Source organism: Bufo gargarizans, chromosome 4, assembly GCF_014858855.1.
Source record: "Bufo gargarizans isolate SCDJY-AF-19 chromosome 4, ASM1485885v1, whole genome shotgun sequence".
Lineage (NCBI taxonomy): Eukaryota > Metazoa > Chordata > Amphibia > Anura > Bufonidae > Bufo > Bufo gargarizans.
This window is the reverse complement of record NC_058083.1, coordinates 307,166,213-307,310,391: the sequence shown is the minus strand read 5'-3', so window position 1 is coordinate 307,310,391 and position 144,179 is coordinate 307,166,213.

Sequence of the window (144,179 nt, the reverse complement as noted above, 5' to 3'; positions counted from 1 at the left end):
AACGGCTTCTAAACAGACTGGGCCAGATTACAATTTCTAGAAAGTACATTTTTTACATTTAGTACAAATGGATTATTTTAATTTTGCTGTCCCTCAATGCTTGCTGGCAAAATAGCTGCCTCTGAGATTTGGGAGCTAGGCTTGGACTATTCCCATCATTGATGAGAAATTGCTGATGAGGCAAAATAATAATGTATTCCTGTTGGTCTGCATAATGAATCAAATCCTTGTTGTGCGACTGAAAAATAAAAGTTTTGTTTTTGTGGTGGGAAATGGTCAAAATGTAATTCAGGGCCACTTGAGAAATAGCTTACATTGTAGTGTAGAATCAGGGCAGCATTCTCTCTAAATGTCTGTTTTGTTTTTTCACAGCTCTCGCTCTTTTGCTTACTGTCCATAGTGATTGGAATTTAAGTCTTTTTTGCTATGTTTAAGAACCAATTTAATTCAAAATATGATATTGAAACAAAGCTAAAATCCCTGGGGTGTTCTCTTATGGTTAGCCTTGCTGGACCCTACCGTTCCTTGTGCATTTTAAAATCTGGCCTGGATTAAATTTGAAACCTATAATATCACAATTAAGTACTAGATGACTAAAGATGGAGTGTTGATCAATGGATTTAGGCTCCATTCACACGTCCGCAATTCCGTTCCACATTTTGCGGAACGGAATCGCAGACCCATTCATTTCTATGGGGCCGCGCGATGGGGCCGCAATTCCAATCCTGAAAAAATTAGAACATGTCCTATTCTTATCTGCAATTGTGTACAAGAATAGGCATTTTCTATTAAGTGATGGCGATGTGCGGTCCGCAAAATGCGGAATGCACATTGCCGGTGTCCGTGTTTTGCGGATCTGTGGATCCGAAAAACACGCGTATGTGTGAACGGACCCTTATTCCGATAAAGATAAAAGTCAACCATCAAAATAAAATAGTTGGCCACAATGGCTGATATCAGTCATTTTGGCCAGCTATTGTTTTAAAATTATAAATGAACAATTGCTTGCGATAGCCAGTGCAGGACTACTGTTTGGAAAAATAGTGGTCTGTCATGCTGGAATTTAGAGCTATGGTTAGCTAAAGTTAGATGTGTAGATGAGTGTGGCATGAACGGACACGTACAGTCAATAATTCACTATTTTGCTCAAGCACTTTGTTTTTTTAAAGGTTTTTTTTCCCATCTGGTATATTTATGACATTTCAATACGAAATGCCATAAATATAAGATAGGTGCAGGCCTTACCTTGGGGACCAGCTCTTATCCCTGCTGTGAATGTAGAGTATGTCATGTATGGGACATCCAAAAATAGTCGAGTTCAGGGATAGCCCTTAGACCTTACAGGGAAATTTCCTGGTGGGCCGATGCCCAGGGGGCCGCTTGAACCCTCCTCACAGTCAGCCCGTGAAAATTTTTGAGGATGTATTTTGTGCTACTGGCAGTATTTTGTGATGGCCTGTGGTATTTGGCTCTGTTGGGGTGGTATAATGTACCACAATATGGTATTGCTGGCATCGCCTACTGTGTTGGCCCTGCCTTCCATCAATTTGGACCCGATTACAATATTTTTGAAAGTCTCATAGAAGTGAAAGGTTAGAAAATAAATAAATGGCACATTTAACAGTGACAAAAGAATTACCATCTTTATTGGAAAATTAATGGGAAGGGTCTAAAGATGAGCATCAATGGAAGCAATTGGTCATGTGCTGTTTTCGCCTTCAATATATTCTGTAGGTATAGTATAGTAAACTGCTACAAATAACAATTATTACACTTATTAGCACATTTGTATCTACTTTTCCATGATGTGATAAAGGGCTCATTTACACGGCCGTATGAACGGATCCGCACCCCTTCCACAATTTTGCGGAAGGTCTGCGGATCCATTCATTTCTATGGGCCCTCAAAAGAGGCGGATAGCACACCATGTGCTGTCTGCATCCGTTATTCCGTACTGTAGCTCCGCAGAAAAGATAGAACATGTCCTATTCTTGTCCGCAATCCGCGGACAAGAATAGGCATTTTTTATTATGGTTGCGGCTATGTGCGGTCCGCAAATTGAGAAACGCACATGGCCAGTATCCGTGTTTTGTGGATCCGCAAAGCACTTCGGTCGTCTGAATGGGCCCAAACTGTTATAAACCCAACTTGCATTAGCCCTGAATAATGGATACATTTATCATCATGAATGCATTTTCCCTAAATCACATTGCTCTCCTTAATTCTTAAAGTCATACGTTTATTGCCATTCATTTAACTCTTTCTTCTTCTATAACCAATCACATCTCTGGTTTCCACCAATTATTAGGGAAATACACAATTGCATCCTTTTAATGTTTTTGGTTATTCATTTGCTTAAATATAAGCGCCCTTGTTTAACATTTTACCCAGAAGATACTGCCTGCCATTGTACGTCATCTATGAGAAGTTAAATGAATTGATGTGTGAAATATAAACTGAAAAATTAGATTACATGGTGGGAATTGATGGTGGTCTAGTGATCCCCAGATAGACAAAGCAGTCTTTTTTGGATTAATGTGTGTAAATAACCATGCCAATTGACCGGCCATTGCTTGTTCTTCTTATAACAAAAGTTTCCCTGTGTTTCCCCAAAGTCTCATACTCGTTTATGTGTGGATGCTGTGACTGAAGACATGCAAAACTAAAGAAGGGGAAGAAGCTGAAAAATGGAATTATATTATTCTTACATTACACCTACATTAGGCCAAATAGCAAACTGTAATCACCTTATGATTACTGTAGCAATATATGGGGTCGGGTACTGGAGTATGAGAAGTGACTACTGAATTCTGTGGCAGACTTCTAATGATATTACAATTCATTATAATACAGCAATCCACTCTTGCCTTTCAACTCAATTGGTACAGACAAAGAATTATTTTTAAAAAAAGTATTCACCTCCGTGGATGTTTTTCTGTGTCACTGTGTAACTTGAAAATAGTTCATCTTATACAGATGAAATTGTTATAATGTCAACATAATCTACCATACACTATCATATACTGCTTTCTCTACTACAGCAACCTCCTCTGTGGCCTGCTCTGGCACAAACTCCAGTGCCACTTTATATATCCGTCCCCTCTGCCAGTCCTTACACTATAATGTACCCCGTGACCCGCAAATACGGTTTAAAATTCTCGCAATGACAAAGAATTTCAAGACTTGATCTCTACATCCACCTCTGACCACTCCACATGCAAGCTCTGCTCTTCAAAGACCTTTCTTCTATTCTTCCCCGTCTGACCCTCATGTTTTTGTCTCTGTGCATGTCTCTTCCTTCGGAATTCAACTCCAAGATACAACAGTTCATTGGAGGGACAGTCCCTCTCTTAGACCCAAGTCCCTCCATCCCCCTTTGCTTCTCAACAGTATCTCCTCCATGTAAACCAGAGAGAGGCCAAATAGAGCCGATGGGCAAGCATTTTACATCTTATAGCTCAGCAAGGTCCCTACTTTTTACCTAAGAAATAATTGAGGATTAATAAACTTAGTAAACTGCTTTAGGAACTATCTGTCAGGTTTCTATCTGTATATGAGACCTCAGCTTATATAATTTCTCATTATTGGGTGCAATGTGGAACTTAATATGTCTATATTTAGATGTGCTAATATTTAAAGGGATATTCCAGCACAAGAAAAAAAAAGCTGTCCTAGGGACTGCACATGTTGTAAAAAGAATACTCACCAGTCCTTCGCTTCTGCAGTTCTGACTGTGCAAGGGTCCCTGCTGCAATCCACTTCCTGCGACTGCCTCGACAACGTAGGAAATGGCTGTGAATGCTGCTCAGCCAATCACTGGCTGCAGTCGTGACCCATCACAGCCTTTGATTGGAGCTTTTGCACAGTAAGGTGTAAGTATCCCTCTTTGACCATCCAAAAAGTTGGGTGGTATGTGCGCATATGCTATGTAATAGTCCTCCTCTATTTTCAGCACCCAAGAAGTCCACTATAAAAATCAACTCAATTTCTGCTAATCTTAAAGGTTACAAATCACGTAATGGCCTGACAATGTTTCCTCCAAGTAACCCTGAGAAAGGCCAACAGGAGCCACATGGGCATGCATTTGACATCATGTAGATAAGTGCGGTCCTCAGCGCCTGAACCCTCACATAACTTCCTTCAGTCATTTTTTAGAAAAAAAAAACATAGTAAATAGCAAATACATTGTAAGTGCCAGATTACCAAATGCTGAGTACAGAAAACCCACGTTAGGTTAATGACCACGTTAGTGAACATTTACCAACATGTGAACAGTAGAGATTAACGTGTTCAGAGACATAACTATAACACCCAGAATGTGCACATCCACAGTCTATGACACAGCCTGCATTCAGAAAACTGGTGGATGGTGCTCTAATAGATATATTACATCACATTCACAAGGTGACTTTAACCACTTAAGGACCACAGGTTTATACCCCCCTAAAGACCAGGCCCTTTTTTACAAATTGGCACTCCACAACTTTAGCGGTTTATTGCTCGGTCATGCAACTTACCACCCAAATGAATTTTACCTCCTTTTCTTCTCACTAATAGAGCTTTCATTTGGTGGTATTTCATTGCTGCTGACATTTTTACTTTTTTTGTTATTAATCGAAATTTACAGATTTTTTTGCAAAAAAATGACATTTTTCACTTTCAGTTGTAAAATTTTGCAAAAAAAACGACATCCATATATAAATTTTTCTCTAAATTTATTGTTCTACATGTCTTTGATAAAAAAAAATGTTTGGGTAAAAAAAAAATGGTTTGGATAAAAGTTATAGCGTTTACAAACTATGGTACAAAAATGTGAATTTCCGCTTTTTGAAGCAGCTCTGACTTTCTGAGCACCTGTCATGTTTCCTGAGGTTCTACAATGGCCAGACAGTAGAAAAACCCCACAAATAACCCCATTTCGGAAAGTAGACACCCTAAGGTATTCGCTGATGGGCATAGTGAGTTCCTAGAATTTTTTATTTTTTGTCACAAGTTAGCGGAAAATTATGATTTTCTTCTTTTTATTTTTTTCTTACAAAGTCTCATATTCCACTAACTTGTGACAAAAAATAAAAACTTCCATGAACTCACTATGCCCATCATGAAATACCTGGGGTGTCTTCTTTCCAAAATGGGGTCACTTGTTGGGTAGTTATACTGACCTGGCATTTTAGGGGCCCGAATGCGTGAGAAGTAGTTTGAAATCAAAATCTGTAAAAAATGGCCGGTGAAATCCTAAAGGTGCTCTTTGGAATGTGGGACCCTTTGCCCACCTTGGCTGCAAAAAAGTGTCACACATGTGGTATCGCCATACTCAGGAGAAGTTGGGCAATGTGTTTTGGGGTGTCTTTTTACACATACCCATGCTGGGTGAGAGAAATATCTCGGCAAAAGACAACTTTTCCTATTTTTTTATTCAAAGTTGGCATTTGACCAAGATATTTATCTCACCCAGCATGGGTATATGTAAAATGACACCCCAAAACACATTCCCCAACTTCTCCTGAGTACGGCGATACCACATGTGTGACACTTTTTTGCAGCCTAGATGCGCAAAGGGGCCCACATTCCTTTTAGGAGGGCATTTTTAGACATTTGGATCCCAGACTTCTTTGCACGCTTTAGGGCCCCTAAAATGCCAGGGCAGTATAAATACCCCGCATGTGACCCATTTTGGAAAGAAGACAGGTATTCAATGAGGGGCATGGCGAGTTCAAAGAATTTTTTTTTTTGGCACAAGTTAGCGGAAATTGTTTTTTTTTTTTTTTTTCTCACAAAGTCTCGCTTTCCGCTAACTTGGGACAAAAATTTCAATCTTTCCTGGACTCAATATGCCCCTCAGCAAATACCTTGGGGTGTCTTCTTTCCAAAATGGGGTCAGTTGTGGGGTGTTTGTACTGCCCTGGCATTTGAGGGTCTCCGCAGTCATTACATGTATGGCCAGCATTAGGAGTTTCTGCTATTCTCCTTATATTGAGCATACAGGTAATGAGATGATGCCACTGGGTAATGATGCCACTGCATGAGGTAATGCCACTGGGCTGAAAGAAAAAATGAACGGCACAGATTTCTTCATTCGCATCGATCAATGTGGATAAAAAAATCTCTGCCAAAAAGAAAAAGGAGGGGAAAGGCGTCTGCCAGGACATAGGAGCTCCGCCCAACATCCATACCCACTTAACTCGTATGCCCTGGCAAACCAGATTTCTCCATTCACATCAATCGATGTGGATGAATAAATCATTGCCGGGATTTTTTTTTTTTTTTTTATATATACAAAGTGTTTGCCAAAGCATATGAACACCGCCGCCTCCTCAGCTCATATGCTTTGGCAAACGTATCTTTTACTGCAGAGGAGAAATCTCATCTTGCAGCGCCGCATACACCGACTTTTGTGTAATCTGACAGCAGCGCAATGCTTCTGTCAGAATGCACATCAGTGCTGCAGCTGCTTGATCGCTTGGTCCACCTAGAAGGTAAAAAAAAAAAAACAGGCCGCAATGCAATAAATTTATTAACATTAACTTTAGAGAACATTAACTTTTATAAACTTTTGAAACAGAACAATAAACTTTTTTGCTTACCGGTGATTTTTTTTAGTTTTTTTACCTTTATAGGACAAACCTCTCCTTCCCCATGGGATAATGTGCAAAGCGCAAATCGCCCAGAGATGTGGCGAAGTACATTATGCACTTTGTCCCAGGTGAAAGGAGAAGTTTGTGGCAGCTCTGTGTGAAAGGGCCCTAAGACCCCTGTGTGCCTGTCCTGTGAGATGCAATCCCTACACTAATAGTGTACCTGAGTGTGGAACTTGCGGAAACACTCCCTTATGCATAGGGCAGGCTGGTCAGGACAGTCAGGACAAAAAAAGGTGGTGTCACGCCTTATTCCACCCCTGCTACAGACACAACATCTTTTTCTTGTGGAACGTTGAGTTGGGGTACCAGGATAGACAGACAGGAAGTGTCTGCCATGTAGCCGGCTCACTACATCAGGGACTTGGGGCACAGACCCTCCTGGATACAGGAGTTCCGAAATGATCTCTTCCTGGAATTTTAGGAAGGATCCTGTTCTCCCAGCCTTACTGTAGAGAACAAAACTATTATACATCGCTAATTGAATTAAATAAACAGACACCTTCTTATACCAGCGTCTGGTGCGTCGGGAAACTAAATAGGGAGCCAACATCTGGTCATTGATGTCCACCCCTCCCATGTAAAGGTTATAGTCGTGGACAGAGAGGGGTTTCACAATGACTCCAGTTGCCCGTTCAATTTGGACAGTCGTGTCTGCGTGAATGGTGGACAGAAGGTAAACGTCCCTCTTGTCCCTCCACTTCACCGCGAGCAGTTCTTGGTCACACAAGGCAGCCCTCTCCCCCCCGTGCAAGTCGGGTACTAACGAGCCGTTGGGGGAAGCCCCGGCGACTAGGTCGCGCGGTGCCACAGCATTGAATTCCGACTAGATGTAAGTGCCGAAAGAGGGCCACGCTTGAGTAGAAATTGTCCACATATAAGTGGTACCCCTTGTGGAGTAAGGGTGACACCAAGTCCCAGACAATCTTGCCACTGCTCCCCAGGTAGTCAGGACATCCGACCGGCTCCAGTTTTGAGTCTTTTCCCTCATAGACCCTAAAACGATATGTATAGCCTGTGGCCCTTTCACAGAGCTTATACAGTTTGACCCCATACCGGGCGCGCTTGCTGGGGATGTACTGTTTTATGCCAAGGCGCCCGGTAAAATGTACTAGGGACTCATCTATGCAGATGTTTTGATTAGGGGTATACGCATCTGCAAATCTGGATGACAAATGGTCTATGAGGGGCCGAATTTTATGGAGCCAGTCATAAGCAGGGTGGCCTCTTGGATGACAGGTGCTATTGTCCGTAAAATGCATAAAGCACACGATGGCCTCAAAATGTGCCCTAGACATTGCAGCAGAGAACATGGGCATGAAATGTATTGAGTCTTTAAACCAATATGACCGCAATACATTTTTTTTAGTTAGACCCATGCTGAGGAGAAGGCCCCAAAAAATTTTTAACTCGGAAACGGTGACTGGTTTCCACCGGAAAGGCTGGGCATAGTAGCTTTCCGGATTGGCGGTAATAAACTGTGTGGCGTAGCGGTTGGTTTCTGCCACAACTAGGTCATAGAGATCCGCGGTGAAGAACAGCTCAAAAAACTGAAGGGCCGATCCTAAATGAGCCGTCTCCACGCAAACTCCAGACTGGGCGGTGAAAGGGGGCAATACGGGTGCGGCGGAATCAGGGGATTGCCAATTAGGATTTGCCAGCACCTCTAGGAGACTAAGGGTTCTACGGGCCTGTGAACACGGTGGCTGCGACAGGGGAGTTATTGCACGTGCCACCGTACCAGCTGGAACTGCCCTTCTGGTGCTCGCCACTTCACCAGGGTATACGGCAGTGCTGGTAGAAGGTCCAGGATGTGCTGCGCTGCTGGTGTATGCCGCACCATACACAAGATCAGCGCTAGCACCACTCTGCTGCAAATGAGGATCATCATGCAGGGTAGGCAGAACTCTTACATGGGATCGGATACGTCTGGCCGTAGCAGGGACCTCTACCTCGTCATCCTCACTAGCGGTTAGAGTGCCACTGCTGTCTACAGGTTCATATTCTGAACCACTGGATTCAGCGGATGAGGCGTCCCCATCGCTTTCATCCATCACGGCCAGAATCCTGTAGGCCTCTTCAGCGGAATACCCCTTGTTTGACATTTTGGGTTCACTAAATTTAGGGGGTATTCCTCTGAGACTACCCGGGAAAAAGAGCAAACCTACCTAGTAAAAAGGAGTGCCTGCGAAGTAAAGGCGGTGTTAGGGGAGGGGGGGGCAAACTGGGCAATAACCCAGAGCCCTCATTGTTTAAGGGGCCCCCTGCTTCAGTGCTGCTGTTCAGCTGAATGTCCGAGGAAGCAAACGGTCGGACAGCTGAACAGCTGCACTTTACAATGCAGAGTACGGTCTCCTTCCTCACATATAAGAGAATTCTTTACCACATTGCTGACAGGACCTGCGATAATGTCAGATGCAGGAGGCGGAGCTCAGCAGAGAGGAGGGGATGAAGGACCTGCGATGACCTCACCATCATGTGACCAGCACAGGAGGCGGAGCTCAGCAGTGCAGTAAAGAAATGAAGAAGACCAGCGGTTCATGTGAAGCAGTATAGATTCAATGTAAGTGCAAGGGAAATGCTGGGAGTTGTAGTCCTCTCCTATTTTACCTCCTGTTATGTAATATCAGAGTACATTACAAGAGGAGGTATGAGGAGAGGACTGCAACTCCCAGCATATCCAGCTTGTTATGTAATATCAGAGTACATTACAAGAGGAGGTATAAGAGGAGAGGACTATAACTCTCAGCATGTCCAGGCCATTATTATATAATATCAAGGTACATCACAACACCCTGGATATGCTGGGAGTTGTATACCTCCTCTTATAATGTACTCTGATATTACATAATAACTGCTTGGACATGCTGGGAGTTGTAGTCTTCTCTTATACCTCCTCTTGTAATGTACTCTGATGTTACATAATATCGGCTTGAACATGCTGAGAGTTATAGTCCCATCCTCTTATACGTACCCATGTAATGTGCTCTGATATTAAATAATAATGGCTTAGATATGCTGGGAGTTATAGTCTTCTCCTGTTATACTTCCTGCAGTAATGTGCTCTGAATTAAGGCCGGGACGATGGATAGGGGAGGGTAGTCATCCGCCTAGGGCGCCATTTCGCCCTCATGGCCATCCAACTTCACAAGCCTCAGGCTGCAAGGCCTCAAGCCTGTGAGGCATTAGAACAGAGCAAGAAGCCGCAATGACATCACTGCAACCTTCTGCTCTGGGTCTCACATGATGATGTCATCAAGTGAGACCCGAAGCAAGAGTGGTGATTTCATTGGGACCACATGCATCAGGATGCAGCAACACAAGCTACAGATAAAACTGTGGTCTGGGGGCACCAGGGTTGTGGAAAAAGGAGATATATATAAAAAAGGAAATAGGCTAGCGAGTTCTCCCTGAGACGCCTCGATCTGTCCCTTAAAAGCCATTTTACCCCATTTATCAATGAGGCCTCTGTTGATGCATTTATCACTGCCGTTAAGTCTTATATATCTGCATATAAGTTGAGATGTAATAATGTTGCTTTGAAACATCCAAATCTTTCTAGGTTGGAAATTGAGGCACTAGACCAACTAAGACAGGACCCTTCTTTGACTATTAAACCTGCGGACAAGGGCGGTGCAGTGGTCGTCATGGACACCAGCAAATATGTGACTGAAATTTAACGTCAGCTGGATGACATTGATGTCTATTCTGTCCTCCAGACTGATCCAAAATTTGAGATAGCCAGGCTTATCAGGAAATGTTTGGCTGATGCCATGTTGGCAGGCACTATTGATGAGGACTTGTGCACATTTCTCACTGTAGTACATCCGGTTACGCCGGTTCTATATATACTCCCTAAAGTGCACAAGTCTCTCATAGATCCTCCCGGACGTCCGATCGTTTCCGGTTCGGATTCTTTTTTTAGTTGCATTGCCATTTTCTTGGATAAGATTCTGCATGACTTTGCAACAGGGGCTGAGTCGTATATACAAGATACGACTGATTTCCTGTGCAAGTTGGATAAGATTGAATTTGCTGGTGTCCATGAGGTCCATCTGGCATCGTTTGATGTCACCTCCTTGTATACCTCGATTGACCATGATCTAGGTATTGGTGCCATCGAACGTATGCTTGGTCTTTCATCTTTCTCTACAGCTGCTAGACAGTTTATCATTGATCTATTGCAGATAATCCTAAGACATAATTATTTCCTGTTTCAGGATACTTTCTTCCAGCAAAAAAGAGGCGTGGCGATGGGGTCTAACGTGGCACCTACTTATGCCAACATTTTCATGAGGTGCCTTGAGGAGGATGTCGTCCATGTGTCACACCACCGCAGCCATTTGCTGCGGTGGTGGCGATGCATTGACGACATCTTCCTCATATGGACTGGGATTGTTGCCGAACTTACGGAGTTTCATATGTTTCTCAATAGTGTCAATGAGGATCTTCAATTTACCCTGGTCCATTCTGAAACTGAATTACAGTTTCTAGATACTACGGTTACATTCAATCAGGGCAAGTTGCATACACAAGTATACACTAAGCCCACGGATAAAAATACCCTTCTTTGCTTTAATAGTGGCCATCCACGCAGTATGCTTAAGTATTTACCCTTTTCACAGTTCCTTAGGGTTAAACGCATAGTTTCTGAGCCGGAGAAGGTTGACCTTGCTTTAGACAATATGGCTAGCAAGTTTCAAAAAAGGGGGTATCCTGCCCAATTGCTCGAGTCCCATAAAAACAAAGTTATCAATTTGGAGAGGAATAGTACTTTGGAGAGGAGGACGTCCGGTGGGTCATCCACTCGGATTCCCTTCATCTCCAAGTACACGGAACAAAGTGATGAGATTAATCGCATTATTAAGCGGCATTGGGGAATCTTGGGAGGTTGTCACAGTGAGATCTTAGAATTTAGATCCCCCCCCCTTTTTTCTTACTGCAGGTCCAGAAACTTGCGTAACCAACTTGTTAGAGCAGATATTGGCTCCAAGTCTAGGTCTATTCAAACTTCTTTGACTTCACATGGCAAGGGTAGTTTTCCCTGCCTTTGTTGTATTGACTGTAAATATATGGGCAAGGGCAGTGTTTTTGTCCATCCCACTACGGGAGTTTCACATTCGATTCGTTTTCATCTCACTTGCAACTCCAATTACGTAATTTACGTTTTGATCTGTCCGTGTAAGTTATTGTATGTGGGTGAAACGTCTACGGATCTTAAGACGCGGTTGAACACTCATAGATTGTCTATACGTAAAAAAAGAAAGGATCTCCCTGTTGCCAAACACTTCACGGAGCTTCAACACTCCGAAAAGGATCTTAAATGCTGGGCCATTGATCATGTACCCATGCCTAGACATGGGGGCAACAGGGTATTGATCCTTAGAAAGAGAGAGCTCTTTTGGATCTATACTCTCAATAGTTTGAAACCTAATGGGCTCAATGTCGATTATAATCCGGGAATTTATGTCTAGATGAGCAGTTTGCCCTACGTTTTTATGTGATATGCGCTTCTCCTTTGGTGTTACATAGTGTACTATGAACACTATTAAGCCAGTTTTTCTAGTTTTTCTCTCCTTTCTTTTTCACAGATAAGAATGATGCTGCGGGATCGGGAAGTGGGACGCACCCTATGGGTCTTGATGGTGCCTATATGTCTTTATACAGTCCGCATGATTGCCTCTAGTTTTGTTTTATTTTTCAGCTATGTCAGCAATACATTGACTGTGGTTAACAATATGTGACGCCCCTCTCTGTGTGTCATACATTTTGTGTGTCTCCATTAGGGTTCTACGGGATCTTTATATGATGTCCGTAACATACCCTGCTGCGGTCATCATTATATTAGGTCCACTGGGGATGTGGGCGTGTTTCCTATGAGGTGTAGCCTCTCCCTTGTTCCCTATGGTTAGACACTGTAGAACACAGACTTTATTCCGTGTTGCGCTGCTCTATCTTTTTATAGACAGCGTACACACATTGTGGGTAGGCTTCACCTTGGGTATGATGGCTGATTGAATGTTTTTTAGCTTTGCGCATGTTACCGATACTATACGCGATGACTGCGCAGTGTTTCCAGTGGTAGGTTTTTTACCCATTCTCAAGATGGCCGATTGAGTGCCTGAACGCTTGTGCGCATGCTTGGGCGATCCTATGTGACGTATTCTTATGCGAGGAACCTGGCGCCTGCGCAGAGCAGGCATCGGAACGCCGGACATGGTGGTTGGCGACATGTGTGGCACGGATAACAACATTGGGTATGTCACCGCTCCCCCCCCCCCTCCCTTCTGCAGCATCATTTCTTCTCCCTCCTTCTTGAGTATGTGCACCTGTATTCATTTATTAATTAATGGATTTTTATGATTATCTTGTACCTCACCTGTGACACAATAGTATTGTGCTGTATCACTAATGAGTAATACACATTAGTATATGTATTTTGACTTTTTTATGCACTGTCTGCACTTTATTTTCACACTTTGCTGCTAATTGATTGTATTATGCTGTAATAGGGGCTGGATTATATATGCCCCACTATGCACTGTGTTCATTGCTTGAAAAAGGCTCTTGTATGAGCTGAAATGTTGCCATCCACATGGGTGAATAAACACCACTACTTTTACTTGGAGTGCTGTCCATTTTTCATTTGTATACATATATATATATATATATATATATATATATATATATTGGAACTATGGAGGGAAGCATTATTTATTGGAACTGGTGGTGGGCACTACGGGAGGACATTAGAGCCATGGGAGCATTATGGTTATATTATTAGTACTAGGGTACTGTAGGAGCATTATTATTATTTGACGCAATATGGAGGGAATTGCTACTAATGGGGGCTATCTTGCAGAGTATTATCACTATTGGGGGCACCATTACTAATGAGGGCAGTCTGGGTATATAGTATAGTATAGTGTTTGTGGACATGGGGGGGAGCACAACAGGCACAATATTGGTGGTGGCTTCAAGAGGTTCTCCAGGTTTTTTCATATTGTAGGAAGGCGCAAGGGTCTGTCATTGACGGAAGGTATGTGTCACCGAGATTCCTGGCCTCGGTGAGGTAAGAGCCGGTAATTTTAAGTGTCAGCGGCACTTAGTGCTGACTGACACTATTTGTTATTTAGTATGGCTGTAAAGCCGATCCGGGCCGGCTCCTACTGGGAGCAGCCAAAGTGCAGGGTGGTTGGCTGCTCCCCATGCTTCAGGCCGGGTTTTGGCTGGGATCTAAAAACCCAGCCAGCAGTGTCAGCTGGGTGCATTATCCTCCATTTCCCAGTGAAGCTGTGGTTTTGGGATCTGCATGAGGTGTGCTGTGCTAAAGGGCTGAGAGCCGCATTGCTGGAAAACAGGCCCCCTAAAGCCTGCTGTGGATGGCTGATGAAAAACTGCTAACCAGGTAAACGTTTGTGTTCTGTGGACTTTCCATGCTGTGAACATACACCAATACTGCAAACTGTTATTTTGTTTTGCCTTTTGTGTGAATAAACAGTGAACTATTTAAGTTAAAGACTTAGGATAGGTAATCAATATTAGATCGGCGGGGTCTGACACCCGGCACTTGTTTGAGGAGACGGCATGCCTACTCTCTTCCTGCTCTGCTTCTGTATGTCTGTGGGACAGCAGAAGTGAACGGCACGTGCCGTCTCCTCAAACAGCTGATCGACAGGGGTGTCGGACGTCGGACTGTGCTTTTAGCACATTATTACAAGATGTGGGTCCCCCCTTTTGATTTTGCCCAGGGACACATTTTGTCTAAAACAGGCCCTGTCTGAGAGGCAAATAGTGTAAAAATAGTACCATGCTCCTGGGCACAGTTGTATCAGATGTAAGAAACAGTTTCTTACATCTGCTCCGCATTGGAAGATATATACCAGAAAACCGAGAACTACCTAGAGATCATGTAAAAAACAAGGGGCACATTTATTAAGACTGGCGTTTTAGACAACGTCTTAATAAGCCCTATACCTGGCGGTGGATACGTTGGAATTAAGAATAGGTGCAAGCCTCTTCATTACTTTAGTGCATCCAGCGCCAGATCTGCTTCCTAGCTGTCTTGCTCTTAGACCATTTTCTAAAACAGGTGTAGAAAATGGTAAATAAGACGGGCCTACTGGCCCTTCCCCGCCCACTTTTTTAGACCTGGCGTGAGCAGGGAGAAGTTGCAGATTTCACCGCAAAGGACCTTTGTGCTGCAATCTGCACCAGAAATATGCCTAATTTAGGCGTATTTCTGTTTGATAAATGACCCCCCAAGTGTTTAATACATTTCCATAAAACAGTGCTGTTTAAAACTGTTCAGTAACATACTTTTCACGTGGCATGCCCTTCCTTCTGCTTATGGGTCAATGTAATCACTATGGGCCTCATTTATCCAAACTGTCTTAACAGTAAAGCGGTCTTAGTTGCTAATAGCAACCAATCAGAGCACAGTTTTCTTTTTCTCAGAGCCATTTAGGAACTGAAAGCTGAGCTCTCATTGGTTGCTATGGACAGGTAAGATAGCTTTCCTGTTAGACAGTTTTGATCAATGAGGCCCTATGGCAGGGATGGCCAACCTGTGCAAAACTACAGCTGTTGCAAAACTACTACTCCCAGCATGCCCAGACTGCCTACAGATATCAACCTACAGCTGGGCATGGTGAGAACAGCTGGAGAGTTGCAGGTTGGCCATCCCTGCCCTATGATTTAAGTAGCTTGCCATTAACTGTTTTTACATAATTTAACAGTATACTGTCATAGGTCGCATGCCCACATTCATTGTAAAACACAGCCTGAGCTAAATATGAAATATATACTGCATCTAATTCAGTGTTATGTCAGTATTGTGTTAGTTGTTCTGACAGTTTTTATATTTATACCACAGTACACACACAAATAATAATCTGTAATATCGATACCATGCAAATGTATAATATGCACAATATAATATGCACAATATGCATCCATAGCGCAGATCTCTCCACTGAATTCTATGGTTTCCATATGGCATCTGATGAAGCATGTTGCGGATTAAGTTATGCAGGATCTGTATGGAAATATAACTGTGAAAACGCAATGTGTCACTAGGAATTGACACATTGATCAACACTGGATGTGACTACTCCCCACGGTCCAGGCCGGGTTTTGACAGGCTTATAAAAAACAGCCAGCAGTGTCAGGTGGGTGGATTACTCCTCTCTGACACTGGAGCTGTGTGAAACTCTGCTGAGATCTGAGGCCTTTGTGTGGGCTGAAAGCTGAAGACAGTGGGTCGGGCGAGCAGGCCGCCTAAAGCCTGCAGGTGGACTTTCTGAGGCTGAGCATTCAGACGGGTGTGGATTAAACACCCAGAATCAAAGGTGAATGTTTTTCTGTATGAACTGTTTTGGCTGTGAACTAACACCAATAGTAAAAATTGACCATCATACTGTGAACAAGCAACTAGTCTGAGTTACAAACGTGTCTTTGCCTCTATACTGCACCCGCTTGTCCTGTCTACCAAAGCGACACATATAACTGCAGAAGTGAACTGCGTATATATTTTTCTTGTTTGAAAAGATATAAGCCACTAAAGGCTTTTCAACTTAGCACTTGCACTCCAAGAACAAATTGCTGGAATGACAGAGCTGTATAATGGTTATTTGGATCCCCAAATAATCTTTCCCTGCACTTGTAAATTGCTTTTCTGGCACTGTCCCTAGCGCCTTCTGACGTCTCTCCCTGCACTAAGATGCTGTGAAATGATTCCTCCCCATCCTTTCCCTGCACTTATAAATTCCTTTTTCAGTTTTTTTTTTCACAATGAGGTTTTCCCAATTGCTGTCCCTAGCGCCTTCTCACCTCTGTCCCTGCACTCAGAGCGCTGGAAAATGTCTGACTCTAAGACTCTTCAAGGCTGGCTGGCTGCTGATTGGCTGCATGCATGCCATTATAAGTCAGCCCGCCTTCACAGAGTTCCTTGCCCCATGTCCTCACATTTGTAGCTGCCATTTTAGGAAAAATTGCGATTCACGAGGAAATTTGCATTAGTTGCGAATCAAATTTTTCCTCCAATTCGGATCGAATTCCACTTCGTCTGATTCGATTCGCTCATCTCTAACTATCACATATCTGAGAGGGGCAAAAGTATGTGAACCTTTATGGTTAGCAAGTAATTTGAAGATTAAATTAGAGTCAGGTGTTTTCAATCAATGGTGTCAGTAGGCAACCTGGAAACAGGTGAGAGTAGGCGACCTGTTTTATTTAAAGTCTGATTTTCACAAGTTTATGAAGCCTCAAACAAAGGACCTCAAAAGAAGGGATGTTGATGTTCATCAGGCTATAGAAGGTTCTAAAATTATCAGTAACGTGTTTAGACTCCACATTCCACAGTCAGACAGATTGTGCTCAAATAGAGGAAATTCAAGAACATTACTATCCTCGACCAACAAATATCATGTCAAGAACAAGCCATGTTGTAGTCTACAAGGTCATAAAGGAACCCAAGGTAACCTCTAAATAACCACAGGCCTCTCTCACATTAGATAATCTTAATGTTCATAAGTCCATTCTCAGGAGGACACTGAACAATAATGGTATGCATTCCAACATTAAAACTTCATCCCATCTGTGAAAAACATTGGTGGTAGTATCATGCTTTGGGCCTGTTTTGTGGCATCTTGGTTAGGATCAGGCTCGGACTGTCCCACAGGGGAAGATGCGATTTCCCAGTGGGCCCCTAAGCAAGGTGTTCCCCTGGTCCCCCACCTCCTGCACAAATAGCACAGTAAACCGACATATACAGGGTGGGCCATTTATATGGATACACCTTAATAAAATGGGAATGGTTGGTGATATTAACTTCCTGTTTGTGGCACATTAGTATATGTGAGGGGGGAAACTTTTCAAGATGGGTGGTGACCATGGCAGCCATTTTAAAGTTGGCCATTTTGAATCCAACTTTTGTTTTTTCAATAGGAAGAGGGTCATGTGACACATCAAACTTATTGGGAATTTCACAAGAAAAACAATGGTGTGCTTGGTTTTAACGTAACTTTATTCTTTCATTAGTTATTTACAAGTTTCTGACCACTTATAAAATGTGTTCAATGTGCTGCAAATTGAGTTGGATTGTCAATGCAACCCTCTTCTCCCACTCTTCACACACTGATAGCAACACCGCAGGAGAAATGCTAGCACAGGCTTCCAGTATCCATAGCTTCAGGTGTTGCACATCTCGTATCTTCACAGCATATTCATTTGTATTAAATACATTTAAGATATTGCTCAATAATCAACTAAAAGATCAATCAATACATCCCACGACCGGGTGACAGGTACTACAAAAATACATAAAACTGTTTGTTATGCATTGTCAGTGGCTCAAAAAGTTGAAAAGCCTACAACATATCAGACCAGGCATAGTCATTTGTGAAAATCACAGTGGTCATGTTTCATTTATTTTTTCTTGTTTGTGACATTGGAGGCTTCAGAAACGAATAATTGCACTAAAGTTACAGTCAAGATTGCAACAGTTTTTGAAATTGAATAACCTCTGTACCATTTTTAATGCTGAATAACTACTGGCACAAAATCATTTTGTATACACGTGCCACATTACACATATGGATTCAAATGGAGGATGGGTCTATAATATATTTGCTCTCTATTGTCGGAAAATGACATATCACAAAACAGTTTTCATAATAAATATATTTAAATAAATGTTTCATTTTTTTATATGTGACTATTGTCATAAAAATGGGATACAGTGCTGCAGCGTTCACACTGCCTAATACAGCAATAACCTGATATTTCATGGCTTCCTTGTTGGCACAAGAAGAGTAGAATCATCTAATTATCATTAGTGGGTGGGTGATCTACCAGATCTGTCATCAATTTCATAGGCCATAAAGCAGACACTCTACTTTTCTATCTATACAGAAGTGTACTTCTCCAATATGGCTGCCCCATAGAAGGTTTTTAAAATAGCTGAAACATTTTTTTTAAAAAACACATAATTTCCCTTTTACAGATATCTAATTAGTCAATAAAATTAAATACATGACACATTTCCTTTAAATAAAACCGAAATGGTCTATTGCAATGACAATTTGCTGGCAAAATGTTTTAGAGTGATAAACTGTAGCATTAGAGCATTACTTAATATGCATCGTACTTAAAGCTATTTATTTATCTTAGTTTTAAAAATCATCTGCAAAATATTAAAAGTGAAAAAAGTATCTATTTATAATGGTTTTAATCCAGGAATTATGTACACGACATTACAGTAAATCTAAGTAAATAGGATAATGACCATTTATCAGCTGAAAATTGAAACATGTAAATCCCATAATGCAATGGAAAAGACTAAATATATACAGTAAATATAAACTCATTACACGTTGACCTCTACTAACACACTATTTGTTTTCACAAAATCATCTTCCAAAATCTATTATCAAGGCTGGCCAGGGAAATCCCTAGTAGACTTGTCTGAGAAACATCCCAGAAGGAAGTACTAGAGATTAAGACTATTGTCATCTAATCTTGTTTTATGCTATCAGGAGGAAATGTGTTAACAAGGCTACATTTCTAATTAGATGCCCCATACGTGTGCATTACATCTGCCCCCGCAGCTGAGGATCTAGTTTAGACTACATTCACACTGGAGTTTGAATTTCCATTATTCTGCACTGGCATAGGAACAGAATACCATAATTGTTGTATTCGGCATGTTCCAGACACTGCCGATGCCCGATAGATGCTGTTTACTTTTATGGGGTCTGCCAGGTTTCCTGGATGAATACCAGAAGGGAGAGCATAGCAAGCTTTGAGTTCAAGATCTGAGGTCGCTTCATTCCAAAATTCGGTTTAATGCTGTACAGAGATGCGTCTACATACAGTATTAAAATGTATGCTCTTCGGGAGGCAAAGTCAGTTATCACCAAAGTCTCACGAGGCTTCGGTGAATAACTTTGGTATTTTATTTATTAAACTTGAAAAACATTTTAAAACGGGTATCTGAAGTTGGCTTCGGTATGGAACCAAGTTTTAAAATGGTTTTCATGTTCAAAAATCAAATCCCGAAGTTATTTACTAAAGTCTCACTGTGCAATGGATGGAGTTAGTTCAGGTGCTGGAGCTATTCAGGAACAGCTTATCAGTGGGGTATGTGGTGTTTGGCCCCCTTCTGATCAGATATTGATGGCATATGCTTAGGATATTCATATTTGAGACATACCCTGGGTAAGGTTTATCAAATAGTTTATTTACAGATGCCTATGCAGGCGTTGAACCTATCTTGTCCCAGGTGAAAATGTAATACTTCACTTTTATTATTATTTGGGTTAAAATACGTGCTTTATACCTTTATTTAATTTTACTTAATGAACCAAATAATAGAAAAAGATTAAAAATACAGTAAACACTCCACTGCGTGGTCAAATGATGCTCAGCGAGTCAGGAGGGAGAGCGCGTGCACTATCTCTCACCCCTGTCACCTACAGGCAGTTGGCTGCCTTCATGTCGCTTGCAGTGACACCTTCATCTAGGCTAAGTTGTGGGAGCTGAACTCACTCTTCCCACTTCTAATACAGCACATGGATAATACCATATGTTAGCTGACCTCTGTCTATCCCTTTGGTGGTGCACACTGCGTACATAACATTCAAGGTTTGACTACCGTATCACACTGCTAAACTACTCTAGCTTTGATAAGTAGGCCGGCCGGACTACTGCTAACTAACTGACAGTGGAGTGGATCGCTGATTTAAAAGCTAAATCTGCCCCCCAACATGTTTCACCAGATAACTGCTTCTTCAGGGGATTTGGTTGCTGATCTGTGGATGACACTGTTATGTGGGGGATCTGTGGAGGACACCGTTATGGGGGATCTGTGGAGGACACTGTTATGGGGGATCTGTGGAGGACACTGTAATTGGGGATCTGTGGAGGACACTGTAATGGGGGATCTGTGGAGGACACTGTAATGGGGGATCTGTGGAGGACACTGTTATGGGGGATCTGTGGAGGACACTGTTATGGGGGATCTCTGGAGGACACTGTTATGGGGGATCTGTGGAGGGCACTGTTATGGGGGATCTGTGGAGGGCACTGTTATGGGGGATCTGTGGAGGGCACTTATGGGGGACCAGTGGATGACGCTGTTATGGGGGATCTGTGGAGGACACTGTTATGGGGTGGATCTGTGGATGGCACTGTTATAGGCAGGGGATGTGTGCTATGACAAATAGGGCCATGAGGGGGGCCAGCATAAGACACACATATAGCATCTTATGCTGGTCCCCCTCATGGCCCTATGTGTTCCCTAAACTGCGCACATAACTGGCTTTGTGTGTAAAGTATTTTACTACTGTCTGAAACAAGCTCTCTCCCGGAAGTGATGTAGCTGCACCGGAAGCCGCTCGCTGCAGTGCATTCATAGTGACAGTGAGGACAGAGGCTGGCCATATTATCAATAGGAGAGAGCTTGTTTCAGAGTTCAGACAGTAGTAAAAAAAACTTCACACACAAAGCCAGTTATGTGCCCCTTCATATATAATTTTCGGGTCCGCAAAATCGCATTTATCGATTATTCGCGATTCGATTATTGCGCACCAAAGAGCCGCATAGAAGTGTCTAAAGAGCCACTTGTGGCTCGCGAGCCGCACTTTTCCGACCACTGGCCTAGATGAAGGTGTCACTGCAAGCGACATGAAGGCAGCTAACTGCCTATAAGTGACAGGGGTGAGAGATAGTGCACGTCCTCTCCCTCCTGATTCACTGAGCATCATTTGACCACGCAGTGGAGTGTTTACTGTATTTTTAATCTTTTTCTATTATTTGGTTCATTAAGTAAAATTAAATAAAGGTATAAAGCACGTATTTTAACCCAAATAATAATAAAAGTGAAGTATTTTTTTATCTGGGACAAGATAGGTTCAACGCCTGCATAGGCATCTGTAAATATACTTAGGATAGGCCATCATTATAAAAAAAAAATGGAAAACCCCTTTAAGTATTTCAAGGACTATAAACATGAAACATAATTTGTCTACTATCAATGGTACCATTACACAAGCCTTAGCAGGCAATTATCACTAATTGCTGGGCTGCACCAGGAACTGTAGATATCAGAGTGTGGTCAGCTACTTCTCTCTATCAGAAAAGAATACTAGTCTGTCAATCAGGGCTGTCATAATGTGCTTGCTCCAAAGGAACATACATGTTCAAAGGACTCTGTCACCTGTAAAATACATATCAAGTGAGCCACAATGCCTAGTAGGGCTGTCTCAGCTAATTACATCCATGCCTCTCACTCTCCCTAATCAGTCGCCGCAACTGTTTGATCAATATGCAAATGATGTCTTAAGTGCACCAAGGGTGGGCCCTAGGCATTCGTGCACCCTAGATTCTCCATTCTCTCTTGCTAGTCACTCACCCTTTCTCGTGATTGACAGGACTAGAGGTCTGAATCGTCAACTCTCCTGGCCCTGTCAATCAGATAGAAGCGGGAGAAGATAGCAAGGGACATTGGAGGAGCTAAGGTGCACCACGGGGCTCGGGTTCAGTGCACTTAAGACATAATGCATATTGATTAAACATTGTTTTTCTCAGAATTGCGGCAAGAGATCGGGAAGAGAGACGCATGGATGTAATTAGCCGAGGCAGCCTTATCAGCATTGGGCCATGTTTAATACATATTTTGCACATATTCCCTTTAATGAGAAACTAAGTGCAAGAGTGAGGGGATTAGCTGGGGTTAATATCAGAAGCAATGTCAGAAAGTAGCATTGTATTGAAGATTAGAACAAACTTCCAACAGATGTGGTTGGCAAATCAACAGTAAATGACGTGAAACATGCAAGTAAGATAAGCATGTAGGATAAACTTACTGTATATGTATCCTATGAAAATTAGAGTTGAGCGAACACCTGGATGTTCGGGTTCGAGAAGTTCGGCCGAACTTCCCGAAAATGTTCGGGTTCGGTATCCGAACCCGATCCGAACTTCGTCCCGAACCTGAACCCCATTGAAGTCAATGGGGACCCGAACTTTTCGGCACTAAAAAGGCTGTAAAACAGCCCAGGAAAGGGCTAGAGGGCTGCAAAAGGCAGCAACATGTAGGTAAATCCCCTGCAAACAAATGTGGATAGGGAAATGAATTAAAATAAAAATTAAATAAATAAAAATTAACCAAAATCAATTGGAGAGAGGTCCCATAGCAGAGAATCTGGCTTCCCGTCACCCACCACTGGAACAGTCCATTCTCAGATATTTAGGCCCCGGAACCCAGGCAGAGGAGAGAGGTCCCGTAACAGAGAATCTGGCTTCATGTCAGCAGAGAATTAGTCTGCATGTCATAGCAGAGAATGAGGCTTCACGTCAGCCACCACTGCAACAGTCCATTTTCATAAGTTTAGGCCCAGCACCCAGGCAGAGGAGAGAGGTCCCGTAACAGACAATCTGGCTTCATGTCAGCAGAGAATCAGTCTTCATGTCATAGCAGAGAATCAGGCTTCACGTCAGCCACCACTGTAAGAGTCCATTTTCATAAGTTTAGGCCCAGCACCCAGGCAGAGGAGAGAGGTCCCGTAACAGACAATCTGGCTTCATGTCAGCAGAGAATTAGTCTGCATGTCATAGCAGAGAATGAGGCTTCACGTCACCCACCACTGCAACAGTCCATTGGCATATATTTAGGCCCAGCACCCAGGCAGAGGAGAGAGGTCCCGTAACAGACAATCTGGCTTCATGTCAGCAGAGAATCAGTCTGCATGTCATAGCAGAGAATCAGGCTTCACGTCAGCCACCACTGCAACAGTCCATTGGCATATATTTAGGCCCAGCACACAGGCAGAGGAGAGAGGTCCCGTAACAGACAATCTGGCTTCATGTCAGCAGAGAATTAGTCTGCATGTCATAGCAGAGAATGAGGCTTCACGTCAGCCACCACTGCAACAGTCCATTGGCATATATTTAGGCCCAGCACACAGGCAGAGGAGAGAGGTCCCGTAACAGACAATCTGGCTTCATGTCAGTAGAGAATCAGTCTGCATGTCATAGCAGAGAATCAGGCTTCACGTCACCCACCACTGCAACAGTCCATTTTCATAAGTTTAGGCCAAGCACCCAGGCAGAGGAGAGAGGTCCCGTAACAGACAATCTGGCTTCATGTCAGCAGAGAATTAGTCTGCATGTCATAGCAGAGAATGAGGCTTCACGTCAGCCACCACTGCAACAGTCCATTGGCATATATTTAGGCCCAGCACACAGGCAGAGGAGAGAGGTCCCGTAACAGACAATCTGGCTTCATGTCAGTAGAGAATCAGTCTGCATGTCATAGCAGAGAATCAGGCTTCACGTCACCCACCACTGCAACAGTCCATTGTCATAAATTTAGGCCCAGCACCCAGGCAGAGGAGAGAGGTCCCGTAACAGACAATCTGGCTTCATGTCAGCAGAGAATTAAGCTGCATGTCATAGCAGAGAATGAGGCTTCACGTCACCCACCACTGTAAGAGTCCATTTTCATAAGTTTAGGCCCAGCACCCAGGCAGAGGAGAGAGGTCCCGTAACAGAGGATCTGACTTCATGTCAGCAGAGAATTAGTCTGCATGTCATAGCAGAGAATGAGGCTTCACGTCAGCCACCACTGCAACAGTCCATTGGCATATATTTAGGCCCAGCACCCAGGCAGAGGAGAGAGGTCCCGTAACAGACAATCTGGCTTCATGTCAGCAGAGAATCAGTCTTCATATCATAGCAGAGAATCAGGCTTCACGTCACCCACCACTGTAAGAGTCAATTTTCATAAATTTAGGCCCAGCACCCAGGCAGAGGAGAGAGGTCCCATAACAGAGGATCTGGCTTCATGTCAGCAGAGAATCATTCTGCATGTCATAGCAGAGAATCAGGCTTCACGTCACCCAACATTGGAACAGTCCATTGGCATATATTTAGGCCCAGGCACCCAGACAGAGGAGTGGTTCATTCAACTTTGGGTAGCCTCGCAATATAATGGTAAAATGAAAATAAAAATAGGATTGAATGAGGAAGTGCCCTGGAGTCCAATAATATATGGTTAAGGGGAGGTAGTTAATGTCTAATCTGGACAAGGGACGGACAGATCCTGTGGGATCCATGCCTGGTTCATTTTTATGAACGTCAGCTTGTCCACATTGGCTGTAGACAGGCGGCTGCGTTTGTCTGTAATGACGCCCCCTGCCGTGCTGAATACACGTTCAGACAAAACGCTGGCCGCCGGGCAGGCCAGCACCTCCAAGGCATAAAAGGCTAGCTCTGGCCACGTGGACAATTTAGAGACCCAGAAGTTGAATGGGGCCGAACCATCAGTCAGTACGTGGAGGGGTGTGCACACGTACTGTTCCACCATGTTAGTGAAATGTTGCCTCCTGCTAACACGTTGCGTATCAGGTGGTGGTGCAGTAAGCTGTGGCGTGTTGACAAAAGTTTTCCACATCTCTGCCATGCTAACCCTGCCCTCAAAGGAGCTGGCATTGACACAGCTGCCTTGGCGACCTCTTGCTCCTCCTCTGCCTTGGCCTTGGGCTTCCACTTGTTCCCCTGTGACATTTGGGAATGCTCTCAGTAGCGCGTCTACCAACGTGCGCTTGTACTCGCGCATCTTCCTATCACGCTCCAGTGCAGGAAGTAAGGTGGGCACATTGTCTTTGTAGCGTGGATCCAGCAGGGTGGCAACCCAGTAGTCCGCACAGGCTAAAATGTGGGCAACTCTGCTGTCGTTGCGCAGGCACTGCAGCATGTAGTCGCTCATGTGTGCCAGGCTGCCCAGGGGTAAGGACAAGCTGTCCTCTGTGGGAGGCGTATCGTCATCGTCCTGCCTTTCCCCCCAGCCACGCACTAGTGATGGACCCGAGCTGCGTTGGGTGCCACCCCGCTGTGACCATGCTTCATCCTCATCCTCCTCCACCTCCTCCTCATCCTCGTCCTCCTCGTCCTCCAGTAGTGGGCCCTGGCTGGCCACATTTGTACCTGGCCTCTGCTGTTGCCAAAAACCTCCCTCTGAGTCACTTCGAAGAGACTGGCCTGAAAGTGCTAAAAATGACCCCTCTTCCTCCTCCTCCTCCTCCTCCTCCTGGGCCACCTTATCTTCCATCATCGCCCTAAGTGTTTTCTCAAGGAGACATAGAAGTGGTATTGTAACGCTGATAACGGCGTCATCGCCACTGGCCATGTTGGTGGAGTACTCGAAACAGCGCAATAGGGCACACAGGTCTCGCATGGAGGCCCAGTCATTGGTGGTGAAGTGGTGCTGTTCTGTAGTGCGACTGACCCGTGCGTGCTGCAGCTGAAACTCCACTATGGCCTGCTGCTGCTCGCACAGTCTGTCCAGCATGTGCAAGGTGGAGTTCCACCTGGTGGGCACGTCGCATATGAGGCGGTGAGCGGGAAGGCCGAAGTTACGCTGTAGCGCAGACAGGCGAGCAGCAGCAGGATGTGAACGCCGGAAGCGCGAACAGACGGCCCGCACTTTATGCAGCAGCTCTGACATGTCGGGGTAGTTGTGTATGAACTTCTGCACCACCAAATTCAGCACATGCGCCAAGCAAGGGATGTGCGTCAAATTGGCTAGTCCCAGAGCTGCAACGAGATTTCGCCCATTATCACACACCACCAGGCCGGGCTTGAGGCTCACCGGCAGCAACCACTCGTCGGTCTGTTGTTCTATACCCCGCCACAACTCCTGTGCGGTGTGGGGCCTGTCCCCCAAACATATGAGTTTCAGAATGGCCTGCTGACGTTTACCCCGGGCTGTGCTGAAGTTGGTGGTGAAGGTGTGTGGCTGACTGGATGAGCAGGTGGAAGAAGAGGAGGAGGAAGCCGAGAAGGAGGAGGTGGCAACAGGAGGCAAAGAATGTTGCCCTGCGATCCTTGGCGGCGGAAGGACGTGCGCCAAACAGCTCTCCGCCTGGGGCCCAGCTGCCACTACATTTACCCAGTGTGCAGTTAGGGAGATATAGCGTCCCTGGCCGTGCTTACTGGTCCACGTATCTGTGGTTAGGTGGACCTTGCTACAGATGGCGTTGCGCAGTGCACACTTGATTTTATCGGATACTTGGTTGTGCAGGGAGGGCACGGCTCTCTTGGAGAAGTAGTGGCGGCTGGGAACAACATACTGTGGGACAGCAAGCGACATGAGCTGTTTGAAGCTGTCTGTGTCCACCAGCCTAAATGACAGCATTTCATAGGCCAGTAGTTTAGAAATGCTGGCATTCAGGGCCAGGGATCGAGGGTGGCTAGGTGGGAATTTACGCTTTCTATCAAATGTTTGTGAGATGGAGAGCTGAACGCTGGCGTGTGACACGGTTGAGACGCTTGGTGACGGAGGTGGTGGTGGTGGTGTTGGTGGTACATCCCCTGTTTGCTGGGCGGCAGGTGCCAACGTTCCTCCAGAGGCGGAGGAAGAGGCCGAGGCGGCAGCAGCAGAATAGGCCGAGGCGGCAGCAGCAGAAGAGGTGGCAGGGGGAGCCTGAGTGACTTCCTTGGTTTTAAGGTGTTTACTCCACTGCAGTTCATGCTTTGCATGCAGGTGCCTGGTCATGCAGGTTGTGCTCAGGTTCAGAACGTTAATGCCTCGCTTCAGGCTCTGATGGCACAGCGTGCAAACCACTCGGGTCTTGTCGTCAGCACATTGTTTGAAGAAGTGCCATGCCAGGGAACTCCTTGAAGCTGCCTTTGGGGTGCTCGGTCCCAGATGGCGGCGGTCACTAGCAGGCGGAGTCTCTTGGCGGCGGGTGTTCTGCTTTTGCCCACTGCTCCCTCTTTTGCTACGCTGTTGGCTCGGTCTCACCACTGCCTCTTCCTCCGAACTGTGAAAGTCAGTGGCACGACCTTCATTCCATGTGGGGTCTAGGACCTCATCGTCCCCTGCATCGTCTTCCACCCAGTCTTGATCCCTGACCTCCTGTTCAGTCTGCACACTGCAGAAAGACGCAGCAGTTGGCACCTGTGTTTCGTCATCATCAGAGACATGCTGAGGTAATATTCCCATGTCCTCATCATCAGGAAACATAAGTGGTTGTGCGTCAGTGCATTCTATGTCTTTCACCGCTGGGGAAGGGCTAGGTGGATGCCCTTGGGAAACCCTGCCAGCGGAGTCTTCAAACAGCATAAGAGACTGCTGCATAACTTGAGGCTGAGACAGTTTCCCTGGTATGCATGGGGGTGATGTGACAGACTGATGGGGTTGGTTTTCAGGCGCCATCTGTGCGCTTTCTGCAGAAGACTGGGTGGGAGATAATGTGAACGTGCTGGATCCACTGTCGGCCACCCAATTGACTAATTCCTGTACCTGCTCAGGCCTTACCATCCTTAGAACGGCATTGGGCCCCACCATATATCGCTGTAAATTCTGGCGGCTACTGGGACCTGAGGTAGTTGGTACACTAGGACGTGTGGATGTGGCAGAACGGCCACGTCCTCTCCCAGCACCAGAGGGTCCACTAACACCACCACGACCATGTCCACGTCCACGTCCCTTACTAGATGTTTTCCTCATTGTTATGGTTCACCACAACAACAAAAATATTATTTGGCCCAATGTATTGTATTCAAATTCAGCGGGATATAAATTTGAGGCCTAGTATTTAGGCGCTGGGTGACCGGTATGGATTTACTAACAGAATTGGACTTGGAAATGCACAGTAGCGTGTGTGTGAAGTTATTCTGAATGACCCTATGTGCACCTTGAATATTATATACCCTTTTAGGGATAGATTTCAAATAGCTCTGATATAGCAGAAACCACTAAATTATGAAATTGCTAAATTGGGAATTGTATTTCAACCCAGAACAAAAAATGTGCTTTGACGGACACTAAATAACTTTCCCAACCACAACAGTACAGCGGTAACGAGAGATTTAGCGGGATATAAATTTGAGGCCTAGTATTTAGGCGCTGGGTGACCGGTATGGATTTAGTGACAGAATTAGACTTGGAAATGCACAGTAGCGTGTGTGTGAAGTTATTCTGAATGACCCTATGTGCACCTTGAATATTATATACCCTTTTAGGGATAGATTTCAAATAGCTCTGATATAGCAGGAACCACTAAATTATGAAATTGTTAAATTGGGAATTGTATTTCAACCCAGAACAAAAAATGTGCTTTGACGGACACTAAATAACTTTCCCAGCCACAACAGGACAGCGGTAACGAGAGATTTAGCGGGATATAAATTTGAGGCCTAGTATTTAGGCGCTGGGTGACCGGTATGGATTTACTAACAGAATTAGACTTGGAAATGCACAGTAGCGTGTGTGTGAAGTTATTCTGAATGACCCTATGTGCACCTTGAATATTATATACCCTTTTAGGGATAGATTTCAAATAGCTCTGATATAGCAGAAACCACTAAATTATGAAATTGCTAAATTGGGAATTGTATTTCAACCCAGAACAAAAAATGTGCTTTGACGGACACTAAATAACTTTCCCAGCCACAACAGGACAGCGGTAACGAGAGATTTAGCGGGATATCAATTTGAGGCCTAGTATTTAGGCGCTGGGTGACCGGTATGGATTTACTAACAGAATTAGACTTGGAAATGCACAGTAGCGTGTGTGTGAAGTTATTCTGAATGACCCTATGTGCACCTTGAATATTATATACCCTTTTAGGGATAGATTTCAAATAGCTCTGATATAGCAGGAACCACTAAATTATGAAATTGCTAAATTGGGAATTGTATTTCAACCCAGAACAAAAAATGTGCTTTGACGGACACTAAATAACTTGCCCAGCCACAACAGTACAGCGGTAATGACAGATTTAGCGGGATATAAATTTGAGGCCTAGTATTTAGGCGCTGGGTGACCGGTATGGATTTAGTGACAGAATTAGACTGGGATATGGCCAAAAAATAACCACACTATTGCTGGTTAAATGCACTTGGTGACGGGCGCAGCTTGCCCCTGATGTAGTATATGGCCAAAAAATGAACAGACTATTGCTGGTTAAATGCACTTGGTGTCACAGCTTGACGAACCACACTACTGAGGGTTAAATGCACTTGGTGACGGGCGCAGCTTGCCCCTGATGTAGTATATGGCCAAAAAATGAACAGACTATTGCTGGTTAAATGCACTTGGTGACGGGCGCAGCTTGCCCCTGATTTAGTATATGGCCAAAAAATTAACAGACTATTGCTGGTTAAATGCACTTGGTGTGATAGCTTGACCAACCACACTACTGAGGGTTAAATGCACTTGGTGACGGGCGCAGCTTGCCCCTGATGTAGTTTATGGCCAAAAAATGAACAGACTATTGCTGGTTAAATGCACTTGGTGTGATAGCTTGACCAACCACACTACTGAGGGTTAAATGCACTTGGTGACGGGCGCAGCTTGCCCCTGATGTAGTATATGGCCAAAAAATGAACAGACTATTGCTGGTTAAATGCACTTGGTGTCACAGCTTGACCAACCACACTACTGAGGGTTAAATGCACTTGGTGACGGGCGCAGCTTGCCCCTGATGTAGTATATGGCCAAAAAATGAACAGACTATTGCTGGTTAAATGCACTTGGTGACAGGCGCAGCTTGCCCCTGATTTAGTATATGGCCAAAAAATGAACAGACTATTGCTGGTTAAATGCACTTGGTGTGATAGCTTGACCAACCACACTACTAAGGGTTAAATGCACTTGGTGACGGGCGCAGCTTGCCCTTGATTTAGTATATGGCCAAAAAATGAACAGACTATTGCTGGTTAAATGCACTTGGTGACGGGCGCAGCTTGCCCCTGATTTAGTATATGGCCAAAAAATGAACAGACTATTGCTGGTTAAATGCACTTGGTGTGATAGCTTGACCAACCACACTACTGAGGGTTAAATGCACTTGGTGACGGGCGCAGCTTGCCCCTGATGTAGTATATGGCCAAAAAATGAACAGACTATTGCTGGTTAAATGCACTTGGTGACGGGCGCAGCTTGCCCCTGATTTAGTATATGGCCAAAAAATGAACAGACTATTGCTGGTTAAATGCACTTGGTGTGATAGCTTGACCAACCACACTACTGAGGGTTAAATGCACTTGGTGACGGGCGCAGCTTGCCCCTGATGTAGTATATGGCCAAAAAATGAACAGACTATTGCTGGTTAAATGCACTTGGTGACGGGCGCAGCTTGCCCCTGATTTAGTATATGGCCAAAAAATTAACAGACTATTGCTGGTTAAATGCACTTGGTGTGATAGCTTGACCAACCACACTACTGAGGGTTAAATGCACTTGGTGACGGGCGCAGCTTGCCCCTGATGTAGTATATGGCCAAAAAATAAACAGACTATTGCTGGTTAAATGCACTTGGTGTGACAGCTTCACCCTGATGTAGGCTTTAGCCAAAAAACAACCACACCATTGAGGGTTAAATGCACTTGGTGACAGGCGCAGCTTGCCCCTGATGTAGTATATGGCCAAAAAATAAACAGACTATTGCTGGTTAAATGCACTTGGTGTGACAGCTTCACCCTGATGTAGGCTTTAGCCAAAAAACAACCACACCATTGAGGGTTAAATGCACTTGGTCGCAGCTTGTGCTGGCGCACCACAAGACACAAAATGGCCGCCGATCACCCCAGAAAAATGTGACTGACAAACGGTCTGGGCAGCCTAAAAACAGTGAGCAATTGAGTATCAGCAGCTCAATGATCCACAGCTGCAGATCGATCAATAATCAAGTCCTTTGGAGGAGTTAATCTGCCTAATCTCGCCCTACTGTCGCAGCCGCAACCTCTCCCTACGCTAATCAGAGCAGAGTGACGGGCGGCGCTATGTGACTCCAGCTTAAATAGAGGCTGGGTCACATGGTGCTCTGGCCAATCACAGCCATGCCAATAGTAGGCATGGCTGTGATGGCCTCTTGGGGCAAGTAGTATGACGCTTGTTGATTGGCTGCTTTGCAGCCTTTCAAAAAGCGCCAAGAAAGCGTCACAAAAGCGCCAAGAAAGCGACGAACACCGAACCCGAACCCGGACTTTTACGAAAATGTCCGGGTTCGGGTCCGTGTCACGGACACCCCAAAATTCGGTACGAACCCGAACTATACAGTTCGAGTTCGCTCATCCCTAATGAAAATATAAAAAGGAAATACTGTTACAGACTAAATGGTGGTCTTTCATTCTTGAATCTTCCTATATTTCATATACACTCTAAATAGACACTACAATTAAAACATATCACAATATCTGCAATGGCGGGTTACAGACAAAAAAATCTGTGCGATTTCAGTTACTAAAAATGCATAGTTTTTTAGTATAACTGTCTCTGTACATGTAACATCCAAAATATGTGTTGCAGCTATCATAGTCATAGCATGTCTTGTCTCCTCACTATCCACAATTTACGTTATTACAAATATCATAAAATGCAAATAATCAATTAATTTCATTGCAAACCTAAATGTGTTTGGGGCCAAGCTGGTTGCCTGTAACAAAAGTAACAGCTATGTGGTGGTCTAGTGTAGTGAAATGGTTGATGAGAATGTTAATTGTGGATATTAGCGGTGTGAGGTTTCGCTCTGGTAGACAGGATTAGCGGATGCAGTATAGAGGCATCAACAAGTTCTTTGTTTTATTCACACTTTAGGCAAGTGACAAAACAAGCAGTCATAATCAAACAAAAAGTCACCTTGCGGTGTTGGTGGTACTTCACACCATGCGGCAATTCTGCCTCAAAGAGTCCTTGACCATAACAGCACCAACTTGTTTTCATGCCAAGCAGGTAGCAAGCCTTCATCCCGATGCAAGGCTCCCAGATCCCAACACAGAGACCTTGCTTCTGAGCCCAGCTGCCTATTTAAGGACAGCCAGGTGCTGCCAAAACCCGGACCGGCACTTAAAATCCGGTCCGGTATTTGACCTCACCTGGTGGTAAATGAGCCCAGCAGCACATGCTCGGAGTAAAATACCTGTTTTCCCAGACAAAACCTCTTACTGTGTCACCCCTGAGGGGGTGAACACACGCCAGACAGTGTACCCGGGACAGGGCATCCGCATTTCCCTATAACCGGCCTGCCCCGTGTTCCACCGAAAATATATAGTTTTATAGAGAGAGAAACGATAGTGTGACCCGGGCATTTCTGTCCTTGGCCTGGCTCATCCACTTGAGAGGGGAGTGGTCAGTCACCAGGCGGAATTTTCTCCCCAATAAATAATAGAAGAGAGATTCTAGTGCCCACTTGATAGCCAGTACCACAAAAAATTGGGTCCTTGAGACCTAACTACATCTTTTTTTCATGTGCTGTTTTTTGAAAACTTCACTTTTATTTATATGTTCTCTTTAAAATCTTCTACAAAATAATCAACAAAAACTGTGACAGACTAAAACTCTCAGCGGCTTCAGGCTGGCTCCCTCTCATTATCCATGAACTCCTGCTGTTTCTGTTTCTTCACAGCAGCGTTCTAAATTCTAGTAGTCTGTAGCAACTTTAGCCTCAGTGTCAGGGCCATTTCTAGGGGCGGGCGGGCCGGGCGGCCGCCCGGGGCGCTGTCAGAAGGGGGGCGCCGGCAGGGGCGCCCTCTTGTCGTTTCTCTGCCGTGCGCCCTGGCTCCCTCCCTCTGAGATCTCGCCTGCCCTGCGCCCGAGTGCCGAGTCCTCTTCAGACAGTGCCAGTACGTACGTGCGGGCGGCACTTACTGACGTCACGCGCCTGCTCCTCCCACTAGGCGGCGCAGGCGCGTGACTACAGTGAGTGAGTGAGCGCCTCACTGCCTGCCTGTTACCGTCCTCCCTGAGCCCCTGAGCAGTACTGATGCTGAAAAGAAGCCTGCTGTGAGGCGAGTGATGGTCTGGTGGGGGGGGGGGCACTAATTACAATGGGGGGCGGGGGCCACTGTGGGAGACATGAAAATGGGGGCCACTGTCACTGAGGGGGACATTAAGTTTAATAAGGATCACTATGGACATTATTTAGAATGGAGGCTGCTGTGGGTGTCATTACTCATTATAACTATAATGTCTGATAGGCCTAGTCCTGAGCTGAGTTATATTACTCTGCCCATGCCCTGTATAATAATGTACCCATCTCTGATACCCCTTAGTTATATTACCCCGCTGGGGTAATATAACTAAGGGGTATCAGGGTACATTATTATACAGGGCAGGGTAATATAACTCAGGACTAGGCCTATCAGACATTTACAGTTATAATGACACCCACAGCAGCCTCCATTCTAAATAATGTCCATAGTGATCCTTATTAAAAATAATGTCCCCCCACAGGCAGGCTCTGCGGGCGGCGGCGCTCACTCACTGTACGTAATGCGCCGCGTGACGTACAATGAGTGAGGTGAGCACTGCCGCCCACACTGCCTGCCTGAAAGCCTGAGTCTGTGGGTCACTGGGTGTGTCACTGTGAGTGCGAGCCTGAGTCTGTGGGTCACTGGGTGCGTCAATGTGACCGTCCGTGCAATGTGGTTACACATTTTTTACAATGTATTTCATCGAGCAGTTTTGAAGGGGGGGGGGGAGTTTTTTTGACACTCGCCCTGAGAGAAATTTTACCTAGAAACTGCACTGCTCAGTGCGCTCTGGCTGACACCTGTTACTACCTTTCTATATTGCTATAATTTAACTCCTATAGCGGAGCTCCCTGCTTGTCTTCCACTGAATCCAAAAAGACACACATATGTATACCCTGCATCCCGACATGTTTCGCTGAAAACCCAGCATCTTCAGGGGATCGTGCAGGTATGTGTGTTGGGGGTGGGCACCATCCTTTAAATCTGAAGACGTGCATTTAATGACCTATCATGTTGCTTTCCGAAGGGAGTCGACTACAGCCTGCACTTTGGGCAGGTGACTTTCCCAGTCGGTACTGTGGATGACAATATCGTCCAGGTAAGCCGAAGCGTACTGAGGATGTGGAAGAAGCGCCATGCAGAACAAAGGCTAAGACCTTATATTGATACAGCCCCTCAGGCATGATGAAGGGCAGTACCCTTTTGTAAGGTCCAAAACAGAAAAATACTTGTCCTAACCTCTCAATGAGCTCATCCACCCCGGGCATGGGATATGCATCAAATTTAGAAACCTAGTTTTCGAAAGTAATTACAAAACCGCAACATCCCGTCCAGCTTGGGTATCAATACTATAGGACTGGCCCACTCAGTTTTTGACTCCTCAACGATGTCTAGCTGCAACATTAGCTGCACCTCCTCCGATATGGCTTGTCGCCGAGCCTCGGGTACCCGGTATGGTTTTAATTGGACTTTTGCCTGCGGCTTAGTGACAATGTCATGCTGGATTATGGAAGTGCGTCCAGGGAGGTCCGAGAACACATCCGTGTTCCAACTAACAAACTCCCTGGCCTCCCGAGTCTGTTTAGAGGAGAGGCTGTCAGCAATTTTTACTGTGGTAGCCACCTCTTTTGCATCATACAGAGGGGTCGGTACCTCTTCTCCTAGAAAACCCGGACGCGGGCTGTCTTCTGTACAGGTTTCCCTATCTTTCCACGGTTTAAGTAAATTCACATGGGCAACCTGCTCTGGCTTTCACCGCCCTGGCTGGTGTACCTTGTAGTTTACATCTCCAATTTTCTCGAGTACCTTGCGGGGCTCCTGCCACCTAGCCAGGAACTTACTGTCCACGGTCGGCACCAAAAACAAAACCTGATCACCCGGGTTAAAAATCCGGACTCGAGCCTGCCGATTATATACCCAACTCTGGGCTTGCTGAGCTGCCTCCATATGCTCCCTATTAAGAGGCAACACTGTCTCTATCCTATCTTGCATCTGGGTAACATACTCAATGACACTTTTATGTGAAGTGGGTTGTTGTTCCCATATCTCTTTGGCCACGTCTAAGAGACCACGAGGGTGTCTGCCATATCGCAGTTCGTAGAGGCCTGGGGTACCTCTCTCACTGCGAACATGAGATAGGGCAGAAGGAGGACCCAGTCCTTGCCATCTTTTGCCACCACCCTTTTTAATATATTTTTAAGTGTTTGGTTAAACCTTTCTACCAGACCGTCCGTTTGCAGATGGTAAACGGACGTCCGTAACTGCTTAATGTGCAGCAACTTACAGAGTTCCCTCATCACCTTGGACATAAAAGGGGTCCCTTGATCGGTCAGAACCTCTTTAGGTAGTCCTACTCGGGAAAACATCTCCATTAATTCCTTAGCTATGAGTTTGGCTCAGGTATGTCACAGTGGCACCACCTCCGGGTACCGAGTGGCGTAGTCTAGAATGACTAAGATGTGTTGATGCCCTCTGGCGGACTTCGGTACTGGGCCTATGAGGTCCATAGCTATTCGGTCAAACGGTACTTCGATAATCAGGATAGGTACTAGGGGACTATGGAAATGTGGCTGGGGACTAGTTATCTGGCAGGTCGGGCAAGACTTACAAAACTCTTCCACTTCTTTGAATATGCTGGGCCAGTAAAATCACTGTAGAATACGATCCTGAGTTTTCTGCAGCCCCAGGTGACCCCCAAGAACGTGTTGGTGGGCTAGATCTAACACAAGCTTGCGATAAGCCTTGGGGACCACCAACTGTTCAATAGGCTCACCCCGTAGTTGGTTTACATGATACAACATATCTTCATGAACCACAAAATGGGGAAACACTGACTCTACCCCAGGTTGTTGTGGTTCACCATCTACTATTAACACATTTTCCCAGGTGCGGGATAGGCTTGGGTCCCGATATTGGGCGGTACCAAAATTATCCCTGGAGACATTGAGGTCTGCCAATTCAGGACCTGGCGGCAAGTACTCCATGTCTCCTACCATCACACTTAGCGGGGTTATCTCCCCCTCTTCCACCGAAGTGGCGGTCACCCCTACCGCTGGCCCTTCGGTCTCAGGTTCCCAGGGTTCTGGTCTCTCCCCTGAGCTGGGCAACTCTGCTAGGGTTACCCCTGTCTCATGGGTATCAGTCACTCTCATAGCAGGCCAAAGTGCCGGGAAGCCTGATAAGTCTCTCCCTATTATGAGTTCATAATGTAGATTTGTGGCAACAGCCACCTTGTGGGTCCATCAGCTAAGGTCACCAGACTCCCTGAGTCCAGCAGAGCCTCCGCCGGAGTGTCTGCCACTTCCACCTGGCACAAATGATCTAGAGACTCTGGGGTACCTGTTGCACACAGCCTCCTGGCATATAACGATTTACGGTAGCCATAGTTAGTGTCCATGGGCTCAACCCGATGGGGACAGTCAGCCCTTACATGGCCAGGCTCCTGACACCGCCAGCAGACTATCGGAGCCAGGTCTGCCGTGGGTACATCCTGGGTGGGTTTTATCGCCTCAAATCTCTGGGCCTGAAGTGGAGATTTCCAGGGTTTGCCGACTACCCTCCTGAAAGAACCCTTCTTTAGACTCCTGGTAGCTTCATAGCATTCCACCAGGTCCACCATCTCAAGGGCATTGCCAGGAGCTACCTGACCAATCCAGTGCTGGAGAGGGTATGGCAAAGCCCTCCAGAACATATCGGCTAACAGACGATCCAGCATAGCGGTGGGACTCAGCACGTCAGGCTGTAGCCATTTTTGCAAGAGGTGAAGTAATTTATAATACTGGGGTCTTGCAGGCTCACCCGGGTTGAACCCCCACTGATACACCCGCTGGGCCCAGACCAACACATTCACCCCCAGTCTTGCCAGAATCTCACCCTTGACTTTCTGGTAGTGGGCCGCTTGATCATCCGGCAAGTCGAAATACACCCGCTGGGAATCGGATGCCAGGAATGAAGCGACGACCAACAGCCTCCATTTTGTCGTGGGGCACTGGTTGTAATACAGCTGGTTTAATGTATGACATACAACAGTGCCTGAAAAATGCAGATACAAAAAAAAAAAAAAAAAACGCGTTCACGCCAGCCTCACTGCTCTGCTCAAGCCCGCATCCTCCACCACTTGTCAGGTTTCGCTCTGGTAGACAGGATTAGCGGATGCAGTATAGAGGCAGCAACAAGTTCTTTGGATCAAACAGTTCAGTGTTTTATTCACACTTTAGGCAAGTGACAAAACAAGCAGTCATAATAAAACAAAAAGTCACCTTGTGGTGTTGGTGGTAATTCACACCATGCGGCAATTCTGCCTCAAAGAGTCCTTGATCATAGCAGCACCAACCTGTTTTTACCCCAAACAGATAGCAAGCCTTCATACGGACACAAGGCACCCAGATCCAAACACAGAGACCTCACTTCTGAGCCCAGCTGCCTATTCAAGGACAACTAGGACCCCACCTGGCTGTAAATCAGCCCAGCAGCGCATGTTGTGAGGAAAATAACTGTTTTCCAAGACAAAACCTCTCACTGTGTCACAGTGGTTAACAAGGTTCATTCAACAGTCTATTTTTTCACAGGTTTCTCCCGTGAAGCAGACCTCAAAATAGTTGCAAATATGTATGCAAGAAGCATTTCAAGGGAGTCTGAGAGCCTTCTGGGAGCTTAATATGTTCTGGAATTTGGAATTATAATGTTGACAGGTATGGAGTTAGGGGGTCATTTATTAAACTGAAGTAAAGTAGAACTAGCTTAGTTGCCCATAGCAACCAAACAGATTCCACTTTTCATTTCCCAAAGGAGCTGTCCAAAATGAAAGGTGGAATTTGATTGGTTGCTATGGGAAACTACGCCAGTTCTACTTTACACCAGTTTGAAAAATGACCCCCTTTCCGTAATGGCTTAAGGGAGAGGAAGGATTCATCCAGGTTCCCTGGTGGTCTAGGATAGTAAAACTGATAAATGGCTGCTTCCCTGCTGGTCTAGGGTAGTGTGGGTGCTAATGCCCATTTCCCAGATGTACTGTTGTAGCTAGGGGTCAATATATTCTTCCCTGGAGGCATAAGGTAGATCATGGGTTAATGGTTATTTCCTCACACAGATCAGTGCTAGGAAGAGACGCAGAGAATGGTGCTGCTGTGATGAAATAGCAGCACAATTCTCTTTTTAATCAGACAAAACCTCTGTGCCTCCTACTTTACACAACCCAATCTCTTCTTGGTCCAAACACCTCAAAACTTAGACCCATCCATCTGTAGGGTCATTTTTTGTTATTGTGGAAATGGTCCAAGATCCTTAGTATCTACGCTGAAACAGCACAACCCCATGTGAGAGCAGTTTAGTGTCTAGTCAATGTCCACAGTCTAGGTGTCTTGACAATTCTGCCTGTAAGGCCTCATGCACAGTGCCAGATTTAAGATCTGTATTACAAATCCTGTGTAGACAGAAATTTCTGAGCCCATAATGTACCAATGATTGCCTACGATTTTACTGTCAGCACTTGGCATCTCAGGCCTTTTACATAAGTAAATAATATTGGAGCATAGCAAATATTAATTAACAAAGCTGCCAACTCATGACTGCTCATGATGTGCCCTGTTTTTAGAATATATAGCATATCCATCCAGTATTTGTAGTGGTGAAATTTGTAACTGGAACTACTAAATACTAAATAAAAAAATAAAAATAGAAATTGTATCTGTACAGAAAGTATAACTTAAAAAGAGTATTCTCAACACTGGCATACGGGACCCTAAGCTTCAGTATGCCGAGAATGGAAGTCCAGGCAAAAAATGAATGGAGAGTTGGCATGTCGAAAAATGTATACCTTTAATTCACTAGAAGGAGTATGAACAACCTGCAGAATATGTGGGCAGAATATGTGTGCACAGTGCGGGCACAACAAAGGTATGTATAGCATTAACAAACCCAGTGTGACAGCATTTTTATCTCAGGGCACAGAATGCCATATGCCCACACATCAAACAGTGTGGGAACAGACGCTGTTAGCTGAGCAGCTGTACCGAGATCCTGTTCACACCCTTCCTGTATGCTGTGACTTAGCATGGGCTATTATTTTCCCAACAGGCTTGTGATTTCTCCTCTTCCATTCCCTGCCGCCGTCTCTGCTTCCAGTCTCAAGGGAGGGCGGCCTAGGCACTTGTCCTGCTGTCAGCCCGCCGTTCCTTATTGTTTACCAAGTAAGGTGTAGATAGTGAGCTAGACTGACGTTCCCTGGCACACAGATAAGGCTCAACAAACCCGTTCTCATATGTATGAGTAATGGGGAAAGTGAAATACCTAATCTCTGCATTTCATAGTACAGACATTTGGTAAGCAGTTTCATATTAGAGGCAATGAGGTAATGAGAGAGGTGTAGGGGTTATACAAAAATGAGCCTAAAAGCCCAAATACACAGGGCAATGATCAGGGCAATCATCTGGAAGAAGCATTCCTAGGAACACTCGTTCCTGATAATTGCCCTGTCTAAAATTGCTGCTGATCACCCAATGAACGAGCTAATGCTCATTTCTCAGGTGAAAGCATTGCTGGGGCAGTCACCTAAATAGTCCCTGGGCAGCAGTGCTGTCTAAACAGGATCTGCTGCCCAGAAACAATGAAATGAATCTCTGTGGGGATGATCGGTCGCAGCAGCTATTCCTCCACCCCATATAGCGGCGGTGATTGCAGCATGTAATGTAGCTTTCATCTCCTGTAACAAGCGGATAATTACAAGAAAAGAACAATTTGTTCCCAATAACCGCCTGCCGTGCTGTGTCCGCCAGTGTAAAGTGTAGTAGGTCCTTTTACTTGGGGCAATTTACACCCTGAATGAGTGCTGCCAAACAATATTCTAATAGATTTGTGCTTATTTTGACAAAACCCAATGCGAACTGAACACCGGCGATATGCCACCAGCATGAAAGAGGTGTTCACCCGAAAATAAGTTTTTGCTCCTGTGTTAGGTGATTGTCAGCATGTTTAAACGGGGCAATGATCGGGATTGAGCAATTTGCATCGACATCAATCATCGACTTGTGTAACAGGGACTTTAGATTGGAGTGAGACATTCTATGATGGCATTTGTCAGACATGTATAGTAATCTGTAAGTAAATGAAGTGACAATGGAGGAAAATGGAGAAATCCAGATACTATATCTGTTAGCTAGCTACTTCTCCTGGATCTATGGCCATATTTATACAAAATTTATTCCATAGACACCTTCGATGTTTATTCCTAGTCATGTAATGAACACACAATGAGCCCTGCAACTGTGTATCCACTGCATGACCAAGAAGTTATCAATGAAGGCTGAACGACTGCAAGCAGAGATTTGAAAAATGTGAAGAAATAATAGAAATTGCTTATTGTTAATTGTATACCTTCTCATTATACAACGAATAAGCTTTATTTGCTGAAACCATCAGATAGAATTTTGGAATGGCTTTGTTCATATGCCCTATTAGAACATCTGGATGTTAAAGCGTGTATCCATTTGAATGACTGTATATAATACTACATTTACATATTACAGCGGCTTCTGCATGGAAAGTAATGAGCTGTTACACCAGCAAAATCCGCTTGGGGGTCTTGTAAGGGGTGCTATTATATGAATGAGGTTGTGACTTGATAAATGACTTAGAAAGTGTTTCTCAACTTCAGCATTAAAGTAGTAAAGTTCTCCCTACATGTCAGAATTTTAAGATTTCCTTACACTTCTTGTGATATTGAAGAGAAAACTTTGTGGCTCTCTGCTGTAAGTACGCTACTGGAAGTCGGGTTCCCACCCCGTTGTATCAAGAAGAATATAAACTCCAGTTTTTGCGATGTGATAAATTTCATTTAATCAGAAATACGGTAAATCATATATGTGACGTTTCGGCCACAATCCGATGTTACTATAACCCAGTGCGTCTCAATTATTTTCTGTCATGCCCCCCCTAGGAAGAAGAAAACATTTCGCGCCCCTCGCATTATGCCCTTTTTTATCTAGGTTACCTTCAGGGCTTAGTTTACCTGCAGAGCGTCTTTTTGCACCTTTCCCCTCCTCCTTTTGATCCAGGGTACTGCCTTCTAGTTCGTATACTTTTTCCCCCTCCATCCCCTGGTTACTATTTATTTTCCCCTTTTCAGTTATATTATCAGATTTTGTGTTTGTCCTACCTCCTCTCCTTGACCCCTGCTCTTTATGTTCTTTCTGTGCTTCAGCTCTTGTTTTCCCACCTGGTGATGCTGTGGATGTATCTTTGCGACTCTGCCTTGATTACATGACGGTGTCCTGCTCTTTCTCCTCTGTGAGTGGCACTAGGAACCGGCGTATTGATTCCTGTATGTCTCCACGGGTCCTCTGCATGTGTCACGTGCGTTGGCGGTCACGTGGTCCTCCGCGTCGGGCTGCTACTGGGGCTGCGCTGGGACAATCTCCCTTTCTCCAGCCGTAGAGTTGCTAGGCAACCGACGCCGCGTGGGACGCCGCTTGCGAGCTAGTCGGATAATCCGATCTGGACATCCAATATGACAGTGTTTGCCGAGGTCAAACGAGCCCCCCTTTACGGAGCCTCACTAGTGGGGCACGCCCCACTATTTGAGAAGCACTGCTATAACCACTGGCAATATTGAGTGTGCAATTCCTATAACTACGCCCGCCATCTGAACAGTGCCTCTAGCGGTACCAGTCTGATGAAGGCCGGATTGTGGCCGAAACGTCACGTATATGATTTACCGCATTTCTGATTAAATTAAATTTATCACATTGCAAAAACTGGAGTTTATATTCTTCTTGACTTCTTGGGATATGCCACCCAGGCAGGGCCAGAGCTATCCTGGCAGGGTTCAAAGGTAACAGCCGCACCTGGGCCCTTGTGTCTGAGATGACCCCAAGACCTCTCTGCTACATGGGAGCACATTTGTATTATACAGTATATGGAGCTGATGAGGTCCTAGTACGCATTTCGCATTGGGGCCCAGGCGTTTTATACGACTTGATTCGAATAATATTAAAATTGACTTTACCTTACTAGCCTTTTTAGTCCTAACCAGTGGTCTTGCTTACACATGTCAAGTCCCCCCCTTGTTAAGGGGACGCTGGTTTCATTGTCTTTTTATTCTGTTTGTCTTCCTGGTTTGTCTCCCACTATACAAAACCCCACATTGTCAGGTCTTTTTTCCTCTGTCTCCATAGTTTCCTCTGTCGTTTTAAATTCAATAGTCTCTCTATTGTGCATCTGGTTCATGTACAGTCCACTTATCTAAAAATCACATCCCCCAAACTGGATGCTCATAACAATGTATACATCACAGTGCTATGGAGGCCTTCATTTACAAATTCAGGATTTTCAAGTTGCTGAGAAACTATATGAGTATGTATTTTGAAGCAGTACTAAATCAGTTACAGGACCAGTGTCGGACTGGGGTGCCTTGGCCCCACCAGTATAATTTATCCTGGGGGCCTACTGAAAAGCGACATGCAAATATTACCTGCTCACACAGTGACAGGTAGCAGCAAGAAACTAAAAGATGATTGATTATGGGTCATCACTGCAACAGCGCATGCGACCCCATCCATTTTGAAATTGACAGACGAGGACTGGAAGACCAGCAAAGGTAGGTATGGAGCCAGAGAGCTGAAACAGAGCGGCAGGAAGCAGGTGAGTATAGCTTTTTCCACATGTATTCCAGGCCGGGGAGTATGAAGAAAAAAAATTGGACGAGCAATGGCACTAGCGATCACTCCTCCCCATACTGTGGAGGAGATAGCTGCATATAAATGCAGAGGTCTCCTCCGCTAATGAACAGGTGATCACCCACTGTATCATGACGTCTAAAGGGACCTTTAGAAAGCAGCTCCTAGTTTTGTTATTTTATTTTTGAATAATTTCTGAATCTTTCAATCTTCATTGATAATGACCATGATCTCCTCTTTTTCTGTTTGCTTGGTTCATGCAATCAGTTATAAGGTATTACCGGTAAGAAATGTAACAGGAGTTTTATAATACAGCATTTCATAATCCAGGAAGGTCTGACAAAGAAAACCAAATGGATGATTTCTTTCAAAGAAAACATTCTAATGTTGTTTTAATGTTTTATTTTAGACTGTCTTCCTGACGCATTTTTTTATACTTCTCTATGATCATCTGAAGAATATCCAGCTTCTTTTACTGCAGGTCTCAATGATGTAATTTCCGTTTGAATCTAGAAATGAGGGAACCTCAGCTGTGGATAATGTATTTAAAAAGAGCTAATACGCCAACAATAACACCCACACAACATAGACCAAGCTTCTCTCATACAGTATGTAAGTAAGGATGTACTATATCTGTCCAGGTTATGAAGGATATTTAAAGGGGCTCATCTCAGACAATGGGGGCATATCGCTAGGATATGCCCCCATTGTCTTATAGGTGCGGGTCCCACCGCTGGGACACGCACCTATATCGAGAAAGGAGCCCCGAAAGTGAAGGAGAGCGCACTGCGCATGCACAGCCTCCCTCCATTCATTTCTATGGGGCCGCCGAAAATAGCCGAGCGCTGGCTTGGCTATTGCCGTCTGCCCCATAAAAATGAATGGGAGCATCGGCCGTACATGCATGGCACTCTCCCATTCACTTCTATAGGAGAGGCGGTGATTAGCGCTCGGTGGTGGACAGACCCTGGGAAATCTGGGGTCCTCCAGCCACAGCGCTCCCCGCTCCGTTCTCAATATAGGTGCGGGTCCCAGCGGTGGGACCCGCACCTATCAGACAATGGGGGCATATCCTAGCGATATGCCCCTATTGTCTAAGATGGGAATACCCCTTTAAAGGCTAAGGTATATAGGATCATCACCTATAACACAGCAGATATAGGGCTTTTGAAAAATGATGTTGCTTCCCTGTAACTTCAGTACAGTAGGTTAAAAATATCTCAAGAATGCAATCTCCGCACAGCAGCTAGTCATCTCTCATTTAATGTGATAACATATGGAAATAATGACAGATACTCAGTGACAAGCACACGACAGCTAATGACTGTCAGTTCACACTTAGATTTTTATAATTATCTGATAAATGTCAATTATATATCTGTGCTTTTGCTGGAAATGTCACTGTATGGAGGAGAATCTGCTGCTCATTCTGTTTTCTACATACAGTTCCATACAATAAGAATTTGATTCAAAGAATGAATCTTTGAATTTTTCAACATTGGGTCACTAGTAACACTTTAACTTCCTCCCAATTGTGGCTATTTCGGGTCCATTTGGCCTCCCAAACTAATGTCAGCAAGATCTCAGGTGTGGAAAGTGATCCGCCTTTTCATGTGTGGGTTCATTTTTTACTTCTGCTTTGAATGGGTTGTCAAGCCCTTTTTAAGTGATGCTCTATCCTCAGGATAGGCCATCACTAGCTGATCAAGGGGGCCAAACACCCCACACCCCTGACTATCTGCTGTTCTGTTTAGCTCCATCGCCAGAAGTCAATGATCTCCGCTAACTTTGAAGTCAATGGGAGCAGCACTGCAGTTTCAAGCACTGTCCAAAACAATGCTGATGGTGCAGTGTAGTTCCAGAGCTAAACCTGAACAGCTGATTGGCAGAGGTGGGGTAGGAATCACACCCCCAACAATCAGCTAGTGATGGCCTATACCGATGATAGGCCATCATTTAAAATTGGCTGGACAACTCTTTTAAAATTGGAAATGTTATACGTTTGCCTGCTGCTAATCTTTTGTTTTATTGCAGGAAACAGCCTTATTTCATCAGTGTATTTTCCTGTGCTGTACTTGATTGTATTCTTTGATATTCCTGCGGTGTATTGTGTGCAAGTAGGACCTGTGGTAACATGACCTATCTCTGCAGGTCCTCAAGTGAGAGATGTACAAGACATGCTGATGTGACATAATGGTTACTTTCCTTAGTAGTCTTCAGCTACACGTGGGGAAGTTTGGAGCTGGCACTCTTGAGGGAAATTAACCGTGTACCATGTTCATTCTAGATCACTGACTAGTGTCGGCTGATTGCATCTTATATATGGGCCTAAGGCCTCATGCACACAACCGTTTTTTGGGTACGCAGCCGAGCCGCAGTTTTTGCGGCTCGGGTGCGGACCCATTCACTTCAATGGGGCCGCAAAAGATGCGGACAGGACTACGTGTGCTGTCTGCATCCGTTGCTTCGTTCCGTGGCCCCACAAAAAAAAATGTCCGTTTTGTGGACAAGAATAGGCATTTCTAGAATGGGCCACCCGTTCCGTTCAGCAAATTGCGGAAGGCACACGGGCGGCTTCCGTTTTTTGCAGATCTGTGGTTTGCGGACCGCAAAAAACGGAACGGTCGTGTGCATGAGGCCTAAGGGTGCATTCACACGACCATAAGGTTTTTTTCCGGTCCACAAATTGCAGATCCGCAAAACACGGATACCGGTCATGTGCGTTCCGAATTTTGCAGACCGTACATAGCCGCCGCTATATAAAGAATGCCTATTCTTGGCCCCAACTGTGGACAAGAATAGGACATGCTCCATATTTTTTTGCGGGCCCGCGGAACAACGGATGCTGACAGCACACGGTGTGCTGTCCTCATCTTTTGCGGCCCCAATGAAATGAATGGGTCCGCACCCTTTCCGCAAAATTGTGGAACGGATGCGGATCCATTAATACGGTCGTGTGAATGCACCCTAAAATAGAAATAGTAAGTTGTCCAGCTCACCCAATTTCATCCTGTGATTCAGTGCGCGGAGCAGACCCAAGCCAGTCCAGACATCATAACGTGTAGAAAAATGGAGGCTCCAGCACTCGTGGTAAAGTTTTGTCAATCCCAGTCTTTATTGCACCAAATTGTATATACAAGTACAGTGGCACCCCTGTTCACTCTCCCAGATTAACGCGTTTCGAACTGTTCAGTTCTTAGTCATAATCCCTAAAAGTCATGTTTGTCAGCAGGACATCTCTCCATGTAAACAGGAAATGTGCTGCAGACCATATATGCAAATTGTACTAAGAACTGAAAAACTGTACTAATGTTCATTCATTCCACCAAGCAATTTGCATTGGCTGGTGTTAAGGGCCCTCACCTTGTTATATGTTCCTTCTTAGTTCCAGACTGATATCGACCTGTGTAAAAGGACCCTAGAGATATTAATTTAAAACATGTTATGAGAAGATCCAGTTCATTGCAAAATTCAGTTATGCTTGTATACATTACTGGTTAAAAAACAAGGATTAGTAAAAAGATTGATGGATTCTAGCACAGCAAAGACAAACACTAAAGAAACCTTAAAGCCAAAAACATTTAGATAAACATGGCTTGAGTGTTTTAGAGAGGTGTAATTTGAATCTCCTGGTAAGGGTGGTTTCACACTAGCGTTAAGGATTCCGTTATGGCTTTCCGCTATTAACATGGTTATAACGGAAAATAATGGAATGCCCAGACAGAATGCAAAACGGAAGCCTTTAAAAGGCATTCTGTCGACAGGACTTTGTTTTCCGTCTTGCATAACGGGACCCAGACGGATCCGTTTTGATTCTCGTAGACTTCTATTAGGATGGAGAGCAAACAGAATGCCTTTTAAAGGCTTCCCTTTTTGCATTCCGTCATAATACAAGTCTATCGGCAGAAGAACGGATCCGTCCTTCCGTCTTATGGATTCCGTTATTTTCCGTTATAACCATGTTATACCAGAAAGCCATAACGGAATCCCTAACGCTAGTGTAAACCCACCCTGATGCTAATGTAATGATAAAGCCAAATTGACGGCCAGCAAACGCGGTGTACTAGACACACTTTGTGCAAGCCATCACACTCTGAACACCCATGAGGGCCGGGGTACTCTTCATCCGCCTCCAGCAGGAAGGGGGACTTTGGCAGAGCCCTTCCCATGTGACAGTAGCAGGGTGGCTGGTGGCTGGGCACACTGGCCACAGTTGGGCAAAAAACCTCTAAGTAAATACTGTGACACTATGCATTGGTGAATAGGGAAACACGAGAATGGTCAGTAAACATTAGCCAAGGCACAAGAACCAGAAGGCAACCAAACCAAAGCAGAGTCAATAACCAGAGATGTCAATAACCAGAGAAACCACTCACCAGATAACTTTAGATCCAGAGCCAGGGAAGCAACTGAATAACCAGCAGCGAGTGGGGGAAAAGACCAGGTTAAAATATCCCTCCACAGATCACCTGACACTGCTGAGGTCACACAATCTCCACCCTCAGACCAGGGAAGAACAGGTGAGGGCTGAGAGTATGCAGAGGAAGGAACCCCCACCACATGTCTAAGTCAGGAGACATGACAACAGTGGTTCCCTGGCAACAGCTGATGCTCGGGGTTCTGACCCCTGACCAGCGTCAGCGCTGGGAATAACGGCGTCCCTTCTCCCAGCAGTGCCAAGATCCTGAGTAGATCTCACAGAGTGACGAGCATGCGTAAAGCATGAACCTTTACAAGCTCAGCTCCGCCCTCCGGCGGCGACACCCCACTCCTCGTGCCAGCGAGGGGTGAGGGATGTCCCACCGGAGGGCCGGAGACCACCTGGGAGAATGAGAGACACGTCTTTGCGTGGCGACATGCTTCCATGAGACAGCGTCTGTCTCACTGACTGCCTGACACTCCTAGGTCCTAATACAAAATTTGTAACAGGGTTCCCCGATATACCAGATGTCATTTATAATACCGTTATGTTCTAAAAAGAGTTATCCTGTCCTTTTATATTTATGGCCTATTCTCAGGATGGGCCATTGATATCAGGTTGTCCAACAACCCTCACCTTCACTAATCAGATGTTCTGGAGTATCTCCAGAGAAGAAAATCAAGCTTAATGGTGTAGAGAATAGAGCTGGTTACTACAGAGCTGCTTCCAAACAATGGACTGAGCTGTGTAGTCCTGGAGTCTTTTTCCAACACCAGGGCTACGGTACACTGGAACAGATGACTGGCCGGGGTGTGGAGTGTTGAACCCCTTCCTATCAGATACTGATGGCCTATTCTGAGGAGAGGTCATCGATATAAAAGAACTGGATGACCCTTTTAAGTGGTCCTAGGTGCAACTGCTACCTCTGCACACCACTAAACGTTATACCACCTAAGGGTTGCAATAACTAATCCTAGAATGGTTAGAACCATAATTAAGGTACAGATATATAATATTGTTTTCTCAATATGATGTAATCCCATTTATTGATTATGAAAACTACTTATAGTGTGATAGTTTCCATATATAAAAAGCACAGTCCTGAGAGGGACACTTTTATTTTAAAATATCAGAAAAAAGCACATTTGAGTAGGATATACTCCTGTTCTATACAGTCATATCTTCTTTGACACAGGAAATGTGGAATGGCCTTTTTTTTTGCAGGTGCAAGGACTTCCTCATATCCTGATGCGTGTGTGAGAGACACAATACAGCATACTTAGGAGGCTTTTAACCACATCCATGATTCATTAAGTCAATCTCTAGTAGAGTTACCCTGATTTATCCTCATCGTAAATAATACTTGATTAGGCAGATCACTAATGTCTATGGGAAAACATGCCGACAATAGATTCTTCTGGCATACCTTCCACTTGACAGACCTAAATGCTACAAGAAGTAGTCAGGTTTTACCACTGGTTTAAAAGAGTGGTGCCAAACTATCCATGATGCAGGAATTGGCTATTGCGCTCGATTTTGAGACCGGGCCTTGTCCCGGACGTTTTTATTATAAATATTTAAATTTTCCCAAAACTGTTCAACTAATTAATATGCAACGGCATATAACAACACCCACCTAACATATACAGTACAGACCAAAAGTTTGAACACACTTTCTCATTCAAAGAGTTTTCTTTATTTTCATGACTATAAAAATTGTAGATTCACACTGAAGGCATCAAAACTATGAATTAACACATGTGGAATTATATACATAACAAAAAAGTGTTAAACAACCCTAAAATATGTCATATTCTAGGTTCTTTAAAGTAGCCACCTTTTGCTTTGATTACTGCTTTGCACACTCTTGGCATTCTCTTGATGAGCTTCAAGAGGTAGTCACCTGAAATGGTTTTTACTTCACAGGTGTGCCCTGTCAGGTTTAATAAGTGGGATTTCTTGCCTTAGAAATGGGGTTGGGACCATCAGTTGCGTTGTGGAGAAGTCAGGTGGATACACAGCTGATAGTCCTACTGAATAGACTGTTAGAATTTGTTTTATGGCATGAAAAAAGCAGCTAAGTAAAGAAAAACGAGTGGCCATCATTACTTTAAGAAATGAAGGTCATTCAGTCCGAAAAATTGGGAAAACTTTGAAAGTGTCCCCAAGTGCAGTCACAAAAACCATCAAGCGCTACAAAGAAACTGGCTCACATGTGGACCGCCCCAGGAAAGGAAGACCAAGAGTCACTGCTGCGGAGGATGAGTTCATCCGAGTCACCAGCCTCAGAAATCGCAGGTTAACAGAAGCTCAGATTAGAGACCAGGTCAATGCCACACAGAGTTCTAGCAGTAGACACATCTCTAGAACAACTGTTAAGAGGAGACTGTGTGAATCAGGCCTTCATGGTAGAATATCTGCTAGGAAACCACTGCTAAGGACAGGCAACAAGCAGAAGAGACTTGTTTGGGCTAAAGAACACAAGGAATGGACATTAGACCAGTGGAAATCTGTGTTTTGGTTTGATGAGTCCAAATTTGAGATCTTTGGTTCCAACCACTGTGTCTTTGTGCGATGCAGAAAAGGTGAACGGATGGACTCTACATGCCTGGTTCCCACTGTGAAGCATGGAGGAGGAGGTGTGATGGTGTGGGGGTGCTTTGCTGATGACACTGTTGGGGATTTATTCAAAATTGAAGGCATAATGATCCAGCATAGCTACCACAGCATCTTGCAGCGGCATGCTATTCCATCCGGTTTGCATTTAGTCGGACCATCATTTATTTTTTATCAGGACAATGACCCCAAACACACCTCCAGAAGAGTGATGGGGTGCTGCGCCAGATGACCTGGCCTCCACAGTCACCGGACCTGAACCCAATCGAGATGGTTTGGGGTGAGCTGGACCGCAGAGTGAAGGCAAAAGGGCCAACAAGTGCTAAGCATCTCTGGGAACTCCTTCAAGACTGTTGGAAGACCATTTCAGGTGACTACCTCTTGAAGCTCATCAAGAGAATGCCAAGAGTGTGCAAAGCAGTAATCAAAGCAAAAGGTGGCTACTTTGAAGAACCTAGAATATGACATATTTTCAGTTGTTTCACACTTTTTTGTTATGTATATAATTCCACATGTGTTAATTCATAGTTTTGATGCCTTCAGTGTGAATCTACAATTTTCATAGTCATGAAAATAAAGAAAACTCTTTGAATGAGAAGGTGTGTCCAAACTTTTGGTCTGTACTTTATATAACATATATTAACGATGAGGGAGGTCCTCAAAGCCCCAACTGTTTGGTTAAACCCTCCTCCACGGGTTACTCCATCTTTCCCCCAGGCGATGAGTGCCAGCTGCGACGCGCCACTGATGGACCTAAAACCTGTCCCGAAAAATGCCAGCCATGGAATTCCAGCCCTAACCATGTAGACCTTCCATCTAGCAGAACCTATTATTCCACCAACTCCAAGGACCTCCCACCGCCTTGACTGCCGTGATGAAAACTACCCCCTTCCACTGGTTGTGACCTGAAAAACAAAGACAACCTGCACCGCAAAAAATCCATAATTGCGACTAACAAAAAAAATGAGGGAAGGTGGGTGGTAGCTTGCCTGCGCTTTCCCTTTTTCCCTATCTGGCTGACCTTCTAAAATGGCCCCTTTCCCGCCTCCGGCAACCTATTTAAGGCCCCCCTCTGCACTCCTCCCCATCATTTAAACCCCCAATCCTGTTCCTAACCCCCATCCTGTTCCTCACTGACGCCTCCCCTCGTCATGGTGGCCTCCCCCCAGGCTGTGCCCTCTAGTCCAGCCATACTTGACGCAGGTATTGGCTATCGTGCTCTATTTAATTTCTGCACCTTTTATAACTGCCCAATAATCACCCAAACACCGTCCTGGGCACATTGCACATCCCGGGACCGCATAAAGGACAACTCTATAGCCCCTCCCATTCATGTCTACTGTAATTCTAAACTCTAACCTATCAGAATACCACCCAGTCGCTGTACACTACTGCTAACTAATTCCCCCAAACGCAAAACTCCAAAAAAGGCCACAAGAAAGCTATCTTGAACAAAGATACTTCAAACGTTGACTGGCAAACAGTCTCCAACGGCCTGCCCAAATCCAAAACAAGTCGAATGACACCGGTTGCCTGTCATCCTCACCTTCCCTTTGGAGCCTCCAACCCTTCAAAGCCTGAGCCATCAAAAAGATTTTGTTACGTTTGGCAGACCATGTAAGTGGAAACCAAAGACTAAACCAGCCACGACTCTGTTCAACTTCGCTACTGACCAGCGCTCATCCTTGCAATGCCCCAGAAACACCAGCATAGAGACCTCCAAATCAACCTATATGCTGTCGTCACCTACTCCCAACATACTGCACCAATTTTTCCAACAACTCCAAGCCCTAGCATTGGCGTCCCACGTCTGTGGGGCTAACGATGACTGGATCAGACTAGCTACTGTTCCTTCAGCAGATCCCAAAGAAAAGTTGGGCAGGTCAAGGGGACCTCTTCCGCCTCCGGTGCCAGCAGCCAAAATCGTTCCAACTGGAAATGAGAAAGCGCGCCAGCTATGTAATTTTGAATCCCCAGAACATGAACCACCAATAACCAAGCTTTCAGCGACAAACACTCCAGGACCAAACGTTGCAATAACTGCCCGACCACCAAGATGGGGAAGAGTACAAGCAAAGCCAGGTTGCGGACCCAACCCTGCGAAAGCCAACCTTCAGGCCATCAATCTGCGCACCACTGCCCTTGACAGTAGACACCAAACCCCATCCCTCCTGCTGCGTCTGAGAATAATTCAAAATTAAAACAATCTACCACCTCACCCAAAACTAACGATCGCTCATTGTAGGAGGCCAGGAAAGAACCCCATACACACAATTCCCGTCCCAACCTGATATAGTGGTGGGGGCGAAGTCACCCTCGACAAGGGCCTTGAAAAGACTCTGCCCATCGCGACTGCAAATCCCGTAGGGGCACCTATTTAGAAAGAGCGCAATCTTTTCCAGCCAAACTGGCGTCCCCGCCTCTTTGCCTATTTCCTTTGAAACAACGAGTGGCCCCATGCGCGCCCCCACAAGAAGTGCATTCGTGCTTAAATTTACACTTCACCACAAACTTACACCTGCCTTCATTAAACAAAAAGCACAATCCTTTTGCAGATGCTGTTGCAAAAGTGGATTACATGGATCTTGCCGCTTCGCCCCAAAAGGACTGAGCTGTTCTAACCGGTATCGTGACTTTTAACCACAATGCAATGTCTTTGTGGTCCCAACGAATGGGACGCACAGCCTTCCGCTGACAAAATTGTTCGCCATAGCGGAGTGAGGCTTGACCCCCATAAACGAGGGCGCTTTTTCACCAGTAACACTGGCCAAAATAGCAAAAGCTTGGAGCCAATTAGAAAATGTGCGCAAAATCAATCGATACCGGCGCTTTTCTTCCTCCTCTTTTTTACCGTTGTCTTTCTTGGCCCTATCCTTATTAAAACACTCGAGGGTGAGCAGTGAGAAAATTTGAACTCCTTTCATACTCCTCCTTCCAAATTCGCTCCTGCATGTCCTGCTTCAGGTGCGCTCCTAGTGGGCACTCAAAACCGACATAAACCTCCCCCCATGCAGCAATGTCCATCCTAACTGGCTCATCCTCAAGTGAACACCCAGCCTGCATCTGTACTGACACAGAACTCAATCCCGTAGACAATGCATGGTTCCCACCCATAATGTCCCCAACTGGTGTATGGACTGCACCTGTTCCAACACAGGAAAAAATGTTGGTCCCCAACACCCTTATACCCCAGGCAGGGAGCAGCGACTCCCCCCAAACGGCCCCCATTCCGCTGCTAACTACGCCAAACCCCCCTAAATATTGGTAAGCCCCTGCCCCAAGTCCCAGAGGGTCTCCCATCACCTCCACTCCCCAAGGTACTGAAGATAGATAGGAGAGGTCCCCATTGTGAATCACCAGGCTGCCTGGGTGATGTGAACCCACCAGCCACAAATCCTGTGTCCAGTCTGCAGCAGATCCTGTGTTCAGTTGTGGCACACCAGTGTCCGTGACAAATGCAGATCCCAGAGGTCCAGAAGAAGAAGTGCTGGCACTGAGTGATGAAGGGAGCGGGGCAAGCAGCATGTTGCCCGTTCTCTATGACTGACCTCATTCTGGCACTGGCACTGAAGAGAGGAGGGGACAGTGTCCAGCCACGGGCAGCCTCCCATGTAAATGGCAGGGGATCCGCCAAACCTGATCCTGCACCGCCATCACCGCCAACAGGGGGAGCGCTGGTGATGTCCCAGTCTCTGTTGGAGTCCCGCCATGCACGTGGATTCCTCCCACAGCGTGACGAGCGAGCCGGAGAAAGCAGCTCTGTCGCCCAACATGGAGGGTCTCTGGATGGGCTCCGGCGTCAGACTGTGGGGACCTGTTATGGACTAAGGCGCACCGCTGTGGCCGGCGTGTCTCCTGCAGCATGGATCTGCCCCCACTAGCTTCCTCACAAAGCAAGCCCTGAAGCTAAGCCTGCAGGCAATCTGGTCCCTACGCTACTGCCCTCTCCCGCAGCCTGACGAAGCAGCCCATCAATGACAGCTATGCTAAGGTGAGCTTGCCTGCGCTTTCTCTTGCTCCCTATCTGGCTGACCTTCTAAAATGGCCCCTTTCCCGCCTCTGGCGACCTATTTAAGACCCCCCTCTGCACTCCTCCCCATAATTTAAATCCCTCAATCCCATTCCTAACCTTCCTCGTTGACGCCTCTCCTCATCATGCTGGCATCCCTCCATGCTGCGCCGTGTAGTCCGGCCATACTTGAGTCTGCCATTCTCCTGATGTACCCCAACACTCCTTGCAAACTCAACTGACAATACATATACTGTAATTCATGCTAGAGATGTTGTAAATGCTATAAAGCCTGCACAGAAGCTCAAGACTGCACATGCTGTCAGTTGAAATCTTAATAACAGCAACACTAGAGTGGAGACAGGCAGCTTGCCAATATACTAATTAGGTGTAGCACCCGGCTCCGGCTAACCTGAACAGCTCATAGTTTATCAGCAAGAGAGCAGCCTTTTCACTGTAATAATCATTAGGTTGTAATAAATCCTGAGAGACAAATAGTGCAAGTTTAAAGCAGACAATTAGCTGCATTTGTGTGTATCACACGTTTTGTGCTGTTTATCTTAAAGGGAAATTGCACATTGTAAAGGCTTTTTTACACTAGTGAAGGATCAGGGCAATTATCAGAAGTAGTGTTCGTAGAAATAGTCGTTCTTGCTAAATGTGTCACTGATCACCCGACAAACCAGCAGACGCTTGTTTGACGATGACATTTTTATGTGGCACATAATATCATTGTTTGTTGGCAGCAAATCATCCTTTGTAAACAGAAATGTGGTGCTGGCAAACAATGAATCTATATGAGCATGAGCAATCGCATGCAGAAGACATGTAAATTAATCTGTGCTCATAGGTTTGGTCCCAATAATTGCCTATGTATTGTCAGTAGAGATACTGATTTGCACAAATCGATTGATTCATCAGACGTCTTGAGCAGCGAGGGGATGGCAAGGTACCTACATGAACAGTTGCTGCCCCAGTGCAGTAACAGCGCCTTTGCGCTTGCACCACGACTCAAGCAATAGCACCGGCACAAGATTGAGAGGACAAGAGAGATGTCTTTCCCTGTCAAGGGTGGGGAGCTTCATGAGCAGCAAAGAGACAACCCCCTATTTCAATGAACTAATCAATTTGTATGAATCCATTTGCTCATCTCTAATCGGCAGGCATAAAGGAGCCTTGACAGTCTGAGGTCATTATTAGATTATTACATTCAGGGATGCCACATGGATATAGCTCAATGTGGTGTTTGCCCAGAGATGCAAGGCCAAAAATCCAGTGCATGCACTCCAGATGCCTGGTGCTTGTCATGCCATGGACTGACATTCACTTTCCCTTTGAATCCAGAGGAAAAAAGCAGACTGGTTTGAGAGCTGCACTTATACAAGCAGTCCAAAAACACGAGTTTGTGAGCGTTCACGTGTTTAATTTTAAGTGTGTGTTTGTATTAAGTGTGTGACTTTAGATTACGTGATTTGAGATTCAGGGACTTTAGGAGGGGACTACAGTAAGTTACATTCTCATCACTGCACTATATTGTATTTTTTCTCTTTTCTTGCGTAATCCCAATTTAGTATGTGTTCCATTATTGACAGCGCAGTCCAGTGCACATCTTGTCTAATGTATGCAGTCCTGTAACAGCCGTTTGAGGGTGCATATATTTGTTCAAAATGTGAGCAAATTGCCCCTTTGGAATCACACATCGAGTATTAAACCGGGTGAGTTTCAACACTGAGAAGCGTTGACAATTTGGAAAAGAGTTTGCTGCTCACTGAGCAAGCACTCTATGGGACAGATGTGGGGAGGGTGGTAGTGAGGAAGCTCAGGAAAGTGAGGCAGCTAGGTGGATAACAGTTAGAAAACGGGTAGAGGGAAGAGTGCCAGGGAGGCTAGCCCTGATCTGACACACCCCAACAAGTTTGCAAGGTTGGCAGATGAGGGGGATGTCAGTTCAGGGAGAGCACTGCTGCAGCCGGACACTTCCTCTGCAAGTCAGGGGAATGTCAGCTCCAGTGAGCAGGGGACCAGGAGAGCAGGGCAGGCCAGACAGGTGCTGGTAGTGGGAGACTCAATTATTTTAGATGTACAGATAGGGCGATCTGTCACAAAGACCGGGATCGTCGAACAGTATGTTGTCTTCCTGGCGCTCGAGTTCGACATATCGCGGATCGAGTTGAAAGATTTCTGGGAGGGGCTAAAGAATATCCAGCAGTCATGGTCCATATCGGAACCAATGACAAATTTAGAGGTAGGTGAAGCGTCCTTAAAAATGATTTTAAGGATTTAGGTCAAAAGCTTAACGCAAGGAACTCGATGGTAGTGTTTTTCGAAATACTACCTGTACCATGAGCCACACAAGAAAGGCAGCGGGAGATTAGGATTGTTAACAAGTGGCTCAAGAGCTGGTGTAGGAAGGAGGGGTTTGGGTTCCTTGAGAACTGGGACGAGTTCTTTGTCGGCTACAGGCTCTATCATAGGGATGGGCTGCACCTCAATGGGGAAGAGGCAGCTGTGTTGGGGGAGAAGATGGTTAGAAGGTTGGAGGAGTGTTTAAACTAGGGGCTGAGGAGGAGGGTAATTACGTTACAGGATGGGAATATAGTGCAGATAGAGACCGGGGCGAGGTAATGGAACTAGGGAAGGAATGTAAGGAGGGACTATAACAGTTCAGAAGGAAAAGGGTAAAAAATATACATAAACCTCTTAATTGTATGTATACTAATGCCAGAAGCCTGACTAATAAAACCGGGGTACTGGAATTAGTAATGTGTGAGGAGGACTATGACATAGTAGGGACATTGCTGGATGATAGCTATGACTGGGCAGTTAATGTACAGGGTTACAGTCTGTTTAGAAAGGATCGAAACCGGAGAGGGGTCTGTCTTTATGTAAAGTCCTGTCTAAAGCCAACAGTCCGAGAAAATATACAGTGAGGAACAGAAGTATTTGAACACCCTGCGATTTTGCAAGTTCTCCCACTTCCCATCATGGCGGGGGTCTGAAATTCACATTGTAGGTGCATTCCCACTCTGCGAGACAGAATCATTTTTTTTGTTTCAGGAAATCACATTATATGATTTTTAAAGAATTTATTTGTCTTGCACTGCTGAACATAATTATTTGAACACCTGAGAAACAGCAAGAATTCTGGCTTCTCAAAGACCTGTTACTGTGCCTTTAAAAGTCAACCTCTACTCCACTCATTAATCTAACTTAGTAGCACCTGTCTGAGCTCTTTAAAGACACCTGTCCACCCCACAGTCAGTCAGACGCCAACTACTACCATGGGCAAGACCAAAGAGCTGTCAAAAGACTCCAGAGACAAAATTGTGGACCTCCACAAGGCTGGAAAGGGCTACGGGGCAATTGCCAAGCAGCTTGGTGAAAATAGATCAAATGTTGGAGCAATTGTTAGAAAATGGTAAAGACGACTGTCAGTCTCCCTCAGACTGGAGCTCCATGCAAGATCTCACCTCGTGGGGTATCACTGATTATAAGAAAGGTGAAGAATCAGCCCAGAACTACAAGGGAGGAGCTGGTCAATGACATGAAGAGAGCTGGGACCGCAGTTTCAAAGGTCAACGTCGGTAGAACAATACGCCGTCATGGTTTCAAATCAAGCATTGCACGGAAGGTTCCCCTGCTCAAGTCATCACATGTCCAGGCCCATCTAAAGTTTGCCAATGACCATCTGGATGATCCAGAGGAGGCATGGGAGAAAGTCATGTGCCCAGATGAGACCAAAGTAGAACTTTTTGGTCTAAACTTCACTCGTCGTGTTTGGAGGAAAAAGAAGGATGAGTTGCATCCCAAGAACATCATCCCTACTGTGAAGCATGGGGGTGGTAACATCATGCTTTGGGGGTGCTTTTCCGCGAAGGGTGTTCAAATAATTCTGTAATACTGTAAGTGAGGGACATGAACATGTGGAGTCACTGTGGGTAGAAATACATGGAGGTAAAAACAATAATAAAATACTAGTAAGAGTTTATTATAATGCAAGAAAATTTAGACTAAAATCTTCAGAATCACAGGTGCATATCCATGAAGCAAACATAATTACAAAAAACTAAATGGCTGAACACCGTTATATATACAAACAATAGAGGTAAGAAATGGGGGGCATTCTAGATAAAAGTGGTATAATAACGACTATAAATGAGTAATGGAAGCTCTTAGCGCACATACGTTTCGGGCCCATCTATTAGACGTCAAGGTGGCTTCCGCAGATGGGTCCCTGTCACTAAATATACTGCCTCACTTTGGACTTACTTAAGCCTACAATATTCAGGGCAGTGTAGGAACCAGCTACAAACGTACTCTGCTCAGATACAAACATACTCTGCTCAGAGGTCCCAGGTAGATGGGCGTGTTCAGTCTAAAAGAGGTGCTAGCCTCAATATATTGCAAGAAAATTTAGACTAAGACCTTCAGAATCACAGGTGCATATCCATGAAGCAAACATAATTACAGAAAACAAAATAGCTGCACACCGTTATATATACAAACAATAGAGCTAAGAAATGGGGACATTCTAGATAAAAGTGGTATAATGCCGACTATAAATGAGTAATGGAAGCTCTTAGCGCACATACGTGTCGGGCCCATCTACCAGGCGTCAAGGTGGCGTCCGCAAGATGGGTCCCTGTCACTAAATATACTGCCTCACTTTGGACTTACTTAAGCCTACAATATTCAGGGCAGTGTAGGAACCAGCTACAAATGTACTCTGCTCAGAAGTCCCAGGTAGATGGGCGTGTTCAGTCTAAAAGAGGTGCTATCCTCAATATATTGCAAGAAAATTTAGACTAAGACCTTCAGAATCACAGGTGCATATCCATGAAGCAAACATAATTGCAAAAACAAAATAGCTGCACACCGTTATATATACAAACAATAGAGCTAAGAAATGGGGGTCATTTGAGAAAAAAGTGGTATAATACCGACTATTAATGAGTAATGGAAGCTCTTAGCGCACATATGTGTCGGGCCCATCTACCAGGCGTCAAGGTGACGTCCGCAGATGGGTCCCTGTCACTAAATATAATGCCTCACTTTTAACTTACTTAAGCCTACAATATTCAGGGCAGTGTAGGAACCAGCTACAAACGTACTCTGCTCAGAAGTCCCAGGTAGATGGGCGTGTTGAGTCTAAAAGAGGTGCTACCCTCAATATATTGCAAGAAAATTTAGACTAAGACCTTCAGAATCACAGGTGCATATCCATGAAGCAAACATAATTACAGAAAACAAAATAGCTGCACACCGTTATATATATACAAACAATAGAGCTAAGAAATGGGGACATTCTAGATAAAAGTGGTATAATACCGACTATAAATGTGTAATGGAAGCTCTTAGCGCACATACATGTCGGGCCCATCTACCAGGCGTCAAGGTGACGTCCGCAGATGGGTCCCTGTCACTAAATATACTGCCTCACTTTGGACTTACTTAAGCCTACAATATTCAGGGCAGTGTAGGAACCACCTACAAACGTACTCTGCTCAGAAGTCCCAGGTAGATGGGCGTGTTCAGTCTAAAAGAGGTGCTACCCTCAATATATTGCAAGAAAATTTAGACTAAGACCTTCAGAATCACAGGTGCATATTCATTAAGCAAACATAATTACAAAAAACAAAATGGCTGCACACCATTATATATACAAACAATAGAGCTAAGAAATGGGGACATTCTAGATAAAAGTGGTATAATACCGACTATAAATGTGTAATGGAAGCTCTTAGCGCACATACATGTCGGGCCCATCTACCAGGCGTCAAAGTGGCTTCCGCAGATGGGTCTGTATCACTAAATATACTGCCTCACTTTGGACTTACTTAAGCCTACAATATTCAGTATATTTAGTGATAGGGACCCATCTGCGGAAGCCACCTTGACGCCTGGTAGATCGGCCCGACACATATGTGCGCTAAGAGCTTCCATTACTCATTTATAGTCGGTATTATACCACTTTTATCTAGAATGACCTCCATTTCTTAGCTCTATTGTTTGTATATACAGTATATAACGGTGTGCAGCCATTTTGTTTTTTGTAGGAGTTTATTATAAACCACCTAATTTACCAAAGTCCATATAAAAAAGAAGATAGACGAGGCGGCAAATCATAATGAGGTTGTTATTATGGGGGACTTCAACTACCCAGATATAGACTGGAAAACTAAAACCTGTACATCTCATAAAGGAAACATATTCTTGGCAATAGCCAAAGACAATTACCTTTCCCACCTGGTTCAGGACCCGACTATAGGGACGGCCATACTGGACTTAGTATTAACCAATAGACCTGACAGAACAACAGATGTGCAGGTCGGGGACACCTGGGAAATAGTGACCATAAAGTAATAACCTTCAAATTGTCGCTCAAAGGGGTGTTTCTTCAGGGAGGAACAAAAATACCAGACTTCAAAAAACCAAAATGTAGTCAACTAAGAGAGGCCATAGGCCTAACTAACTGGACAAAGTCCTCAAAAATAAAAATACAGCCACAAAATTGGATATTTTTTAAAGCATCCTAAAATCTAATTGTAAGAGGTACATACCTTATGGAAATAAAAGATTAAGGAACAAGAAAAAAACTATGTGGATAAATAGAAATGTAAAGAAAGCAATAAATGACAAAAAGACAGCATTTAAATCACTAAAACAGGAGGGTAGTGAGGAAGCACTGAAAAACTATAAGGAAAATAATAAAATATGTAAAAAACTAATAAAAGCAGCCAAACTAGAGACCGAGAGATTAATTGCCAAAGAGAGCAAAACTAACCCTAAAATGTTCTTCAATTTTATAAATGGTAAAAAGTATAAATCTGAAGGTGTCGGCCCTCTACAGAGTAATGAGGGGAGAGTTGCAAGAGCGATGAGGAGAAAGCAAAGCTATTAAATATTTTTTTCTCCACTGTATTCACTGAGTAAAATAAACTGTCAGATGAAATGCAGAATGTAAAAGTAAATTCCCCATTAAAAGTGCCCTGTCTGACCCAGGAAGAAGTACAGCAAGAATCAGCACAAAAGTATCAAAGGAAATGGCTGTATCATTATTCAAAAAATTAAAAAAGCACAAATATATAGTATTTTGCAGATTACTTTTTTTTTCTTTCAATGTGCAGATAGTACTGTACTACTAACCCCTCCATCATATATATATATACAGAGGGGGTAAAATGGAATATATACTGTAAGGGATTTTCATAATCTTACTTTTGATACATCACAGATTAGACATATATTATACAAGCCTCATCTCTTGTGGAAAGCAGTACCTAGCATTAACATATCTCACACCCTCTGCCAGTCCTGGACACAATAGCAGCCTTCCTGACCAAAAGGCTATTTAACATCTCACATACATTGACAGGAACCTGTGATTTCCTATTTAAACTTGTTAGCATGGAGAGAAAAACCTGTTCAATGTAAAATAACCCTTTCATGTATTGTATATAGCAGATGTCAGCATTGTTTAGCAAAGTTTCAACTGTATATTGACAAACACATATTTCCCAAGGCCTGCTGAGTTCTAGGAGGATTGGTGCAATTGGATCTGGAAGGACACTATGTTCCCACCCCCAACAAGCCCTATAAACTATGTGCTGGGAAAATAAAGATTTTAGATATTGACAACCTATGTTGAGTCAGGGCTGTCTTATCTCTCTGATCAGAAGCAAACCGGATATTCGTTGCACCGGGAAATAGTCACGGGTTAGAGGTCTGAAGCCTCATCATATAACTATCATAAACCTGCCTGAGAAATATAGCTAACAGTTTGGTGTCAGAAGGTGGGATCCGCCAAAGCAGTATCGGGTAAGTGATTCTATATTTAAGATATATATTATTACTGCCCTATACTGTAAGAGTGGATTATTTGAACCCGGTAAGCGCTTCTGATAAGCGTCTCCCAGGAATCTGATATTCCTAAAGTAATAGAGGGATCTGAAATCCCAGAGGAATCTGATATTCCTAAAGTAATAGAGGGATCTGAAATCCCAGAGGAATCTGATATTCCTAAAGTAATAGAGGGATCTGAAGTCCCGCAGGAATCTGATATTCCTGAAGAAAAAATGGGGTCTGTATTACCCTAATTTGAAAAATAGTATTGTGTGCAACGAATATCCTTTGCTAAACTTGTACATAGCTGTATAGTTGCTTAAGCATTTTTAGTCGTTATATATATGTATAAGGTTGAATTTTACTGTATAGACTGTGTATAGATTGTGTATAGATTGTATGTGAGTTCATGCTGAAATTGAAGGTATAAAATTGGCCATCAATAGTTTAAAATCTGCCATAGATTCAGGAGTAATATGAGCCTGAATTAGAAGTAATACCATCCAGAATAGTTTAAAATCTGCCATAAATTCAGGAGTAGTTATGAACCTGAATTAGAAGAAGAAATAGGATAAAAAAAAAAAAAAAAAAAAACACATAAACTGATAGCATAAGGTTTATCAGTAAGTATTTTCGCACTGAACACAAACATAATTATCCTTAGATAAACCTTCAAATTCAGCTGATCTCACTGTATATTTTAGCTAAGTAAAAATGGGCAATTCTTATGGTAAGAAGGATCCCATAAAGAAACAATTTTAAAATTTGGAACTGAAAATCATGTACCCTGAGTCTGCTGCAAATCTCTATGGCGAAACTGTCTCCTAAAAATGAATTGGGGGAAAGTCTAAAAAAAAAAAATGTTTGTCCAGAGGTGTTTAGGTCCATTTTATACTGATTCTTGGGTTGATAATATGTGTAAATGGACAGAAGGAATGAAATGTACTGACCCGTTCCCAACAGAAGGGTCTTTTTCAGACTTTCATATGGCCATGATCAAGAGCCTGTGTCTGAATGACATAGACACTTTTCCATGGTACAAAGGAGACCCTCATTGGAATAAAATGTATATGAATACTTGTGGCCAAGCATGGCTATGTGCAAAAGTTTTGGACTGACTTGTGCAGTTCAAATACAAGACAGCAAAAGTGAAACCCCCTTTGTGATTCCAACTCCTGTCCCACCCCCATATGTGCCATTGTATCCCGTAGTAACAAAATTAACAACAGAATCAGATGATGAGATGTGCGCACACTTGACTCTATCACAGTTTCTGGTTTCCTAGAACCTGGGGAACAGGTTTTGTCTGAGCATACTAATCAGCCTATTGTACAGTCTGCACAGCCCAGTAGAACAATATATGCAAGGGCATCAAAGATTCAAGGGCTGACCAAAGACGCTATGGGTCTATGGTCAAAGGGAGGAGTAGTATTTGGACATGGACAATGAGTCCATTAATTCTGATGCCTAGAGACTTATAGCAGATACAAGAGGAATATGTGGCAAAACTGATTGGATTAAACATTGATTATGATGATATTTCGCTTTTGTTTCCCTTGCCAACAGGTGCACCAACCCAACCCTCGTCTTAGAGGAAAAGATGGCACTGAATTATCTTTTAGCTTCTAAAGGGGGGGGTTTCTGTGAGTTTATAGGAGAGGACTGCAGATACCAGAGATAAAGTCCAGGCCCATATGGATAAGGTCACTGTAATTCAGGGCATAGATAGGGTTATTACTAATGGGAGATAGAATCCTTTCACAGCTTTGGGTGGTTTTGGAGATTTCCTGATTTCCATAGGTAACTGGTTGAATAAAATAGGAATATATATCCTCATGTTGTTGTTTTTCTCTTTATCATGTATATCCTGGTGAGATGCTCCTGCTGTTTGATCGATCGGATCGCCCAGTCACGTGCGGATAATCACATCCTCATCGCAGCTCCCAGATACACCACGGATCAACCTATGTCTTTGATGGAAAGGATGTCCAACTAAACGTTCATCGCCACGTCACACCTTACCACATCAGGGCTCAGAGTCAACTCCCTGAAGAATCGAACCGAAGGATGGAGCATCATCATGGAGGCAATAACACCCAAGGAGCACCACAATCGACGAGGGCAAGCTGAGGAAACCGAAGATTCAGCAAGAGATTCAAAGAACACAGGGAACATACAGGTCCTTCTAAAAAAATTAGCATATTGTGATAAAGTTCATTATTTTCTGTAATGTACTGATAAACATTAGACTTTCATATATTTTAGATTCATTACACACCAACTGAAGTAGTTCAAGCCTTTTATTGTTTTAATATTGATGATTTTGGCATACAGCTCATGAAAACCCAAAATTCCTATCTCAAAAAATGAGCATATCATGAAAAGGTTCTCTAAATGAGCTATTAACCTAATCATCTGAATCAACTAATTAACTCTAAACACCTTCAAAAGATTCCTGAGGCTTTTAAAAACTCCCAGCCTGGTTCATTACTCCAAACCGCTATCATGGGTAAGACTGCCGACCTGACTGTTGTCCAGAAGGCCATCATTGACACCCTCAAGCAAGAGGGTAAGACACAGAAAGAAATTTCTGAACGAATAGGCTGTTCCCAGAGTGCTGTATCAAGGCACCTCAGTGGGAAGTCTGTGGGAAGGAAAAAGTGTGGCAGAAAATGCTGCACAACGAGAAGAGGTGACCGGACCCTGAGGAAGATTGTGGAGAAGGACCGATTCCAGACCTTGGGGGACCTGCGGAAGCAGTGGACTGAGTCTGGAGTAGAAACATCCAGAGCCACCGTGTACAGGCGTGTGCAGGAAATGGGCTACAGGTGCCGCATTCCCCAGGTCAAGCCACTTTTGAACCAGAAATAGCGGCAGAAGCGCCTGACCTGGGCTACAGAGAAGCAGCACTGGACTGTTGCATGTCATTCGGAAATCAAGGTGCCAGAGTGTGGAGGAAGACTAAGGAGAGGGAAATGCCAAAATGCCTGAAGTCCAGTGTCAAGTACCCACAGTCAGTGATGGTCTGGGGTGCCATGTCAGCTGCTGGTGTTGGTCCACTGTGTTTTATCAAGGGCAGGGTCAATGCAGCTAGCTATCAGGAGATTTTGGAGCACTTCATGCTTCCATCTGCTGAAAAGCTTTATGGAGATGAAGATTTCATTTTTCAGCACAACCTGGCACCTGCTCACAGTGCCAAAACCACTGGTAAATGGTTTACTGACCATGGTATTACTGTGCTCAATTGGCCTGCCAACTCTCCTGACCTGAGAGACGCAAGACCCAACACTCTGGATGAGCTTAAGGCCGCTATCGAAGCATCCTGGGCCTCCATAACACCTCAGCAGTGCCACAGGCTGATTGCCTCCATGCCACGCCGCATTGAAGCAGCCATTTCTGCAAAAGGATTCCCGACCAAGTATTGAGTGCATAACTGAACATAATTATTTGAAGGTTGACTTTTTTTGTATTAAAAACACTTTTATTTTTTTGGTCGGATGAAATATGCTAATTTTTTGAGATAGGAAATGTGGGTTTTCATGAGCTGTATGCCAAAATCATCAATATTAAAACAATAAAAGGCTTGAACTACTTCAGTTGGTGTGTAATGAATCTAAAATATATGAAAGTCTAATGTTTATCAGTACATTACAGAAAATAATGAACTTTATCACAATATGCTAATTTTTCGAGAAGGACCTGTATTGCAGAGAGGAGGGAATTGTCGTGGAAAGTTTTATTAAGTATAGGATGACTATAGTAGACTTTCTTTTTAGCTTAGGAATGGTATGTAGGTCTATCGATCAGCACTCTGGTTCCTACTTCCCATGTGAAAGCCGCCACCGTTGGTTTGAGAGGTATCTAATGGCTGCTAGCTCTGAGAGCAATGTTCTTAGTGAAAGCTACCAGCGGGTCCTCATCAGCAACGGTGGAGTATGGCACGCTGATGCCAGTCTCACTGAACCATGGGTGCCCCAACATGAAACATTGGTTGGTGAGACTGGTGTCCATGTGAATGCTATATCACCTTTCTTGGTCGACCCTGTTTTAAAAGACCTTCCTCAGGGACTGATCCCCCCTTTTGGAACCATGTCTAACAGAGATTCACTGTGGGTTAGTGGCATCTTTGTGCCAGATTAAATAGATGCTGTCCGATTAGGGCCACATTTGTTTAAAAAAAGGGCTGATTCATTTGGGAGCATTTGCGCATGTGCTGGGTGTGGTGGTGGATGGTGAGTGTTTGAGCGCCACCCACCGTCACTCTCGGGAAATGTGTGAATGAGTACCTTCCAGGTCTAAAAGGAATTTCTATTGGTCAAGGCATGAGGTATAATGTACCTGCCTATCTGTAACATTACTGGGCAGCCATGTGCCATGGAGGGCAGGGTTAGCCCAGTAAAATGTCTAACCCGAATATCCTATCTATGTGTAGAGCTTACATGCCTTATGTTTTTTCTTACTTTTCTTTCTTCTCTCTTTTCACTATGCAGGAGATTTTTTCCTACAGTGCGCCAAATTACACAGAAGGTTTTTTTCATCTCCTTCATAGTCTTTAGTGTCTTCATGGGTCACACACACACACATATATATATATATATATACATATACACACACACAGCCTTAGATGGAGGAAAACATACAGTGATCCCGTTTTTATATAAATATATATATAAGTTGGGATCAATGGTTGGATTGTAAGGGATTTTCATAATCTTACTTTTGATACATCACAGATTAGACATATATTATACAAGCCTCATCTCTTGTGGAAAGCAGTACCTTGCATTAACATATCTCACACCCTCTGCCAGTCCTGGACACAATAGCAGCCTTCCTGACCAAAAGGCTATTTAACATCTCACCTCACATACATTGACAGGAACCTGTGATTTCCTATTTAAACTTGTTAGCATGGAGAGAAAAACCTGTTCAATGTAAAATAACCCTTTCATGTATTGTATATAGCAGATGTCAGCATTGTTTAGCAAAGTTTCAACTGTATATTGACAAACACATATTTCCCAAGGCCTGCTGAGTTCTAGGAGGATTGGTGCAATTGGATCTGGAAGGACACTATGTTCCCACCCCCAACAAGCCCTATAAACTATGTGCTGGGAAAATAAAGATTTTAGATATTGACAACCTATGTTGAGTCAGGGCTGTCTTATCTCTCTGATCAGAAGCAAACCGGATATTCGTTGCACCGGGAAATAGTCACGGGTTAGAGGTCTGAAGCCTCATCATATAACTATCATAAACCTGCCTGAGAAAAATAGCTAACATATACAGAGGGAGAAAAATGGATAAATAATATATCCATTTTCTCCCCTCTGTATATATTCAAATTTTTGCCCCCAAGGCCACTGTATATATTTGTATGCCACTTTTTTGTTGTTGATGATTTGGCCTCCGGAGCTGGGCCCCTATGAAGGATTTGCTTTTGCTGCCAGTGCCGTGCCCTCCTGCCCTCATACAACCGGCTGCAGCATTGTTCCGGTCTGTACTAAGTTGCAGGCTGCAGCGGGCATCAGTTAGGTGTCGCGCAAATCACAATCCCGATACCCTCCCAGTCTCAGTTGTGATCCCGCGAGACCTCGGGTCTCGCAATGACAAGATAAGGAATAGAATTCAGCACAGCTCAGTCGCACTTCAAAAACAGGGAGGGCCCGGCCGCCAGACCTATAAAAAAAGCACTTTTGGGGCTGCGGGGCGCCACTGGAGTGGTCAGTGGGGCTCAAAAGGCAGTTGCCTTGGGCCCCCCAGGAGCAACTGGGCCCAGGGAAGCTGCCCCTTTTGCCCCACGTTAAAGACGGCCCTGAGTACTGTGTACAGTTCTTGGCTCCTGTGAACAAGGCAGACATAGCAGAGCTCGAGAGGGTTCAGAGAAGGGCAACTAAAGTAATAACTGGAATAGATGGACGACAGTAACCTGAAATATTATCAAAATTAGGGTTATTCACTTTAGAAAAAAGACGACTGAGGGGAGATCTAATAACTATGTATAAATATATTAGGGGTCAGTACAGAGATCTATCCCATCATCTATTTAGCCCCAGGACTGTGACTGTGACGAGGGGACATCCTCTGCGTCTGGAGAAAATAAGTTTTGTACACAAACATAGAAGAGGATTCTTTAAGGTAAGAGCAGTGAGACTATAGAACTCTCTGCCTGAGGAGGTGGTGATGGCGAGTACAATAAAGGAATTCAAGAGGGGCCTGGATGTATTTCTGGAGTGTAATAATATTACAGGCTATAACTTCTAGAGATGGGTCGTTGATCCGGGGAGTTATTCTGATTGCCTGATTAGAGTCGGGAAGGAATTTTTTCCCCTCCAGTGGGGAAAATTGGCTTCTACCTCACAAGTTTTTTTTTGCCTTCTTCTGGATCGACTTGCAGGATAACAGACCGAACTGTATGGACAGATGTCTTTTTTTGGCCTTATAAACATGTTTTTACATGTTAATGACCTATCCTCCAGATAGGTTATACATTTCATATCAGTGGGGTCTGACACCTGGCAACTCCACCAATCAGCTGTTTGTGGCAGTGGATGGAGCTGGAAACAGAAGGCTGTATTGATTTTTTTCCCCTTAAATGGGTAAAATTGGCTTCTACCTCACAGTTGTTGTTTTTTGCCTTTCTCTGGATAAATTTGCAGGATAACAGGCTGAACTGGATGGACAATGGCCTTTTAAACTATGTTACTAATATGAGCAGTATAGTGACCTCAGACTAAAAACAAGTATATATACTATGTAATGTGAGTTAGTAGCCTATACCCATGTACTTATACTTAATAAGTAGAGCTCCTAGCAGAGCTCCTGTGCAGCACATGAAGGGCTGATTTCTCCCAGAAACCAGCCCTCCATGGCCTCTAAAATATATGTGATCCTGGGATGCTGCATCATCAGACTAAACCTCGGGGTCCATATATGCATCACATAAATTGGGTGTGATGCATCTCAAAATGGGTGTGACCTACATGGAAAGGGAGTGTGGACATAGAAAAGGAGCATGTCTACACCCAGAAAAAAATTGCCAGTAAGCTTAACATGTGGTACTACCAGAGGTTGGCACATATGATATTTATCCACAAGAGATTTGGGAATTTTCTTTAACCAAGAGGACTTATAGGTGGCTATAACGGATCTCCTGGCACCCCGACTGGGTACCTCCATTGATGAATGCTCCTAGTGCTTCACGAGGACTCCAAGCACTCCACTTGACACCGTAAGCACTGCCAACCCCACGGACCGCCGCAACTTGGTTGGGATCTCGCCGTCTTCTACCCCACCTAGGCCCAAGACCAGGATCCAGCTTACAGTGGGTAGAACCGTGTTTTAATCCCAGGGGAGTATAATACTGATAGCAATCCTCAGAGTAAATATGGCTGTTCCCCAACACATGAGATGAGGCTCTATGTTGAGGGTAAAACAGGAACTGACTTTATTGAAGACCAACTCAGTATATATACAGTTGCAAGAAAAAGTATGTGAAATCTTTGGAATGATATGGATTTCTGCACAAATTGGTCATAAAATGTGATTTGATCTTCATCTAAGTCACAACAACAGACAATCACAGTCTGCTTAAACTAATAACACACAAAGAATTAAATGTTACCATGTTTTTATTGAACACACCATGTAAACATTCACAGTGACATCTCCGAGAGCTAATTGGAGTGAGGTGTCAGCCTACTGGAGTCCGATCAATGAGATGAGATTGGAGGTGTTGGTTACAGCTGCCCAGCCCTATAAAAAACACACACCAGTTCTGGGTTTGCTTTTCACAAAAAGCATTGCCTGATGTGAATGATGCCTCGCACAAAAGAGCTCTCAGAAGATCTACGATTAAGAATTGTTGACTTGCATAAAGCTAGAAAGGGTTATAAAATTATCTCCAAAAGCCTTGCTGTTCATCAGTCCACGGTAAGATAAATTGTCTATAAATGGAGAAAGTTCAGCACTGCTGCTACTCTCCCTAGTAGTGGCCGTCCTGTAAAGATGACTGCAAGAGCACAGCGCAGACTGCTCAATGAGGTTAAGAAGAATCCTAGAGTGTCAGCTAATGACTTTCAAAAGTCTTTGGCATATGCTAACATCCCTGTTAGCGAATCTACGATACGTAAAACACTAAACAAAGATGGATTTCATGGGAGGATACCACAGAGGAAGCCACTGCTGTCCCAAAAAAATAACATTGCTGCACGTTTACAGTTTGCACAAGAGCACCTGGATGTTCCACAGCAGTACTGGAAAAATATTCTGTGGATAGATGAAACCAAAGTTGAGTTGTTTGGAAGAAACACACAACACTATGTGTGGAGAAAAAGAGGCACAGCACACCAACATCAAAACCTCATCCCAACTGTGAAGTAAGGTGTGGGGGCATCATTCTTTGCGGCTGCTTTGCTGCGTCAGGGTCTGGACGGATTGCTATCATCAAAGGAAAAATGAATTCCCAAGTTTATCAAGACGTTTTGCAGGAGAACTTAAGGCCATCTGTCCACCAGCTGAAGCTCAACAGAAGATAAGTGTTGCAACAGGACAACGACCCAAAGCATAGAAGTAAATCAACAACAGAATGGCTTAAACAGAAGAAAATACGCCTTCTGGAGTGGCCCAGTCAGACTCCTGACCTCAACCCGATTGAGATGCTGTGGCATGACCTCAAGAAAGCGATTCACACCAGACATCCCAAGAATATTGCTGAACTGAAACAGTTCTGTAAAGAGGAATGGTCAAGAATTACTCCTGACCGTTGTGCACGTCTGATCTGCAACTACAGGAAACGTTTGGTTGAATCTATTGCTGCCAAAGGAGGTTCAACCAGTTATTAAATCCAAGGGTTCACATACTTTTTCCACCTGCACTGTGAATGTTTACATTGTGTGTTCAATAAAAACATGGTAACATTTAATTATGTGTTATTAGTTTGCCGGCGCATGCGCACTTTGCTATACGAGGCCGCTGCCAGTAGTCCGCACGGGCGCATCAGGCTATACCTAATGCGCACGTGCGGGATCTGGATGAAGCGAGCGGAGGTTACAGAGGCGGCCACGAACTGAAGTAGGCGGACATAATAAAAGGGAGGGCGGCGATTTCACTTGAGGAGGCGGCGCTGGGCACATAAACGAGATGGCTGCAGCTGGGCCCTTTTCAGCATGAGACGTCCCCTTGGACACATTTTGAAGTGATTGGCAGGTGATATAAATGTCTTTTTTATGAATATAGAGCCACAGAGGAATTAGATGAACTCACTTTAGGATTCTGTGTTTTACAAGGGACATCGCCATATGTTTAGCTTATAGGGCTCATTTCTGATGACAGAATCCCTTTAAGCAGACTGTGATTGTCTATTGTTGGGACTAAGGCCTCTTTCACACTTGCGTTGTCCGGATCCGGCGTGTACTCCATTTGCCGGAATTACACGCCGGATCCGGAAAAACTCTAGTGAACTGAAAGCATTTGAAGACGGATCCGTGTTCAAAATGCGTTCAGTGTTACTATGGCAGCCAGGACGCTATTGAAGTCCTGGTTGCCATAGTAGTAGTGGGGAGTGGGGGAGCAGTATACTTACTGTCCGTGCGGCTCCCGGGGCGCTCCAGAATGACGTCAGAGCGCCCCATGCGCATGGATGACTTGCCATTCGATTACATCATCCATGCGCGTGGGGCGCCCTGACATCACTCTGAAGCGCCCCGGGAGCCGCACGGACGGTAAGTATATAGCTCCCCCGCTCCCCACTACACTTTATTATGGCTGCCAGGACTTTAGCCATGGTAACCATTCAGAAAAAGCTAAACGTCGGGATCCGGCAATGAGCCGAAACGACGTTTAGCTTAAGGCCGGATCCGGATCAACGCCTTTCAATGGGCATTCATTCCGGATCCGGCCTTGCGGCAAGTGTTCAGGATTTTTGGCCGGAGCAAAAAGCGCAGCATGCTGCGGTATTTTCTCCGGCCAAAAAACGTTCCACTCCAGAACTGAAGACATCCTGATGCATCCTGAACGGATTTCTCTCCATTCAGGATTCTTCCGGCATAGAGCCCCGACGACGGAACTCTATGCCGGAAGAAAAGAACGCAGGTGTGAAAGAGCCCTTAGATGAAGATCAGATAACATTTGATGACCAATTTGTGCAAAAATCCATATCATTCCAAAGAGTTCACATATTTTTTTTGCAACTGTACAGTTCAAGAAGTCTAACAACATAAATCAATCAACCATGAACAGTATGCAAACAGACATCCCCTCCCAAGTGTCTTAATGAAAGAATAGGGAGAGAGGAGACACATCTGATGGGATTATCTCCTGAGTGTATCATAGGGTGATCTACTCCTCTACACCGGAGTCGGCTACTCCTAAAGTCAGCTATCTTAATCCCATCACTAACACAATCAGTGGGAGTCTTAGTGCAGAGTTAACCCTTTTTGTGTTGCTTGATTCACACCCTGCACCTTTAGTGGGCAATAGGAAATATGTGGCATATTAACTCCACACATACAGTGGGATGCGAAAGTTTGGGCAACCTTGTTAGGCTACTTTCACACTAGCGTTCGATCGGATCCGTTCTGAACGGATCCGCTTATATTAATGCAGACGGTGGCTCCGTTCAGAACGGATCCGTCTGCATTATAACTTAGAAAAATTTTCTAAGTGTGAAAGTAGCCTGAGCGGATCCGTTCAGACTTTACATTGAAAGTCAATGGGGGACGGATCTGCTTGAAGATTGAGCCATATGGTGTCATCTTCAAGCGGATCCGTCCCCATTGACTTACATTGTAAGTCGGAACGGATCCGCTCGCCTCTGCACGGCCAGGCGGACACCCGAACGCTGCTTGCAGCGTTCAGGTGTCTGCTCACTGAGCGGAGCGGAGGCTGAGCGCTGGCAGGCGGATGCATTCTCAGTGGATCCGCCTCCACTGAGAATGCATTAGGGCCAGACGGCTGCGTTCAGGGCCGCTTGTGAGCCCCTTCAAACGGAGCTCACGAGCGGACACCTGAACGCAGGTGTGAAAGTAGCCTTAATCATCATGATTTTCCTGTATAAATCGTTGGTTGTTACGATAAAAAATGTCAGTTAAATATATCATATAGGAGACACACACTGTGATATTTGAGAAGTGAAATGAAGTTTATTGGATTTACAGAAAGTGTGCTATAATTGTTTAAACAAAATTAGGCAGGTGCATAAATTTGGCCACCACAAAAAAGAAATGAAATTAATATTTAGTAGTAGTGGATTTTGAGCAGTGTTTAGGGTCGTTGTCTTGTTAAAGGTTCCAGCCAGGGCGCAGCTTCAGCTTTGTCACTGATACCTGGACATTGGTCTCCAGAATCTGCTGACACTGAGTGGAATCCATGCATCCCTCAACTTTGACAAGATTCCCTGTCCCTGCACTGGCCACACAGCCCCACAGCATGATGGAACCACCACCATATTTTACTGTAGGTAGCAGGTGTTTTTCTTGGAATGCTGTGTTCTTTTTCCTACATGCATAACGCCCCTTGTTATGGCCAAATAACAAAATTTTAGTTTCATCAGTCCACCGCACCTTATTCCAAAATGAAGCTGGCTTGTCCAAATGTGCTTTAGCCCACCTCAAGCGGCACTTTTTGTGCTGCGGGAGGAGAAAAGGCTTCCTCTGCATCACTCTCGCATACAGCATCTCCTTGTGTAAAGTGCGCTGAATGGTTGAACGATGCACAGTGACTCCATCTGCAGCAAGATGATGTTGTAGGTCTTTGGTGCTGGTCTGTGGGTTGACTCTGACTGTTCTCTCCATTCGTCGCTTCTGTCTATCTGAGATTTTTCCTGGTCTGCCACTTCGAGCCTTAACTTGACCTGAGCCTGTGGTCTTCCATTTCCTCAATATGTTCCTAACTGTGGAAACAGACAGCTGAAATCTCTGAGACAGCTTTCTGGATCCTTCCCCTAAACCATGATGGTGAACAATCTTTGTCTTCAGGTCATTTGAGAGTTGTTTTGGGACCCCCATGTTGCTACTCTTCAGAGAAAATTAAAAGAGGAGAGAAACTTACAATTGCCCCCCTTAAATACTCTTTCTCATAATTGGATTTACCTGTGTATGTAGGTCAGGGGTCCCTGAGCTTACCAAGCCAATTTGAGTTCCAATAATTAGTTCTAAAGGTTTTGGAATCAATAAAATGACAACAGCGCCCAAATGTATGCACCTGCCTAATTTTGCTTAAACAATTATAGCACACTTTCTGTAAATCCAATAAACTTCATTTCACTTCTCAAATATCACTGTATGTGTCTCCTATATGATATATTTAACTGACATTTTTTATCGTAACAACCAACGATTTATACAGGAAAATCATGACGATTAACAAGGTTGCCCAAACTTTCGCATCCCACTGTAAATCAGGGTTCATAGTTCATTGTAACCCTGATTTATGTGTGGAGTTTATATGCCACATATTTCCTATAATTGATATGATTCATTAAGATCGATTATGCACTGATGTGCAAAATGAAGTTTATGAAGCTTGAACTCCGAGACTAGTGTGGAAGAGCTTGACTGATCTAAAAACTGATTCCAGATCTCCAACTTACTGTATTAAGCACCTCTTGTATGAATTACTACTTAAAGCCAATCCTCATCTCCCAACATCAGTGCCTGATCTCATTAGTTATCTTGTGGTGAATGCATGAAAAGCCAGATTGCCATGTTTTTCAATTTGATGGAAATCTTTGCCAAGAGTGGAGTCTTTTAAAGCGGGAAATGGTCAAACAATGTTAATTCTTATATTTTTGGGATGAAATAATTAACAAACATTTGAAAGTGGGGGATTGGATGTTTACACACTTATACATTGATTAGCTTTAACTTTACAACCACCTGCCTAATATTGTGTAGGCCCCCCTCATGCCAGCAAACAGCTCTGACTTCTTGATGAATGGACTCCTAAAGACCTCTGAAGCTGTGATGTGGTATCTAGTACCAAAATGTTAGCAGTAGGTCCTTTATGTCCTGTAAGTTGTGAGGAGGAGCCTCTTTGGATCAGAATGAGACCTGGCGAAATTGGGACTAAATGGAACCACCTTTAACCTTTTTTCTTGTTTCTCAAATCATTTCTGAGCAATATTTGCAGTGTGGAAAATTTGCAACCTTTACTGTACCACCAAAGTTGATGAGAATTCAGAACATTATTGCATAAAAAACTGACGTGGGCTGTGGATTTTCAATCTGCAGCATGTCAATTTATGCAGGGCGGTCCAAAAATGTAAACCTTTGCAGCAATGCCACCACACAAAAAACTAGCCCATTTTGGGCATTTTTTAGAGCAGTGGATTTCAGTCAGATCTTCTGCAATTTATTTTTGCCTTTTTGTTTGCTCAAAAAAGTAACCTATACTTAAAGACAAACGTGTTCACATTTGGGATAACATTATATCTGACGATTGTGTACTGTGTTTATTTACTTTAATTGTCAGTTAGTGGGTGAACTTTAGCTTCTATGATGTTTTCCATACATGACACAAACAGAAAAGAGGATGTACTGCTCCCCTATCTCTCTGCAGCATACCCTCAGCATCGAGAACATAATAAAGCAGCACTGAGCAGGGTAGCTGTGAATCCAGCACTAAACTGAAAACGTACTAAAGCCAGCAGCATCGTCTCTGAGTGTATTTATGCCTCTGTCTCTCTACATCAGCTCACACATGTGATCCTGATGCTGGCTGGTGTCAGGACCTTCTATTCAGAGCTGCATCACTGATAGATTTTTCATCCTTGTAGCCGGCTCCTGCAGGCTGCTTTGGCCTGGTCAGTCCAGTAGTTATCAGTGCCACTAATTTGATGTCAGTTAGTCCACTCTATAGAATAAACTAACTGAGAAAGTTTTTGCCATTGCCTACCAGAGGGACTAATTGTATGTGCTATTGTGCTGACGTGATTTCTGTAGTGGAGGACAGGGGTTTATATATGACTAGGGCTAATGTGACGTCTATAGGGGCTGCAGAACTCATATAGGCTCCTACACAGGTCTATTTTGGTTTATATTTTTCAAAAAGTTTCCACAATTGCCTTTAGTAAAAATATGTATACCTCCCCCCTAGAATATTGTGCATGGTAAAGGTCATTTTAGCGACTCTGGTCTCTTTGGGACCACGCTAGGCACCCCCATTCTCAATGGACCAAGCACATGATCACTGGGGTCCAATTGCTAGGACCACCACTGATCACAAGAACAGGACTCCCCAAGTCCCCTTGGAGCAATAGTGTGCATGCATGACCAACACTTCATTCATATTATAGTGGAGATAGCTGAGTGCTGAACTTGGCAGTACCATAAAAGTGAATGGAGTGGTGGTTATGCATCGGAGTAATCACTTAATTCACACAAGACTCTAAAGAGCCTCTATTCTCAAGATCAGTGGGGGTCCCAGTGGTCAGAATCCCCAGTAATCATGCATTTATCACCAATTCTATGGATAAGTGATAAATGTTAAACCTCTTTAACTAAAATGTGTAGGGGTCTATAGTCTAAAAAAGCACTGTAGTATCATTTTTTGTGTCGCTATAGAAGCTGCGGATACCTGCAGAAGCAAAGGGCAAAAAATGTTTTGGCAGGAAACTTTGCAGTTGTCAGGGGAAGTTATGATGGGTACCATAAGAACATAATGAGTCTTGTGCATAGACTGCAATGGTAATTCGTATCATTACATGTTCAAGTCCCCTTAGGGGACTTAAAAAAAGTAAATAAAAGTTAATTTTTCTTATAAAATTGATCAAAATCTCATACACGCTCCACTGGTATCAATAAAAACTATGTCACCCTACAAAAAATGATTCCTCACACAGCCCCATAGACATAAAAATTTAAGGTTATGGGGGTTAGAATATGGTAATGGAAAGAAGAAATTATTTTCTTAAATTTTTTTTTTAAGCATTAAAACACAAGAAAAACTATAAAAATGTACTATTGCTGGAGTCATACTGACACGGAGAAGGTAACAGGTCAGTTTTACCACTTCTGGAATGCTGTAAAAAACTAAACCAATAAAATTGTGAGAAAATTGAATTTTTTTCCACTTGCACCCCATTTGGAATTTTCTTTTCAGCTTCCCACTACATTGCATGCAGTATTAAATGGCGCCATTAGAAAGTACAACTTGTCCCACATAAAACAAGTCCTTATATGGTTATGTTAACAGAAAATAAAATTATGGCACCAGGAAGGCAATAGGTAAAAAAATTAAAAATCGCTCAGTCAAGAAGGGGTTAAGGCAATGATGAGTGGTGTGACTACGTAAAGCAAAATTTGTTGCAGTGTGCACTGTGGGGGCTGCTACGATTTTGTATTTGGGTTTGTATAAAATAAATACAAATGATTATTATATTGTTATCATTAACCAAGCTATTTCAATGGAATGGCTTCAGAAGCAGGTGACGTGTGACTGATGCATGCAGTACTGCTGTCTGGCGCTCCTTGAAGAGACTCAGACTTATTTAAAAGGTGCTCCACTGATAAAAGACACGGACTACATGTTGTCACATTCTGCAAATGACTGGGAGACTTGTCATGGGTTATCTGTAGGTCATAGTGAGGTGGGAAGGGAAGCCAGGGGTCAAGTATGTGCACATGGCACAAATATACAAACACTGTGCTGACAAGGCAAAGACAAGAGCACTCAATACTTTCAATACAGAGGCCTCCATGCTGCCGCTGGTAGCTCATGCATGTCTATGGAAGATATCAAGAACTGGATACTTTTATGTATTACTTTAAGGGTCCATTCACACGTCCGTATGCGTTTTGCAAATTGCAGATCCGCAAAACACGGACACCAGCAATGTGTGTTCCGCATTTTGCGGACCGCACTTCGCCGGCACTCTCATAGAAAATGCCTTTTCTTGTCCGCAATTGCGGACAAGAATAGGACATGTTCTATTTTTTTGCGGAATGGAAGTGCGGATCAGCAAATGTGGATGCAGACAGCACGTTCCGGCCCCATTGAAAATGAATGGGTCCGCACCTGTTCCGTAAAATTGCGGAACGGATGCGGACCCATTTTGCAGACGTGTGAATGGACCCTAATGGCAATGCAGCAATGGGGAACAGAATTCTATAATTCTAAAATGAATAAATATGGCATGAAAAGCAATAAAATCGTACAATTCTTTACACTGTTTAACCTCTTAATGACCATTGATACACCTTCTGTCATCCTAGCACTGGTGTCTTGCAGCACTGAGGTCCTGAGTTTGAATCTGACCAAGGACAACATCTGCATGGAGTTTGTATGTTCTCCCCGTGTTTGTGTGGGTTTCCTCTGGGTGCTTCGGTTTACTCCCACACTCCAAAGATACTGTTAGATGGGGCATTGGGGGCAGCTTGATGCTAATGTCTGTAAAGGTCTGCAGAATATAGTAGTGCTATATAAGTGCATAAAATAAATAAATACTGCCTGGTAGGGTTGATCATGCTGATTGCAATGACCTTTGTCTTGCAGCAATCCTAAATACTACGTTTATGCTATGAGGTGCTTGGACAACTAAGTGGCGTGTCTAGCTCCTCAGAGCATCATTTCACATCAGCCTTAGGCTACTTTCAGACTAGCGTTTTTTGAAGATCCATCATGGATCTGAAAAAACGCTTCCCTTACCATAATACAACCACATGCATCCGTCATGAACGGATCCGGTTGTATTATGTCTTCTATAGCCATGACGGATCAGTCTTGAACACCATTGAAAGTCAGTGGGGGAAGGATCAGTATTCTATTGTGCCGGATTGTGTCAGAGAAAACATTTGGCTCCCCTTCGTCAGGTGGACAGAAATACGCTGCAGGCAGAGTTTTGGTGTCCGCCTCCAGAGTGGAATGGAGACTGAACGGAGACAAACTGATGCATTCTGAGCGGATCCTTATCCATTCAGAATGCATTAAGGCCAAACTGATCTGTTTTGGACTGCTTGTGAGAGCCCTGAACGGATCTCACTAACAGAAGATCTTATTCAGCTGCCCCGACTATTGAGATCCAAAATGAGTCGATAAAACTCTTGCTGGCACGTGCATGAGATTTCAGGGCCGAGCATCAAAACAGTGATGACATCATAAAAGATCTACACCTAGATAGGTCACAAATTTTGGCGCAAATAGTATATATTTTTGACTTTTTACGATTGAAAGCCACTCTTGTCTCGTTGTTAAGTAGGTGGAGCTAAGCATAAGGGTAGGGGGCCACCACAGCCCGATATAGTAACAATAATTTTCACCAGAAAACTGGCATAACATCTAACTGAACTGAGCTTATTGTCATGGTCTTACCTTCTTGCTGTTCTCCTTCGTTTGACATGTGCTGGCGGCCATCTTGGTTTCTGGGTTTCTTGTAGCCTCCCACCCTGCGGTTTCTCCTTCCCACTGGGAGGAGCTGGATGCCTAGCTCATATATATAGGAGGTCTGTGGCTTCAGTTCCTTGCTTGGTCCTCCTGTGTTCACATGCTTCCAAGACTGCTGCTGCTTCTGGTTCCTGATCCTGGCTTCGTCTGACTACCCTGCTGGTTCCTGATCCAGGCTTCGTCTGACTACCCTGCTGGTTCCTGATCCTGGCTTCGTCTGACTACCCTGCTGGTTCCTGATCCAGGCTTCGTCTGACTACCCTTCTGGTTCCTGACCTCTGGCTTCGCAAGACCCTGCTTCGGTTTAGCCATCCGTTTGGACTTTTGCCTTACAGCTTTATTCTCAATAAAGCCTTCTTATTTCCACTATCTCTTGTTGTACGTCTGGTTCATGGTTCCTTGACATTAGGACCAAGCCATGAATTCTGACGGTACAGGGCCATCCTCGCTACCTACGCTGGTTGCCAGACTTGATCAGCAGGATCACCTGTTGGGTCGGTTCGCTGTGGCGTTGCAAACCCTGCTTGAACGCACGGCTCATTTAGCTTCCGTTGCCGATGGGTCGGTTGTCGCTCCTGGGCCCGCTCCTACTGCCGCTCCGGTTGTTGCACCAGAGTCTACCCCGACACCTGTTGCTGCGCCTGCGGTGTTTCGGGGTATGACCGGTTCTGACCCCCTTGCACAGCGCTTTGGGGGAGAGCCAACTCAGTGCCGAGGTTTCCTTAACCAGGTGGGCATTTATTTCGAGTTGCTGCCACATGCCTTTCCTACTGAGAGATCAAAGGTGGGCTTCTTGATCTCGCTGCTCTCGGACAAGGCCTTGGCCTGGGCCAGCCCTTTATGGGAGAACAACAATCCGGTGGTTGCCGAGTTTTCCGGTTTTGTTGCTTCTCTTCGGAAGGTATTCGATGTGCCGGCTCGTGCTGCCTCTGCTGCGAAGCTCCTTATGTCCATCAGACAGGGTTCACGATCCGTAGCTGAATACGCCATTGAGTTTCGTACCCTGGCAGCAGAGGTGGGCTGGAATAATGAGGCTCTGGTCGCTGCTTTCTCTCATGGTCTCTCGGATGCCTTGAAGGATGAGGTTGCAGCTAAGGACCTACCAGTGGAGCTCGAGTCCCTTATTTCTTTCCTGATTTTGATTGACACCAGACTCAGGGAGAGACCTTCCTTTAAGGAGAGCCTGCGGAGGTCTTCTAACAGATTGGCGCCTACGTTTGCTGTCCCACCCGTGCCTCCCTCTCCTCCCACGCCTCCTGGGGATGACTTGTCTGGGGGTGAACCCATGCAGCTGGGGTTTGCTCGCCTGTCCGAGGGGGAGAGGGTACTCCGGAGACGCGAGGGCCGATGCATGTACTGTGGTCTCGGTGGGCATTTTCGGTTGGCATGCCCGAACCGTCCGGGAAACGCTCGCACCTGAGATCCTGTCGGGGGCAGATCTTGGGTGGAGTCTCCTCGTCCCCGGTTTCCCGTGTTGACAAACCACTGATTACTGTTGTCCTCTCCTGGGTCGGGGGCTCGGTGACGACCCAGGCGTTGGTGGACTCTGGTGCTGGTGGTTTGTTCATTGATAGTGTGTTCGCTGCCGCCAATTCCATTCCTCTGCAGCCTCGAGGTTCCCCACTGGCTCTTGAGGCGATAGACGGCAGACCCCTTCTGCCGCCACACGTGACTCAGGAGACCCTTCCAGTGGGGATGGCCATTGGTGCCGTTCACAGAGAGTCGGTCTGTCTCCAGGTTATTTCGTCTCCACACTACTCGGTGGTCTTGGGGTACCCCTGGCTCCAGAAGCATAATCCGACTTTCGATTGGAGATCGGCCGAGATCCTCTCGTGGTCACCGCAGTGTGGGGCTAGTTGCATCCATGGGCCTGTCAAGTTGCTGTGTACTTCCTCGGACTCTCTGTTGCCTCCTGAATACGAGGAGTACCGGGATGTATTCGATAAGGTGCGTGCGGTTGCCCTACCTCCGCACCGCCCATACGATTGTGCCATAGAGTTACAATCTGGTGCCGTTCCTCCTCGTGGCAAAGTCTATCCACTGTCGGTAGCGGAGAATGAGGCCATGGAGGAGTACGTGAGGGAGGCGCTTTCACGCGGACACATTCGCAAATCCTCGTCCCCGGCAGGGGCTGGATTTTTCTTTGTGAAAAAGAAGGGCGGTGAGTTGAGGCCTTGCATCGATTACAGGGGTCTCAATCGCATCACGATCAAGATCGCTTACCCGATACCCTTGATTTCCGAGCTGTTCGATCGCCTCAAAGGGGCCACGGTCTTTACCAAACTCGACCTGAGGGCGGCATATAACCTGGTAAGGATCAAGGCGGGCGACGAGTGGAAGACCGCGTTTAACACCAGGACCGGTCATTATGAATCCTTGGTTATGCCCTTTGGGTTGTGCAATGCGCCCGCAGTCTTCCAGGAATTCATCAACGATGTTTTCCGTGACCTGTTGCAGCAGTGTGTGGTGGTCTATTTGGATGACATCTTGGTATATTCTGAATCCATGGAGGCCCACATTCTGGATGTCAGACGAGTGTTGCAACGGTTACGAGAGAACAAGCTGTTCGGTAAGCTTGAGAAATGCGAATTTCACCGATCCCAGGTAACCTTCTTAGGTTACATCATTTCCGCTGAGGGGTTCTCCATGGATCCTGAGAAGGTTTCGGCTGTCTTACAGTGGCCCCAGCCCAGTGGTCTTCGTGCCCTGCAGCGCTTTTTGGGCTTCGCCAATTATTATCGGAAGTTCATCAGGGACTTTTCCATGCTAGCCAAGCCTCTCACGGATCTGACCAGGAAGGGCAGTAATCCCCAGGTCTGGCCGCTCGAGGCCATCCGAGCTTTTGAGGCTCTAAAGTCCGCCTTTGTGTCGGCTCCGATTCTGTCGCATCCCAACCCTGGGTTGCCTTTTGTCCTCGAGGTGGACGCGTCTGAGACGGGAGTAGGCGCCCTCCTGTCTCAGCATAGAACACCAGAGGGTCCTCTGCTTCCTTGTGGGTTTTACTCCCGGAAACTGTCTTCCGCGGAGTGCAACTATCAGATTGGTGACAGGGAGTTATTGGCCATCGTGCAGGCCCTTAAAGAATAGAGGCACTTGCTCGAGGGCTCGGTGGTTCCGGTTCTCATCCTGACGGACCACAAGAATCTGACCTACCTCTCTGAGGCCAAGAGATTGACACCACGTCAGGCCAGATAGGCTCTGTTCTTGTCACGTTTTAATTACGTGGTCTCCTACCTACCCGGTTCCAAGAACATCAGAGCAGATGCCTTATCACGGCAGTACTCCGAGCTGTCCGGGGAGGAGTCGATTCCGACTTCGGTCATACCTCCGAATCAGATCCTGGCCGCTATTCGCACCAGCCTGACCTCTCCCCTGGGTGAGCAGATTTTGGCGGCTCAATCTGGTGCTCCCTCTGGGAGACCCAACGGCAGATGTTTTGTGCATGAGGAGTTGCGCACTCGGTTGTTGCGAACCTACCATAACTCCAAGGCCGCGGGGCATCCTGGAAAGAATCAGCTGTCCTGGGCTGTTTCACGTCTGTTCTGGTGGCCTTCTCTACGTTCCGACATCGCCGCATATGTAGCGGCATGCTCCGTTTGTGCCCAGAGTAAGTCCCCTCGGCACCTTCCGTTGGGCCTTTTGCAACCCATAGCCACCGGGGAGCGGCCATGGTCACACCTGGGGATGGATTTCATTGTGGACCTCCCTGCATCCCGAGGCCATACGGTTATTCTCATGATTGTGGATCGGTTTTCCAAAATGTGCCACTGTGTTCCTCTCAAGAAGTTACCCTCTGCACAAGAGTTGGCCTCGATTTTTGCCAGGGAGGTCTTCCGGTTGCACGGTTTGCCCAAGGAGATTGTGTCGGATCGGGGGAGTCAGTTTGTGTCCAGGTTCTGGCGCGCCTTTTGCTCCCAGTTGGGGATTCATCTCTCTTTCTCCTCGGCCTACCACCCTCAGTCCAATGGGGCCGCAGAACGATCCAATCAGGCCTTGGAGCAATTCCTTCGTTGCTATGTCTCCGATCACCAAGACAATTGGGTTGACCTCCTGCCTTGGGCTGAGTTTGCCAGGAACACGGCGGTGAACTCTTCCTCTGGGACGTCTCCCTTCATGGCCAATTATGGGTTCCAACCTGCCGTGTTACCGGAGGTATTCTCTCCCCAGGATATTCCGGCTGTGGAGGATCACCTTTCCGTCTTACGTGCTTCTTGGGTACAGATCCAGAGGTCCCTTGAGGTCTCTGCGCAGCGCCAGAGACTCCAGGCTGATCGCAGACGAGCGCCCGCTCCTTCCTACCAGGTCGGAGACCGCGTATGGTTGTCCACCCGCAACCTCAACCTTCGAGTGCCCACTCCCAAGCTGGCGCCTCGCTTTGTTGGTCCCTTCCGAGTGCTTCGCAGGGTAAACCCGGTAGCCTATGCCCTTGCGCTTCCTCCTGGCATGCGGATCTCCAACGTGTTTCATGTCTCCCTGTTGAAGCCACTGGTGTGTAATCGTTTCACTTCCTCGGTTCCTCGGCCTTGTCCGGTCCAAGTGGGCAATCGTGAGGAGTATGAGGTGAGCAATATCCTGGACTCACGCCTGGTCCGCGGTCGGGTGCAGTTTTTGGTCCATTGGCGTGGTTATGGTCCAGAGGAGCGTTCCTGGGTTCCCTCCGCAGATGTCCATGCTCCTGCCTTGCTCCGAGCCTTCCACGCACGCTTCCCTCAGAAACCGTTCTTTACTCCGCGGAGGAGGGGCCCTTGAGGGGGAGGTACTGTCATGGTCTTACCTTCTTGCTGTTCTCCTTCGTTTGACATGTGCTGGCGGCCATCTTGGTTTCTGGGTTTCTTGTAGCCTCCCACCCTGCGGCTTCTCCTTCCCACTGGGAGGAGCTGGATACCTAGCTCATATATATAGGAGGTCTGTGGCTTCAGTTCCTTGCTTGGTCCTCCTGTGTTCACATGCTTCCAAGACTGCTGCTGCTTCTGGTTCCTGATCCTGGCTTCGTCTGACTACCCTGCTGGTTCCTGATCCAGGCTTCGTCTGACTACCCTGCTGGTTCCTGATCCTGGCTTCGTCTGACTACCCTGCTGGTTCCTGATCCAGGCTTCGTCTGACTACCCTTCTGGTTCCTGACCTCTGGCTTCGCAAGACCCTGCTTCGGTTTAGCCATCCGTTTGGACTTTTGCCTTACAGCTTTATTCTCAATAAAGCCTTCTTATTTCCACTATCTCTTGTTGTACGTCTGGTTCATGGTTCCTTGACACTTATATACTTAGGACATGTAGTTTGTCCGAAACGTGTTTACAGTCGGGGTGCTGTGATTATTTGTATGTGCTTGCTGTACTCAAGAATAAAGGATCATCACAGCTTTTAAGAACAGTGCTGGTTTTTTACTTTATGAACTGAGCTTACAGCTGCCATTGATGTAACAAGTATATGCACATCTCAATAAACTTGCCTCATCTTATTCCCTCTGAATTCTTGCTAAGAATGGTATATGAAATGTCAGTCGTTATTAAATGTGCACCAATGTAAATAACAAAATTTATAAAATGAGCAGTGATGGTCAGTTTGCAGTGTTCGCCAGCGAACACATGCGGGCTGCCATCTTTAGTAAGGTAGACTCACCTGTCCGGCGATGCACAGGTAAGCCCTTACCTGTGCCTGTGTCGGGAGCCGGTCTGAACTCAAATGCAGTCACCCGGAGAAGGCAGTTCCGAGAACAGCTCCGGGGAGCCTTCATCTGGCTGTTCTCGGAACTGCTTGCTCCTGGTGACTGCATTTGATTTCAGACCGGCTCCCGGCACAGGCACAGGTAAGGGCTTACCTGTGCATCGCCGGACGGGTGAGCCTACCTTACTAAAGATGGCAGCCCGCATGTGTTCGCTGGAGAACACTGCGAACTGACAATCACTAAAAAATGAGTAAGGCAGGCCATACAAATTATGTACTATGGGGGCAGGAGAGGTGGGCTTCCAGCTATTTCCAGGTGGCAGATGTCAGGGGAGATAATGATTGGCCAGTAGAATTTCAACCACCCAATCTTTCTGTTTCTTCAGTTTCCCCCCCTTTTCTGACTCAGGACATATACTGTACATGCTTAGCCAAGCATGCATGTGTATGGTGAGGTTGAGAGAGATAGCTGTCAGATTTTGACCAACAGCTTCCTAATGTGTGTGGCCAAGGGGTCAGTTACCTTTTATTTCCAAGAGGTTTCCCCCTCAGGTTCTTTCCTTCTGTTCTGAGTTTTAAAGTATAAGTCAGGTATAAAGTTATTAGTTGGAAGCATAAAATGAGAATATTTTAAAAAATGTATTCACTGCTATCATTGTGTGTCTGGCACTGAGGTAAAAATTGCACACAAATTATGTACATTTGTTTTTATCTGTTAAGAAAACCATCCAGGTTCAAAGTGGCCAGACTGATAGATGCGGTAATAGCTTTGAAATACAGTGGTAAATGCAAAATCCAAAAAGTGTCTTCCAGAATCACAAAACAGCCTCAGCTTCATGCAAAATGATAATCTTTTTCTTCTGATATTTTATCTTACCTCCCGCCGCAGTCATGGTAGCTCAGTGTTGTATGTACAGTACAGACCAAAAGTTTGGATACACCTTCTCATTCAAAGAGTTTTCTTTATTTTCATGACTATGAAAATTGTAGATTCACACTGAAGGCATCAAAACTATGAATTAACACATGTGGAATTATATACATAACAAAAAAGTGTGAAACAACTGAAAATATGTCATATTCTAGGTTCTTCAAAGTAGCCACCTTTTGCTTTGATTACTGCTTTGCACACTCTTGGCATTCTCTTGATGAGCTTCAAGAGGTAGTCACCTGAAATGGTCTTCCAACAGTCTTGAAGGAGTTCCTAGAGATGCTTGTCGAATGTGACAAACAAAGAAATCCCTCAAAGGAGTTGCTACGCAACTATTTTCAAAATTATTTAATTTTTAATGGTCACTAGGACCATGCGTATTTTTGCAACTCCTCCGACTAGTATTCTAAAACTCAATTTTTATTGTATTTCTTTTAAAAAATAAACATATTGCTTGGGAACACCAAATAGAGAAAAATTAAAATTATCAGGAGTGACAGTCGCAAGATCAGTGGCCAGTGTTTAGGTGCACACCTTTTGTCCAACAACTCGGACTTGCCTAATTATTTGTATAAGTCATTTATCTGGAATCTCTTAGTTCTGAGATCCAGATATATCCCTGTCATGCTCCTGTCTAAAAACCAAACATACTGTATCCCTACATGTTTCGCCGAGCCTGTCGGCGTCTTCAGGGGAAACTAACAGGTGAAATGTTGGGGGCGGGGTCAGGGCTTTTTAAACCTTCCGGTTTGCTTGGATATCCAATCCATTTTGCGGAGGAGGGAGAGAAGCTGCCTATGATTGTATACACTATAGCGTCCCACCAATGTCTGGGTGCCACGTCACCCTGGCCGTGGGTGTGTACTACATGACCGAGCTGTTGACGTCACCTCATCTATCTCCCGTCAATCAGCCCGGCCAGGTCACCGACGTCACCGCCAATGCGCCCGCACACGTCACTCTCCTGCGTCCTGCGGCCTCCCGATGGCGTTATGCGCATGCGCTAGAACTTTTTCTCCGCTACAGGTACAGGATGGATCCGCGCATGCCCGCGAACTCAGCATCCGCCGAGATTCCTGCGGGACTTTTTCAAGGCTATATGGATAGCTCCTAAGGGGATGCTCAATATGGGTAACTATGTGTTTCATATTTCTTATATTTTTTATTTTTTAATCACCACCTCTCTCATCTCATCAGGGGTTCACAACAATCAGGACCCTCTGAACCTGTAAATAACCTCTCATTATATTATGGTTATAAATATGAGTTTTTTCACTGGTTCCAATTTCAAATTACCAGAGTTATAGCTGTGATGGTTATATTTATTTATTTATTATGATTTGATAAAAGCATATTTTTATCCTAATGTTTTGTATATTTCTCCATTGTTGGTTTTAACCATATATGTTCTAATTTTGTTCCCCTTCTTTATAACTATTCTCTATTCTCTATTTTATCCTTAGATTCCTCAACCTCCTCCTGTCGGATATCTTCCCAGACGTGAGTGTTACTCATATCCGCTTATATTCTAGTTTTCTCAACTGACCTGTGTTTTCAATTTACTTTTACCCTTCCCTGATCACACGCTCCCCAATTTCTTTTCTCCCATCTCCCTATGGGGATGATTATTAATTTATCTATTTATTTTTTCCTTTCTTTCTTCATATATATTCTCATATGGGGAGAAACGAATTTTTGTTTCATTTTAATGCTCCATATTTTAAATGTCTTCCTCACTATATCCATTGTGTATTGTATTTTAAATGATCCAGTTGACCTTACAAAAAAGAAGCAAAGGTGAATCCTTCATTTAGCCCATTCGGGGCAAGAGAGTGGAGACGATAAATCCACTTCGTCTCCTCTTGTTGGAGCTTGCGGTCAATACTGCCCTGTCTAGGAGATACCCCGATCTTCTGTATCCCCCAAATTCTTAATCCGTCTGTTTTGCCATCATGGCATGTTGTTAAATGCCTAGAGAGGGGTGTCTCTTCATTGGTATTTAATACACTAAAGTGCTTCGAGATCCTCCTCCTTAATTCCTGAATGGTTTTTCCAATATACAGCTTGTTGCATTCACACTGTATACAATAAACCACCCCCGAGCTCTTGCAATTGATGAATTCTCGTATTTTGTATGTTCTATCATCATAAGGGATTTAAATTCCTTCTTGGGAGTCATAAATTTACAAAAGGTACAGGCTCCACACGGATAAGAACCCGTGGTCTTTAGCCATGTAGTTTTGCTTTTAGAAATTCTTTGAAAATGGCTTCTGACTAGCATGTCCTTCAAATTTCTGCCCCGTCTATACGTAATACTTGGATTTTTAGGTAATATCTCTTTCAGATCCTTATCCGCCTTCAGGATGTGCCAATGTTTCTGGAGAATCCTGTATATCCTAGCATTCTGCACGTCATAGGTCCCTATGCATCTAATGGTCTTCTCATCATCCTTCTTCCTGTTGTTTAGGAGTTCTTCCCGATTTGTATTGACGGCTCTATTGTACGCTTGATGAAGGACTTTTTTCGGGTAACCCCTTTTTCTGAATCTTGAATACAGGATGTTGCTTTCCTTTTGAAAGGTCTCTTCATCAGTACAGTTCCGTCTGGCCCTCAAGTATTGGCCTACAGGAATACCTCTCTTTAGTTTTGGTGGAGAGGTAGAGATGCTTAGCACTTGTTGGCCCTTTTTCCTTCACTCTGCGGTCCAGCTCACCCCAAACCATCTCGATTGGGTTCAGGTCCGGTGACTGTGGAGGCCAGGTCATCTGGCGCAGCACCCCATCACTCTCCTTCATGGTCAAATAGCCCTTGCACAGCCTGGAGGTGTGTTTGGTGTCATTATCCTGTTGAAAAATAAATGATGGTCCAACTAAACGCAAACCGGATGGAATAGCATGCCGCTGCAAGATGCTGTGGTAGCCATGCTTGTTCAGTATGCCTTCAATTTTGAATAAATCCCCAACAGTGTCACCAGCAAAGCACCCCCACACCATCACACCTCCTCCTCCATGCTTCACGGTGGGAACCAGGCATGTAGAGTCCATCCGTTCACCTTTTCTGCGTCGCACAAAGACACGGTGGTTGGAACCAAAGATCTCAAATTTGGACTCATCAGACCAAAGCACAGATTTCCACTGGTCTAATGTCCATTCCTTGTGTTCTTTAGCCCACACAAGTCTCTTCTGCTTGTTGCCTGTCCTTAGCAGTGGTTTCCTAGCAGATATTCTACCATGAAGGCCTGAGTCACACATTCTCCTCTTAACAGTTGTTCTAGAGATGTGTCTGCTGCTAGAACTCTGTGTGGCATTGACCTGGTCTCTAATCTGAGCTGCTGTTAACCTGCGATTTCTGAGGCTGGTGACTCGGATGAACTTATCCTCCGCAGCAGAGGTGACTCTTGGTCTTCCTTTCCTGGGGCGGTCCGCATGTGAGCCAGTTTCTTTGTAGCGCTTGATGGTTTTTGTGACTGCACTTGGGGACACTTTCAAAGTTTTCACAATTTTTTCGGACTGACTGAGCTTCATTTCTTAAAGTAATGATGGCCACTCGTTTTTGTTTACTTAGCTGCTTTTTTCTTGCCATAATACAAATTCTAACAGCCTATTCAGTAGGACTATCAGCTGTGTATCCACCTGACTTCTCCACCATGCAACTGATGGTCCCAACCCCATTTATAAGGCAAGAAATCCCACTTATTAAACCTGACAGGGCACACCTGTGAAGTGAGAACCATTTCAGGTGACTACCTCTTGAAGCTCATCAAGAGAATGCCAAGAGTGTGCAAAGCAGTAATCAAAGCAAAAGGTGGCTACTTTGAAGAACCTAGAATATGACATATTTTCAGTTGTTTCACACTTTTTTGTTATGTATATAATTCCACATGTGTTAATTCATAGTTTTGATGCCTTCAGTGTGAATCTACAATTTTCATAGTCATGAAAATAAAGAAAACTCTTTGAATGAGAAGGTGTGTCCAAACTTTTGGTCTGTACTGTATATCAAGGTTTACCTCTGTCTCTTCTCTACTTGGAAGTTATTTTTCCGAAGCCATTAAACTTTTCTCAAAATCATCTTGTCTGCTGCCATTCCATTTCTTCTCTTGTCTGAAAATGAACCCATGACCCATTTGCGTCTTAGGCTGCTTTCACACTTGCTTTTTGACTTTCCGTTTGTGAGATCCGTTCAGGGCTCTCACAAGTGGTCCAAAACGGATCAGTTTTGCCTTAATGCATTCTGAACGGATAAGGATCCGCTCAGAATGCATCAGTCTGGCTCCGTTCAGCCTCCATTCCGCTCTGGAGGCGGACACCAAAACGCAGCTTTTTGCTGTCCTGTTGACGAAACTGAGCCAAACGGATTCGTCCTGGCACACAATGTAAGTCAACGGGGACGGATCCGTTTTCTCTGACACAATCTGACACAATAGAAAACAGATCCATCCTCCATTGACTTTCAATGGAGTTCATGACGGATCTGTCTTGGCTATGTTACAGATAATACAAACGGATCAGTTCATGGCGGATGCATGCGGTTGTATTATTGTAACTGATCTGTTTTTGCAGATCCATGACGGATCCATGACTTAAAAATAAAAGCCACCTCATCAATAAAAGTAGTGGTGGGGATTTCAACCCAAAATGTAAAATGAGCTTCTCAGTATGCCTGTCACTTTGTAATTGATAGAACATGCAGACACAATTTCTGAGACGCTCATTCATAGAAATTGGATATTTAAAATAGTTAATTGCACATTTTTATGTAAATAATCTTGCGTCCGACATGGTTTTCTATCTGTTCGTTATCAGGTCCATCTTGTGCCAGACATACCCCAGTTATGATCACATAATAAGCATAAAGAATGAATTATCTACTTGACCTTACGAGCATTCACTTGGCTTTTTGAACTCTGTTCAACAACTGCACTAGATGTTTTGCAAGAGTCTCTTCTACCTTTGATTTCTTCATTTGTTCTGCACTCTGCAATCTACATATTGCTTGTTCTTTGTCTCCTGCGCTTGCAGACTTTGACAGTGCCCATTTCATTTCATTACCAATTCTAATCTTATAATTCACTTTATCTTGGTAGCATTCAGGAATCATCATTGCCACTCAGCAGACTCTTGTTCTTGTTTTCTTTGCTATGCTTTATTGTAGTGGTCTGCATGCTGTATTCTGAGGCTTTTTTTAGACTTCAGGAGGTGTCTGCACTTTATCCCAATAAAGCATGTAACACAGCTACCAACATTACTTTAAGGTCCATATGACGATACAAAACGTTAAAACATTTATACAATTCCTCAGGCTGGTTTTCAATTACGGCATACATTAAACACCATTAAGTTGAGTAATTTTTTAAATATATGACATTAGAGAGTACTAATGCTACAATACAAACTGTGCTATAGTTCGATGCAGTATTCACAGTTCTTCTGGTTTACGTTGGACATGACACTGCCGACAAAGTTGATACCTTTAGCGAGGTACTGTAGTTGAGATCCTATAACGTTGGCTCATTTTCCTACATCACATTTCTATATTTCACTTCTCAGAATGAAAATTACCACAGCAAGCTCTTGGCAAACATAAATTAAAGATCAATAAGGACTTTGAGATTTCAGCTCTGGAGTAGAAATGTGAATGCAGCTCTGAGGCTAAAAATCCATACAGACCTAGCCCTGCTTAGATATTAGAGGTGAATACAACTGCATCTATTCTAGGCAACCCATTTTGAGCTAATATTTCTTATTGTCCACTGAGTAACATAGTTTGTTCAGGTCAGTCTATTACCCTGTAAAGTTCATTCAGAAGAAGGGAAAAAATATGAATGAATCCTAATTCCTTGTCAAATCTGGCAATAAGAATGACTTCATGGATCAATGATCCATCTCCACTGAATAGAACTGGCTTGACTTTACCCAACTTTACTCTGTTTTTCATTTTTTTCCACTGGACAAATTTACCTGGAATTTTTTTAGTACCACATCCGAGGAAGTTCCAATGGAGCCAAGCCAGTATCATGAATGTCACTGGACCACACTTCTGACTAGTGATTGGTCAGACAAAATTGTCACTAAATTGCTACTAGCTATATTGAGATGGTGTCATATCCACAATGGAAAATAAACTACCTGGTACAAAAACTTAGTAGAGGCGAGTAGTATACGGTAAAGCCACTACAATGTCATGGAAAATTTGCTTTAGTAACTATAACCTGTAATATTATTATACTCCATAAATACATCCAGGCCCCTTTTGAATGCTTTTAGTGACCATCACAGCCTCCTCTGGCAGAGAGTTCCATATGGTCTTACTGTTCCAACATTAAAGAATCTGTTCTGTGTTGATGTAGAAACCTTCTTTCATGTAGACATAGATGTTACCCCCTTGTTACTGTTACAGCCCTGAGTATAAATAGATCATGAGCAAGATCTCTGTATTGTTATTAGATTACCCTTTAATCGTCTTTTCCTACTCCTTTTCCTCTGATATTCTTACTCAAAATTTCTGAATAAAATGACAACCATTTCCCTTGTCATAGCTCTGTGTGTAACTGACAACACCCAGCTGTCCCAGTTGTCAGTTAATTCATAGATTTCTAAGAGGAATACAAGAGAAACGACACAACCCAGAGTTCTAAGAAAAAAATTACTAAAGAATTTACTAACACAACCATGTCAGGAGAGCTGTCAGCCGATCTTTAAGCTTCCTTGTTATTATTATTATTATTATCATCGTTATTACTTATTTATGCATATTTTGCTTTTATTTATTTAAAGAATTTATATTAAAAATAGCCTCAGGATTTTGATGCGTAGGATTTATTAAAAGGGGGAGTCATGAGCATTAAAAAGAAATGGATGGTATAGTTCACCAGATATTTCCCTTTTTCCAGTAGTATAAGCCAAATGTTTGTACTATTGTTAATAATAATAGAGTATATTCCACCAACATTAGATAAAAAAAGCATGTAATATAATATTAACTTCATTACAATATACTGTAATATGCAAAATATGTCCTTTAAAGCGAATGCACACATATAGGTATACCCCTGAAGTAGCTTTTATATAGACTGTGAGAGTGTGTCCCTACTCCACTTGGCCCTATCACCCTTTCCGTGGACATTGTGACCTTCTGCAGGGCAAGCTATCTCCTTAGACACCAGGACATTTGCAAAAAAAGTGACAGGGGATTTGTACAGAGAGTTATCCATCCTAGTGCCAGAGATTTCTGCAACAGGGCCCACTAGTATGCTGTTTAAAAGGCAACCAAAACGGAACATTTTATTTTTACTAATCACATTCCACTTGTAATAACAATTCTAGAGCATCTTTTCTTATATTACTTGTACCATTTGTTTATTATTCCTCCTAGAAGTTATGAATGAACTCTCCCCTCCTGACTATAATTAACTATAATGCCATCCTAGGGGAACTAGAGTAGGAGGACAGTGTTGACCCTGCCTGCTGTCATTTTGGGCCCCCACTACAAAATAGGGCCACTTTTCGGGTTTTTTTCCAGGGCCACTTTAAGTTCCCAGTCCACCCCTGCCCTGCATAATCTGACACTGACAGCGCGTGTTGGAGAATGTCAGACTGTGCAGATACATACTTTCCAATTGGTAACACCCAGCTGGATGTTCATTGCAAACTGCTGGTAATTCAGTCATAACTCTAGAAGGAATAATAAACAAATGATAGAACATAGAGTAGTAACAAATTCTCTAAAATTGTTATTAAATAGCAGATGCAAGTGTAATGACCCAGAGTGGCATTACCACTTCTGCACCTGCTACTGTCTTTATTGGTTAACCACGTGTCATCCTATGTATTTATTTTCAGGTCCTATGTATCTATTTCTATGCAACTGTTTATGTTCGTGTAATGTACCTGATTCACCAGTAGGTGGCAGAAAGCATGGCAGAGCTACAGTTAGAGAGAATGGAACCTTTCTTTCCATTCTAACCCTCTCTCTAAGGAAGGGAGGAGACTAGTTAGTGAGGAGTCAGTTCCGCTTACCCCCTCCTAGGGGTTAGGTGTGCAGCAGGCGCACGTCCCTGCTGGACGTGCCTTGCCCACGCCAGCTAGAGCACCTTCAACTCTGCTGGATGTGGAGACCACAGCTTAAAGCCTCAGAAGCCAGGAGGAGTTTTCCCTGGACAAATCTAGAGACAAACCAGACTACAAAGTGAAGTACAGCATAAAGAGGAAGCTGAGTTCTATAGCCAGCCTGTCAGTACAGCAGGGTCAGAGAGTAACAGATGTAGCAGAGAGAAGTTTGCCTACCACAGTTTTGTTCATGCTAAAGCCTGCTGGGAGCCAAGACAAAGTCTGCAAATCTTTTGGATAAACGTTTATTGAAAGTAAAGCTGTTATTAAACTTCATCACAAGGTCTGGACTCAATTTATTCTTCATCCCACCATTCAACTACCCCCTTTGTCTGCTTCAGAGCCAAAGCCTGGGGTTCCAACATATCCAGGTAGGAGCACCGTGACACGTGCACCAACATTAAGAGACATTTAGACCACCCTACACCACTCTGGCATTCCTACACCTGGGTACCATCCACTATATCACAAAACATTTATCTCATCTTAAAGAGCCCCCAGTGCGGACCGCGCCTCTGTTGCACAAGTAGTTTCCAAACGAGACATGTCGGGGAGGTGACAGGTCCTCTTTAAGAAAAGGATATTAATGTATCTAGTGTTCTTATTTTTCAAAATGTATTATTATGCATTTATATCACCAAAGAAGTACCAAAAACAGCCAATAAATGTTCTGTTTCAATCTCTGAACACAAATTTGAGAAATACATTTTCTTGTTTTCTTGCAAGAGGCCATCTCAGAGATATTTTGGGCAGGGGCATAACTAAAGACTTATGGGCCCTTTTGCAAGAATTTAGCTTGGGCCCCCCTTCCCTCTGTGGCCAGGGGCAGGGAAGCACATAGCCTTCATGCTGTCTTAAGAAAAACAGTAATAGTGCTCCTAAAAGTCCTACCAATAGAAATAATTACTGTATCTTCCAGAGTGCACTTAGTGTTAACAGTGCCCCCAATAGTAATAATGGCCCCATTCTGCCCATACTACTAATCGTGTTCCACATAGTGCCCCAGTAGTAATAATTCTCCTTATAATGTGTGCAGTAGAATAATGCCCCCCTATTAATGTGGACCAGTCCAAAAAATACCCCCTTACTTTTCAGATCAGACCATCATATTAGATCCTCAGATCAGACCCTCATATCAGATTCTCATACCCGCATATCAGACCCCATTTCAAACCTTAGATGAGACCCTCATTAGACCTCCATGTTAGACCCTCCATATCAGACCTCAGATCAGACCCCTTTTAGACCTCCATGTCATACCCCCATATCAGATCTTCAGATCAGACCCCCATATCAGACCTCAGATCAGACTCCCAAATCAGATCCTCAGATCAGACGCCCATATCAGATCCCCAGATCAGACCCCCTAATAAGATAAGATCAGCGAGTCTATTTATACTTTCTTATTGTCAGATGGAAGTGCTTTGGATTATGCAATCCAATGGGGTGAGCCCCCTGGAACTAAATGATTGCAATGATTTGAGTGTGTTTCTTAAGTAGCGAACAACATGGAGTGTACTTTTATGAGAAACGCTATATAGCTTAGATAGGATTTGTAATAATTTGTGATAGATAAAAATATTTGAATCTGAAAATGTTTAATGTATTTGTTTGAGCTGTTGCATATAGGAAGTCATTCATTAAGACCGGCGTTTTAGACCGCTGGCGGTGGATCTCCAAAGTTATGAAGAGGCGCTGGTGATTCAAAATGTAAGACAGCTTCCTTGCAGTCTTACATTTAGACCATTTTCTATGCCTAAACCAGGAATGAGACGGGCCTGTCCCCTTCCCCGCCCATGCCCCTTTTTTAGACCTGGCATGAGTGGGGAAGAAGTCGCATATTCTGCCGTACCATGGCGTAAAACAGAATCTGCTCCAAATATATGCCACAAAAGTGGTGTATATCTGGTCATAAATAACCCCCATAGTCTTTTATTTTAACATGCCTGTAGGGGAGGAGCGTGTTTTTAACAATTACAAATTAGGTGAAGGTGTAGGCATTTGTAGAAGACCAGAAGAAGCTCTTCTGTGCAAAACTACTATTGTCCCTGTTTATGTGTATCCATTAAGCAGTCCGTCATATTGAAATAATACTGATACGTTAAGTATGGGTGACTGCTGTGTATCTGCTTTCATGGTGGATATTTACTGGTATGCATTCTGATCTATTAAGAATTACAAAGAAGAGGCAATAAATGCTGTGTTTCAAACTCTTTATACCCAACCTATAGAATGTATGCTGAAGGCTGTAACAAAATGCCAATACGTCCCCCTTAAAGGGGTTCTTCACTTTCATCAGCTTCTGATCGGCGGGGGTCCGACACCCGGGACCCCCGCCGATCAGCTGTTTGAGAAGGCAGCGGCGCTCCAGCAGCACCGCGGCCTTCTCACTGTTTACCGCCGGGCCGCCCACCCACTGACGTCACGACTTGTATCAACTAGAGTGGGCGCGGCTAAGCTCCATTCAAGTGAACAGAGCTTAGCCGCGCCCACGCTAGTTGATACAAGTCGTGACGTCAGTGGGTGGGCGGCCCGGCGGTAAACAGTGAGAAGGCCGCGGTGCTGCTGGAGCGCCGCTGCCTTCTCAAACAGCTGATCGGCGGGGGTCCCGGGTGTCGGACCCCCGCCGATCAGAAGCTGATGATTAGAGTTGAGCGAACACCTGGATGTTCGGGTTCGAGAAGTTCGGCCGAACATCCCGGAAATGTTCGGGTTCGGGATCCGAACCCGATCCGAACTTCGTCCCGAACCCGAACCCCATTGAAGTCAATGGGGACCCGAACTTTTCGGCACTAAAACGGCTGTAAAACAGCCCAGGAAAGGGCTAGAGGGCTGCAAAAGGCAGCAACATGTAGGTAAATCCCCTGCAAACAAATGTGGATAGGGAAATTAATTAAAATAAAAATTAAATAAATAAAAATTAACCAAAATCAATTGGAGAGAGGTTCCATAGCAGAGAATCTGGCTTCCCGTCACCCACCACTGGAACAGTCCATTCTCAGATATTTAGGCCCCGGCACCCAGGCAGAGGAGAGAGGTCCCGTAACAGACAATCTGGCTTCATGTCAGCAGAGAATCAGTCTTCATGTCATAGCAGAGAATCAGGCTTCACGTCACCCACCACTGTAAGAGTCCATTTTCATAAATTTAGGCCCAGCACCCAGGCAGAGGAGAGAGGTCCCGTAACAGACAATCTGGCTTCATGTCAGCAGAGAATCAGTCTTCATATCATAGCAGAGAATCTGGCTTCCCGTTACCCACCACTGGAACAGTCCATTCTCAGATATTTAGGCCCCGGCACCCAGGCAGAGGAGAGAGGTCCCGTAACAGACAATCTGGCTTCATGTCAGCAGAGAATCAGTCTTCATATCATAGCAGAGAATCAGGCTTCACGTCAGCCACCACTGCAACAGTCCATTGTCATAAATTCAGGCCCAGCACCCAGGCAGAGGAGAGAGGTCCCGTAACAGACAATCTGGCTTCATGTCAGCAGAGAATCAGTCTGCATGTCATAGCAGAGAATGAGGCTTCACGTCACCCACCACTGCAACAGTCCATTTTCATAAATTTAGGCCCAGCACCCAGGCAGAGGAGAGAGGTCCCGTAACAGAGGATCTGGCTTCATGTCACCAGAGAATCAGTCTGCATGTCATAGCAGAGAATCAGGCTTCACGTCAACCACCACTGCAACAGTCCATTTTCATAAATTTAGGCCCAGCACCCAGGCAGAGGAGAGAGGTCCCGTAACAGAGGATCTGGCTTCATGTCACCAGAGAATCAGTCTGCATGTCATAGCAGAGAATCAGGCTTCACGTCAGCCACCACTGCAACAATCCATTGGCATATATTTAGGCCTAGCACACAGGCAGAGGAGAGAGGTCCCGTAACAGACAATCTGGCTTCATGTCAGCAGAGAATCAGTCTTCATATCATAGCAGAGAATCAGGCTTCACGTCAGCCACCAATGCAACAGTCCATTGTCAGATATTTAGGCCCAGCACCCAGGCAGAGGAGAGAGGTCCCGTAACAGAGGATCTGGCTTCATGTCAGCAGAGAATCAGTCTTCATGTCATAGCAGAGAATCAGGCTTCACGTCACCCACCACTGTAAGAGTCCATTTTCATAAATTTAGGCCCAGCACCCAGGCAGAGGAGAGAGGTCCCGTAACAGACGATCTGGCTTCATGTCAGCAGAGAATCAGTCTGCATGTCATAGCAGAGAATGAGGCTTCACGTCACCCACCACTGCAACAGTCCATTTTCATAAATTTAGGCCCAGCACCCAGGCAGAGGAGAGAGGTCCCGCAACAGAGGATCTGGCTTCATGTCAGCAGAGAATCAGTCTGCATGTCATAGCAGAGAATCAGGCTTCACGTCAGCCACCACTGCAACAGTCCATTGTCATAAATTCAGGCCCAGCACCCAGGCAGAGGAGAGAGGTCCCGTAACAGACAATCTGGCTTCATGTCACCAGAGAATCAGTCTGCATGTCATAGCAGAGAATGAGGCTTCACGTCAGCCACCACTGCAACAATCCATTGGCATATATTTAGGCCTAGCACACAGGCAGAGGAGAGGTTCATTCAACTTTGGGTAGCCTTGCAATATAATGGTAAAATGAAAATAAAAATAGGATTGAATGAGGAAGTGCCCTGGAGTCCAATAATATATGGTTATGGGGAGGTAGTTAATGTCTAATCTGGACAAGGGACGGACAGGTCCTGTGGGATCCATGCCTGGTTCATTTTTATGAACGTCAGCTTGTCCACATTGGCTGTAGACAGGCGGCTGCGTTTGTCTGTAATGACGCCCCCTGCCGTGCTGAATACACGTTCAGACAAAACGCTGGCTGCCGGGCAGGCCAGCACCTCCAAGGCATAAAAGGCTAGCTCTGGCCACGTGGACAATTTAGAGACCCAGAAGTTGAATGGGGCCGAACCATCAGTCAGTACGTGGAGGGGTGTGCACACGTACTGTTCCACCATGTTAGTGAAATGTTGCCTCCTGCTAACACGTTGCGTATCAGGTGGTGGTGCAGTTAGCTGTGGCGTGTTGACAAAAGTTTTCCACATCTCTGCCATGCTAACCCTGCCCTCAGAGGAGCTGGCCGTGACACAGCTGCCTTGGCGACCTCTTGCTCCTCCTCTGCCTTGGCCTTGGGCTTCCACTTGTTCCCCTGTGACATTTGGGAATGCTCTCAGTAGCGCGTCTACCAACGTGCGCTTGTACTCGCGCATCTTCCTATCACGCTCCAGTGCAGGAAGTAAGGTGGGCACATTGTCTTTGTAGCGTGGATCCAGCAGGGTGGCAACCCAGTAGTCCGCACAGGTTAAAATGTGGGCAACTCTGCTGTCGTTGCGCAGGCACTGCAGCATGTAGTCGCTCATGTGTGCCAGGCTGCCCAGGGGTAAGGACAAGCTGTCCTCTGTGGGAGGTGTATCGTCATCGTCCTGCCTTTCCCCCCAGCCACGCACCAGTGATGGACCCGAGCTGCGTTGGGTGCCACCCCGCTGTGACCATGCTTCATCCTCATCCTCCTCCACCTCCTCCTCATCCTCGTCCTCCTCGTCCTCCAGTAGTGGGCCCTGGCTGGCCACATTTGTACCTGGCCTCTGCTGTTGCCAAAAACCTCCCTCTGAGTCACTTCGAAGAGACTGGCCTGAAAGTGCTAAAAATGACCCCTCTTCCTCCTCCTCCTCCTCCTCCTCCTGGGCCACCTCCTCTTCCATCATCGCCCTAAGTGTTTTCTCAAGGAGACATAGAAGTGGTATTGTAACGCTGATAACGGTGTCATCGCCACTGGCCATGTTGGTGGAGTACTCGAAACAGCGCAACAGGGCACACAGGTCTCGCATGGAGGCCCAGTCATTGGTGGTGAAGTGGTGCTGTTCTGTAGTGCGACTGACCCGTGCGTGCTGCAGCTGAAACTCCACTATGGCCTGCTGCTGCTCGCACAGTCTGTCCAGCATGTGCAAGGTGGAGTTCCACCTGGTGGGCACGTCGCATATGAGGCGGTGAGCGGGAAGGCCGAAGTTACGCTGTAGCGCAGACAGGCGAGCAGCGGCAGGATGTGAACGCCGGAAGCGCGAACAGACGGCCCGCACTTTATGCAGCAGCTCTGACATGTCGGGGTAGTTGTGAATGAACTTCTGCACCACCAAATTCAGCACATGCGCCAAGCAAGGGATGTGCGTCAAATTGGCTAGTCCCAGAGCTGCAACGAGATTTCGCCCATTATCACACACCACCAGGCCGGGCTTGAGGCTCACCGGCAGCAACCACTCGTCGGTCTGTTGTTCAATACCCCGCCACAACTCCTGTGCGGTGTGGGGCCTGTCCCCCAAACATATGAGTTTCAGAATGGCCTGCTGACGTTTACCCCGGGCTGTGCTGAAGTTGGTGGTGAAGGTGTGTGGCTGACTGGATGAGCAGGTGGAAGAAGAGGAGGAGGAAGCCGAGAAGGAGGAGGTGGCAACAGGAGGCAAAGAATGTTGCCCTGCGATCCTTGGCGGCGGAAGGACGTGCGCCAAACAGCTCTCCGCCTGGGGCCCAGCTGCCACTACATTTACCCAGTGTGCAGTTAGGGAGATATAGCGTCCCTGGCCGTGCTTACTGGTCCACGTATCTGTGGTTAGGTGGACCTTGCTACAGATGGCGTTGCGCAGTGCACACTTGATTTTATCGGATACTTGGTTGTGCAGGGAAGGCACGGCTCTCTTGGAGAAGTAGTGCCGGCTGGGAACAACATACTGTGGGACAGCAAGCGACATGAGCTGTTTGAAGCTGTCTGTGTCCACCAGCCTAAATGACAGCATTTCATAGGCCAGTAGTTTAGAAATGCTGGCATTCAGGGCCAGGGATCGAGGGTGGCTAGGTGGGAATTTACGCTTTCTATCAAATGTTTGTGAGATGGAGAGCTGAACGCTGGCGTGTGACATGGTTGAGACGCTTGGTGACGGAGGTGGTGGTGGTGGTGTTGGTGGTACATCCCCTGTTTGCTGGGCGGCAGGTGCCAACGTTCCTCCAGAGGCGGAGGAAGAGGCCGAGGCGGCAGCAGCAGAATAGGCCGAGGCGGCAGCAGCAGAAGAGGTAGCAGGGGGAGCCTGAGTGACTTCCTTGGTTTTAAGGTGTTTACTCCACTGCAGTTCATGCTTTGCATGCAGGTGCCTGGTCATGCAGGTTGTGCTCAGGTTCAGAACGTTAATGCCTCGCTTCAGGCTCTGATGGCACAGCGTGCAAACCACTCGGGTCTTGTCGTCAGCACATTGTTTGAAGAAGTGCCATGCCAGGGAACTCCTTGAAGCTGCCTTTGGGGTGCTCGGTCCCAGATGGCGGCGGTCAGTAGCAGGCGGAGTCTCTTGGCGGCGGGTGTTCTGCTTTTGCCCACTGCTCCCTCTTTTGCTACGCTGTTGGCTCGGTCTCACCACTGCCTCTTCCTCCGAACTGTGAAAGTCAGTGGCACGACCTTCATTCCATGTGGGGTCTAGGACCTCATCGTCCCCTGCATCGTCTTCCACCCAGTCTTGATCCCTGACCTCCTGTTCAGTCTGCACACTGCAGAAAGACGCAGCAGTTGGCACCTGTGTTTCGTCATCATCAGAGACATGCTGAGGTGGTATTCCCATGTCCTCATCATCAGGAAACATAAGTGGTTGTGCGTCAGTGCATTCTATGTCTTTCACCGCTGGGGAAGGGCTAGGTGGATGCCCTTGGGAAACCCTGCCAGCGGAGTCTTCAAACAGCATAAGAGACTGCTGCATAACTTGAGGCTGAGACAGTTTCCCTGGTATGCATGGGGGTGATGTGACAGACTGATGGGGTTGGTTTTCAGGCGCCATCTGTGCGCTTTCTGCAGAAGACTGGGTGGGAGATAATGTGAACGTGCTGGATCCACTGTCGGCCACCCAATTGACTAATGCCTGTACCTGCTCAGGCCTTACCATCCTTAGAACGGCATTGGGCCCCACCATATATCGCTGTAAATTCTGGCGGCTACTGGGACCTGAGGTAGTTGGTACACTAGGACGTGTGGATGTGGCAGAACGGCCACGTCCTCTCCCAGCACCAGAGGGTCCACTAACACCACCACGACCATGTCCACGTCCGCGTCCCTTACTAGATGTTTTTCTCATTGTTATGGTTCACCACAACAACAAATATATTATTTGGCCCAATGTATTGTATTCAAATTCAGCGGGATATAAATTTGAGGCCTAGTATTTAGGCGCTGGGTGACCGGTATGGATTTAGTGACAGAATTAGACTTGGAAATGCACAGAAGCGTGTGTGTGAAGTTATTCTGAATGACCCTATGTGCACCTTGAATATTATATACCCTTTTTGGGATAGATTTCAAATAGCTCTGATATAGCAGGAACCACTAAATTATGAAATTGCTAAATTGGGAATTGTATTTCAACCCAGAACAAAAAATGTGCTTTGACGGACACTAAATATCTTGCCCAGCAACAACAGTACAGCGGTAACGAGAGATTTAGCAGGATATAAATTTGAGGCCTAGTATTTAGGCGCTGGGTGACAGGTATGGGTTTAGTGACAGAATTAGACTTGGAAATACACAGTAGCGGGTGTGTGTGAAGTTATTCTGAATGACCCAATGTGCACCTTGAATATTATATACCCTTTTAGGGATAGATTTCAAATAGCTCTGATATAGCAGAAACCTCTAAATTATGAAATTGCTAAATTGGGAATTGTATTTCAACCCAGAACAAAAAATGTGCTTTGACGGACACTAAATATCTTGCCCAGCAACAACAGTACAGCGGTAACGAGAGATTTAGCAGGATATAAATTTGAGGCCTAGTATTTAGGCGCTGGGTGACAGGTATGGGTTTAGTGACAGAATTAGACTTGAAAATACACAGTAGCGGGTGTGTGTGAAGTTATTCTGAATGACCCAATGTGCACCTTGAATATTATATACCCTTTTAGGGATAGATTTCAAATAGCTCTGATATAGCAGAAACCACTAAATTATGAAATTGCTAAATTGGGAATTGTACTTCAACCCAGAACAAAAAATGTGCTTTGACGGACACTAAATATCTTTCCAAGCAACAACAGTACAGCGGTAACGAGAGATTTAGCAGGATATAAATTTGAGGCCTAGTATTTAGGCGCTGGGTGACAGGTATGGGTTTAGTGACAGAATTAGACTTGGAAATACACAGTAGCGGGTGTGTGTGAAGTTATTCTGAATGACCCAATGTGCACCTTGAATATTATATACCCTTTTAGGGATAGATTTCAAATAGCTCTGATATAGCAGAAACCACTAAATTATGAAATTGCTAAATTGGGAATTGTATTTCAACCCAGAACAAAAAATGTGCTTTGACGGACACTAAATATCTTGCCCAGCAACAACAGTACAGCGGTAACGAGAGATTTAGCAGGATATAAATTTGAGGCCTAGTATTTAGGCGCTGGGTGACAGGTATGGGTTTAGTGACAGAATTAGACTTGGAAATACACAGTAGCGGGTGTGTGTGAAGTTATTCTGAATGACCCAATGTGCACCTTGAATATTATATACCCTTTTAGGGATAGATTTCAAATAGCTCTGATATAGCAGAAACCACTAAATTATGAAATTGCTAAATTGGGAATTGTATTTCAACCCAGAACAAAAAATGTGCTTTGACGGACACTAAATATCTTGCCCAGCAACAACAGTACAGCGGTAACGAGAGATTTAGCAGGATATAAATTTGAGGCCTAGTATTTAGGCGCTGGGTGACAGGTATGGGTTTAGTGACAGAATTAGACTTGAAAATACACAGTAGCGGGTGTGTGTGAAGTTATTCTGAATGACCCAATGTGCACCTTGAATATTATATACCCTTTTAGGGATAGATTTCAAATAGCTCTGATATAGCAGAAACCACTAAATTATGAAATTGCTAAATTGGGAATTGTACTTCAACCCAGAACAAAAAATGTGCTTTGACGGACACTAAATATCTTTCCAAGCAACAACAGTACAGCGGTAACGAGAGATTTAGCAGGATATAAATTTGAGGCCTAGTATTTAGGCGCTGGGTGACAGGTATGGGTTTAGTGACAGAATTAGACTTGGAAATACACAGTAGCGGGTGTGTGTGAAGTTATTCTGAATGACCCAATGTGCACCTTGAATATTATATACCCTTTTAGGGATAGATTTCAAATAGCTCTGATATAGCAGAAACCACTAAATTATGAAATTGCTAAATTGGGAATTGTACTTCAACCCAGAACAAAAAATGTGCTTTGACGGACACTAAATAACTTTCCCAGCTACAACAGGACAGCGGTAACGAGAGATTTAGCGGGATATAAATTTGAGGCCTAGTATTTAGGCGCTGGGTGACAGGTATGGGTTTAGTGACAGAATTAGACTTGGAAATACACAGTAGCGGGTGTGTGTGAAGTTATTCTGAATGACCCTATGTGCACCTTCAATATGATCTACCCTTTCAGGGATAGATTTCAAATAGCTCTGATATAGCAGAAACCACTAAATTATGAAATTGCTAAATTGGGAATTGTATTTCAACCCAGAAGAAAAAATGTGCTTTGACGATCACTAAATAACTTTCCCAGCTACAACAGGACAGCGGTAACGAGAGATTTAGCAGGATATAAATTTGAGGCCTAGTATTTAGGCGCTGGGTGACAGGTATGGGTTTAGTGACAGAATTAGACTTGAAAATACACAGTAGCGGGTGTGTGTGAAGTTATTCTGAATGACCCAATGTGCACCTTGAATATTATATACCCTTTTAGGGATAGATTTCAAATAGCTCTGATATAGCAGAAACCACTAAATTATGAAATTGCTAAATTGGGAATTGTACTTCAACCCAGAACAAAAAATGTGCTTTGACGGACACTAAATAACTTTCCCAGCTACAACAGGACAGCGGTAACGAGAGATTTAGCAGGATATAAATTTGAGGCCTAGTATTTAGGCGCTGGGTGACAGGTATGGGTTTAGTGACAGAATTAGACTTGAAAATACACAGTAGCGGGTGTGTGTGAAGTTATTCTGAATGACCCAATGTGCACCTTGAATATTATATACCCTTTTAGGGATAGATTTCAAATAGCTCTGATATAGCAGAAACCACTAAATTATGAAATTGCTAAATTGGGAATTGTACTTCAACCCAGAACAAAAAATGTGCTTTGACGGACACTAAATAACTTTCCCAGCTACAACAGGACAGCGGTAACGAGAGATTTAGCGGGATATAAATTTGAGGCCTAGTATTTAGGCGCTGGGTGACCGGTATGGATTTAGTGACAGAATTAGACTGGGATATGGCCAAAAAATAACCACACTATTGCTGGTTAAATGCACTTGGTGACGGGCGCAGCTTGCCCCTGATGTAGTATATGGCCAAAAAATGAACAGACTATTGCTGGTTAAATGCACTTGGTGTCACAGCTTGACCAACCACACTACTGAGGGTTAAATGCACTTGGTGACGGGCGCAGCTTGCCCCTGATGTAGTATATGGCCAAAAAATAAACAGACTATTGCTGGTTAAATGCACTTGGTGTGACAGCTTCACCCTGATGTAGGCTTTAGCCAGAAAACAACCACACCATTGAGGGTTAAATGCACTTGGTGACAGGCGCAGATTGCCCCTGATTTTGTATATGGCCAAAAAATGAACAGACTATTGCTGGTTAAATGCACTTGGTGTGACAGCTTCACCCTGATGTAGGCTTTAGCCAAAAAACAACCACACCATTGAGGGTTAAATGCACTTGGTGACAGGCGCAGCTTGCCCCTGATTTTGTATATGGCCAAAAAATGAACAGACTATTGCTGGTTAAATGCACTTGGTGTGACAGCTTCACCCTGATGTAGGCTTTAGCCAAAAAACAACCACACCATTGAGGGTTAAATGCACTTGGTGACAGGCGCAGCTTGCCCCTGATTTTGTATATGGCCAAAAAATGAACAGACTATTGCTGGTTAAATGCACTTGGTGTGACAGCTTCACCCTGATGTAGGCTTTAGCCAAAAAACAACCACACCATTGAGGGTTAAATGCACTTGGTGACAGGCGCAGCTTGCCCCTGATTTTGTATATGGCCAAAAAATGAACAGACTATTGCTGGTTAAATGCACTTGGTGTGACAGCTTCACCCTGATGTAGGCTTTAGCCAAAAAACAACCACACCATTGAGGGTTAAATGCACTTGGTCGCAGCTTGTGCTGGCGCACCACAAGACACAAAATGGCCGCCGATCACCCCAGAAAAATGTGACTGACAAACGGTCTGGGCAGCCTAAAAACAGTGAGCAATTGAGGATCAGCAGCTCAATGATCCACAGCTGCAGATCGATCAGTTAATCAAGTCCTTTGGAGGAGTTAATCTGCCTAATCTCGCCCTACTGTCGCAGCCGCAACCTCTCCCTACGCTAATCAGAGCAGAGTGACGGGCGGCGCTATGTGACTCCAGCTTAAATAGAGGCTGGGTCACATGGTGCTCTGGCCAATCACAGCCATGCCAATAGTAGGCATGGCTGTGATGGCCTCTTGGGGCAAGTAGTATGACGCTTGTTGATTGGCTGCTTTGCAGCCTTTCAAAAAGCGCCAAGAAAGCGTCACAAAAGCGCCAAGAAAGCGACGAACACCGAACCCGAACCCGGACTTTTACGAAAATGTCCGGGTTCGGGTCCGTGTCACGGACACCCCAAAATTCGGTACGAACCCGAACTATACAGTTCGAGTTCGCTCATCCCTACTGATGATCTATCCAGAGGATAGATCATCAGTTAAATGAAAGTGAAGAACCCCTTTAAGTATGACTACACCGGCTCATTTAGACACTAGTTTAGTGGCTGCTTACAGGGCCATTTCATGGTAATATTTCCTGTGCATTTTAGCAGATAGCTTCCTATTCCTCACTTTCCCAATGACTTTCACACCTTTCTCTTGCTGTGTCCATAGGCTTTTTAGGCATTATATGGCACAAGGTAAAGCTGACTTCATAGACAGTGTCATTTAGTAGCTAATCATCAACATGAGCAAAGGTCAATACCCCATCAAAGACCCCATTAGCCCATTCAGTATAACTATTTCCTTTTCATCTCAGTTTAATGGCTTTTCCAAACATTCAACACTAAAGTAGTTGTATCATGTTATCAGTCAGCATTACGTTAGATTACCTCAGTTAACACATATTTAGGCAATAATCCTGGAGAATTTGAACATAAAACCGCTGAAATATTCAATAAATACTGTATCAAAATGAATTATTACAAATATTTACATTATAAATACAACTTCTAAAAGATAGTACCTCCTATCTGAGGAAATGGGCAGTTTTAGATATGACATAAAAGTTTGACCGTACACAACAGCTTGGACGGAATCAGCCAACAATCTAAGGCTGTGTTCACATCATGTTTTTGGTCCAACCTTTTATATATACTCTGGGAAAAAAAGAATACATTATACAGATAACTTTATTTACAATGGAACCCTATGATGATGGATGCCAGTGTATGGCATCTGTCAAAGGCATCCATTTTAAGCGGTTGTCTGGGTTCAGAGCTGATCCCGGACATATCCCCATCTTCACCCCTCTGGCCCCCTGATATGAGCATCGAAGCATTTCCGGTTCCGATGCTCTCCCTTGCCCTGTGCTGTATAACACAAGGCAAGGGCTTTTTTGTTTACATTGGCACACCCAGCAGTGTTACTGGAGAAGTCATCGACTCTGATGGGCGGGCTTTAGCACTGTCCTAGCCATTTTACAGGCTAGAGCAGCGCTAAAGCCTGACCATTAGTGCCAGGGACGTCATTGGGCACACTGCTAGGCGGAAGCCTCCTCCTAGCAGACCCCATGGAGAGCCCGGTACATCACTGGATGTAAAAAAAAAACTCTGAGAGCATGGGAGTATGAAATGGGGTCCAGGGGGGCCAGAGGGGTGAAGATGGGGATATGTCTAGGTTCAGAACCCCTTTAATGTACATGTCATGTGTATATGTAAAACGTGGGACAAAAATATGATGTAAACATAGCCTTATGTGTATGAGAACCTACTGAAAAAGGGATCGGTGTGTTGGATTTCGAAACGCACTATGCTTATTTACTGCAGAAGATAAGCTGCTGCCAGAGTTATCTGGCAGTGATTTAAGGTACCCAAACACTGCCGGCTTTCATTCAGCTGACAGCTATCTCTCCTGACTCTCCCGTCAGCTGAGCATGCATGTGTTTTCAGTGGGGAGAGAGGATAAGGCCACTTCCAGGCTACAGGATCAGGTATTGAAATTCAATGCAGCTGATACTTCTCCCCCTGACCTCTGTCAGGGAAAAGTCAGGACCTCCCCATATACATTAGACTGTCAGCTAGTATTACCAACAAATATAGACTCAGCCTAATGCGTATAGGGGGCCCTTATTATCCTATATCCATGTAATTAAATCTGCATGTTTATGGTGATGTCATGACAAATGTTTATGGTGATGTCATTAATAAAATTAATGTTTGTGCATCATATTTAAAACTAACTGTACAAACAAATTGTGGAAATGTTGTCCAAAGCAACCTACTGTATGAAATTCCAATCTTTATTACTGTGGTAAAGCTCCTCCTGGACTAGAAACAAGTCATGTCCTCTTCCTGTCCCTTCTTAACAGAGGCCCATAAACCTAGTTTCCCAACAGTAACGTAGCATGTAGCCAGGGGTGTATCTATAGGGGGTGCAGAGGTAGCAGTCGCTACTGGGCCCAGGAGCCTGAGGGGGCCCAAAGACCCTTGTACCACATAAGAAGACACTGGTATTATAGAATGTCCATGCTGGTCAAGTTACACCTCTGGCTGGAGAGAAGGTGATAGGTCAAGAATTTGGCATGAGGGGGTGCTATTTCAATTTCAAAAGGCTATGTGCTTCCCTGCCCCTGGCCACAAAGCAGGGAAGGGGGCCCAAGCTGAACTCTTGAACCAAGGCCCATCAGTCTTTAGCTACGCCCCTGCATGTAGCCTGTGCCACATTTTCTCCCCTTAAAATAATGATGGCATCGATGAGGGTGCTACCTCATCCAAGGGCTTGAGAAGGTGACCTGCAACTCCGTTGAGCCAAAAATGCCTGCTCTACAGACATATACCCTGCTATGCTACTGTTCTGAATGAGGTTCTCATAGGCTGCCCCGTGCTGCTCGCAAAATCTGTCCAGCACTTGGAGTGCGTGTAGAATTCCTTGGCATGGGAAAATCACACAGCAAATTATGATGAGAAGGCTGCCCTGACAGCATTTTTCGCAGCAAAGGATCTCATAAAAAGAAAGCATACTCTTCTGGAAGCCAACAGAAATAGAGCCTTTAAATTTCTGTACTTCCAGTGCACTATAGTCAAGAAAGTATTCAACAATAAACCAATAGAACATAAAAATAACTAAAATTAAAGGAGGTTCTACACCTTCTGATTACTGATGATTTATCCTTTGTATAGAAAATCAGCATCTGATCAGCATCTTACCCCTGCCGATCAGCTGTTTGAGAAGGCAGCAGCCTTCTTGCTGTTTCCCGCAGGCCCAGTGATGTCACGACTATTATCACTGGTCTGGGTGTAACTCTGCCCCTTTCACTTCACTACTGCGAGGACCGCTGCCTTCTCAAACAGCTGATCAGTGGGGGTCCCAGGGCGGGACCCCCGCCAATCAGATGCTGATGATCTATCCAAAGGATAGATCATCATTAATGAAAAGGTGTTGAACCCCTTTAAATGGTCACTGTACTTTCCCACACATAACTTTGGTACAAGTGAATATAAGAAACTGTGTAATATATAAGAGAAAAATGCTTTTTTCTCCAGTTATTTTCTAAACTAACTTCTTCCCTGAAATTTGTGAAAATCTGTCTTGTGAGACCAAGATAGGCTGCCTGCTAACTGAAGCATCAAGTTATATAATCCCATAGAAATCTATAGAGAGGGAGGAGGAAGGGTAGAAGAAGGGAATAAGTGCACACAGAAACAATAAGAAGAAAAAAGACAGGCATGATTCAGAAGATTTGGCAGCAAATAGTAAGTGTCCTCTCTTACCCAAGTATGTTATTCACATCACTACTGCTCAGTACTTTTGTATAATGTTCTATATTGTGCTGCTGGGTGATTCTCAGTAAATGAGAGAAAGTTAGGAAACAGAATCTGCTGTCTCCATGTGTATTCTATTAGGAGACATGATGAGCAGTGATGAGCACAGTAAAGCTGCATCTGGCACTGCTTTTCTCACCAGTCCTGGGTTTCTGTATCCTGACAGCACAGACCTTCTTCTTGCTCTCTCCTTCCTGGTGGACCAGGGTTGCTCTGTCTCTCCACACATGGCCTGATTTCTGGCAAGGCCTCTCTTCCTCTGCCAGTAAGGTGTTCACACCTTTACGCACTTTCCCCTGTAGGAGGAAGCCTGAGCAATAGGTACCCAGTCTGGAAATATCCTGATAAATTGTGCTATGCCCGTGTACCAACTTTCTGCCCATTTCTTGGATCGTAACCTTCCCCGATGACTGGCCTGACTGTTGCATGACCTCCGAATTAACCCTTCTCTGCCTGCCCTGACTTTGGATCATTTACCGTACTGCACATACTCTGCGTGTCCCGACCGCAGCTTATCCCTGACTATAATTTTGCCTGACTCTTGCACTGGTGACTCTTGACCCTCATAGGTCAGCTGTCAATAAAACAGAGACTACTCTTGGAGGAAGCATTCTGGTAGTTCCTCTGCAGCAAAGTCCAGATCTTTGTACAGGGGTCAAAGAGTAAAAACCTGGAAAATGCTAGGCTAACAGTCAAATCTGTTGGTTGACACTGTTTTTTCACACCCACTGTCATAACGGCAGCTTGTGTATATCCACCGACTCAGAGACAACTGAGAACTGGAGATGCAGCATGCAAACAAGAATACTGCTAAAATATGCCAGATATAAGTCATATAATAGTCAGGTATGGTGTTATATCATTGATGTATACACAGATGGCAGCTCATTCTGAAAAGCTATAAGTTTAGGTACACTTTAATTTTATAAATCTTTCTCCAATAATGTTAATGTCGTATAAAATATAGCAAGAGAAAAAAACTTCTATTTAAAAAAAAAATTATGTTCTCCAGCAGGTTGCTTGTTTGAAATATATAATAATATTCAGGGGCATATTGAGGCTACCATGGAGTTTGGGCTGTATGAGAAATGTGGGCCCTCGCCAATCTAAAATTTTACTATGATCTAGCACTACATAGATACAGTAATAGTACCAAGCGTAGTACATGGCTATTGTACCAGAAGCTTACTACAGAGATATTTTAACTGAACCAAGTTACCATAGTTATATAGATACTATACCAAGTTATATAGATACAGTACCAGAACCATGCTTACCATATATACAGTTGTGTTCAAAATTATTCAACCCCCACTGAAATTGAGTGTTTTGGCCAGTTTGACATTGATTTTGATCATTTCAGTCATCTTGTTTACAATTAATTCAAAGAGGCACTTGTAAGTCAGACAAATATAACATAACATTTATAATGAAATAACCACAAATGTATTTTCTGTGCTCACATCATTATCAGTTTTATTCAACCCCCAAGTGACATTCAATCTTAGTACTTAGTACAACATCCTTTTCCAGTTATAACAGCTTTTAAATGTGAAGCATAGCTTGACACAAGTGTCTTGCAGAGATCTACGGGTATATTCGCCCATTCTTCATGGGCAAAAGCCTCCAGTTCAGTCACATTCTTAGGCTTGCGCGCTGCAACTGCTTTCTTTAAGTCCCACCAGAGGTTCTCAATCGGATTTAAGTCTGGTGACTGCGATGGCCACTTCAAAATGTTCCAGCCTTTAATCTGCAACCATGCTCTAGTGGACTTGGAGGTATGCTTGGGATCATTGTCCTGTTGTTCTTCATGGGCAAAAGCCTCCAGTTCAGTCACATTCTTAGGCTTGCGCGCTGCAACTGCTTTCTTTAAGTCCCACCAGAGGTTCTCAATCGGATTTAAGTCTGGTGACTGCGGCTAATGCTGTGGGTGGAGTTAATGGGAAATATTGATGTCTAGGAAGAGGGGTGGAGTGGAAAGCGTAAGGGAAGATAATGTTAGAAATAAAGAACCAGTCTTGGGCCCCCTTTCCTCAGTGCATTGTGGCCAGGGGCCAGGAAGCACATAGCCTTCATGCTGCCTGAGGCAAAAATTGAAATGGCACCCCCCCTCCCCATGCCAAATTCTTGAACTTACCCCTTCCCTCCAGCCAGAGGTGTAACTTGACCTGCATGTGCAGTACGCAGCCCTGAAGGGTTTGAGCGATGGTGAGGTCACAGGGGTAGTTACTAACCAAGGGTGTTTCTGGTACTCACAGTTTTTCATATACCCTGGGATGGTGCACAGCAGTGATGGAGAGGCTGGCACATGGATCCTCTGGGGCACTCTCTGTGTATAGGGACCAGGTCAGGTGGTAGGTGAGGTGCCCTGGGTGTTGCAGATTTAATGTGTCGGTGGCAAGATCCCTTTAAGTTCGTGACGCCAGTGCCGGTAATGGGGCACACCGATTTATTGGAGCAATAATGGAGGAACACACGATGCAGTGAAGCAAAACTTCTGTTTACTGAAACAGTTAACTATATACAGTCTTTGGTCAAAGTTCCATATGTAACAAGTAGTAACATGCAGGCTTTTCATCAAATGACAGGCACAATGTTCTTGCAATATACTCAGATGGTTAAACACTTACAGATCAGGCTGCACTTTCCTCAGAATCCTGTCTGTCTTTATCCCAAGGCCCGTATGCCCTATTACTGGCTTTATCCTTGGTTAGGGGAAACTTCCTCAGGTATATGTCTCCTTGCTTTAAATAGATCCTTCTGCCCTTCAGCTCTCTGGTTCGGCTGGAATCACTTTTGCTCTGCACTGTACTTTGTAGGAACTTAGTTTCTCTCAGGAGGCAACTCTTCCCCTGGATGCAACGTCTGAGCTTTTCTTGCTCAGGAACCTCAGGCAGGCTAGACTGCACTCACTAGCCTCCTGGACTATACTGCCCTCCCCTTTTCTATCTGGGCCTAACTATACATACTAGGGGTTCCCTAGCTCCCTCTACTGTCTAGAAGGAGGAACTACCCCTAACAGGCCTGATACAGGAGATACACAGGAAAAATAACATAAAACATCCTATAAAATACAATAGCCATGTTCCACAGGAGGTGGAGAATAACGTGGCCATATTGACCCTTGTGTAGTGCCCACATTTACCTAGTGGGACACTACACATGCACTTTCTATAATACCAGTGTCTTCTTATGTGTCACAAGGGTCTTTGGACCTCCCCAGGCTCCTGGACCCGGTAGCAACTGCTACCTCTGCACCCCCTATAGTTACGCCCCTGATTATATGAAAGAAATACTGGTTGAGCATGCGTGCTATCTCCCAAGTCATTGCTATATAACTGTCCCATTGAGAGAAAAGAAATGGCAATGCGCATGCCGGACTATTATAAGGCTAGACACAGGACCTCTGTTATAGTGATCAGTTAGATCCCTGCGGTCAGACCTCACCAATCAAACTGTGGATAGGAGATATGTTTAAAACTAAGCACAAGCCCTTTAATCCCCTCCCAATTTTCTTTTCTGCATCCTTTGTTTATAAAAAAAGGAATGTTTTCAATAGTTTTTGAGTAAGTAAGGAAAAATAAAACACTGTCCTATTTAAATGTACCATTCTGGCGACTTTTCATCACACAACCCTCCATAGTGATCCTTTCGTGCACGCAAGGAATAATAATAATAATGAGCTGTTTTTCCATTTGTTTCCTTTGATAAAAGATTGCATTACCATCTTTCACTAAGCAGCCGGCTCTGCCCAGTTCCTGATGCATAGAGCAACACGTCACTTAAAGAAAATTGACGCCAATTTGGCTTTTATGTCTGTAATGAGAGGCTCCAGAGCAGTGACCGTGGGTAATAGAAGAGTCTGTGAGGCTAGCTGCTATACGATGACAGACCTGATCGATTAGTGTCATGCAAGGTTAGAAACAGCCTTTTTATTATGCAAAATGATCACAAACACAATTAACATTTGACCTGCAAGTCACAGAGTAAATCATTGTAAACTGGTTCCAACGCAAGGGAACTGTATTTGAAATTAATTTTAATTTTTTTGCTTTTTGTTTTTATTTCTAAGCAGACAACAGTCCAGCGAAAAGTAAGCATCGTGGGTTCAAGGGTCTGATTCACTGTGAGCCATGGCCTTCATTTTCATTCATATTGGTGAGTGCAAGGGAGCTTGTATGGTACATGCATGAACTGCACAGGCACTGACTTTCACTATATAGGATTCTATGGCCTGTGTGTGGCAGTACAATTCAGTAACTGTACAACAGTATTATTTGGGTGGTTCCAGAAGTGGTTAATATCTTTTTTTAGTTTTTTCACAAAATCAGAACCCAAAATTAAATGAGAACTTTAGGCATAAAGTCAGAGGCAATGTCAAAACTCACACATAAAACACATCTCTAATAAATAAGGCAGATCATAATGTTTTTAGTTTCTTTGATATTAATTTATTTTATTTATTATTTATTTTATGCACTTATATAGCACTACTATATTCTGCAGCGCCTTACAGATATTAGCATCAAACTGTCTCTAATGGGGCAGACAATCTAAGTTCCCTATCAGTATGTCTTTGGAGTGTGGGAGGAAACCGGAGCACCCAGAGGAAACCCACACAACTACGGGGGGAACATACAAACTACATGCAGATGTCGTTCTTGGTCGCGCAGCAAGGCAACAGTGCTAACCACTGAGCCACCGTGCTGCCCATCGATCCCATTGATATGGGAAAGGCTTTTATTAATACATAATCAGATGGGAGATGCTAAAGGACAACTGAACAGTAAACCAAAATGTGTCCTGTGACTTCTGTTCCAGCCTCCATTACAATCTCAGACGCTGCGTTCACACCTGAGCGTACGGGATGGAGCGCTCTGTATGCGCGATTGTATGCACGTTTACAATAGCGGCTCCGGAACAAGTGAACGCCCATTGTCGCGCGTTCCCGGAAGTCCGCCCCCCCAAAAAACTGATGACGTCTGTATGTCATTAGTTTTTTTGCGGATCCATTGTAACAATGCCTATCCTTGTCCGCATAACGGACAAAATAGGTTCCTCTGCATGTAGCCTAGGCTACATGCACACGACCGAATGTGTTTTGCGATCTGCAAATTGCGGATCTGCAAAAAAACTGATAACAATTGTATGCCATCTTTTTTTTTTTTTGCGGATCAATTGTAACATTGCCTAAAACAGACAAGAATAGGACATGTTCTATTTTTTTGTGGGGCTGCGAAACGGACATACTGATGTGAACAGCACACGGTGTGCTGTCCGCATTTTCTGCGGACCCATTGAAATGAATGGGTCCGCATCCTATCCGCAAAAAAAAAAGGAACGGACACAGAAACAATGTTCGTGTGCATGTAACTTGTATTTCATTCATTTAAATTCCTGCTCATTGACAGCCTTCCCTCTATGACTGTGCATAGAGAGATAGCTGTCAATCACTGATAGGACCACCTCCTTGACTTCAAAGTTCAGAAGGAGCTCGGATATAAATGTATGAATCACGAGTTACACTGAATCTTTTCCTCTGAAACTATACAGGGAGTGCAGAATTATTAGGCAAATGAGTATTTTGACCACATCATCCTCTTTATGCATGTTGTCTTACTCCAAGCTGTATAGGCTCGAAAGCCTACTACCAATTAAGCATATTAGGTGATGTGCATCTCTGTAATGAGAAGGGGTGTGGTCTAATGACATCAACACCCTATATCAGGTGTGCATAATTATTAGGCAACTTCCTTTCCTTTGGCAAAATGGGTCAAAAGAAGGACTTGACAGGCTCAGAAAAGTCAAAAATAGTGAGATATCTTGCAGAGGGATGCAGCACTCTTAAAATTGCAAAGCTTCTGAAGCGTGATCATCGAACAATCAAGCGTTTCATTCAAAATAGTCAACAGGGTCGCAAGAAGCGTGTGGAAAAACCAAGGTGCAAAATAACTGCCCATGAACTGAGAAAAGTCAAGCGTGCAGCTGCCAAGATGCCACTTGCCACCAGTTTGGCCATATTTCAGAGCTGCAACATCACTGGAGTGCCCAAAAGCACACGGTGTGCAATACTCAGAGACATGGCCAAGGTAAGAAAGGCTGAAAGACGACCACCACTGAACAAGACACACAAGCTGAAACGTCAAGACTGGGTCAAGAAATATCTCAAGACTGATTTTTCTAAGGTTTTATGGACTGATGAAATGAGAGTGAGTCTTGATGGGCCAGATGGATGGGCCCGTGGCTGGATTGGTAAAGGGCAGAGAGCTCCAGTTCGACTCAGACGCCAGCAAGGTGGAGGTGGAGTACTGGTTTGGGCTGGTATCATCAAAGATGAGCTTGTGGGGCCTTTTCGGGTTGAGGATGGAGTCAAGCTCAACTCCCAGTCCTACTGCCAGTTTCTGGAAGACACCTTCTTCAAGCAGTGGTACAGGAAGAAGTCTGCATCCTTCAAGAAAAACATGCAGGACAATGCTCCATCACACGCGTCCAAGTACTCCACAGCGTGGCTGGCAAGAAAGGGTATAAAAGAAGAAAATCTAATGACATAGCCTCCTTGTTCACCTGATCTGAACCCCATTGAGAACCTGTGGTCCATCATCAAATGTGAGATTTACAAGGAGGGAAAACAGTACACCTCTCTGAACAGTGTCTGGGAGGCTGTGGTTGCTGCTGCACGCAATGTTGATGGTGAACAGATCAAAACACTGACAGAATCCATGGATGGCAGGCTTTTGAGTGTCCTTGCAAAGAAAGGTGGCTATATTGGTCACTGATTTGTTTTTGTTTTGTTTTTGAATGTCAGAAATGTATATTTGTGAATGTTGAGATGTTATATTGGTTTCACTGGTAAAAATAAATAATTGAAATGGGTATATATTTGTTTTTTATTAAGTTGCCTAATAATTATGCACAGTAATAGTCACCTGCACACACAGATATCCCCCTAAAATAGCTAAAACTAAAAACAAACTAAAAACTACTTCCACAAATATTCAGCTTTGATATTAATGAGTTTTTTGGGTTCATTGAGAACATGGTTGTTGTTCAATAATAAAATTAATCCTCAAAAATACAACTTGCCTAATAATTCTGCACTCCCTGTATATCAAACTGCTCATCTCCTCCTGCTCTATGACATGCTGTCTGCAGCTCAGACACTATGTTTAGCATGAAAGGTTCCCTTTAAACTGTTATGTGAGAGAAGCGGACTAAAATCTGGCCATAGGCCACTTCAAGGCTCCATTCACACATCCGCAATTCCATTCCGCAATTTGCGGAACGGAATTGCGGACCCATACATTTCTATGGGGCCCCACGACGTGCGGCCCCGATCCGGAATTGCGGACCCGCACTTCTGGGTCCACAATGCCGATCCTGAAAAAAATTGAACTTGTCCTATTCTTGTCCGCAATAGCGTGCTGCACTAAATTTTCATGGTGTAAGGTTCCCTTTAAGTCCCTTTAAGTCTATGTATCTAAAAAATATTTTACAAACAGGTTGAATTGCTGGAGGCAACCTAACAGAAGTTATTTACACCTACAGTGGGATGCGAAAGTTTGGGCAACCTTGTTAATCGTCATGATTTTCCTGTATAAATCGTTGGTTGTTACGATAAAAAATGTCAGTTAAATATATCATATAGGAGACACACACAGTGATATTTGAGAAGTGAAATTAAGTTTATTGGATTTACAGAAAGTGTGCTATAATTGTTTAAACAAAATTAGGCAGGTGCATAAATTTGGGCACTGTTGTCATTTTATTGATTCCAAAACACTAATTATCGGAACTCAAATTGGCTTGGTAAGCTCAGTGACCCCTCACCTACATACACAGGTGAATCCAATTATGAGAAGGAGTATTTAAGGGGGTCAATTGTAAGTTTCCCTCCTCTTTTAATTTTCTCTGAAAAGTAGCAACATGGGGGTCTCAAAACAACTCTCAAATGACCTGAAGACAAAGATTGGTCACCATCATGGTTTAGGGGAAGGATACAGAAAGCTGTCTCAGAGATTTCAGCTGTCTGTTTCCACAGTTAGGAACACATTGAGGAAATGGAAGACCACAGGCTCAGTTCAAGTTAAGGCTCAAAGTGGCAGACCAAGAAAAATCTTGAATAGACAGAAGCGACGAATGGTGAGAACAGTCAGAGTCAACCCACAGACCAGCACCAAAGACCTACAACATCCTCTTGTTGCAGATGGAGTCACTGTGCATCGTTCAACCATTCGGTGCACTTTACACAAGGAGATGCTGTATGCGAGAGTGAAGCCTTTTCTCCGCCCACAGCACAAAAAGTGCCGCTTGAGGTGGGCTAAAGCACATTTGGACAAGCCAGCTTCATTTTGGAATAAGGAAGGAAAAAGAGGAAAAAGAACACAGCATTCCAAGAAAAACACCTGCTACCTACAGTAAAATATGGTGGTGGTTCCATCATGCTGTGGGGCTGTGTGGCCAGTGCAGGGACTGGGAATCTTCTCAAAGTTGAGGGACGCATGGATTCCACTCAGTATCAGCAGATTCTGGAGGCCAATGTCCAGGAATCAGTGACAAAGCTGAAGTTGCGCCAGGGCTGGATCTTTCAACAAGACAACGACCCTAAACACTGCTCAAAATCCACCAAAGGCATTTATGGAGAGGAACAAGTACAACGTTCTGGAATTGCCCTCAGTCCCCAGCCCTGAATATAATTGAAAATCTGTGGTGTGATTTAAAGAGAGCTGTCCATGCTCGGAAGCCATCAAACCTGAAAGAACTAAAGATGTTTTGCAAAGAGGAATGGTCCAAAATACCTTCAACCAAAATCCAGACTCTCATTGCAACCTACAGGAAGCATTTAGAGGCTGTAATTTCTGCAAAAGGAGGATCTACAAAATATTGATTTCATTAATTTTTTGTGGTGCACAAATTTATGCACCTGCCTAATTTTGTTTAAACAATTATAGCACGCTTTCTGTAAATCCAATAAACTTCATTTCACTTCTCAAATATAACTGTGTGTGTCTCCTATATGATATATTTAACTGACATTTTTTATCGTAACAACCAACGATTTATACAGGAAAATCATGACGATTAACAAGGTTGCCCAAACTTTCGCAAATTGTATGTATCTGCCACTTATATTTGTAGGTGATCAAAAATTTAAAACAATAGAGCAGTGAGTGCGGTTACATTGTTTATGGCTAGTTTAATGATGGGAAGAAGGTATGCAAATGAGCCCTTAACAAGCTCTGCCTCTAATGCCACCAGATGTAAGGCAGCTACCCTATTTGCACACGACCGTTGTTCTGGTCCGCATCCGAGCCGCAGTTTTTGCGGCTCAGGTGCGGACCAATTTACTTTAATGGGGCCGCAAAAGATGCAGACAGCACTCCGTGTGATGTCCGCACCCGTTGCTCCTTTCTGTGGCTCCGCAAAAAAATATAACATGTCCTATTCTTGTCCGTTATGAGGACAAAAATAGGCATTTCTACAATGGGCCGCCTGTTCTGCAAATTGCAGGGGGGACACGGGTGGCTTACGTGTTTTGCGGACTTACTTTTGACATTTACTGGTAGTACCCGATATCTTCTTTCTGCCGAGGTGGCGCTAGAGTCCAAAACTGTGGGAATTGTGGTATTTCTTGACAGTGGGGCAGGGGTTAACCTAGTTGGTGGTCAGTTCGTCCGTATGCATGGGTTAACAAGTGCATTAAAAAAATATATTTTGGTGTTCGCAATAGACTCCGCACCACTTACTCAGAAATGTTTGTCACAGATGGTTCAGGACATCATTTAAGAGTGGGTGATTTTCATCAGGAATCAATTTCGTGCTTTGTGCTGGAGGGTCTTCCTGCTCCGGTGGTTCTGGGTGTACCATGGTTGAGCAAACATAGTCCTACTATTAACTGGCAAGCAAGACAGATTCTTGATTGGAGTGATTATTGCATGGACAACTTAATACATCTCTTGCTGTCTTGACCACTAACGCTGTTCCCTCTTGTATTTCAGATTTTTATGATGTATTTTCTGAGAGTTGTTGCCAGGGTTTACCCCCACATTGGGAATATGATTGTCCTATCAATCTTATTCCCGGAGCGAAGTTGCCCAAATCTAGGTTATATAACTTTTCTGAACCCCTAAAGAGCGGCCATGCGAGAGTATATTGCTGAGAGTTTGGCTAAGGGACATATTAGACCTTCCAAGTCCCCAGTGGCAGCAGGGTTTTTCTTTGGAAAGAAGAAAGACGGAACTCTTAGGCCATGCCTGGACTTCCGTGAGCTCAATCTTATTGCGGTTCGTGATCTGTACCCCCTTCATTTGATTCCTGACTTGTTTAATAAGATTGTTGGTGCCAAGGTGTTCTCCAATTTGGACCTTAGGGGGGCATATCATCTGGTAAGGATCAAGGAAGGGGATGAATGGAAGACGGCGTTTAATACACCAGAGGGTCATTTTGAGAGTCTTGTCATGCCTTTTGGATTACCTAATGCTCCCGCTGTTTTTAAGCATTTTGTTTCATCATCTGGTGAGGAGGTTTGTGGCTGTGTATCTGGATGACATACTCATTTATTCTCCAGATAGGAAGACTCATCAGGATCACGTGAGAAGATGTTATCTGAAGGGGTAGTCATATCCACCCTAAATTCCAACCTTGAGGAAGAGGTGTTGGAGGCCCAGGGAGATGCACCAGATTCATGCAAAGGACCTTCTATCTTCATTCGGCAGGAATGGTGAGCGCGATGACATCATTGAAGGTCCTTTTGCAGGTTTTGCAGGAAGAAGAAAGAAGACAATACTGTCTGCGCGATCAAGTGGATGAGGTGAGTTTATTATTATTATTATTTTTTAACCCCTCAATGGACATTTTAGTTAGCATTCTGTATTAAAAATGCTATTATTTTCCCTTATAACTATGTTAGAAGGGAAAATAATAAAATCAGCAGAACACCTAACCCGAACTTCAGTGAAGAAGTCCGGGTTCGGATCTGGGTACCACATTCAGTTTTTTACTCACGTGGAAAAAACTGAACAATGGAACGCAATTGCAGACAAAACTGACTGAAATTGCGTGCCTACTCGCGTGGGTTTGCCGCAATGCACCCGCAACGCATCCAGACAAAATCTGTGATGCCCATGTGCAAGGGATCTATTAGTAACTATTTTAGTACTTATAATGGGATCTATTTTTTTTTTTTTTCACTTAGTACGGTCATTCATATCTGTCTCATGCCACAAAGTTACTGGTTACAAGTCAAACTTCCACCCTTTGTATAACATTTTTCAGGATGTTTTATCTTGCTAAAGATAATAGAGTTAGAAGAATCGGTCAAGTGAAAACGTAACGTGCTGAAATAAATTTACTGTGGGCGTGAAATGAATGATGTATTCATCTTGTGCTGTGAATCATGCAGTGTAAAGCCTTGTAGTGACCTCCCTGTAACAAGTTTAATGCTTATCTACACTGGAGCAGAAATGCTGGAAGTATTGGTGTTCTCTTCCCCACTGTGTTGACATTAGCTGTGCAGTAAGTTTAGTGATTTACCACAAGTGTGGATATGTGTGTATGGATGTCAGCCAACTCTAGTCACGCAGCCAAGCTACTATAACTTGAAGAGAAGGAAACATAAGTACCAAGTTGCTCCCAGCTGAGGAAACATGTCAGTGGCTGAGAATAAACACTAAAGGCTTTATAGGTAAATGCTTCAAATTTAAAGTGACTGTCCTGTCATGAGCTCAAAAATGGTATGTAATTCAGGACCTACAGGGTATTATTAACTGCTATTTTTTCCTATGGCCTTGCTGATTGGCTGCTTTTAAGCTCAGCTTCATTTGGACACAGCTGCCATGTGTGCCTGCATTTTAGCTATAATGTCTATAGGTAGTCAGGGACACACCCCCTACAGCTGAGCATTGGTTCAAGGTGCTGCTTTATCCTTCCCCCCTGCTGTTCCGTCTCCTCAGATTTGTGAAAACACAAGTCTATGACAGGCTCAACAGAAAGTCAGTGCAAGGAGAAGTGATATCTATAAGAGCAAGGGCAGACTGATTATAAAGTATGGATTACTAAGTCACCAGCAAGAAAAAGATGAGTATCATGTATGTGCTGCAGATAGACTCAGGGCCGGTGCAAGGTTTTTTGCCAACACAAGCGAAGCTACATTTTGGCCCCCATGTTCTACCTCACAGTTTTTTTTTGCCTTCCTCTGGATCAACTTGCAGGATGACAGGCCGAACTGGATGGACAAATGTCTTTTTTCGGCCTTATGTACTATGTTACTATGTTACTATGTCAGCCATCAGCCCCCAATGTCACATTTCTCCCCCTCCATGTCACATTTCACCCCTTCCATGTCACATTTCACCCCCTCAATGTCACATGTCTCAAAAGTGTCACTGGGCATGCGCCGAGCCCAGTGACGTATTCTTATCGCTGTTGCCCTCAGGAGCGGTTGGATCGCACAGGCGCAGGCAGTAGGCGGTACTGGGCCTGAGCGAGATTTCAGACGGACGAATTGAAGATTCCAGGTGCATGGCTTGAATGAATTAGTTGACGTAGCAGAGGGGGCGGCGCCGATAAACTAGACTATGAGACGATACTGCAGAACGAGGAGGCGTGCTTGGGCTCTAAATAAAGGCGGTCTAGGCACTGCAGGGGGGGGCGTTACTGGGCTCAGAGGGTGAAGAATAACGCCTCTCTGGGCACCTTCAGGGATCATTTGCATAATACAAAAATCACTTTTTTAGCTAAATGAAAGCATGAATATAAGAAAGAAAACCACTGCAGGGAATAAGGTATTTTACTAAACATGGCAATGGTGACCGCTTAATATGGTCAAACCAGGTGACAGATTCCCTTTAAAACAAAAGTTAATGTTTCCTTTTCTACACTTTCTAGAAATGTAGTTTTACTAGAAGCTCAGTGTTAAATGGCAAGTGCAAAACAAAAAGGAAGACATAAATTGAGAGGTGAATAAAAAACTAAGGCTACCATAACACTAAGGGGGTCATTTATCAAGCTGGTGTAAAGTAAAACTGGCTTAGTTGCCCATAGCAACCAATCAGATTCCATCTTTTATTTTCCAAAGTAGCTGTCCAAAATAAAAGGTGGAATCTGATTGGTTGCTATGGGCAACCAAGCCAGTTCTACTTTACACCAGTTTGATAAATGACCCCCTAAATTTCCAAAGAAGATTGTATTTTAGCTTTATCTACTATATATGAAATACTTCTACACTTCCTAAAAAGTAGTTTTACTAGAAATGCAGTGTTAAATGGCAAAACAAAAAGGAAAACGCATAATTGAACAGTAAATCAAAAAGAAAAGCTACCATGACACCAAATTTCTAAAGAAAGTTTAATTTTAGATGTATCTACTTCTACTGTATACAGATGGTGTTCTAATTCAATTATTTGCCTCAAGGACATCACAGCATATTCCAGGGGCAGTGGAATGACCAGGAATGGGAGTGCAGACAGTGAAAAATAATTTAAAAAAATAAATAGTTAAAGTATCTCCTGGAGAAGAAAGGTATTGGTTGTATGACCGCGAAAAGGAGCTTTAATTCTTTCTTAATCACAAAGTGACCTCTGGGTGTTCCCTTACTGAGAAAAATCCTGGGCTTCCTGCATGAGATGGGTTAAAACTAGACATGAGCGAATGTCTAAAAACTTCGATTCGGCAGAATTTTTCAGAAAAATTCAGTTCAATCCGAATTTGTTCGCAGTGAATCGCGTTAAAAAACGGCTATTTCCTGGCTGCAGAGAGCCTTTATAGTGGTGTAGAACATTGTGCCTTGCAGTAACACACATAGGGAGTCTGCTGTGGTAGTGAAACAATACTGTGAGTCAGTATGACGTCACGGATTATTTTGCCCTTCCTCTGATCCTCTGATCCGTCAGAACAATAACCCCCAAAAAACAGATCCTGTCTGTGGGGCATCTGCCTTCACTCGGGCAGCATTTGGTCAGTAATCCATCAGTACAGTATTGCTAAAAACAAAAAATTCTGATGCAAAATAGGGACCATGTCATGCAGGCCTTACAACTACAGTTACATATACAGGACCCATTGTGCGTCTCATTTTTCCTTCCTTCTGACAGATCAGAAGAAGGGTCACATAAATGATGATGGCAGCCAGGCCGAAAGGCAAAACAGTGGCTCAGTCATGAAGTGGGGAGGGAGGGAACAGCAGGAGAAGTCCATAGAGTGGACCTAAGACATAGTGGTGAGGTCAGCATGAGGAGACAGTCTGGAGGTGGCAGCAGCATCAGAGGAGGCCACAGAGTGGCACAATGACAGTGTGGAGGTGGCAGCAGCATCAGGAGGCCACAGAGTGGCACAATTACAGAGTGTGAAGGTGGGGGCAGCATCAGGAGGAGGCCACAGAGTGGCATAATGACTGTGGAGGTGGTAGCAGCAGCATCAGGAGGCCACAGAGTGGCACAATGACAGAGTGTGGAGGTGGCGGCAGCATCAGGAGTAGGCCACAGGGTGGCAGAATGACAGTGTGAAAGTGGCAGCAGCATCAGGAGGTCACAGAGTGGCACAATGACAGAGTGTGGAGGTGGCAGCAGCATCAGGAGGAGGCCACAGGGTGGCACAATCACAGAGTGTGGTGGTGGCAGCAGCATCATCAGGAGGCCACAGAGTGGCACAATGACAGAGTGTGGAGTGGTGGCAGCAGCATCAGAAGGAGTCCACAGGGTGGCACAATGACAGTGGCTATAGAGTGGCAAGGTGATATAGTGTGGAGGTGACAGCAGCATCAGGAGACCACAGAGGGGCAAGGGGACATAGCGTGGAGGTGGCAGCAGCATCAGGAGACCACAGAGTGGCAAGGTGACATAGTGTGGATGCGAAGCAGCATCAGGAGACCACAGATGGCAAGGTGACATAGTGTGGAGGTGGCAGCAGCATCAGGAGACCACAGAGTGACCTGGTAACAGAGTGGGGAGGTGGGTGGCAATACCACTACCAGCTGAAGATGGTGGGTGAAAGAATGAGCACTTGTCATCAGATGTGTGGCATCAGGCGGGTGGCAGCATCAGAATAGTAGCTGAGGCAGAGAGCTGGAAGAAACCGGTCTCTTTTGTCAAAGTGTTGGTGTGGCACCATGGATGAACTAGTCTGATGCATTAGGCATTGGTGGGTGGAAATCCTGGCTGATCCATGCCTGATAAATCTTGACATTTTGGGTGGAAATGCAAGTTCTGGCCAGTTGTGGCCACAAATTCAGTTTGGCTGCCCAGTAGTCCAGCGGATCTTCAATGTTGGGTGGCAGGGTATTGTCCAAGTATGCCACCACCTGCTGGTTCAGGTCCTGCTCCAGGTCTAGCTGCTGCTGGTGAGTAGTTTCTTCACTAGGCGGGTGAAGAAAAATGCTCATCGGCGACTCTAGACTCAAGTTGCTGCTGATGGAGCTGGAACTGCTCCTACCACCACACCCTGCCACAGCACACATAGCAGAGGAACGTGAGCGCAGAGGGTCCCCCCATTTTGGATCGGTAGCAAGGGTCCAAAAAGTTGGAGAGCCAGAAGTCATCCCTCTGCCGAATGGAGACAATTCGGCTGTCACTATACAAGCAAGTGAGCATGTATCGGGCCATTTGTGCAATTGACTCAGAGGGACTCCCTGCCTCCATCTCCACTGCATACTGCCAAGGTGTGTCTGGGTCCTCTGCCTCATCTTCCTCATCGCCCTGTAGCTCCTCTGGCTGCTCCTGCTCCTCCTCTCTTGTCACCTGTGTAGAAAAACCACCAATTTCGCTACACATTGCTTGTGCTCCATTGTCCTCCTCCTCCAGTTCAGCCCCCACAAGGCTTATGTGGCCGTGAGATCTAGGCGCCACGTCTCCAGTTCCCCGACCAGCCAGATTTACCAGCATCTCTTCCAGGACATAAAGCAGTGGAATGACGTTCATCCCGTAGTCCTGGCGACTAGGGATGAGCGAACTCGAACTGTATAGTTCGGGTTCGTACCGAATTTTGGGGTGTCCGTGACACGGACCCGAACCCGGACATTTTCGTAAACGTCCGGGTTCGGGTTCGGTGTTCGTCGCTTTCTTCGCGCTTTTGTGACGCTTTCTTGGCGCTTTTTGAAAGGCTGCAAAGCAGCCAATCAACAAGCGTCATACTACTTGCCCCAAGAGGCCATCACAGCCATGCCTACTATTGGCATGGCTGTGATTGGCCAGAGCACCATGTGACCCAGCCTCTATTTAAGCTGGAGTCACATAGCGCCGCCCGTCACTCTGCTCTGATTAGCGTAGGGAGAGGTTGCGGCTGCGACAGTAGGGCGAGATTAGGCAGATTAACTCCTCCAAAGGACTTGATTAACTGATCGATCTGCAGCTGTGGATCATTGAGCTGCTGATCCTCAATTGCTCACTGTTTTTAGGCTGCACAGACCGTTTGTCAGTCACATTTTTCTGGGGTGATCGGCGGCCATTTTGTGTCTTGTGGTGCGCCAGCACAAGCTGCGACCAAGTGCATTTAACCCTCAATGGTGTGGTTGTTTTTTGGCTAAAGCCTACATCAGGGTGAAGCTGTCACACCAAGTGCATTTAACCAGCAATAGTCTGTTCATTTTTTGGCCATATACTAAATCAGGGGCAAGCTGCGCCTGTCACCAAGTGCATTTAACCCTCAATGGTGTGGTTGTTTTTTGGCTAAAGCCTACATCAGGGTGAAGCTGTCACACCAAGTGCATTTAACCAGCAATAGTCTGTTCATTTTTTGGCCATATACTAAATCAGGGGCAAGCTGCGCCTGTCACCAAGTGCATTTAACCCTCAATGGTGTGGTTGTTTTTTGGCTAAAGCCTACATCAGGGTGAAGCTGTCACACCAAGTGCATTTAACCAGCAATAGTCTGTTTATTTTTTGGCCATATCCCAGTCTAATTCTGTCACTAAATCCATACCGGTCACCCAGCGCCTAAATACTAGGCCTCAAATTTATATCCAGCTAAATCTGTCCCTAGTGCTGTAGCTGGGCGAGTTATTTAGTGTCCGTTCAAGCACATTTCTTGTTCTGGGTTGAAATACAATTCCCAATTTAGCAATTTCATAATTTAGTGGTTTCTGCTATATCAGAGCTATTTGAAATCTATCCCTAAAAGGGTATATAATATTCAAGGTGCACATTGGGTCATTCAGAATAACTTCACACACACCCGCTACTGTGTATTTCCAAGTCTAATTCTGTCACTAAACCCATACCTGTCACGCAGCGCCTAAATACTAGGCCTCAAATTTATATCCAGCTAAATCTGTCCCTAGTGCTGTAGCTGGGCGAGTTATTTAGTGTCCGTTCAAGCACATTTCTTGTTCTGGGTTGAAATACAATTCCCAATTTAGCAATTTCATAATTTAGTGGTTTCTGCTATATCAGAGCTATTTGAAATCTATCCCTAAAAGGGTATATAATATTCAAGGTGCACATTGGGTCATTCAGAATAACTTCACACACACCCGCTACTGTGTATTTCCAAGTCTAATTCTGGCACTAAACCCATACCTGTCACCCAGCGCCTAAATACTAGGCCTCAAATTTATATCCCGCTAAATCTGTCCTTAGTGCTGTAGCTGGGCGAGTTATTTAGTGTCCGTTCAAGCACATTTCTTGTTCTGGGTTGAAATACAATTCCCAATTTAGCAATTTCATAATTTAGTGGTTTCTGCTATATCAGAGCTATTTGAAATCTATCCCTAAAAGGGTATATAATATTCAAGGTGCACATTGGGTCATTCAGAATAACTTCACACACACCCGCTACTGTGTATTTCCAAGTCTAATTCTGGCACTAAACCCATACCTGTCACCCAGCGCCTAAATACTAGGCCTCAAATTTATATCCCGCTAAATCTGTCCTTAGTGCTGTAGCTGGGCGAGTTATTTAGTGTCCGTTCAAGCACATTTCTTGTTCTGGGTTGAAATACAATTCCCAATTTAGCAATTTCATAATTTAGTGGTTTCTGCTATATCAGAGCTATTTGAAATCTATCCCTAAAAGGGTATATAATATTCAAGGTGCACATTGGGTCATTCAGAATAACTTCACACACACCCGCTACTGTGTATTTCCAAGTCTAATTCTGGCACTAAACCCATACCTGTCATCCAGCGCCTAAATACTAGGCCTCAAATTTATATCCCGCTAAATCTGTCCTTAGTGCTGTAGCTGGGCGAGTTATTTAGTGTCCGTTCAAGCACATTTCTTGTTCTGGGTTGAAATACAATTCCCAATTTAGCAATTTCATAATTTAGTGGTTTCTGCTATATCAGAGCTATTTGAAATCTATCCCTAAAAGGGTATATAATATTCAAGGTGCACATTGGGTCATTCAGAATAACTTCACACACACCCGCTACTGTGTATTTCCAAGTCTAATTCTGGCACTAAACCCATACCTGTCACCCAGCGCCTAAATACTAGGCCTCAAATTTATATCCCGCTAAATCTGTCCTTAGTGCTGTAGCTGGGCGAGTTATTTAGTGTCCGTTCAAGCACATTTCTTGTTCTGGGTTGAAATACAATTCCCAATTTAGCAATTTCATAATTTAGTGGTTTCTGCTATATCAGAGCTATTTGAAATCTATCCCTAAAAGGGTATATAATATTCAAGGTGCACATTGGGTCATTCAGAATAACTTCACACACACCCGCTACTGTGTATTTCCAAGTCTAATTCTGGCACTAAACCCATACCTGTCACCCAGCGCCTAAATACTAGGCCTCAAATTTATATCCCGCTAAATCTGTCCTTAGTGCTGTAGCTGGGCGAGTTATTTAGTGTCCGTTCAAGCACATTTCTTGTTCTGGGTTGAAATACAATTCCCAATTTAGCAATTTCATAATTTAGTGGTTTCTGCTATATCAGAGCTATTTGAAATCTATCCCTAAAAGGGTATATAATATTCAAGGTGCACATTGGGTCATTCAGAATAACTTCACACACACCCGCTACTGTGTATTTCCAAGTCTAATTCTGGCACTAAACCCATACCTGTCACCCAGCGCCTAAATACTAGGCCTCAAATTTATATCCCGCTAAATCTGTCCTTAGTGCTGTAGCTGGGCGAGTTATTTAGTGTCCGTTCAAGCACATTTCTTGTTCTGGGTTGAAATACAATTCCCAATTTAGCAATTTCATAATTTAGTGGTTTCTGCTATATCAGAGCTATTTGAAATCTATCCCTAAAAGGGTATATAATATTCAAGGTGCACATAGGGTCATTCAGAATAACTTCACACACACGCTTCTGTGCATTTCCAAGTCTAATTCTGTCACTAAATCCATACCGGTCACCCAGCGCCTAAATACTAGGCCTCAAATTTATATCCAGCTAAATCTGTCCCTAGTGCTGTAGCTGGGCGAGTTATTTAGTGTCCGTTCAAGCACATTTCTTGTTCTGGGTTGAAATACAATTCCCAATTTAGCAATTTCATAATTTAGTGGTTTCTGCTATATCAGAGCTATTTGAAATCTATCCCTAAAAGGGTATATAATATTCAAGGTGCACATAGGGTCATTCAGAATAACTTCACACACCCGCTACTGTGCATTTCCAAATCTAATTCTGTCACTAAACCCATACCTGTCACCCAGCGCCTAAATACTAGGCCTCAAATTTATATCCCGCTAAATCTCTCGTTACCGCTGTCCTGTTGTGGCTGGGAAAGTTATTTAGTGTCCGTCAAAGCACATTTTTTGTTCTGGGTTGAAATACAATTCCCAATTTAGCAATTTCATAATTTAGTCGTTTCTGCTATATCAGAGCTATTTGAAATCTATCCCTAAAAGGGTAGATCATATTGAAGGTGCACATAGGGTCATTCAGAATAACTTCACACACACGCTTCTGTGCATTTCCAAGTCTAATTCTGTCACTAAATCCATACCGGTCACCCAGCGCCTAAATACTAGGCCTCAAATTTATATCCCGCTGAATTTGAATACAATACATTGGGCCAAATAATATATTTGTTGTTGTGGTGAACCATAACAATGAGAAAAACATCTAGTAAGGGACGCGGACGTGGACATGGTCGTGGTGGTGTTAGTGGACCCTCTGGTGCTGGGAGAGGACGTGGCCGTTCTGCCACATCCACACGTCCTAGTGTACCAACTACCTCAGGTCCCAGTAGCCGCCAGAATTTACAGCGATATATGGTGGGGCCCAATGCCGTTCTAAGGATGGTAAGGCCTGAGCAGGTACAGGCATTAGTCAATTGGGTGGCCGACAGTGGATCCAGCACGTTCACATTATCTCCCACCCAGTCTTCTGCAGAAAGCGCACAGATGGCGCCTGAAAACCAACCCCATCAGTCTGTCACATCACCCCCATGCATACCAGGGAAACTGTCTCAGCCTCAAGTTATGCAGCAGTCTCTTATGCTGTTTGAAGACTCCGCTGGCAGGGTTTCCCAAGGGCATCCACCTAGCCCTTCCCCAGCGGTGAAAGACATAGAATGCACTGACGCACAACCACTTATGTTTCCTGATGATGAGGACATGGGAATACCACCTCAGCATGTCTCTGATGATGACGAAACACAGGTGCCAACTGCTGCGTCTTTCTGCAGTGTGCAGACTGAACAGGAGGTCAGGGATCAAGACTGGGTGGAAGACGATGCAGGGGACGATGAGGTCCTAGACCCCACATGGAATGAAGGTCGTGCCACTGACTTTCACAGTTCGGAGGAAGAGGCAGTGGTGAGACCGAGCCAACAGCGTAGCAAAAGAGGGAGCAGTGGGCAAAAGCAGAACACCCGCCGCCAAGAGACTCCGCCTGCTACTGACCGCCGCCATCTGGGACCGAGCACCCCAAAGGCAGCTTCAAGGAGTTCCCTGGCATGGCACTTCTTCAAACAATGTGCTGACGACAAGACCCGAGTGGTTTGCACGCTGTGCCATCAGAGCCTGAAGCGAGGCATTAACGTTCTGAACCTGAGCACAACCTGCATGACCAGGCACCTGCATGCAAAGCATGAACTGCAGTGGAGTAAACACCTTAAAACCAAGGAAGTCACTCAGGCTCCCCCTGCTACCTCTTCTGCTGCTGCCGCCTCGGCCTATTCTGCTGCTGCCGCCTCGGCCTCTTCCTCCGCCTCTGGAGGAACGTTGGCACCTGCCGCCCAGCAAACAGGGGATGTACCACCAACACCACCACCACCACCTCCGTCACCAAGCGTCTCAACCATGTCACACGCCAGCGTTCAGCTCTCCATCTCACAAACATTTGATAGAAAGCGTAAATTCCCACCTAGCCACCCTCGATCCCTGGCCCTGAATGCCAGCATTTCTAAACTACTGGCCTATGAAATGCTGTCATTTAGGCTGGTGGACACAGACAGCTTCAAACAGCTCATGTCGCTTGCTGTCCCACAGTATGTTGTTCCCAGCCGGCACTACTTCTCCAAGAGAGCCGTGCCTTCCCTGCACAACCAAGTATCCGATAAAATCAAGTGTGCACTGCGCAACGCCATCTGTGGCAAGGTCCACCTAACCACAGATACGTGGACCAGTAAGCACGGCCAGGGACGCTATATCTCCCTAACTGCACACTGGGTAAATGTAGTGGCAGCTGGGCCCCAGGCGGAGAGCTGTTTGGCGCACGTCCTTCCGCCGCCAAGGATCGCAGGGCAACATTCTTTGCCTCCTGTTGCCACCTCCTCCTTCTCGGCTTCCTCCTCCTCTTCTTCCACCTGCTCATCCAGTCAGCCACACACCTTCACCACCAACTTCAGCACAGCCCGGGGTAAACGTCAGCAGGCCATTCTGAAACTCATATGTTTGGGGGACAGGCCCCACACCGCACAGGAGTTGTGGCGGGGTATAGAACAACAGACCGACGAGTGGTTGCTGCCGGTGAGCCTCAAGCCCGGCCTGGTGGTGTGTGATAATGGGCGAAATCTCGTTGCAGCTCTGGGACTAGCCAATTTGACGCACATCCCTTGCTTGGCGCATGTGCTGAATTTGGTGGTGCAGAAGTTCATTCACAACTACCCCGACATGTCAGAGCTGCTGCATAAAGTGCGGGCCGTCTGTTCGCGCTTCCGGCGTTCACATCCTGCTGCTGCTCGCCTGTCTGCGCTACAGCGTAACTTCGGCCTTCCCGCTCACCGCCTCATATGCGACGTGCCCACCAGGTGGAACTCCACCTTGCACATGCTGGACAGACTGTGCGAGCAGCAGCAGGCCATAGTGGAGTTTCAGCTGCAGCACGCACGGGTCAGTCGCACTACAGAACAGCACCACTTCACCACCAATGACTGGGCCTCCATGCGAGACCTGTGTGCCCTGTTGCGCTGTTTCGAGTACTCCACCAACATGGCCAGTGGCGATGACACCGTTATCAGCGTTACAATACCACTTCTATGTCTCCTTGAGAAAACACTTAGGGCGATGATGGAAGAGGAGGTGGCCCAGGAGGAGGAGGAGGAGGAGGAGGAAGAGGGGTCATTTTTAGCACTTTCAGGCCAGTCTCTTCGAAGTGACTCAGAGGGAGGTTTTTGGCAACAGCAGAGGCCAGGTACAAATGTGGCCAGCCAGGGCCCACTACTGGAGGACGAGGAGGACGAGGATGAGGAGGAGGTGGAGGAGGATGAGGATGAAGCATGGTCACAGCGGGGTGGCACCCAACGCAGCTCGGGTCCATCACTGGTGCGTGGCTGGGGGGAAAGGCAGGACGATGACGATACGCCTCCCACAGAGGACAGCTTGTCCTTATCCCTGGGCAGCCTGGCACACATGAGCGACTACATGCTGCAGTGCCTGCGCAACGACAGCAGAGTTGCCCACATTTTAACCTGTGCGGACTACTGGGTTGCCACCCTGCTGGATCCACGCTACAAAGACAATGTGCCCACCTTACTTCCTGCACTGGAGCGTGATAGGAAGATGCGCGAGTACAAGCGCACGTTGGTAGACGCGCTACTGAGAGCATTCCCAAATGTCACAGGGGAACAAGTGGAAGCCCAAGGCCAAGGCAGAGGAGGAGCAAGAGGTCGCCAAGGCAGCTGTGTCACGGCCAGCTCCTCTGAGGGCAGGGTTAGCATGGCAGAGATGTGGAAAACTTTTGTCAACACGCCACAGCTAACTGCACCACCACCTGATACGCAACGTGTTAGCAGGAGGCAACATTTCACTAACATGGTGGAACAGTACGTGTGCACACCCCTCCACGTACTGACTGATGGTTCGGCCCCATTCAACTTCTGGGTCTCTAAATTGTCCACGTGGCCAGAGCTAGCCTTTTATGCCTTGGAGGTGCTGGCCTGCCCGGCAGCCAGCGTTTTGTCTGAACGTGTATTCAGCACGGCAGGGGGCGTCATTACAGACAAACGCAGCCGCCTGTCTACAGCCAATGTGGACAAGCTGACGTTCATAAAAATGAACCAGGCATGGATCCCACAGGACCTGTCCGTCCCTTGTCCAGATTAGACATTAACTACCTCCCCATAACCATATATTATTGGACTCCAGGGCACTTCCTCATTCAATCCTATTTTTATTTTCATTTTACCATTATATTGCGATGCTACCCAAAGTTGAATGAACCTCTCCTCTGCCTGTGTGCTAGGCCTAAATATATGCCAATGGACTGTTGCAGTGGTGGCTGACATGAAGCCTGATTCTCTGCTATGACATGCAGACTAATTCTCTGCTGACATGAAGCCAGATTGTCTGTTACGGGACCTCTCTCCTCTGCCTGGGTGCTGGGCCTAAATTTATGACAATGGACTGTTGCAGTGGTGGCTGACGTGAAGCCTCATTCTCTGCTATGACATGCAGACTGATTCTCTGCTGACATGAAGCCAGATTGTCTGTTACGGGACCTCTCTCCTCTGCCTGTGTGCTAGGCCTAAATATATGCCAATGGACTGTTGCAGTGGTGGCTGACGTGAAGCCTGATTCTCTGCTATGACATGCAGACTGATTCTCTGCTGACATGAAGCCAGATTGTCTGTTACGGGACCTTTCTCCTCTGCCTGGGTTCTGGGCCTAAATTTATGAAAATTGACTCTTACAGTGGTGGGTGACGTGAAGCCTGATTCTCTGCTATGATATGAAGACTGATTCTCTGCTGACATGAAGCCAGATTCTCTGTTACGGGACCTCTCTCCTCTGCCTGGGTGCTGGGCCTAAATTTATGACAATGGACTGTTGCAGTGGTGGCTGACGTGAAGCCTGATTCTCTGCTATGACATGCAGACTGATTCTCTGCTGACATGAAGCCAGATCCTCTGTTACGGGACCTCTCTCCTCTGCCTGTGTGTGTGCTGGGCCTAAATATATGCCAATGGACTGTTGCAGTGGTGGCTGACGTGAAGCCTCATTCTCTGCTATGACATGCAGACTAATTCTCTGCTGACATGAAGACAGATTCTCTGTTACGGGACCTCCCTCCTCTGCCTGGGTGCTGGGCCTGAATATATGCCAATGGACTGTTGCAGTGGTGGGTGACGTGAAGCCTCATTCTCTGCTATGACATGCAGACTAATTCTCTGCTGACATGAAGCCAGATTGTCTGTTACGGGACCTCTCTCCTCTGCCTGTGTGTGTGCTGGGCCTAAATATATGCCAATGGACTGTTGCAGTGGTGGCTGACGTGAAGCCTCATTCTCTGCTATGACATGCAGACTAATTCTCTGCTGACATGAAGACAGATTCTCTGTTACGGGACCTCTCTCCTCTGCCTGTGTGTGTGCTGGGCCTAAATATATGCCAATGGACTGTTGCAGTGGTGGCTGACGTGAAGCCTCATTCTCTGCTATGACATGCAGACTAATTCTCTGCTGACATGAAGACAGATTCTCTGTTACGGGACCTCCCTCCTCTGCCTGGGTGCTGGGCCTAAATATATGCCAATGGACTGTTGCAGTGGTGGGTGACGTGAAGCCTGATTCTCTGCTATGACATGCAGACTAATTCTCTGCTGACATGAAGACAGATTCTCTGTTACGGGACCTCTCTCCTCTGCCTGTGTGTGTGCTGGGCCTAAATATATGCCAATGGACTGTTGCAGTGGTGGCTGACGTGAAGCCTCATTCTCTGCTATGACATGCAGACTAATTCTCTGCTGACATGAAGACAGATTCTCTGTTACGGGACCTCCCTCCTCTGCCTGGGTGCTGGGCCTAAATATATGCCAATGGACTGTTGCAGTGGTGGCTGACGTGAAGCCTCATTCTCTGCTATGACATGCAGACTGATTCTCTGCTGACATGAAGCCAGATCGTCTGTTACGGGACCTCTCTGCTCTGCCTGTGTGCTAGGCCTAAATATATGCCAATGGACTGTTGCAGTGGTGGGTGACGTGAAGCCTCATTCTCTGCTATGACATGCAGACTGATTCTCTGCTGTCATGAAGCCAGATTGTCTGTTACGGGACCTCTCTGCTCTGCCTGTGTGCTAGGCCTAAATATATGCCAATGTACTGTTGCAGTGGTGGGTGACGTGAAGCCTCATTCTCTGCTATGACATGCAGACTAATTCTCTGCTGACATGAAGACAGATTCTCTGTTACGGGACCTCCCTCCTCTGCCTGGGTGCTGGGCCTAAATATATGCCAATGGACTGTTGCAGTGGTGGGTGACGTGAAGCCTCATTCTCTGCTATGACATGCAGACTAATTCTCTGCTGACATGAAGCCAGATTGTCTGTTACGGGACCTCTCTCCTCTGCCTGTGTGTGTGCTGGGCCTAAATATATGCCAATGGACTGTTGCAGTGGTGGCTGACGTGAAGCCTCATTCTCTGCTATGACATGCAGACTGATTCTCTGCTGACATGAAGCCAGATTCTCTGTTACGGGACCTCTCTCCTCTGCCTGTGTGTGTGCTGGGCCTAAATATATGCCAATGGACTGTTGCAGTGGTGGCTGACGTGAAGCCTCATTCTCTGCTATGACATGCAGACTAATTCTCTGCTGACATGAAGACAGATTCTCTGTTACGGGACCTCCCTCCTCTGCCTGGGTGCTGGGCCTAAATATATGCCAATGGACTGTTGCAGTGGTGGCTGACGTGAAGCCTCATTCTCTGCTATGACATGCAGACTAATTCTCTGCTGACATGAAGACAGATTCTCTGTTACGGGACCTCTCTCCTCTGCCTGGGTGCCGGGGCCTAAATATCTGAGAATGGACTGTTCCAGTGGTGGGTGACGGGAAGCCAGATTCTCTGCTATGGAACCTCTCTCCAATTGATTTTGGTTAATTTTTATTTATTTAATTTTTATTTTAATTCATTTCCCTATCCACATTTGTTTGCAGGGGATTTACCTACATGTTGCTGCCTTTTGCAGCCCTCTAGCTCTTTCCTGGGCTGTTTTACAGCCTTTTTAGTGCCGAAAAGTTCGGGTCCCCATTGACTTCAATGGGGTTCGGGTTCGGGACGAAGTTCGGATCGGGTTCGGATCCCGAACCCGAACATTTCCGGGATGTTCGGCCGAACTTCTCGAACCCGAACATCCAGGTGTTCGCTCAACTCTACTGGCGACTGACAAATAATGTGGCCTCCTCAAAGTGAGCAAACAGCAGGTGTCACGCATGAGCTGCCACTGGCTGACATCGAAGTTACACAGGGGAGTACTCTTGTCCGCTTGGATCATCAAGAAATTGTTTATGGCCTTTCTGTGTTCATATAGTGGGTCCAACATATGGAGGGTGGAATTCCAACATATGGAAACGTCGCATATCAGCCTATGTTGGGGGATGCCATTCTGCCGCTGCAGCTGAAGGAGGTTGTGCTTTGCAGTGTACGAGTGACTGAAGTGCATGCAAAGTTTCCTGGCCATTATTAGCATGTCTTGCAGATGGGTGGAAGACTTCAGGAACCGCTTGACAACCAGATTGAACACAAAAACAGCTACCAACAGTCTTTTGCATTTTAATAGTTTTCACCCTTATCATTTACGCAAAGGAGTACCAAAGGGACAATTTTTTAGACTTTGTCGCAATTGCACAACTGTCCAAGACTTCCAAGAAGCCTCCAGAAATTTGACCTCATGCTTTCATTCTAAGAGATGCCCTAACTCTTCAAACCTAGACACAGAACAGTGAACAACAAAGTACAATTGGTTACTCGATTCAACAACCAATGGAGTGACTTGTACAAATTATTGAAGACTCACTGGTGCCTTTTACTCTCTGATGCCAAACTCCGGAACCACATTGAGGCACAACCAAAGATTATTGCACGCAGGGCTCCCAATCTACGTGATAAACTGATGTGCAGCCATTTTCAGAGGTCTGCTCAGCGTCTCTCTACTAGCACTAAACTGCAGGGTACCTATCCTTGCAGCACTTGTAATGTTTGCCAATTTATTATTGCCTCTGACAGTTTAAAAAAACTCTAGGGACTCCAGAAATATCTACCTTAGACACTATATCAATTGCCGAACCCGCAATGTCATCTCCTGCTCTTATTTGCAAATGTGGAAAAATCTATGTCGGCTAAACCAGCAAAGAATTACGCAAACGTATTCAGTAACATCTATCTAATATTTCTTTAGCACGCCGCGACAGGAATAAGGGAGAGAAACCACTGACCTCTGTAGCCACGCATTTCTTGGATGATCACCAAAGCAACATCACAGGCCTAAGAGTCGCACGATAGGCAGAGTACTCTAAAACCCTAGAGGAAGCCCGATCACCCCGCAACTCCTCCGTCTTGAATCTAGATGGATCTTTGACCTTGATTCTTTGACACCTAATGGGATGATCGAAGAACTTGCGTTCATAGGTTTTTATGAGTAATCGTATTTCAAATAACGTTATCATCTTCTTCTTTTTCTTTTTCACTGTACTTTTCCTGCACACATTTTTCACTCACATTTGTTATTTCTGTTAGCATGCTCACCAATAGCCACTTTGTATTTTATTCTATTATATTTATTTCCTTTTCACACCTCTTCACTATTCACTCCTTCATTTTCCCCCCAAAATGTAATTTTTTTACTAATTTTCTGTTTTTCAGTCTACACAGGATCACACCATTTGAATCAATCGTATTCACATCCTCCAGCACACATGGATTGATTTTTTCACACAATGTTTTGGATTGGTTATTTTCATTCCCTTACACAGGATTTCTTCACCCGCACTAACTGTATTCACACTTTGTGAATACACATTGATGATTTTCTTTGTCACAAAGTTTTGGATTGTTTATTCTTATTTGGTAGTTTTTCTTAGGGTGCTTGTAGGAAGGGAAGAAAGTACAAAGAAAGGGAGAGGGTAAAGAATGAAGGATATAACATTCCATAACATCGGAGAGGGTCCTAGTAGATATACACAGAAATGGGGAGGTGGGAGTTAGGGGGGGCTGGTATCATGGTAGGGCATACACATGTATATGTGTCTTTGTGGCACTCAATTCATTATAATAATCAAATTTTATTATTACACTTATTCGTGACTCATTACTATTTATGATAGACACTTTATACAAATTCTATTGATCTGTATGAATTTTGACCTTTTTTATGGTATTTATTGGCCAATAAATTATTTTCTATACTATATACCTATTTAATGATATGTAGGGATGAGCGAACCCGAACTGTATAGTTCAGGTTCGTACCGAATTTTGGGGTGTCCGTGACACGGATCCGAACCCGAACATTTTCGTAAAAGTCCGGGTTCGGGTTCGGTGTTCGTCGCTTTCTTGGCGCTTTTTGAAAGGCTGCAAAGCAGCCAATCAACAAGGGTCATACTACTTGCCCCAAGAGGCCGTCACAGCCATGCCTACTATTGGCATGGCTGTGATTGGCCAGTGCAGCATGTGACCCAGCCTCTATTTAAGCTGGAGTCACGTAGCGCCGCACGTCACTCTGCTCTGATCAGTGTAGGGAGAGGTTGCAGCTGCGACGTTAGGGCGAGATTAGGCAGTGATTAACTCCTCCAAAATACTTAATTCAGTGATCGATCTACAGCTGTGGATCATTGAACTGCTGCTATTCAATTGCTCACTGTTTTTAGGCTGCCCAGAGCGTTTTTCAGTCACTTTTTTCTGGGGTGATCGGCGGCCATTTTGTGTCTTGTGGTGCGCCAGCACAAGTTGCTATCAAGTACATTTAACCATCAATAGCGTGGTTATTTTTTGGAAATATCCTACATCAGGGGCAAGCTGTCATCAAGTGCATTTAACCATCAATAGTGTGGTTATTTTTTGGCAATATCCTACATCAGGGGCAAGCTGTCACCAAGTGCATTTAACCATCAATAGTGTGGTTATTTTTTGGCTATATCCTACATCAGGGGCAAGCTGTCACCAAGTGCATTTAACCATCAATAGTGTGGTTATTTTTTGGCTATATCCTACATCAGGGGTTTGGCTGTGCTTGCTATTTTATTGAGGGGTGAAATACAATTGCCAAAATAGCAGTACCCTAAATCTGGTGTTTCAGCTGTGGCCAGCCAATTGTAATACTGTCTGCTGTCTGGCAAAGGATATATTTTTGTTCAGGGTTGAAATACAATTCCCAACTTAGCAATTTCCTAAATTAGTGATTTCTGCTGTATCAGGGCTACTTTAAATCTATTCATTAAAAGGGTATATAAGATTCAAGGTGCAGATAGGGTCATTCTCAATAACTTCACACACACGCTACTGTGTAATTCCAAGTCTAATTCTGTGTGTAAACGTATACCTGTCACCCAGCGCCTAAATAATAGGCCTCAAATTTATATTCATCTAAATCTGTGGTTATTGCTGTGGCTGGGCAAGTTATTTAGTGTCCGTCAAAGCACAGTTTTTGTTCTCGGTTGAAATACAATTCCCAATTTAGCAATTCTCTAAATTAGTGGTTTCTGCTGTATCAGGCCTACTTTAAATCTATCCCTAAAAGGGTATATCAGATTCAAGGTGCAGATAGGGTCATTCTCAATAACTTCACACACACGCTACTGTGCAATTCCAAGTCTAATTCTGTCATCCAGCGCCTAAATACTAGGCCTCAAATTTATATTCAGCTAAATCTGTCGTTACTGCTGTGCCTTTATTAGTGTAATACGGCACATAAATAGATAGCCAGATAGTGTTAGGTGTCTGTAAAAAAAAGGCCCGAATTTGAATTCAATACATTGGGCCAAATAATATTTTTGTTATTGTGGTGAACGGTAACAATGAGGAAAACATCTAGTAAGGGACGCGGACGCGGACATGGTCGTGGTGGTGTTAGTGGACCCTCTGGTGCTGGGAGAGGACGTGGCCGTTCTGCCACAGCCACATGTCCTAGTGTACCAACTACCTCAGGTCCCAGTAGCCGCCAGAATTTACAGCGATATTTGGTGGGGCCCAATGCCGTTCTAAGGATGGTAAGACCTGAGCAGGTACAGGCATTAGTCAATTGGGTGGCCGACAGTGGATCCAGCACGTTCACATTATCTCCCACCCAGTCTTCTGCAGAAAGCGCACAGATGGCGCCTGAAAACCAAGCCCATCAGTCTGTCACATCACCCCCATGCATACCAGGGAAACTGTCTGAGCCTCAAGTTATGCAGCAGTCTCTTATGCTGTTTGAAGACTCCGCTGGCAGGGTTTCCCAAGGGCATCCACCTAGCCCTTCCCCAGCGGTGGAAGACATAGAATGCACTGACGCACAACCACTTATGTTTCCTGATGATGAGGATGTGGGAATACCACCTTAGCACGTCTCTGATGATGACGAAACACAGGTGCCAACTGCTGCGTCTTTCTGCAGTGTGCAGATTGAACAGGAGGTCAGGGATCAAGACTGGGTGGAAGACGATGCAGGGGACGATGAGGTCCTTGACCCCACATGGAATGAAGGTCGTGCCACTGACTTTCACAGTTCGGAGGAAGAGGCAGTGGTGAGACCAAGCCAACAGCGTAGCAAAAGAGGGAGCAGTGGGCAAAAGCAGAACACCCGCCTCCAAGAGACTCCGCCTGCTACTGACCACCGCCATCTGGGACCGAGCACCCCAAAGGCAGCTTCAAGGAGTTCCCTGGCATGGCACTTCTTCAAACAATGTGCTGACGACAAGACCCGAGTGGTTTGCACGCTGTGCCATCAGAGCCTGAAGCGAGGCATTAACGTTCTGAACCTTAGCACAACCTGCATGACCAGGCACCTGCATGCAAAGCATGAACTGCAGTGGAGTAAACACCTTAAAAACAAGAAAGTCACTCAGGCTCCCCCTGCTACCTCTTCTGCTGCTGCCTCGGCCTCTTCTGCTGCTGCCGCCTCGGCCTCTTCTGCTGCTGCCACCTCGGCCTCTTCCTCTGCCTCTGGAGGAACGTTGGCACCTGCCGCCCAGCAAACAGGGGATGTACCACCAACACCACCACCTCTGTCACCAAGCATCTCACCCATGTCACACGGCAGCGTTCAGCTCTCCATCTCACAAACATTTGAGAGAAAGCGTAAATTCCCACCTAGCCACCCTCGATCCCTGGCCCTGAATGCCAGCATTTCTAAACTACTGGCCTATGAAATGCTGTCATTTAGGCTGGTGGACACAGACAGCTTCAAACAGCTCATGTCGCTTGCTGTCCCACAGTATGTTGTTCCCAGCCGGCACTACTTCTCCAAGAGAGCCGTGCCTCCCCTGCACAACCAAGTATCCGATGAAATCAAGTGTGAACTGCGCAACGCCATCTGTGGCAAGGTCCACCTAACCACAGATACGTGGACCAGTAAGCACGCCCAGGGACGCTATATCTCCCTAACTACACACTGGGTAAATGTAGTGGCGGCTGGGCCCCAGACGGAGAGCTGTTTGGCGCACGTCCTTCCGCCAAGGATCGCAGGGTAACATTCTTTGCCTCCTGTTGCCACCTCCTCCTACTCAGCTTCCTCCTCCTCTTCTTCCACCTGCTCATCCAGTCAGCCACACACCTTCACCACCAACTTCAGCACAGCCCGGGGTAAACGTCAGCAGGCCATTCTGAAACTCATATGTTGGGGGACAGGCCCCACACCGCACAGGAGTTGTGGCGGGGTATAGAACAACAGACCGACGAGTGGTTGCTGCCGGTGAGCCTCAAGCCCGGCCTGGTGGTGTGCGATAATGGGCGAAATCTCGTTGCAGCTCTGGGAATAGCCGGTTTGACGCACGTCCCTTGCCTGGCGCATGTGCTGAATTTGGTGGTGCAGAAGTTCATTCACAACTACCCCGACATGTCAGAGCTGCTGCATAAAGTGCGGGCCGTCTGTTCGCGCTTCCGGCGTTCACATCCTGCCGCTGCTCGCCTGTCTGCGCTACAGCGTAACTTCGGCCTTCCCGCTCACCGCCTCATATGCGACGTGCCCACCAGGTGGAACTCCACCTTGCACATGCTGGACAGACTGTGCGAGCAGCAGCAGGCCATAGTGGAGTTTCAGCTGCAGCACGCACGGGTCAGTTGCACTGTGGAACAGCACCACTTCACCACCAATGACTGGGCCTCCATGCGAGACCTGTGTGCCCTGTTGCGCTGTTTCGAGTACTCCACCAACATGGCCAGTGGCGATGACGCTGTTATCAGCGTTACAATATCACTTCTATGTCTCCTTGACTTAGGTCGATGATGGAAGAGGAGGTGGCCCAGGAGGAGGAGGAGGAGGAAGAGGGGTCATTTTTAGCACTTTCAGGCCAGTCTCTTCGAAGTGACTCAGAGGGAGTTTTTTTGTAACAGCAGAGGCCAGGTACAAATGTGGCCAGCCAGGGCCCACTACTGGAGGACGAGGATGAGGAGGAGGTGGAGGAGGATGAGGATGAAGCATGGTCACAGTGGGGTGGCACCCAACGCAGCTCAGGCCCATCACTGGTGCGTGGCTGGGGGGAAACGCAGGACGATGACGATACGCCTCCCACAGAGGACAGCTTGACCTTACCTCTGGGCAGCCTGGCACACATGAGCGACTACATGCTGCAGTGCCTGCGCAACGACAGCAGAGTTGCCCACATTTTAACGTGTGCGGACTACTGGGTTGCCACCCTGCTGGATCCACGGTACAAAGACAATGTGCCCACCTTACTTCCTGCACTGGAGCGTGATAGGAAGATGCGCGAGTACAAGCGCACGTTGGTAGACGCGCTACTGAGAGCATTCCCAAATGTCACAGGGAACCAAGTGGAAGCCCAAGGCCAAGGCAGAGGAGGAGCAAGAGGTCGCCAAAGCAGCTGTGTCACGGCCAGCTCCTCTGAGGGCAGGGTTAGCATGGCAGAGATGTGGAAAAGTTTTGTCAACACGCCACAGCTAACTGCACCACCACCTGATACTCAACGTGTTAGCAGGAGGCAACATTTCACTAACATGGTGGAACAGTACGTGTGCACACCCCTCCACGTACTGACTGATGGTTCGGCCCCATTCAACTTCTGGGTCTCTAAATTGTCCTTGTGGCCAGAGCTAGCCTTTTATGCCTTGGAGGTGCTGGCCTGCCCGGCGGCCAGCATTTTGTCTGAACGTGTATACAGCACGGCAGGGTGCGTCATTACAGACAAACGCAGCCGCCTGTCTACAGCCAATGTGGACAAGCTGACGTTCATAAAAATGAACCAGGCATGGATCCCACAGGACCTGTCCATCCCTTGTGCAGATTAGACATTAACTACCTCCCCTTAACCATATATTATTGTACTCCAGGGCACTTACTCATTCAATCCTATTTTTATTTTCATTTTACCATTATATTGCGGGGCAACCCAAAGTTGAATGAACCTCTCCTCTGTCTGGGTGCCAGGGCCTAAATATATGACAATGGACTGTTCCAATGTTGGGTGACGTGAAGCATGATTCTCTGCTATGACATGAAGACTGATTCTCTGCTGACATGAAGCCAGATTCTCTGTCATGGAACCTCTCTCCTCTGCCTGGGTGCCTGGGCCTAAATATCTGACAATGGACTGTTCCTGTGTTGGGTGACGTGAAGCATGATTCTCTGCTTTGACATGAAGACTGATTCTCTGCTGACATGAAGCCAGATTCTCTGTTACGGGACCTCTCTCCTCTGCCTGGGTGCCTGGGCCTAAATATCTGACAATGGACTGTTCCAGTGTTGGGTGACGTGAAGCCAGACTC